Genomic DNA, 144,179 nt, shown 5'->3' on the forward strand with positions numbered 1-144,179 from the left:
TATCAAATTCCCTGTTCAACCCCCTCTAAAAAAATAAGACATAAAACAACTATTGTGAAGACAAACGTGGAGGTTTGTCCTTCAACTAATTCCTAAAAGAAAATTCATCTGCCCTCAGTGGCTAAAAAATCCATAAAAAGAAAGGACATTCAATTTGTCCAACAAACCAAAAATTAAACAAGAAATTCAAATAAGTAAAACAATGGTTCATCTGGAAATTCGCTCAACGCGTCAAAACAACAGTAACTAGTCCACCACTAACAATGAGTTCTTAATGCACCCAACAATCAAATTTCAACTATCATATACAAAAGTAAGCGGCCTAATGATCTTCCTTTGGTCAAGCTTCCTCCACGTCATCACCATGGTCAGGGATTTGGTTTACACCTGAAACGATTAAAGCAGAGGGTTGAGCTAATAAACCTACAGATTAGAAGTCCAACGATACAAGATTAATCGGTCAAACTCATTAATCAAGTTAATCAATATTCGTTAACTACAGGTCACTCCACTAAAGACCCACAACGGCAAGTCAATCCTTCACTAGTGCTCATGATTCAAGCTGGGTCAAATTATCGTTTTACCCTTGAGTTACATCTTGCTTCTTCAATACCACTGCTCCTGTAATGAACAACCCAGTTATGGTCTGACCAATAGTCGGGAGTCCCTCTCGGGCCAGTGATAGGTTAGGATTCCTTGTTCAAGTCCTACAGTTAGCATCTAAGAGAACACTCATCTACTCCCTGAAAGTCAGGGAGGAGTGAATTTCATCTCGTGAATTTATGTTCCCAGCTCCTCACTTGGTATCGTACTCAAAATGGTAGGAGTATTGACTCGGTGACTCACGCCACTCTCACCCATATAGTTCAAAAGACGAGCCCTCACGAGCAGGTGTCAATAACTCACTCAAGACTGAGAATGAATAGTCTGGTCCTCCTATGAAATAGCAATCTGTTAATCAACGGCGTTATATCTAGAGATTGACTATTTCACGGTCTGGTCTTATACAAATTCATTGTATAGGACACCCCCGCTCACATGTCTCCACACGAACGACCTAGATCGCGTCGTATGTAACATTTACAAAGCGGGTCATATCCATAGTGTTGCCAGGATAAGGTACCCAACCTTGTCCATATACTATAACCGCTTTGGTTATTCCCGGGACATTATCCACTTATAAATCGATGGTATATCAAATATATACCCAATATATATATTGTACCAGTTACATGATAATAACATTGGATGTTCAATTTATTGAATTTGGACAATGCAATGCTATGAATTCAGCAACAAATTGATTGAATATAACTTTTGAATATAAATTTGTTTTTATATAAATACAAACTAAGAGTTTAGGGCAACAAACTCCCACTTGAACTAAACTCTAGTGGGGCTGTACAAATTTTAAACCAAAGGGACAAATACATTAAACTAGGCATACACTAAACCCATTACATTTCTCCTATTTGTCCTAGACTAATTGTACAACACTCGTAGACCTAGACTTTCTAAATGGCCCTAAAACACTTTACTCGTGGGCGCCTTTGTAAAATATCAGTAATATTGTGCTCCGAAGCGATCTTTATGACGACCACATCTCTTCGTTGCACTATCTCCCGTATAAGGTGGTACTTCCTTTCGATTTGCTCTGCCTCTCTTGTGTCTTTGAGGTTCTTTTGAATTTACCACAACACCATTGTTATCACAATAAAGTATGATATACAAGTTCATGTTTGGAACGACTTTCAAATCGGTTAACAACATCCTAAGCCAAATCGCTTCTTTTGCTGCTTCACAAGCTGAACGTACTCAACCTCCATGTAGGAGTCTGCGATGCATCCTTGTTTGATGCTTCGCCAAACTACTGCTCCTCCGTTAAGAGTAAACACTAACCCCGACGTGAATTTCCTTCAATCGTTGTCTGTTTGGAAGTCAGAGTCAGTGTATCCTGTAAGGATCAAATCTTTAGTGCCATACACGAGCTTGTAGTCCCTCGTTCTCCTAAGATACTTGACGATTCCCTTAACAGCAGTCTAGTGATCATATCCTTGGTTGGATTCATACCTAATGACCATCCCTACTGCATGACAAATGTCAAGTCCAGTGCACAACATAGCGTACATTAGGCTACCCACTGCTGAAGCATGGGGTATACGTCTCATATCCTTAACTTCTTGAGGTGTCTTAAGACATTGTTCATTAGACAGATGAATACGAAGCTTGAAAGACAATAGGCCATTCTTGTAATTCTACATCGAAAATCGCACAAGCATCTTGTCGATCTAAGTTGCTTGAGACAGGGCTAGCATTTTGTTCTTGTCGTCCCTTAGAATTTGGATGCCAAGAACATATTCAGCTTCTCTCAAATCCTTCATTTGGAACTCAGTAGCTAGCCAGTTCTTTATGTTAGTAAGGTATCCTACATCATTCCTAATGAGTAGGATATCATCCATATAAAATACTAAAAAGGCTATTGTATAGTTAATGATTTTCTTGTATACACAAGGCTCATCAACGTTTTGGTCAAAACCATAAAATTTGATCGCAGTATCAAACCTTACGTTCCAAGATCGAGATGCTTGTTTCAATTCATAGACCGTTTAAGCCTGCAAACCTTTTGCTTTTGACCTTGAGCTATGAACCCTTCGCGTTGGGACATATAAATACTTGCTTCAAGATTCCCATTTAGAAAGGCAGTCTTGACATCCATTTGTCAAATATCATAGTCATAATATGTAGCAATGGCTAATAGTATTCATATGGACTTGGGCATAGCTACAGGGGTAAACGTTTCTTCATAGTTCACACATTCCTTTTGTGTGTCTCCTTTCGCCACAAGCCTCGTCTTATAGGTCTATACCATTTCTTCGGGTCTCGTTTTGTCATATAGATCCATTTGCACCCTATGGGTCTTACCTTGTCGAACTGGACTACAAGTTCCCAAATGGAATTGAACTACATAAACTTCATTTCCAGGTTCATGGCTTTGACCCATTTGTCTTTGTCAGCATCTTCCATTAACTGTTTGTAAGTCAATGGATCATCGACGCCGTCATCGGGTATGACAATTGGAGTTTCAATTAAACCCACAAAGCAGTCAGGTTGTGACACAATCCTTCCACTACGTCGAGGCACCCTCAATTCTTGAGATGGATGTGACTGACGTGATGTGCTGGCTTCATCAACAACTCTTGTTGAAGTGTCAGCTTGATCAACAACTCTTGTTGACGTGTTTGTAACCTCATTCTAAATCGAGTTAGGCAACTGAGCATAGCTCATCATTGAACGAGCCATATCTAACAGGGTTCTATTTCTCTTTTATGATACACCGTTCTGTTGTGGTGTATTAGGCGCTGAGAGTTGAGACGTGATTCCATGTTCTATCATATAGTCCTGGAGTCTCAAGTCCATATACTCTACACCCGGATCAGATCGAAGTGTTTTGATGGTTGTACCTAATTGATTTTCCTTTTCGGTCCTATACTCCTCGAACTTTTCAAGATCTTAAGACTTGTGTTGCATTTAGTATAAATAAACATACTTTGAATAATCATCTATAAAAGAGATGAATATTCATACCCTCCTCGAGCTTTAAAATTCATCGGACCACAAATGCCCGAATGTATAAGTTCTAAGGGCTCTTTGGCTCTATAACCTTTTCCAGAAAATTGTCTTTTAGTCATCTTGCCTTGAAAACAACATTCACATGGTGGTAAAAAGTCGTATTCTAACTCACTTAGAAGGTCATTCTTTACCAACCTCCCAATTCTATTGGGATTAATGTGACCTGATCTTAAGTGTCAAAGATAGGTATTTTCTTTTGGAGAAACTTTTTGCCTTGAGTTTTAACATTTTTAAACAACTCGGTATTTAAAACTGCTTTAGTTATGGTTGGTCTTAGAACATACAATTTGTTTTCAAGCTTAGCAGAACAAATATTTACACCATTTCTTGAAATGAACGCTTCATTTAATTGAAATGAAATGGAATACAAATGCTCTAACAAACAAGAAATTGAAATTAAGTTCCTTTTGATTTTTAGAACTACGTACACATTATCTAATAATATATACAAATTATTGTTCATAAACAATTGGAGCTCCCCTGCTGCCACAGTTGAGACAACCTCTCCCGTTCCGACCTTGAGAGACATTTATGGGTTTCAAGTTTCCTCCAGGAACTAATTCCCTGAAACAAAGAACAAATGTGATTAGTGGCTCCTGAATCTAATATACAATCGGAGTCATCATTCTCTACTAAACATGTTTTCAAAACAAGTAAATCAAAATTTACCTTCGTTGGCCTTCTTCTTCTCGGCTAGGTATTTCGAGCAATTGTGCTTCCAATGCCCGTCTACGTTGCAGTGGACACGTTTTCCTTTGTCTGGAATCTTGGCCTTGCCTTTCTTCGCAGCGGTAGTAGCAGAATCAAGTTTAGACCCTTTACCAGTGCTATGGTTGACTTTTTACTGTAGAAATATGTGTCGGTAGGCCTGTTTGACCCCGATTTTGAACCCTTTCCCATCATTATTTGCCAAAAAGGACTACATATTCTTAAAGTAGAACATGCATAAAACATTTATGGGTAAAAGTAAAAATATGGTACTTTAGGAAAATATGAGAAAAATGTGGTCAAAGTTGGAAGAAAATAACAGTTTTTTGTTTTGCAGGAATTGCGCCTAGCGTAATTTTGGAGTCCATTTTGCCAAAAAAACGTGTGTTTTGATTAATGAAGGGCAAGGAGGACATTTCCTATGTGTTTGAATCAAAGCTACAACCTGAGTCTAAGTGAAATGGAAGTGGTTGGTTCAACAACTTCAGGCGCCTATATAAGAAAGTCATTACTCCAGCTGCAAATCATCCCTTCCAAGCTCGTTTTTAGCTTAATTTAATTTCTTCTTAGTTGTAGAACTCGTTCATGTGTTTTAGATTTAAGTTTTAATTGTTATTTCCTTGTATTTTCATACTTTTGCTTACCGTATTACTTTTAATTCAAGTTCTACGTTTTGTTCTTCATTTATTCTATTTTTTCTTACGTTGTTTAGCGAGTTTACACTCCCCTCATGCTCCAAAGTCAAGAGGGTCAAGCTATAACTCCTTGTATGACTTATTTATTCGTTTTAATCCAATGAAAAATACTTCCTTTATGTTTTCTTGTATTTTCTTTCCTTTAATAATGTTCTAAATTAGTTATCATCCTCTTTGTGGAATGCCTTAGTCAAAATGATTTGATTTTCAACATGCTTGGGATTTGTCCAGAATTGCACCCGACACTTTTTTGGGTTGGTTTCTAAAACCCTTTCTTTACATCCTTTTTCTATTTGGCCAGTGGGAACTTGATTATTACACTAAAGTCCAACCCTGAAAAGGGTGAGTGAGGTAAAATAATAGGAAACCAATATGAGACGTGACTTAGACATAAGTGCATAAAACATGGTCCAAGACATAGACCTTCTGACCCATCATGCAAATGAGTTGATAAATATTCTATATGATCGTAATCACACATAGACATATGATTGTAGGTTACCCTATCCCTGCAATAATCAAAAGCGGTAGTGAAATAGTAGAACTCAGTTTCCCAAGAAAAGCTAGAATCGCGATTGTCGCAATTTCCCAACAAAGTGTGTTTTCCATGTTGTGTATCAAAACTAAGGTAGGAAGAAAATATGTTGAGTTTTATTAAATTGCTTGATAGTTAAAACCTCAAATAACAAGATTTCATCATTATTTTCTTCATAAACCACAATTGCGCATTTGAACTGTTCACTTTTTAAAAACAGTCTTGAAAAGCAACAAGTCCACGAGGATTCGACCTTGGATTACTCCCAAGTATTACTTGTGACCTTGTACGCTTGTACGAGTCTCTAATCATTTACAGGTAAAGAAAGTCCCTACAACCAGCAACCTTCTTCTTATTGAAAGTATTACTTTTAGAAGAAGAGGGCGCAGACTTGGTTCTTGAGGACGAACCTCGGTGGAACCTCTTTGAGGTGGTAATGTTTGCCTCCCCATCTTGTCTCTTATTTTACATAAGAGACTGGTAGGTCTGTAGCTCGTTTAAGAGCGTGGTAAAAGTGTACTCCAGCTTATTCATAACCGCATTGTTGCGGAATGGCAAGAAGCTTTTTGGAAGAGATTCCAGAATGAAGCTGACCTGACTCTGCTCTTCTATGACGGTCCCGTTCGACTCTGCCACGTTGAAGTGGACCATCAGGTTGACAACTTGTTCTCGCAATGAGGAGCCCTCCTTCATGCGGGAGTTGTAAATGAACTTAATGGCTTCATTTCGAGCCTGTGACTATAGTTATCAAAACATGCTCTACAACGAGTCCATGATCTATTTAGTAGTGACCATGACCTCGTGCTTCTTAGCAAGCACATCCGATATGCTCGCCATGATGTAGACTTTGGCCTTGTCATTGGCCTTGATCCATCGGTCATAGATGTTGCGCACTGCTACAGTGGCGTTAGGCGTAGAGCTTGAGGACAATCCTCCTGCAAGACGAACTTAAGATCATCTATCACTAGTATGGTGTTTTGGTTGGATTTCCATTGTTTGTAGTTCTCGCCGTTAAGTTGTTCCATGGTTAAGAGTGCAATTATAGAAGTAGATATGTTGAAAATAAAAACAAATGCTAAAAATAAAAACAAACCTATATTAGTTTCATGCATTATTCTTTAAACCCAATCAAATTTTAGCAAAAGTAATTAAGTACCCAAACAAAATTGTTTTGCAACGACGTTTCAATGATTTAGAGCAACAACTACTGTAGGGCAGACATATACTCCTTCATTGAATTTAGACGTTCTCAACTAAGTTTTACACCATAATAACTCTTATTCCTATAATCTTTAGTTATCGTTTATTTGGTCAAGAAACTGCTAACTTGCTTAACAACTACCTGTAAGTGTGACCTACAATTTCCAAACCTCAGAGGTCCGCTCCAATAATCCCGCCGTAGGGAAGGAAAATATTGGAGCAAAACCTAAGAAACCACTATCCATTTCTAGAGTTTACCTTGGTTTTGATTCCTCACAATAGACCCTCCGTAGGGATGGTTACTCCAGAACGACACGTAGGTCATGTATGAAATCTCACGGTGCAAACCAATGGTGGAAACCGTAGGATGTGCTGTCATACGTCCTTCTCCCACTTACTATGAATACTATCTCACTTCACTTTGATATTGAACCATGCAAACACCTTCCGTAAGGAGGCTGCACCCAGGGCGACACGAAGCCTAGCATGGAACTCACTGTGTGAACATTAAGGAGAAACATGAGAGAAAAAAATTATGTCATATATATCTTGTATATAAAAAATATAGGTGGTATATTACACATTCTCTGTTGCTCCCACTTAGTATTCTAAGACTAGGGTATATTACTTAGGTAAATCCCGACTAAGTGAAATTAATTAAGTGAAATTTTAGTTGGCCCAACATAACTATTTATATTGGAAGTTGTACAATAATGATTTAGTTTATCAAACGTTTTAGTAACTAATGACATTATAGAATGTATATAAAATATTGACTAATTCAACCCCTAGGTCGGTTCCCAGGTAGAGGTGTTCCCTTATGGTAAGCTTCAATACCTCAACCTAAACAGAGTCTTCCTTAAACAAGGTTCCCTTATAGATAATATTTTATATTTAGTCTTTTATTATTTCATTTTAAACCTCGTTAAAACAAAATAAAAGACTAACCTTTAATCATATTAGAATTTATAACCTAAGATCTAATTAATTTTATACCTCTTTAAAATTAATTAACCTAGACCCTATTTTTGCATTCAATTCTTTATTATAGATTTTAATTTTTATCAACTAAAATTTTTTAACTCTTATAAAATTCAAGAAATTAAACCTATAATCATGCATTGACAACATACATTAATATAACAGTTATATTAACTAAAGTAATGTTATGCTCAATGCAACTTTATTTTCATCTAATTAATACAACATTTATATTAATCAACTATGAAAATAAAACATGCTATCATATATTACAAATATTATATACATATGATGTATGATCATGCTTTACCTATGGTGGGATTCTAAAACTATATGACATACTTTATGCAACATATAATTCATAAAATAAATATATTAATAATGGAATAAAATAAGTAGCTAAGTATCGGTTTTTGGTATTCTGTGTAACAATTAAATTAATATAAACTAATTCATATTAGTTTTAAAAAAACATAGAAGAAAAATTGCATGCGGAACCTCGAACACACGAACAGGAGGTAAAAAAACACTCGAGACAGCATCGCGGCGCTGCTACAGCAAATTCCAGCGGCTACAATGCCACGACACTACAGCACGGCGCTGCAACTCTACAGTGCAGCACAGCGACACTTATTGGCAATTTGCTGCAGCACAGCGGCGCTTGTTGGCAATTTGCTGTAGTGCAACGACGCTGCTATCATGGGTTTGTTGCTCTGCTCTCTGCTCTAGCACCGAAAAACCTCCAAAAAACTCGAAATATGACATTTCTTCGTAGCAACTATTTTCCATGAACTACCCAGACTGTACAGACTCGATTTACAACAAAATGCCCAAAATAATGGGCCCTTACATTGATCGAATCAACATAAATCGCAAATCTAAATGCCAAAAAGCGAAATCGTCTACTAGAAAATGAAGGGATCGAATCCCAGTATAAGCGGTTGATCGCTTGTGATTCAACTCGGATTAGAAGAGGAACGATACTGGTTTAAAAAAACAGAACGTTTCTATTAATAATGAGGTTAAGCCTTTTGGGGAAGAGAAAAACTCACATTTGAAGACCGTTGGCAAATGGTTTCCCCGAGTACGAATCTTGTGACAAGAAGAACAAGCGTTCCCGAACAAACGAATCGAAAAGTTTGACACTACCACTTAGCAACCTTGCTATCCTCAAGGATCAATAATGGATTGGGGGATCCTTTCTTTTGGAGAAGAAACTGTACAGGGAAAAACAAAAAAAAAATGGTATTGTGAGAGAGAGGAAAGAGAATAACCAAAGACACAGTAGAACAACAAACCTAAAACCAAAAGACACAATGGTCTTAACCTATGAGGGAAGAGTCTCACTCTCCACGTCACCACTTCCCACCAAAAATGCTAGGAAGTGGTGAATGTTAATTATATTAACATTTAACATATTTAACATAATTGACATATATATATATATATATATATATTTACGTATATTTAATTAATTAAATTAAAACTCTTTTAATTCAATTAATAATTAATTAAATAAATAAATTTATTAAATCACATTTAATTAAACCAATAAATATTTGAATCACATTCAAATATAAAATTTCCTTGTAACCTATATGATATGAACCAAAGTGTCTTAGTCTTCAAAGAGTTAAAGGAAGTTGTTGGAGAATCCTATGTCCAAGTTGACAACAAATTGGAGTTGCATTAAATGCACTCTAGTGTCATTTATGGCAACCTCAAGTGGCATTGAATGAAGTCAAGAACAAGTCCAACTTCATTTACTACAAACTCAAGTTGCATTAATGGAAGTCTAAGTTGAACTCAAGATGCATTAAATGAACAAGACTTCAAAGTAATTGAACGTAGTTCAAACTCCAGTTCATTCACTCTTGAAGGGTTACAAACTCTTGGTTTTATGGTGGAGGAGTTTCATTCTCGGATTTAAAGCATGTTTAATTGTATTTTCAGTTTTAAACATTTCATTTATGTGTTTTAAGTTTTATTTGTGTTAGTGGTGGTTATGGTATTGATGTAGTAGGGAGTTACAACCTTTACAATTCTTTTAGGTTACTTGAAGGGTTGTTTTGGAGGCTCATAAATAGCCTAGCTTGTTCCCTTGGAAAAAACAGATTTGAGATTGGAGATTTGAGTTTTGAGATAATGAAATTTAAGCTTATTGAGCCATGAGCTTTTCCTTTGCATTTCTTGTGTTTTAGAATTGCATGCTAGAATCATTCAAGTAGCCTTGATCAAGCCATCTTGTGGAGTGGTTCGAATCTTGAGTTTAGAAACAAGTTTTCTCTACTCTTGATATTGATCATCAAGGTAAATCCGTTCTAACTTCTTCCTTGGGTTGACATCATCTTGATTTGGGGGTTTTAGCACTTCTGATCTAGGGGTTTGCATAACCATAAGGGTTCTTAGATCCAATTGGCTATTGTTTTCTTATCATTTGGTATCAGAGCACTAGGCTCTAGATCGGATATATGTTTCCGTTTTCGTATTGCTCTTCTTGTTCTTTGTTTTGAAATTTTTGTTCTTATTGTTCATCTCGTTACATTCTGTCCACGTATCTAAAATACAAAAAAGTGTCATTTTCATTCTTCTTTTCGTCTTGTTGTCTTCTATGAGTTTGTAGATCTCTGTCTTATTTACAACTTTGTCTTATTTCATATCTTGTGATTCAATTTGCTTCTGGGTGAAAACTTCGAAAATTGACATTCTATTCTGGAAAACTGCTATACCCAAGAGCATGTGTTATTCTTTGTTCTTTTCATTTTTACTTCCAAATCATGCTAGATCTGAGTTGTGCTGTTGAAATTGCCTATTTTTGTTAATCTAGCTGTTGGTAATAAATCATATCAATTGTGTTTTGATTTATTTCCACAACTAACCGTTACTCATTAAATTTTTGGCGGTTACAATTGTCTCAATTAATTTCCAGCAATTTGTTTTTCAATTCTCATGATGTTTTTCTTGTGTAACTCATATCTGTTGTCAAGGCTAAATTAAACTCCATAAATTCTCAAAATAGCCTAATTGTTCAAGAGTTACATTTTCTGGTCTTTTGAACTTCTTGTTCCATCTTAATTATCATGTTCCAATTCTGTCACTTTCTTCTTTAGCTTGTTGCTAATTTGAGTTTTGAATTTACTCCATAGTCAAGTTATTTGAGTGTTTCTTTGTGTGTTATGTCTAACCACTTGAGTTGCAAACTTTGCTCATTGGCTTATGTGAATGAGATTGTGAGTTTCTTGAGAGTGATGTTTTTGCGTGTAACCACGAGTGACTATACCTTTACGAGTGTAAACACGTGAGGGAGTGCTTGTGAGGTCCATTTTTCTTTGTTACTTTGCTTTCTTTTGCAGCCATGTCTCAGCAAGAGAATTATGCAAAATTTTTCCACAACATGGAGCATTTGACAAAGACGTTTCAAAGGTTGGACTCGAGACTCAAATCTATTGAAAGACAACCAACCCATCTGAAGCAAAAGAGGAGGAATAAGTCAATGCACCATAAGGAGTATTTGGAGGTCGAAGGAAGGGAACATGGTGGATGTTGCAATGCTGTCCAAAGGAGAAATCTAGGAGGAGTTCATAAAGTTGATCCTATATTGAGAAGCATCAAGGCTAAACTTCCTATGTTCCATAGAAGTACAAACCCGAAGGAATACATTCAATGGGAACAACAAGTTGAACGTGTCTTTGATTACTACCCATTAAGTGAGGAAGTAAAGGTAAAACTCATTGTTGCTCAACTTCGAGATTATGCAATTACTTGGTGGGATAAATTGTTTTTGAGTAGGAGGAAGAACTTTGAGTGTCCAATAAACTCATGGTATGTTCTGAAGCATTTAATGAGAGAGCATTTTGTTCCCAAGTGTTTCTATAAGTTGAGATCTTTGAGACAGGTAGCAATAGCGTGGAGGCTTACTACATGGAGATGCAAATGTTGCTTGAGGAGCTTGATCTTTATGAGGATGAGGAAGTTACAATGGCTCGTTTCTTAAGAGGACTCAAGAAGGAAATTGCCGAACGACTTGATCTTCAATTTTATGAGGATTTAGAAGGGATGGTGCAAATAGCCATAAAGATTGAGAAACATCTCCAAAGGAAGTCTACAAGGTATACTAAACCTAAACCATTTTCTAAGATTCATTTATCTTTAGAGAATTTTAGTTTACCAACTAACATTAAGCCTATTGTTGAGGTAGAAAGTGATCCAATTCAAGAAGACATAGTTTGTGACCTAGTGCCACATGCTGATAGTGTTTTATTTAGTAGGCAACTAGATTGCAATGAATTGTTTGATTGTAACACTTCTACTATTGTAACACCTACTCCTCAAGATGTATATGATGTTGTGTGTGAGTTAGGGAAAAAGGAGAATGAGGTCGAGACAAAAGCATGTGAATTGTTTGAAAAGGAATCTTGTGTGAGAGAAAAGCATGAGATTAGTCTATGGCCTAAAGAGAAAAATGAGAGAAAAGCCAAGAATGTAAGCTTGTTTGAAAAAGTTTATCATGTCAACTATGTTTCATTTTCCAAACAAAACATTCTTGATCTTTTGTACAAAGGTGTTTGTTATCTAACGGGTGAGCTTAAACCATGTTGGTCTAGTGTTTCCCTTGAGTTTTTACAGGAGGCTAGAACACTCATTGAGAAGATTGAACCAAAGAATGCTGCCAAAGTACACAATGGCAGCCAACATGTGGTTTACAAGGCTGAAGCATCTCGTGAGAAGCAAAAGTCAAAATTTGTTTCTAAATTCATTCATGGCAGGAAGCATACAGTGTTCAAACCGGCTTATTGGGTTTGGAAACACTATTGGAAGGATCGATTTTTTGTTGGCAAGAAGTTGAAGAGGAACCCATGTAGAGATATACACTTGACTTTTGATGATTTTAAGAGTGCTCTACACGGCGAGTTTGATGAAGATTACATATTCAATGCTGCTGATTTTCGTCCATTTGATGTAGGAGATCCTTTTGATTCGAGGACGAATCCTTTTGAAGAAAGGGAGGATGATATGAACCAAAGTGTCTTAGTCTTCAAAGAGTTAAAGGAAGTTGTTGGAGAATCCTATGTCCAAGTTGACAACAAATTGGAGTTGCATTAAATGCACTCTAGTGTCATTTATGGCAACCTCAAGTGGCATTGAATGAAGTCAAGAACAAGTCCAACTTCATTTACTACAAACTCAAGTTGCATTAATGGAAGTCTAAGTTGAACTCAAGATGCATTAAATGAACAAGACTTCAAAGTACTTGAAAGTAGTTCAAACTCCAGTTCATTCACTCTTGAAGGGTTACAAACTCTTGGTTTTATGGTGGAGGAGTTTCATTCTCGGATTTAAAGCATGTTTAATTGTATTTTCAGTTTTAAACATTTCATTTATGTGTTTTAAGTTTTATTTGTGTTAGTGGTGGTTATGGTATTGATGTAGTAGGGAGTTACAACCTTTACAATTCTTTTAGGTTACTTGAAGGGTTGTTTTAGAGGCTCATAAATAGCCTAGCTTGTTCCCTTGGAAAAAACAGATTTGAGATTGGAGATTTGAGTTTTGAGATAATGAAATTTAAGCTTATTGAGCTATGAGCTTTTCCTTTGCATTTCTTGTGTTTTAGAATTGCATGCTAGAATCATTCAAGTAGCCTTGATCAAGCTATCTTGTGGAGTGGTTCGAATCTTGAGTTTAGAAACAAGTTTTCTCTACTCTTGATATTGATCATCAAGGTGAATCCGTTCTAACTTCTTCCTTGGGTTGACATCATCTTGATTTGGGGGTTTTAGCACTTCTGATCTAGGGGTTTGCATAACCATAAGGGTTCTTAGATCCAATTGGCTATTGTTTTCTTATCACTATAGTATTTAATATGAATTTAATTCACATTAAACTTTTACCTATAGTTTTAATATGAATCGAAGTCACATTATTCTCTCATAATATATAGTTTCATAATATATCATCATACGTTATATTAAATTGTGTCAAACACAATGAACTCAAATTTCCTTTAATTAAGTTCGAACAATTCAAATTCCTCCAAACAATTAATGTTTTTAATCAACCATTACGAGCTAGCAAGGGGACCTAATGGACCAATAGATCAAAAGCTCAAACGTTACGAAATTAATTGGTTAAACTCATTAACCACCTTAATCAACATAAGTTAACTACGGGTTACTCCAGTAAAAACCCGCAATTGAACTCTTCGCACTATAAAGTATTTCTGTGTCCACGAATATCGACTATTAACGACAAGTCAATCATTCACGAGTGTTCGTAACCGGACATGTGTCAAATTACCGTTTCACCCAAGTGTTACATCTTCTACCTTAAGTACTCATGATCGTCTAATGAACAACTCGGTTATGGTCCGACCAATAATCAGAAGTCTCTATCAGGCAAGTAAGAGGGCAGGGCCGCTTGTTCAAGTCCCGGAGTCAGCACTAAAGGGAACACTCGTGTACTCCCATAAAGTCGGGGAGGAGTGAATGTCATCTTGTGTAGTTATGTTCCCAGCTCCCCACTCGATCTCGTCCCGAAAATGGTGGGAATGTTGAGTCAGCGACTCTTGCCACTCACACCCATACAGATAAAAGAATGAGCCCTCACAGGCAGAAGTTCATAACTCACTAAGGATTGAGAATAAGTTGCCTGGTCATCTTATAAAATAGAAATCCGTTAGTCAACAGCGTTACATATAAAGATTGGCTATTTCGTGGTCCGATCTTATACAAACTCATTGTATAGGATAGGATACCCCCACTCGCATGTCTCTTCACGAACGATCTGGATCGTGTCGTCTTTAACATTTACAAAGTGGGCTGTATCTATAATGTTGCCAGAATAAGGTACCCAACCTTATCCATATACCATAGACCCTTTAGGTTATTCCCGAGACATTATCCACTTGTATATCGAGGGTATATCAAATATATACTCAGTATATATACTGTCTCGGTTACATGACAATAACCTTGGATGTTTAGTTTATTGGATTGGATAATTGTAATGAATTCAGCAACAAATTGATTGAATATAAATTTGTTTTTACATAAATACAAACTACCACGAACTCCTCGACCTAGGCGATGGCCTCTTTCCCTTCTCTCAATGTCAAGGGTAATTCGATGCTGCCTTCGGGGTAAAGCCTCTCTCCTAAGAACCCGATCAGTGGGGACGGACATCTTTTAAGTTTCGTGGAGTCCACCCAAGCGCACGCAGCACCCTAAGGGAAGGACATTGGTCGAGCTCCCCTGATCCACCAACACTTTTTGTGTGGGCAGATGGTCGATGCCCACGACGATCACCAGTGCATTATTGTGTGGTTTGATCTGGACGTCAGCCTCTTAGTCCATAAATGTTACCGACAGCCCTAGCTTGGCCACTTTTGCGATCAGGACCTCGCATGCTTCTAGCCCGTTCTAGGCTTGTCAGGCCAGTGCTTTTCGTTTGTTGCATGAATGTCCTCTTGCCGAGTCTCCACTAATGGTGAGGAATGCTGGCGAGCGTTCATCTTTCTTTGGGGATTTTTGCTTCGGTTGTCTCCTGTTGTCATTGTACTTCCGCCTACGACGCCCTGGCTCTGAGCCTTCACCTACAAACTCTTTTAGGTATTTTCTTTGGACCAGGGACTGGACCTGATCCTTGAGGTCATGGTAGTCGGTCGTGTTGTGTCCGTGGTCTTGGCGGAACTTACAATACTTGCTATTGTCTTTCTTGGTACAGTCACCCCAAGAGCGTTCCGACCATTGTAGTAGGTTGTCGAGAGGGGTCCCATCGATTCAAGCCAGTATCTGGTGAACGGGAATGTGTGTGGGAGTATATTTCCCGTATCTTTATGATCGTTCCACCTTGGTGTCTAGATGAGTTTCACCAGACTCCTTTCTTGAGGTAGCTCAATCTGCTGGCTTTCCTTTATCCCCCTGAGAATGGTCACTTGGCCTCTTTTTAGAGACTGGGTTCGAGCAGCTCTTCTCCCGCTATGTGCCAGTTGATATGGACCATGAGTTCGACCATGGATTTGATGGGATACTCGCCTAGAGAGCAGTCGAACTTCCTTTATTTTATCCCCTGGACGAGGTGTTGAGGTTGACTTTTTAGTACATAAACATGTGTCGGTAGGCCTGTTTGACCATGATTTTGACATCTTTCCCATCATTATTTGCCAAAAAGAATTACATGTTCTTAAAGAAGAACATGCATATAACATTTCTCCATAAAAGTCAACCTATCATACTTTAGAAAAAATATGAGAAAAATGAGGTCAAAATTGGAAGAAATTAACAGTTCTCTGTTTTGCAGGAATTGCGCCTGGCGCAATTTTGGACACCAACTTTATCAAAACGTGTGTTTTGATTAATGAAGGGCAATAGGGACATTTTCTATGCGTTTTAATCAAGTTATAATTGTGAGTTTAAGTCGAATGAGAGAGGTTAGGTGTATCTCAACTCATTTCCACCTAAAATGGTGGGAAGTTCGACAACTTCAAGGGCCTATATAAGAAAGTCATTCCTCCAGTAGCAAATCATCCCTTCCAAGTTTGTTTTCAGCTTCATTTACTTTCTCCTTCGTTGTAGAACTCTTTCTTAGGCTTTAGATTCAAGTTTTACTTGTTTATTTCCTTGTATTTTCATACTTTTGCTTACCATATCGCTTTTAATTCAAATTCTACCTTTTGTTTTTCATTATTTATTTTGTTCTTCTTAAGTTCTTTAGCGAGTTTACTCTCCCCTCACACTCGAGAGAGAAGAGGGTCAACCTAGAACTCATTGTACCGCTCGTTTATTCATTTTAATTCAATAAAAAATACTTCCTTTATGGTTTCCTGAATTTTCTTTTCTTTTAACATGTTATAAATTAGTTATAACCTTTTTGTGGAATGCCTTAGTCAAAATGATTTGATTTTCAACACGCTCGGGATTTGCCCAGAATTGCGTCTGGCACTTTTTCGGGTTGGTTTCTAAAAACTTCTCTTTATGTCTTTTTTCCATTTTGCCAGTGAGAACTTGATTTATACACTAAAGTCAAATCCTAAGAAGGGTGAGTTAGGTAAAATAATAGGAAACCAATATGAGATGTGACTTAGACATAAGCGCATAAAACATGGTCCTAGACATAGGTCCTCTGACCCATAATGCAAATGAGTTGATCAATATTGTCTACGATTGTAATCACACATAGAAATATGATTGTAGGTTACCCTAGCCTCTGTAGCAACCAAAAGCGGTAATGAAAGAGTAGAACTCAAAATCCCAAGAAAAGCAAGAATTATGCCTGGGGCATTTTCTGAAGGGATGTGAATCCCGGAGCGGAAGCGGACCGTTGTTTGTGATATTTGGGAAACGAAATCAATATGCAACGAAGAAAAACACAGGGAAAACAACACCTTTGAAGAACGTTTCTTCAACGATTTCCCAACGAACACCACCAAACGATGTTCCTTGCTATCCTCTTGGATTTCGAGAACACGCTTGTTTGCATGCAATTATTTATTATAGATTTTAATTTCTTTCTACCACATTTTATAACTCTTATAAAATTTAAGAAATTAAAACTAGAATCATGCATTGTATGCATACATTAATATAACAATTATATTAACCAAAGTTATGTCATGCTCAATGCAACTTTATTTTCATCTAATTAATACAACACTTATATTAATTATGAAAATAAAACATGCATTCATACATTATAACATTTATAACTATATGATGCATGGCCATACATACATACTATATATCAAAACATACATATTATGCATGTAACCTATGGTGGGATTTTAAAACTATATGGCATACAGTATGCAATATTCTTTTAATTAAAATATACATTCATAATGCATAAGATAATTAAATAGCAAAGTTGGAATGGTTTTTGGCACCCTAAGAAAGAAAAATAATACAAAAAATTAGAAAACGACTACAACCGCCCTCGAACCGCGAACCAGAACCACGGAAACGCGCGGAAAAACACCCGGGACAGCGCCTCGGAGCCTAAGGGCAGCGCCACGGTGCTGCTGCAGCAAAATGCCGCAGCAGCAGCGCCGTGGCGCTGTGTGCTGTCCCTGCAGCGCCATGGCGCTGCTACATAGCGCTACAACGCTGTCTGCGTAGTCTGCTTCGTCTTCTTCGCTGTTTTCTGCAATTTTTTGCCAAATCCGACGCCACGAACAACTTTCGAGCGACCCGGACTTACAGACTCAATACAGAAACAATATGCCAAAAATACCGGGCCCTTACATGATCAAATCAAGAAGAAAAACACTATCTAAATGCCAAAAACCGAAAATTTTCCAACCCACAAACCCATATTTCGAAAATATGAAAACACCCACCAAAAACACGAATTTTGATCTCAAAAAATCAGAACAGCAACCTGTCTCTGATACCAATTGAAGGGATGTGAATCCCGGAGCGGAAGCGGACCGTTGTTCGTGATATTTGGGAAACAAAATCAATATGCAAAGAAGAAAAACACACGGGAAAACAATACCTTTGAAGAACGTTTCTTCAACGATTTACCAATGAACACCACCAAACAATCTTCCTTGCTTACTGGGTTTCGAGAGCACGCTTGTGGGAGCGTTTCTTTGGAACGAGAGGGAGAATTTAATTGAGAGAGCTTGATTGAGAGAGAAAATGGGAGTTCAGCTTTTTTTTTTTTTTTGTTCTATTCTTCTGTCTTTTGCAGAACAGGAACAAGAAGAACACAAAAGCAGTGACGTGGGGAGTTACCCCACGTCACTTGACTGCCCACTCCCCTACAATTTTGCAGGGGAGTTAATTATTAGTTTATATATTAATAATAATAATTAATATATATATATATAAAATTTATTAATTAATCATATTAATTAATAAATATAATTAATTATTAATCCAATTAATAATTAATTTATAAATATATATATAAATCAAATAAATAATTAACACTTAATTATTTATTATAAAATTAGAATCATATTCTAAAACATTTCTCTTCCATAACCTATAGTTATAATGTACATCTTATGGACATTATTTTTAACCTATAGTTTTAATATGAATCATATTCATATTAATTTTATTTGAATCACATTCAAATAAATTCTCTCATAATATATAATTTTAATTTAAAATTAACTATATATTATAATGTATCAATATACATATAATCCCTTATGAAATTTGAACAGTTCAAATTCTTCCAAAAACTTGATCCTCGTTTTACCCGTTATGAGCTAGCAAGGGGACCTAATGGACCTACAGATCAGAAGCTCGAACGATGCAAGATTAATCGGTCAAACTCATTGACCTAGTTAATCAAGATTCGTTAACTACAGGTTAAACATTCTGGAGTTGCACTCTTTTCACTGCAGAATGTTTTCATGTCCATGGATATACGACTATTAATGACGAGTCAATCTTTCACGAGTGCTCGTAACTCAAGTTGGGTCAAATTACCGTTTTACCCCAGATTTACATCTTACTCCTTAAATACCACTGCTCCTCTACTAAACAACCCGGTTATGGTCCGACCAATAACCGGAAGTCCCTTTCGGGCCAATGAGAGGGTGTGGCCCCTTGTTCAAGTCCTGGAGTCAGCATTTAAGAGAACACTCATCTACTCCCCTAAAGTTGGGGAGGAGTGAATTTCATTTTGTGAAGTTATGTTCCCAGCTCCCCACTCGGTCTCGTCTCCAAAATGGTAGGAATATTGAGTCGGCAACTCGGGCCACTCTCACCCATACAGATCAAAGGACGAGACCTCACGGACAGGAGTCCATAACTCACTCAGGATTGAGAATGAGTTGTCTGGTCATCCTAAGAAACAGCAATCTATTAGTTAACGGTGTTACATCTAAAGATTGACTATTTCGTGGTCCGGTCTTATACAAACTCATTGTATAGGATACCCCCACTCGCATGTCTCCACACGAACGACCTCGATCGAGTCGTCTGTAACCTTTATAGAGTGGGCCGTATGCATAGTGTTGCCAGGATAAGGTACCCAGCCTACCCAGCCTTATCCATATACTATAGACCCTTTAGGTTATTCACGGGACATTATCCACTTGTATATCAAGGTATATCAAACATATACCTCGTATATCAGAGGTATATCAATTATATACCCAGTATATCAAATATATACCCAGTACAGATACTGTCCCGGTCACACTAAAATAACCTCAGATATTTAGTTTATTGGATTTTGGATAATGCAATGCTATGAATTCAACAACAAATTTATTGAATAAAACTTTATTGAATATACATTTGTTTTTACACAAAATACAAACTACAAGTTTAGGGCAACACACCCAACATTTTCCTGATTTCCCTTGTTCATAAGGGTAAAAAGAAGCTAAATGTGTGTTGTTTTCTAACGTTTTAAACTCGAAAACCGTATTTTAAGCTTATTATAGTATCCAAAACCTTCCATTTTAAATTATCTTAGGTTATACATGCACATAGGAAGTTTTTACATCATTTAGAGTTGATTTCTAATGGAAATTACACTTTTGTGCAAAAAAAATTCGAGCTGGGTGTTTGGCGCCTTCCCCAATCCCGAGATTACCCTTAATGTAAAATGCACGTTTTGATGTGATTTGAAGCCTTCCCAAGCTCTGCCACGTGTCTTCCATGCATTGAAGATTGCCAATTCAACAACTACCCAACCAAAAGGTGTTTAAAATGGATGGCTCTCCACAAAGCTCTCAACCTCCTAACCACCTTGAAGTCCCTATAAATTCAGCAACTCATTCTCTTCATTCATCATCCCAGAGTGATCATTTTAGCTTTAGACATTCCTTCTCAGCTTATTTACGTTTTCTCTATTAGTCTTTGAGTTGTTATTGTTTTAAACCTTGTTTACTTCTAATTCTCTTTATTTCTAGCTTGATAGTCTTGAATTGTAAGCTCTAATATTGTTTAATTAAAATTCCAACAAGTTCTTTGTTACTTATCTCTATCTCTCGTTCTCATTACGAAGTTGTAATCACTCAACCTTGAGGAATCGACCAAGTACTGCTCCCCAATCTTGAAAGAGAACGGGTTAGGGTCATTCGGGTTACAACTCCACCATTTCCAGCTTGTTTTAATTCTAATTATCTTTTAATCATGTATTTTACTTCCATTCACATTCAATTATGTCTTTCCTTTATTAGAATGAGCTAAATTTATTTTTCCCAAGCTCGGTTATGGATAGTTAGTTAAAGTTTTTAAAATCCAACAAGGCAAAAGGCGTTTTTATCCTCTTTCATCACTTAAAGTTGTTTCCGTAAGTTAAAACTTGATTTTGTTAATTAATGTTTTAACCAAGCATCAATACTGAAAGGGTTGATATGTTTTCACAACTTTACTGATTTAACTTTAGAGGGAAATACTTTAGACATAAAGATTTCGCTTGGGTAGCTTAGACATAGGACCTCGACCTAAGGTTACGGTTGGTTTTTATTAAATTAAGTTCTTTTTTCTAAAAGACATATTAGGAATGGACTTAGACCTTCAAAATCATTTAGACATAAGAAGATGGTGAAGTAAAACCGAATAAAATTTATGAGAGACGTTTGGCGCCTAGTTGAAAAAAAGTTTGTGTATTTTTAGCTAATTTGAAGTAACTGGGCTAGGTTTATTGCATTGAGTTTTTAAATATCAAAACCAACATTATCCTTATTATTTGTCACCCCAAATTCAATTACAAAGTCACCGATCATTAACATTTCCTATAAAAAAACTTCATTTGTCCCTAAGGATCGATACTCGGAATACTCGTTCCGTTTTACTACTTGTGATGGGTATACACTTGCGCTCTCATTTATTTTGAATCCAAAAACCCAAACATTTCCCAACATAGTGTGTTTTCCATTTTTTGCATCAAAACTAAGGTAGGAAGCAAAGAGGTTGAGTTTTATTAAATTGCTTGATAGTTAAAACCCCAAACAACAACATTTCATCACTATTTTCTTCATAAACCACAATTGCATATTTGAACCATTCACTTCTTAAAAATTGTTTTGAAAAGCAACAAGTTCCTAAGGATTCGACCTTGGATTACTCCTAAATATTACTTGTGACCGTCTGGGCTTGCACGAGTCTCTCATCTTTTTAAATGTAGAGAAAGTCCCAACATGTGGGCCTAGAGGACCACGTTCTCGCTACAGTTTGGCACCCAAAGTTGTTCGCTGGTGAAGCGGGCGACATACGCCTTTAGGTCTTCACCCGGCTTTTGCTTGACAGACGAGAGATGAGCTTCCGTATGCTTGTTGATGTAAGAATAGTGAAACTGGTCAACAAATTTCATCTCCAAGTCTTGGTATCTTCTGACCGAGGGCTAGGGGAGGTTCTAGAACCATTGTCGAGCGGGTCCGATAAGGGTTCCGGAGAAGCCCCAACACTGCTCGACGTCATTGTATCCCACCTACTGCGTGGCGTCATGATACGATGTGGCATGGTCCAAAGGTCGGCTGACTCGTTGTATTTGCGGATACGAGGTTCTTTTCAACCCCTTAGACATCTCCATGGCCAGGACACTGGATGTGAATGGCTATTGGGCGATCTTTGATGGTTCATCCTGTGTGGTGTGTCCAGCTCCTCTGGCTCGAAGCTCGGCTTCCACTGGATTGAAGATTTCCTCCTTTACCTGATCCTAGCTCCTCTCATCTGATCTCGGTTTAGGATCCGCGTGGCCTACTCGACGGCTAGTAGGAGAGTCTACGTTGGAGTCGGTCGCTTTGTGCCTGGAGCGACTTTTGTTGAGCTTATCCCGAAGGTCCTTTGAATATCTGGGGAGCCAGAGCGATGCCATGGTCCTCGCTTGCGGGCTCCCCTTCGACTACGCTCCCATTAGAGAGAGGGAAGGATCTGTGGGTTCGGTAGCTTAGTTGCCCGCATTCGGGAGGCCATCTGAGCGTTAGCTGCCCGCATCTCGTTATAGACAGCCCAAGCTTTTGCGATAGTGGTGCCATACCTTACGCTTTCCTAGATGGCCAATTGGGCGGAGGGCGTTGACAGTGTCTCGGGTTCCCCTTGCCTTTTGTATGGTCGGGGGAGTCAGGATAAGCTAATCAACGGCTTGTTGCATCGACGCCCCTCGTCCACGGTGTTCTTGGAGGTCATCCCTCATGGGATGTGAATCCCGCAGCGGAAGCGATGATCAACGTTCATCAATTTTGAGAAACAAAATCCATACCATGAAATGAAAATATTGAGGAAAAAGTTTTTCTCCTTTACCTTTGAAGAACTCTTCTTCAATGAATCCTGCGAACACCACCAAACGATCTTTCGTGCTATCCTCTAGGTATTGAGATCGTGCTTGTGGGAGCAATCGGTTTGGAACAAGAGGAATTGAAGAAGAGAGAGAGTTTGATTGAGAGAGATGCATTGAGAGATGTTCTGTATTTTGCATAACCTTTCTACAAAAAAACAAAACTAAAACTTGTGACGTCCCCACGTCACTTAACTCCCAACTCCCCTATATTTTTGGAGGAGAGTTATATATTAATTATAATTATATCAATATTATTAATAAATAATAATAATTAATATATATATATATATATTTATTTATTTATTTAATCATATTAATTAATAAATAATTATTAATTTAGTTAATAATTAATAATTAATATATATATATATATAAATCAAATAAATATTTAACACTTAATTATTTATTACAAAAATAGAATCATATTCTATAGCATTTCTCTCATATAACCTATTAGTTGTAATGTACATCTTATGCATATTATTTTTAACCTATAGTTTTAATATGAATCATATTCATATTAATTTTATTTGAGTCTCAATCAAATAATTTCTCTCATAATATATAGTTTCAACTATATATTATAACGATCACTATACATATATTCCCTTGAGCAATTTGAACATTTCAAAATTTTCCAAAAATTTGATCCTCGTTTTACCCGTTATGAGCTAGCAAGGGGACCTAATGGACCTACAGATCAGAAGCTCCAACGATGCGAGATTAATCAACATTCGTTAACTACTGGTCACTCTAGTAAAGACCCACAGTTGCACTCTTCTCATTACAGAACGTTTTCGTGTCCATATGACCATTAATGATAAGTCAATCCTTCATGAGTGCTTGTAACTCAAGCTGGATCAAATTACCGTTTTACCCCTGAGTTACATCTTTCTACCTATAACCTGAAGTCCCTCTCGGGCCAGTGAGAGGGTGGGACCCCTTGTTCAAGTCCCAGAGTCAGCATTTAAGAGAACACTCATTTACTCTCTAAAGTCGGCGAGGAGTGAATTTCATCTTGTGAAGTTATGTTCCCAGCTCCCTACTTGGTCTCGTCCCCAAAATGGTAGGAATTTTGAGTCGACGACTCAGGTAACTCTCACTCATACAAATCAAAGGACGAGCCCTCACGGGCAGGAGTCCATAACTCACTCAAGATTGAGAATTAGTTGTCTAGTCATCCTATGAAATAGCAATCTGTTAATCAACGACGTTACATCTAAAGATTGGTTATTTCACGGTCCGGTCTTATATAAACTCATTGTATAGAATACCCCCACTCGCATGTCTCCACACGAACGATCTGGATCGAGTCGTCTGTAACATTTACAACGTGGGCTGTATCCATAGAGTTGCCAGGATAAGGTATCCAACCTTATCCATATGCTATAGACCATTTAGGTTATTCCCGGGACATTATCCACTTGCATATCATGGTATATCAAATATATACCCACTATATTAGGGGTACATCAAATATATACCGAATAGATATACTGTCCCAGTTACATGATAATAACCTTGGATGTTTAGTTTATTGGATTTTGAACAATGCAATGCTATGAATTGAACAACAAATTGATTGAATAAAACTTTATTGAATATACATTTATTTTTACATAAATACAAACCACGAGTTTAGGGCAACACACCCAACAATCCCGATGATATCTTAGTGTGAAGAGCCGATTTTTGCTTATGGCTTGAACACGTCGCCCCCACAGACGGCGCCAACTATTGATGGCGAGTTCTGGTCATAGACACGTGTCCCTCAGACGAGCAGTCCAGCCGGAGAAGAAGAGAATCTGAAACCAAAAGAACTCGACACTGGTGCGGTGTCCCGCCTTAGACACTCCGACGATCAAGTTAGTGATCATAATGGGAATAGAAAAAAGACACAAAATATGTGAGTGATAAATTTCTCAACCTTTGGGGAGGATGAGGGTCCTTCCTCTTATAGTCTCGGGCAGCCGACTAGGAAGGACGACGGTTAGGGGTTCTAGAGACGCACCATGCTGTATGAGGAGCGTCGGGAGCGTTCTTCCGACAGCCAGTTGTTCGTCTGTTATATACGGTGGCGTCCTCCTCCCTCTACTATTATATACGACATCCAGTTGTTCGTCTTCCTTCATCTCCTCGTGGGAGGACATGTGTCCTGTTTGGCAACACCAGCTCTCGGAGGGAGGACAACCGTATGTGGTCCCACGTTCTAGAAGCAGACACATATCCTGCTCGGTTTCTTTCCCCAACATATATCATTACTTTGTATTTTTCAATATTATAAATTATTTTATATTCTAAATTATATTTATAATTAAAAATTAAAATAAATAGGTAATAATATATAGTATATCATAGGATAATTACATTGGGTACGAAAACTATTTTATATATTTCAAAAAATGTTACCATCTTTCCAAAACTTCAAATATAGCAAAATATTACGATGATTATTTTCGAATTCATATTTTACTCTTCCCTATTTTTTTCCAAATCTCTGGCAAGTTCTTCTTCTTTGCAGGAATTGATCTTTGTTACTGGTGGAAGTTGAAATTGAACCGTCGGCAGCGACTTGGAGTTTACTAATCGAGGAGTGTACAACGTAACGAATATCGATGGAAGCTGGGTTGAAAGAAGGTTTGAAGAACAGTACGAGATTGGTAGAGAAGGCTGTGAGACGAGGGTTGATCTGGAATACGGGAATTTGTATATGGTGGAGTTCAAGGATTGCAAGAAAAATGGCAGCAATTGCATAGGAAACGAAACATACCCATATATTTTACTGCATTTGTGGAAGCAGAGATATACATCCTTACTTCTGCAGAGTTGCTCGTGCTCCTAGTACATTCTCATTCTCCTTCTTCCATTTGCATCAAAGTTTTATAATATCCAGTTGTTGATGGTGAATTCACTCTGATAAGTTCCTGGTCAACACTACACCATTTGACTCGATGACAAAGTTTCTCTTGATAAGTGAACCCGACATTCAAAGGAATATATTTCTATACTTCCTATTACATTTCATCCAAAATTTGGAAGCAAGCCTAATTCTTATGCCACAAAATTCTCAAAAGCAGTGGCCCACTCCTAATCTTCTAAATAACTTGGGACAAGAAACAACCCTTGAAGTGTAAGAGATATGATATGTGCATTTGCAAAGTTGGCATTTTGATGCCTACAAAGTGTGAAAGACACGAGGTCGTCGATGTTGGAAGCTTTGGAAATTTTAAGAAATATAGAGAGACGAAGATTTGGCAAAAGGAAGACCGAATAAATATCATATTAAGCAAAGATCAGGAACTGTTGAAGGGTTCAGTGCCACAATCGTTCACATACTTTGTTACTGTGCCTTGGATTAGCAAATCTTCAACACCAAAGGGTAGTTGGTAAGTTATTTGTTTGTGGTTTCATGGTAAAATAGAATAGATGTTACCATGTCAAAGATTTAAAAGCACTGCCTTGACCTTTTTGATATTCCAGCAAATTTAATTAACTTTGTTGAGATTGAAGGTAAAGTCTGTGTTTTTATTCTCCGTTTTACTTAAAAAGCAAATATCTTCCGATCAAACAAACAATCCGTTCATACTTTACTGTCTACTCATACGAGGAAATTAAAATCACTATCTGATGATCTATTTCTTATGCATTCGTTGTTCAAAAGCTCGGAGAAAATGAAAGTCTGAATGGATTTTATTTGAATGATTTATTTGAAGTTATGCAGAATTGTGCTACTGAATCGCTATTATGCCCTTATAAAGATAACATGAATACAATGCGTTGATCTTGTTGTTGTGCCTAACATACCAAACAGCTTACTTCAATGAGAAATGCACTTAGCTTTTTATCATTTGTTTGGATATATAGTGATGATGGGAAACTTGGTTGGGTATTAAAGTTTAAGATGTATATACTAATACACAAATATCATAGTTATATCAGAAGTATATCACCAGTAAATTAAATGTATATATATGACATATATCAATATTTTTTTTCACTACAACATCTGGAGGTGGGTAATCGAACATACAAAACCTCTTGATTGGAGATATATATGTCAATTATCAATGAGCTATGCTCGCTTTGGCATATATCAATGGTAAATCATATATCAATACTATATCAGAAATTATATGAGTAGATCAATTAATGATAAATCATATAATCATATCAGAAGTTATATCAGTAGTATTTCAAATATATATAAAAAGTATATCATGGCTATATCAGTGGTAAATAAATCAATAGTAAATCATATAATCATATCAGAATTATATCAGTAGATATCATAGTTATATTAGAGGTATATCACTGGTAAATCAGAGACGTATCAAGTATATATCACAAATACATCATTGTTATATTAGTGGTAAATCGTATAATCATAAAATAAGTTATATCAATATTATATGTCATAATTATATCACTAATACATCTATTATATATCAGTGAGATATCAAAGGTAAATTAGAACTATATCAAGTATATATCAGAAATATATATCAGTGGAAATATGAGGGAAATTTAATCAACATCCCACCGGACTAGGCTATTGGGCATTCGTGTTTTTGGGCTAATTAATGGTGCATTTGAGATTTACTCACTTGGGCCTCCATTTTTTGCAAATATTTTGCTATATTTGTAAAAACAAAAAGTATATCCTAAACTTCTAATTTCATTTAATTTTTAATTTTTTTTGCTATAATTGCAAATTCATAAGTTTGACTTTCTACTGCATAAAACATACTGTTGGGGCATTTTTTACTACAAAAACAACTTTTTTTCCTATGTATTTTATAAAAAGTGTTTACATATTCTTGAAGTAGGATAGAAGGTGAACATTTACGGGTAAAATGCAATATGGGGTGTTTTGAGTTAAATTGAGATAAAACGTGGTCGAATTTGACAAAAATTCACAGTTTTCCACTTTGTAGGGACAATGCGCCTGGTACATTTTGGCTTCATTAATCAAAAAATGTCTTTTGATTACAAGGGGCATGGAAGTAATATCACATTCGGATTGCTTTAACCAATTTAGCCCAATCCAAGTAAGAGCTTCAATCAGCATCCAAGGTGTAATGCTCCACATTACCTTTAAGAGCATTTTCATGAATTTATATTATTATTGTCTTTTAGTCAAGCTAGTCAAATCTACTTTAAGTTGATGTCAATAAACTTTAATCAATTATAATTAATAATTGTAGGCTTCTTATGCTCTAACTAATTAAGCTCAAGTCTTTTTTTTTAAACTTATTAAAAGAAACTTACAATAAACTTTAGTTATTTCTCTCATCCATGTATAATTAATTATGTATGAGAATTAAAAATAAATATGTATAAGAGATTAGTAAGTTTAGCAAGATTATAATTCTACGTAAGTAACAAAATTAGCAATAGTACTTTAGTAATTCATTAATAAGTATGGTGAATTTAGGTAATTGTAATGGTGGAGTTATTTGAGTACTAATAACATTTTACACATTTTACCAAATATATTATGATAAGGTAATTAACCGAGTAAAACCCCGAATTACCTTTCTTTTACTCTTTCTTTTTCTAGCTTAGTCAAACTAAGTTAATTGGGGGAATAGATAGAGTTGTACTTAACTCATAATTATTGTTATGCAATATAATCCACCTTTCACTTAAGAGACACATGTAGTAATCTTTTTTTTTTTTAGAGACACATGTAGTAATTAGGTTAGTTGGGAAGACCAAAAAACTCTCATAATTCTCTTGGCAGAGCGAGCATACCTTAGCAGTAATTGATATATATCTCCAGCCAAGAGGTGGTGAGTTCGATCTCCAACCCCCACATGTTGTACTGAAAAAAAAATAAAAAACTCTCATAGTTCACTTAGTTGGCCGGCCATGCACGAGGAGAGAGAGAAATTTGTTACATATCTTCAAAGATTGAAGTTTGTTTCATCTAAACCCTCCCAAAAAATGGCCAAAAGAACTTTTAGTTTTAAAAAAATGACCAACATAAAAATAGGAAAATGTCTACTAATGTTTTAGGTACGAAATTACTCTTCCATGATTTTTAAATGAATATATTATTTATCATTTTTATAGGAGAATTATACATATATTTTTTTCTAATGAATCATTCAAATATTTTGAGAATCTTACCTATATTTTTTAATTCAAATAGTGTTCCAAGAGAATTTTACTAACAAACATAAAATATATATATATATATTAATTAAATTAAAATGTAAAACAAAATTTAAACAAAAAAATCATTTTAGAAATAGAAATACAAAAATTTAAACAAGAAAAACATTTTTTAAATGAAAATACTAGTACCGAGGATGGAAACAAATACAGTATCAAACATGATGAACAAATACGAACAAATACAGTAACCAACATGATGAACAAATGAATAAATATGGTGAACAAAAACGATGAATAAATGAAGAAATACTGGAACATTAAAATGAATGTGTACTATGAAAAAATAAAATGAATACATAAATGTTTATTTTATGACACAATTAATACAAAAATATATATATATATATAAAAAAGTCTACCTTAAAAAGGTACTATCTATAGAAACTCATATTGTTGGTCTCTCTCTTCTTTACCCTTCGCCACTCCCAATCCCACTTACAGCTTTGTCACCACCTTATTTCTCCAGTGTTGTATCCATTGCTCTCTTGTCACCCTTGATCAATTCTCGTCCATTCTCATTGTCTCCTTCGCAATACGCCTTGATCGTGTCTCACTTTGTGTGTTGTCCTCTTTGAATTATGTTGTGTTATATTCAAATATATATTTAAAATTGAGATATATGATTTATAAAATCTACGATAGAAAATGTAGGAAAATCAGATAACATAACAACAAACAAATCTGATAATCTAAAAGATAGAATATTATTTTGATTTTGAAAATAATAACTAAATAGAAAGGGTAAGATGGTCAAAATCAAACCTGTAAAACCGTACGAAAAATTGGAAGGAACATTTTTTATTAACAAAAATCATCTGGCAATTTTTCAAAACCAAGTGACAAATAGGGACACCTACTATAAATTCTCTAATTTTTATAGAATCCAAGCATCTCCATATCCATTTTTCTAAGGTTTCTATCATCATTTAAGCACTCGTAATTGCTGGAAATTTGGTCATTGTATCTTTTACGGTTGAGAGAAAAAATGCACTAACGATAAGCATTATATCAATTTTTTTTTTTGGATCATTATTAAGGAAAAATAGGTACTAACTAGTCCTTCAGTTTGTTTATTTTAGGACTGAAAACCAGAATTCAAATATCTTTAAAAGATTCATAAAATTGCTTCATAAATGTTTGTAACGGTTTATGTTATGAAAGTTTTAGCTTGTTTAGTATAAAATATTCTGATTTTTTTTTTTTTTTGTGACCATGACCAGCAGCTTTAAAATAGTCTAAAATATATTTTCAATGTATTAAAAGTAATTTTTATGATTAATTTTATATACTGCTTAAAAACTAGTGTTATGTGATTTCTCTATTTTTGGTAAACTTTGAAATTAAATAACTCATTTGATAGATATTGTTTAGTCAAAATAAAAGCTCGTATGTGATTTGAAATTAGTTTTACAAACTTAAATATTTGTTTTGTTAATATGAAAGTTATATCAGTGAAGTAGGAACCTAGTTAGTTTATAGAGTTTTCTTAAAAAACTAAATTTAGGTAATTAAATACTAATTTTAGATATCTTAATTGCTATTGGGAAGCTTTAACGATTTATATTTAATTTATAACGTTGAGGTGAATGGATTCTATCACAAGTTACCGTCTTGAATGTTTTGTTAATTATTGATTTATTGTAAGTGAATTATATTATACGTTACCTTATTTCTTATAGATTATGTAATTCATGTTGTGACACGACCCGCCCCAGAACACCTACTAGTTCTAGAACAAGCCGCACCGACCATAAAGCCCAACCTACTACAGAATTTATAGTCAAATTTTTTTCTAAATTTCTAAAACTAATTTTGATTATCCTCTAATATATATAAACATAAAGTGTATAACATAATTCAGTTCAGAAATAACTATTCTCCCACGACTTCTAAACATGTTGTACAACCACAAAATGTGCAACTACTCCATTATAAGTCATTCTAAATATACATCAAAATTATATGTAAATTATGAGAAGATGAGTGACAGAAACTGGTGGACCATCTCTTTGAAACTCAAGTGTTGCCTGGTGGAGAAAACAATGATAAACAGTGAGGTAGGAAGCTCAGTGAGTGACAATTTAATAAGAAAATAGTTTAGTAAAACTTATTTCATAAAACAACTGAAAATTTCAACTCTTACAACAAATTTCTTAAAGCTGAAATAATAAGATTTTTCAATAAAACTTCATATAACTTGAGCAACTAAAACTAAGTAATTTTCTAAATATAACTTGTAACAACATATACTTTCTAAAAACAATTTCTAAATACATATCAAAAACCTTCTTTAAAACCTAAAACAGGTTAAGAAAACTCAATATCACATACGTATCCACATTCTATTATGGTCTATTGGTGCAAAGTAATCTCAATACGCATAGCAGAATAATTCTATTTGTGGTCCACTAGCATAGAGTAATCTCAATATACACAACAGAATAATTCTCTCAACTCGCGGAGTAAAATGGTCCCAAATATCTTTTCTTTTTGGGCATACTATAGAAACACATTCTTATAGCATACGAGTAATCACCTGTATAGAATAATATGGTGGTTTGAAAACTTATTTCAAATAAAATTCTGAATCTCATAAATAGTTCTAAAATTCTTCTATTCTTCTTTCTAAGAACATTTCTTTCTCAAATCACTTCTAAATATATTTCTTTCCAACCATACTCATTACACATAGGAGTTTCTCAGAAAATCATAACACATAGCAGTTTCTCAGAAAATCATAAAGCATTTATGAGTTCTCAAAAACATTCATAAATTCTCTAAAACATTTCTAAATTCTCATCAAACCCAATTTCTCAGCATAAATGATCAAACATACGTAATATATATTTTCTTGAAGTTCTATCTTAAAATATTGAGTAAAATAACAACTCACAATTCCTATGAACGGGGTGAATTTGGATGGTACGCTGCTCCAGTTTCTGTTCGTCCTTAAATAATAACCAACCAAAATTCAATTCACATTCAATTTCCAATTAAACTCTACAATCCTTTAAATTAAACCACAAAATTCAATTCACATTCAATTTCCAATTAAACTCTACAATCCTTTAAATTAAACCACAAAATTCAATCAACTACCCCATTCTCTCTGCAATACAATCACACTTCTTTCTGTCTTATCTTCCTTACAAGTGGGACCCACATCCCACATTCATAACTTTTCAAACCCATTTCTCACGTGATTAGCTTCAAATTTCCAATCAATTTTTTTCTTTCTTATTTATTTCAAAGCCACTCATTCTCTCTCCCGTACTATTCATCATCTTCTTCCTTTAACCCATTCATCTTCTTCTTCTTCCTCTCACGAAAACTCTCACTTTACTACTCAAACAGACCATCTTTTCCAGCCATCACAGCAAGAACACGGAATCTCCTACCCTTCCTTCTATTACGGTTCCAACCCCCTTTCTCTACTAACAATACACTCTTCTTCTTTGCAAGAACCCAAGGTATAGGTTCACAAATCCATCTTTAACACAAGGTCATCTATCAACTCCAACAAAGATCACGATTATTCACAGTAAAACCCTAAAATACTCACAACCTCAAATAAACTTGTGATTCACAAACCCACAAATTAAAGGAGTTCATATTCTAAAAATTCATGGTTTAAAACTCCAAAACGTACCAAAATCAAGCTCCCAAAACTATTCTCTTCCTCCTTAGCCCAACACCTTCGATTTCTTTCTCTTCCCCTTCTTCGTTTTTTTCTCCTTTTGTTTTCCTTCTTTTTTTTTCTTTTTTTTTCGTCTCTTTTTTCTTTCTTTTCTGTTTTTCTGTTTTTCATCTCCACGTGTCTTCTTCCACAACACACACATGCACCCTACTTTTTTCAATTTCCCATTTTTTTAAAACACAAAAATTTAAATTCCCTTTCTCATTTAATTTTTTTCATTTCTTTTATTTTTTAGCTCAAATTTACAAAAACGCCCTTACAAAATATTACCTCGTTTTTGTGAATTTCGTCCTCGAAATTCAATCAAAACGATCAAGAAAACAGATGAGAGTATTGAGGACGCATCTTATCCTCACTTTCCCAGGTTGCCTCTTCTACTGCATGATTCTTTCATAAGACTTTAACTAATTGAATAGTCTAGTTTCGCAACACCTGTTATTTTCTATCTAAGATTTGTACCGGCTTCTCTTCATAGGACAAATTCTCACTTAACTGCACTGGTTGTGATTCAAGAATATGCGATGGGTTGGGGACATAATTACACAACATAGAAACATGAAACACATCATGGATTATGGAAAGCTCCATAGGCAGTGCTAGACGATATGCTACTGGCCCAACACACTCAAGAATCTCGTATGGACCAATATATCTAGGACTCAACTTTCCTTTCCTGCTGAATCTCAAACCACTCTTCCACAGTGACAAGAGAAGAAAAAATTGCAAATTCAAGATCTTTCCAACTTTTATCAGCATAACTATTTTGTCTGTCCTGTGCTACTTTCAGATCCTCTCTAATTATTTTCACCTGACAGTAGTAATCTGAACAAGCTCAGGCCCCATTAACTTTCTTTCTCCAACTTCATCCCAACAGACTGGAGTTCGACATTTTCTACCATACAATGCTTCAAACGGTGCCATCTCTATACTGGAATGATAACTATTATTATAAGCAAATTCCATGAGAGGCAAATGAGTATCCCAACTGCCCTTGAACTTTAAAACACAAGCTCATAACATATCTTCTAGAGTTTGAATCGTTCTCTCTGACTGCCCATCTGTCTGAGGATGAAAAGTTGTACTAAAATATAATTTAGTACCTAAAGCTTGTTGTAAACTAGGTCATAACTTAGAAGTAAATCTAGTATCTCTATCTGATATAATAGATACAGGAGTCCCATACAAGCTAACTATCTCATGTACATATAACTTAGCTAACTTATCAAGGGAATAAGTGATTTAATCGGCAAAAACCGAGCAGTTTTAGTCAATCTGTCCACTATCACCCAAATACCATTATAACCACTAAAGGTACGAGGAAGTCTAAACAGAAAATCCGTCGTAACATGCTCCCATTTCCATTATGGAATAGGAAGTGAAATCAAGGGTCCTGCGACTTTCTGACGTATCGGTTTCACTTGCAGGCAAGTCAAACATCTAGATACATATTCTGCTACTTCTCTCTTCATACCCGACCACCAGTAGTGTTCTTTCAATGCTCGATAAATTTTTCTACTTTCTGGAAGCATAACATAAATCGAACTATGAGCTTCTTCTAACATTTCATTTTTCAAGGTCAGATTATTAGGAAAACACAATCGATGATATCTAACTAGAGCTCCATCATCTCTCACTATATCATCTACTCGTTGACTGCTTTTTAATTATTCTTTTATCTTACTCAGTGTTGGATCATCAAGCTGAGCTATTATAATTCTATCAATCAAAGTAGGCCTTACCTCGAAATGAGCTAACAAGGCACCCCTGTCATTAACTTCTACTTTTGCATTGAAACGATTTAACTCATCCAATAAAGAAAAACTAACTGCACTGGGCACATCTTTTGAACCACCAGGCGCAATTCCTGACTTTTCTTGGGATTTGAGTTCTACTCTTTCACTACCGCTTTTGATTGCTGCAGAGGCTAGGGTAACCTACAATCATATTCCTATGTGTGATTACAATCCTAGAGAATATCTACCAACTCATTTGCATTATGGGTCAGAGGGCCTATGCCTAGGACCATGTTTTATGCGCTTATTCCTAAGTCACATCCCATATTGATTTCCTATTATTTTACCTAACTCACCTTTCCCAAGGTTGGGCTTTGGTATATAAGTCAAGTTCCCACCGGCCAAATGGAAAAAAGACGTACAGAGAAGTTTTTAGAAACCAACCCAAAAAAGTGCCAGGTGCAATCTGGCCAAAATCCCGAGCGTGTTGGAAATCAAATCATTTGACTAAGGCATTCCACAAGGAGGTTGATAACTAATTTAGAACATAATTAAATGAAAGTAAATGCACGAAAACATAAAGAAAGTATTTTTCATTGAATTTAAATGAATAAATAAGTCGTACAAGGAGTTCTAGCTTGACCCTCTTCTCTCTCGAGCGTGAGGGGAGTTGAAACTCGCTAAAGAACTTTAAAATAACATAATGAACAAATAACGGAAGTAAGAAACTGAATTAAAAGCAATACGAAAGGTAAAAGCGTGAAAAACGAAGAAATGAACAACTAGAACATAAACATAAACCCTAAAAACGTGTTCTACAACTAGAGAGCATATAGAAGAAGATGAAATGAAGCTTGGAAGGGATGATTTGCTGAGGGATGGATGGCCTCCTTTTATAGCACCATAGGTTGGTTGAAACTCCCCTCCATTTTAGGTGGAAAAGGGTTGAGATTCACCTAACCACCTCTCTTGGACTTGGACTCACGGTTTTGAACATGTGGGAAATGTCCTCCTTGCCCTTCATTAATCAAAACGTGCGTTTTGACAAATTGCTCTCCAAAAATGCGCCAGGCGCAATTATGCAAAAGACAGAATTCTGTTATTTTCTTCCAACTTTGACCGCATTTAACTCATATTTTTCCTAAAGTACCATAGTTTGACTTTTATGCAGAAATAATCTATGTATGTTCTACTTTAAGAATATGTGGTCCTTTTTGGCAAATAATAATGGGAAAAGGTTCAAAAACGTGGTCAATTAGGGCTACCGACACATGTTTCTGCAGCAAAAAGTCAACCCTAACATTCATTAACTTGTTTCATGATAATTAGGAAAAAAGTTGTCATTGTTCTCTGCCTAATCTTCTCCATGGTTGGTTTCTCATCTAATATGCTTAATTGATCACATTTCCACAATGTATCTTCTCGAAGATTTTGGTTGTCTACTAAGAAATTTGGTTTCTCTTTGTAGAGATTTTGCTTTCCTCTTTGATGTTAATGGTAATTACTCCTTATTTCCCATTTGAAACTTTGCTTCAGATCATGTTATTTGTCGATCATTCTAGAACTGAAAAGTGAAAAGTTTGTCAAATGTCCCTTATAATAATAAATTTCCCATCTCATTTACAAAATTTGTCCATATCTATGAGTTTGCAACCCAAAGCTCTGATACCAAATTTGTCCATATTTATATGTTTGCAACCCAAACCTCTGATACCTATGTTATGCATGTCCAACCCATGTTCTAATTATTATGTATTTCTTCTTTTATCTGCCTACATTTCACAACTATACTTAAACTAACAATTTCAACTATTTTAGTCTTTCTTGTGTTGTGGAATGACCAAGTTTAATCTATGGCTTTAACAATAGATTAAGTAGAACATGTTGCATTGTTGCTTTTAAATTATAGGATAATTGTTGGAAATTATATGCCTTGAACAATAGTTACATAATATAAAGTTACTTTTTATGCTCGAGCAGTGATTGATATTCGGTTCTGTTATAGGCTCTAGGTGCATTTACTCTACGTTACAAATTGTTGCAGTAGTTATAGGATGAGGTTTCATCGAATGCTTAATCCTCACAATTTCTTTTTTAATTACATGTTTCTATTGCCACCATTCAATTTCAAATTCTTATTAAAAAAATATGAAATAAGATTGTGTTTATCCCATCTGCAACCTCTTCAAAACTATCAGTTTTCTATTACAAGATGTGAGTTTTCTGGGAGTAGTTATTTGTTGTTGATTCAATGTAGCATGGTCAAAATCTTTAACATTTCAATTGACATTTTCTGTATCACTATAAATTATTTGAGATGGGATCTCTAATGATACATTATGGCATTCATGATTGTAGAAAACGGTGGATTAGAAAGGAGAAACAGAACCCTGTTGGACATGGTTCGGTCAATGATGAGCTATGCTAAGTTGCCTAACTGGTTTTGAGGTGACGCAGTGGAGACTGCAGTTTATATTTTGAACGTAGTTCCATCAAAGAGTGTTTCTGAAACACCCTTTGAGCTATGGAAGGGTCGTAAAGCTAGTTTACGTCATTTCCATATTTGGGGATGCCCGACACACGTGCTTATGACTAACCCAAAGAAATTGGAGCCTCGTTCAAAAGTATGCCTATTCGTAGGTTACCCTAAAGAGACGAGAGGTGGTCTCTTCTTCGATCCTCAAGAAAACAGAGTGTTTGTATCGACAAATGTCACTTTCTTGGAAGAAGACCACGTTCGAGATCATAAACCACGGGGTAAGATAGTGATTAACGAGATTTTCAAAGAGGCTACAAATGCGTCAACAAGAGTTGTTGATCAAACTGGCACTACAACAAGAGTTGTTGATAAAGCCAGTACATCACGTCAGTCACATCCACCTCAAGTATTGAGGGTGCCTCAATGTAGTGGGAGGATTGTGTCACAACCTGACCGTTACGTGGGTTTAACTGAAACCCAAGTTGTCATACCTGATGACGGCGTCGAGAATCCATTGACCTACAAAAAGGCAATAGAAGATACTGACAAGGACAAATGGGTCAAAGCAATGGACCTAGAAATGGAGTCGATGTACTTCAATTCCGTTTGGGAACTTGTAGATCAACCTGACGGGGTAGAACCCATAGAGTGCAAATGGATCTATAAGCGAAAACGATACGCCGAAGGAAAAGTACAGACCTATAAGGCGAGACTTGTGGCAAAAGGCTACACACAAAGGGAATGGGTGGACTATGAAGAAACTTTTTCACCTGTAGTTATGCTTAAGTCCATTAGAATACTTTTGTCCATTGCCACATATTATGACTATGAGATATGGCAAATGGACGTCAAGACTACTTTTCTAAATGACAATCTTGAAGAAAGTATTTATATGTCTCAATCCGAAGGGTTCATAGCTCAAGGTCAAGAGCAAAAGGTTTGCAAGCTAACAGTCCATATATGGACTGAAACAAGCATCTTGATCTTGGAAAATAAGGTTCGATACTACGATCAAATCTTATGGTTTTGACCAAAACGTTGATGAGTCTTGTGTATACAAGAAGGTCGTCAACAACACTATAGCCTTCTTAGTGTTGTACGTGGATGATATCCTACTCATTGGGAATGATGTAGGATACCTCACTGACATAAAGAAGTGGCTAGCGACTGAGTTCCAAATGAAGGATTTGGGATAAGCTCAGTATGTTCTTGGCATCCAAATTCTTAAGGATCACAAGAACAAAACGTTAGCCCTGTCTTAAGCAACTTATATCGACAAGATGCTTGTTCGATATTCGATGCAAAATTCCAAGAAACGCTTATTATCCTTCAGGCATGGAGTTCATCTGTCTAAGGAACAATGTTCTGAGACAGCTCAAGAGGTTGAGGATATGAGACGTATACCCTATGCTTCAGCAGTGGGCAGCCTAATGTACGCTATGCTGTGCACTAAGCCTAACATTTGCTATGCAGTAGGGATGGTCAGTAGGTACCAATCCAACCCAGGATATGATCATTGGACCGTTCTTAAGGGAATCCTCAAGTATCTTAGGAGAGCGAGGGACTACAAGCTCATGTATGGCGCTAAAGATTTGATCCTTACAGGATACATTGACTCTGACTTTCAAATAGACAAGGATTCAAGGAAATCCAAGTCGGGGTCAGTATTCACTCTTAAAAGAGGAGCGGTAGTTTGGCGAAGCATCAAAGAAGGATGCATCGCAGACTCCACCATGGAGGCTGAGTATATTGCAGCTTGTGAAGCATCAAAAGAGGCGGTTTGGCTTACAAAGTTCTTGACAGATATGGAAGTTGTTCCAAACATGAACTTGCCCATCACACTTTATTGTGATAACAGTGGTGCTGTGGCAAATTCTAAAGAACCTCGAAGCCACAAGAGAGGCAAATACATCGAAAGGAAGTACCATCTTACACGGGAGATAGTGCAACGAGGAGATGTGATCGTCACAAAGATAAGTGCAACGAAGAGATGTGATCGTCACAAAGATAGCTTCGGAGCAAAACATTGCTGATCCTTTTACGAAGGCACTCACGGCTAAAGTGTTTGAGGGCCATCTAGAAAGTCTAGGTCTACGAGCATTGTACAGTTAGTCTAGGGCAAGTGGGAGAAATGTAATGGGTATAGTGTATGCCCTAGTTTATTGTATTTTCCCTTTGCTTTATGATAATGTACACCCCACTCGAGTTTAGTTCAAGTGGGAGTTTGTTGGGTGTATTGCTCTAAACTCGTAGTTTGTATTTTGTGTAAAAACAAATGTATATTCAATAAAGTTTTATTCAATAAATTTGTTGTTGAATTCATAGCATTGCATTGTCCAAAATCCAATAAACTAAACATCCAAGGCTGTTTCATGTAATCGGGACAATATATATACTGGTATATATTTGATATATTGGGTATATATTTGATATACCCCTGATATACCAGGTATATGTTTGATATACCCTTGATATACAAGTGGATAATGTCCCGTGAATAACCTAAAGGGTCTATAGTATATGGATAAGGCTAGGTACCTTATCCTGGCAACATTATGGATACAGTCCCCTCTGTAAAGGTTACAGACGACTCGATCCAGGTCGTTCGTGTGAAGACATGCGAGTGAGGGTATCCTATACAATGAGTTTGTATAAGACCGGACCACGAAATAGCCAATCTTTAGATGTAACACCGTTAACTAATAGATTGCCGTTTCTTAGGATGACCAGGCAACTCATTCTCAATCCTGAGTGAGTTATGGACTCTTGCCCGTGAGGGCTCGTCCTTTAATCTGTATGGGTGAGAGTGGCCCAAGTTGCCGACTCAATATTCCTACCATTTAGGGGACGAGACCGAGTGGGGAGCTGGGAACATAACTTCACAAGATGAAATTCACTCATTCTCGACTTTAGGGGAGTAGATGAGTGTTATCTTAAATGCTGACTCCGGGACTTGAACAAGGGGCCCCACCATCTCATTGGTCCGAGAGGGACTTCCGGTTATTGGTCGGACCATAATTGGGTTGTCCATTAGGTCCCCTTGCTAGCTCATAACGGGTAAAACGAGGATCAAGGTTTTGGAAGAATTTGAACTGTTCAAATTACTTAAGGGATTATATGTATATTGATACATTATAATATATAGTTAATTCGAAATTAAAACTATATATTATGAGAGAAATTATTTGAATGAGATTCAAATAAAATTAATATGAATATGATTCATATGAAAACTATAGGTTACAAATTAATGTATATAAGATGTACATTAAATCTATAGGTTATACATAAGAGAATATGATTTAATTAAATATGAGATATTTAATTAAATATTAAATAATTAATTGTTAATTATTTAATATTAAATTTAATTAATTATTCATTAATTTGATTAATAATTATTTAATATATATATTAATTAATTAATATTAATTAATAAGTAACTCCCCTGCATTTTAGCAGGGGAGTGAGGAGTTTAATGTCGTGGGGTAACTCCCCACGTCATGTGGTTTTTAGAATGCAAAAGTGTTCTGCATAAAAAAACGACAGAGGAAGAAAAAAATAGAACTCCCAAGAATCAATCTCTATCTAGCTCTCTCTCTGATTTTCCCCTCTCATTCCAAACGGTGCTCCCACAAGCACGATCCCAAGACGCAAGAGGATAGCAAGGAAGATTCGGTGGTGGTGTTCGAGGGGAAATTCTTGAAGAAAAGTTCTTCAAAGGTAAGGAAAAACTAGTTTTCCCCTGTATTTTCACTCTTAACACTTTCGATTTTGTTTCCCAAAAATCATGAGCGATGGTCCGCTTCCGCTCCGAGATTCACATCTCTTCATAAAGGTAATTATTATCAATATCTTACTAAGTTCAAAACAGATCGAGAAAGAAAGGAGATAGTTGACCAGTCATTGAAGGAATATGAGGCATGTTTATTTCTACAACTTTCATTTACAGAAACTAATTGATTTGATTTTTACTCGTCAACTATATTGCTTGATGTGCCCTTTCCTGAATTCATGATAGACTGCTTCAAGCATTGCAAATGTAGAACTCCCATCAACTCATCCAATCCATCTTGGTCTCGCTTCCCACTTTTCTGTCTTCTAGTATGAGATTATGAATTCTCCATAAATAATGTAAACATAGTTTTTTCATGAATTAATTTTGTATCAATGACTAGGACTTGCCACTTGGCTAAGGATAGATATAGATCTAGTTTTTGTGCTTATTGAAAACGCATGGTGTACCTTACATCACAAATAATAGACAGCTAAGAAGGCCATACTTTTTTTGTACAAACAACACCTCCTTTGTAGTTTTACATATCAATTATCAAGTAACGTGGCCTATTTACCTATATCCTCAACTTTATATTTATCAAAGTGTAGGAATTATGCTCCCCTTTAGATGAAATATGTTAATTTCATGCTCAAATAATGCATAGACTTACTCTGGAATACTGTTATGTAGGTGAACAGAACTACAAAGGTGAATAATATAAACAAGTCACACTAGCCTCTGAGGTAAAATTAGATAGCCACCTTACCTCGAAGTTTTATGGAATTAGGCTTCCAACTATATTAAAGTCAATTATTATGGAATTAGGCTTCCAACTATATTAAAGTCAATTAACTTCGTTGCTAGGCTGGTGAAAATTTTGATTTGTTTACAAATTTTTTAAGTATGACTTCTCAAGTCTTAACATTTTGATTTGTCATGCATATAGTATAAATTCTAGTTGGATAATTGTATGGTTTAAAGTTTAGTTGGATAATTGTGTGGCTCTCCTGCAGCAAAGATAGCCAATTAAGACTTAGTGTTTATATTTGTGTCATGCATATAGTTTAAAATCTAGTTGGATAATTGTGTGGTTATCCTGCAGCAAAGATAGCCAATTAAGAATTAATTTTTATATGTGTCATACATATAGTATAAAGTCTAGTTGGATAATTGTGTGGTTTAAAGTTTAGTTGGATAATTGTGTGGCTATCATGCAGCAAAGATAGCCAATTAAGACTTAGTGTTTATATTTGTATCATGCATATAGTTTAAAGTCTAGTTGGACAATTGTGTTGCTATCCTGTAGCAAAGATAGCCAATTAAGACTTGGTTTTTATATTTGTGTCATGCATCTAGTTTAAAGTCTAGTTGGATAATTGTGTGACTATCTTGCAGCAAAGGTAGCCAATTAAGATTTGGATAAGTAGATTGTTTTTCCTTGTTATTGTTCAACATTTGTGTTGTTCATAAATCAGTTTTATTTGGGTAAAGTCTCTAGTATTTGGAGAATCTAAAAGCCGTTAGGTATTGTCTTTTTGCTTCTTTGTTTTTGTGAAAGAAAGATATTGTGTGAGTTATTTGAGGGAAAGAAAAAGATCTTAAGTGCTTATTGTGATTGTTAGCTCTCTGTTGAGGCACTAAATAAAGGCTATGAAAGTGTGTTAATTATAGAAATAAGGTTTGTTTATCATCTGTTTATATTTTGTAATTGTTAAAACTGATTACATAGTGGATGACCTAAAATGGATGTAGATCCTTTAGGGATTGAACCAAAAATTTGTGTCTATGATATCCAAAAATTTGTTCTCAAGTTATTGTTGGCTTATTTGGTATATCCAAATTTACACATGGTTTTTAAGAGAATTTACACTTGGTTTATTTGGTTAATTTGTTCTTAAGTTATTGTTGGTTTACTTGGCAAACCACGCAACAAACTACATATTTTTTTGCTTAACATAATGGTAGATCTCTCTTGAAGCATTAATGGGGGATAGTTAAAGGATGTTTTCCCTTGAAAGATACCTATATCATTCATGACCCGTTCCAATGCTTGACAATGGTGGGATAGTTAAAGGTCCTTTTCCAACGCTTGCTGATTTTCAGTGTTTTTATTTTTGGTTTTTTGATTTATGACCGTTCCAAATTTATATCATGTGGGTTGATTTTTGATATTTGTCAAGGATTAATATTTGTTGTAATGAGCATATCATATTCGTATATCTATATAGTTGTCGTTCTTTTTATCTATATCATTGATTCATCGTAATGATCTTTAGCAAAGTTGTGTGACTACCTATTTTACTAATATAATCCATGTCGGAGTTAGAAAGCAAATATGAGAGTTAATATTAATATTTCTTAATTGTTCCTTTTATTTTGTTGAAGGAGTAGCTTGTGGGAGCAACATTTTGAGAAAGGAGAATGTATAGGGAAGAGTTTCGACATGTATGAGGTTGATGTAACGTGAATATAGTTCGTTAGGTTAATCTGAAACATATGTTTCATTCTCTTATTGTAGTTATAGTATAGTATTTGTATAAAATATCATAATATACAAATTTGATCATACTTAATTTGTATATGTATATGAAAACTTTGATCATATTATAATGATGACAGTTTATCCGCTAGATGTATGATATGACATGTATGGTTTCTGCTAAAGGCTGGGCCCTACGAAACAACTTAACTTATGTTAATGGTATTTATGGGGTTCATTACCTTATAAATATTACATGTGGAATTGACGGTAATAGTATGGGGTATTTTTACTCAGCATGACGTCAAATTAAGGATTTAGATATGTAAGTTTATGTTAGCAAGCACAAGTATATTAAGTTAGGTTGTTCCATGGTTCATATGTTAGGTTGATGTATGCAAGCATGATAAGTGTGGTTAAGCATGAAAGGTTCCTTATGATGAGAACTACTTACTTAGTATTTTTATACGCACTTTACGTGGTTTCAATTTTTGTTCATAAATAGTTATGTAGACGATGACAACAACGTCGAGGATGACATTGGCATTGATGAGGAGGAATAATGAGACATGTTTGAATTTCTTGTTTATTGATACTTTAAATGTAACGATCCGACTTTTTGGTCTTAGACTAACTAGGGACGTTAGTACATGTGTGCTTTCAACGTTTTAAATTCTAAAAAAAAAACGGTAATAAATCATAACGACAGCAAAAATTCCATAAATTACAAAAATAGTTGGAAACTTTTATTTCGGATCAATGAAAAGAAAAGAAAACGAATTAATTTCTATTAAAAAAATTAAATTGTGAATTAAACGGAAACATTATCTCCAAACTTTTAAATTAATTAAAAGAGTTGAACATGATTCAATATGGAATACATAATACAATTATGTTGACCTGGTCCTCATGGTGCACTCAGCAAACAGTCTGTCACTCGTTTTATATGCTTTTGCCATTAACTAAAAAAAAACTTTAGAAAAATAGCGATTATTAAAAATACCCAGTAAGTAGCTCAACTAATAGGGTCAGACATGTATACACACACATAAATTATATCATTTAATAACATAGCTATGTGTGACCTGAAACTTTATCAGTCTGTATCATTTTCGTTTTCGTTTTCCTTTTTCCTTTCCTTTTTCGACAATTTGAACAATTAACCCAACCCCTACACTATGATACCAACTCCATTATGTTACATAGGTGGGTTTTCTAAGAGACTATACCCTAACGTTTGGTAGTTGACACCAAGTCAATAGAGCCAAGTCTCACCCATCTAGGTCCTCAATTTCAGTCTTAATTTGTGCACATATATTTTTAAAAAATACAGAACGATGGTCGTCACAAACCTGTATAAAAAAAAAACATTTACACATTCATAATCATGCACGAGGTCCCATAATTAAACATTCTATAATGCGGCACAACAATTTCATATAACATTGAATTTATAAACAACGTCCATCATCTAACCATTTAAAACATCATATAAAATTTCCAACATAGCCTTAAGATATTTCGAAAGCAGAGTCACTTACTTCAATAGATCCAAAATTAATTATCGGCTTAATCTACCAAAGTTCTTAACACAACCTAAAACAAATTCCAAAAATTCACAAAATAACTTTTGTTTCCTAAAACTTAAAACATAGTTAAAGAAATGATGATTATGAGAGAATAAAAAAAATCATAAATTCACTTTTACTTACCGTTAAAGTTGAAGTTGATATTTGACCGCAAACGTTTGACGGAGAACTAAAAAAAGGAGAAAATAATATGGCGGCCGAGAATTTTTGTCTTTCCCGATGAATTTTTTCCTGGCTCAACAAAAAACAGTGGGGCAGAGATATAACTCTCGATGGTATATTAAAATTGTCGCACCACAGGTTTTCTAAAAATAACCTTTTTAAAATGTGTCGACAATTTTCAAAACTGTAAGGCCCCCAAATTTCAAACAATCCAAGTGGGGCACGTTACTAAAACCACATAGAAATACAAACTATGACAAATTCCCACCACGCTTCCACTGCGCTACTCTGATTATTAACATTTACAAAAACGTGCACTAAACAAACCAAACAACACTAAATTTCTAATGAAACTAAAAGTCTTCACAGTTAATATTTTAATAACAATCCAATCTTATAAAACTTCTCAACGAAATCTTCACTAATCATAAACCATCTCCTTCACGAATCTCACTTTCTCGAATAGCAACGAAGCCAAAAGCTAAATAACGAACTGACAATCCTAAAACATCCTTTAAATTTGGAAACTTAATTTCTCTTAATCCAACGAACTTAATTCTAATTTACCCAAAATTAAAACTCCAGAATTATAAAATTCGAGAATTAAATTATTAGCTTTGGGAAAAATCCAAAGGCACTATTTATATCTTAAAATAAACGAGCCAAAGAACGCACGACGTTACAAACTACCCGCCTTAAAAAAACTTCGTCCTTGAAAGTTGACCGGTCGCACAACTCTAAACATTGGGGCGTTACAAACTATCCACCTTAAGAACTTTCGTCTTTGAAAGTTTACTAGTCAAGTGATCCTTGGTGCTTGACCAATATCTTCTCATTCCTATTAGTTGGTTCCTTGCAACATCTTTACTAACACAACCTTTTGCTCCTTGAGGTTTTGATTTTTCTAACCGAGATTTAATAGGTGTCACTCTAAGTATAACTGTCTTCACCTACATAAGCTAACTTGTTGTCCAATCAAGTGACGGTTGTCGTTTCTCTTTTTACCTTCATAGGAGATCCTTAACTCTTGATGGACTTCATCTAAAGAGATTTTCCCACCATCATGATTATTTGACAAGTAACATTGAGTCGGGGCGATGTGAGGACCTATAGCGAACAACCTAAGGCTTCCAGTTTAACTTGCTTACCAACACAGACACTGGGAACAAGAAATGACCCAACATCTAATTCCTTTGGTGGGTCATCAAGTCGTCCTTAGACCTTAGACAAAATTCTTAAACTCTGATAAGTTCAATTAACATCTGATAACTCTCTCCACTTCCAGTACTTGAGTAAGAAACCACAACTAAACCAACATCTTCAAACTCTATGCATACTTTCCAACAGCAAGCAGGGAACAAGGAAATGCCTCACCTTGAGCCACCAAAATATACAAGCAAAAACTCAGCGGGCTACAATACCTCATACAACCACAAAACCAAAGGAAAGGGCAGAGTCCCAACAAGCGCTTAAAAGAGAAACAACTTAATGATGAAAGAGTCATGCTACCATAACATCCACATCTTTTACATCTTCCTGAGTGAGTGTAAGGACGTCTTCCTTTTGTCCATCACTATGCACTAGTGCCACTAGAGCGTCTTTTGAGTTGTAATTTGGGTGTTTGAACTATTCATCGAAAATTCTTTAACGTAATGGCCCACCTTCTTGCACTTAAAGCATCTCCTTTTCTTCTTCCAACATAGCCTAGTATGTTGATTCTGACAAAAGGAACACAATGAGGGAGTGTCGCGTGTCTGTATCTGTTGTTGGGGCCCTAAAAGTTTGGCTTGAAGAGGACGATGAAAACTTCCTTTTAACTTTATGTGAGGCGCCTGTCTCTTGGTCAACTTGGTTATCCCTTGGAATACCCTCATTAAGAAAAGGGCACTCTCGAGAGCTGCAGTGTAAGTGGCTGGTTCCATAATTGCAACTAGTCCTCTGATCTCCCCACAAGGACCTTTGATGAAACGCTTTATCCTTTTAGCTTCAGTACCAACCAAGTTCGGAACCAGGTTTGACAATTCTGCAAATTCCCTTTCCTAGTTGGCCACTATCCTGCTTCCTTGTGTAAGTTGTATAAACTCTGCCTCCTTGTTAAAACGTTCATCGAAGTAGAAGGTGAAAACTGGACTATCGACTCGAGCCTAGGTGTCGCCTAGACGAGTCACAGTGACCGATGCTAGCCAACCTTTTACTGAGATTGGCCCTTAAGGTATGCTCGAACGAATAGAAAGCTCCACATGGCACTCTGCATCATCTTCACGAATCATCTTCGCTTGATTGACTCTTAACTCTATGAGATGCCATTGACTGGAAGAAGTATACTAAGATTACTTAACTAAGCTACTAACCACTTACGACTAAAAGTACTAGCCCTTAAACAAAGGTAACAACCTAAGTATTCTAACATAAAAAAAAAATATGTCAAACATATGCAAATAAATTCAACATAGCGGGTACTAAGTCCATAAGTCAAACAACAATAAAGTAACAAGTCCACGTACCTGGTGATGGAAAGGTGACCAAGAAAGACCATAACCCTAAACGATCTAAGTTCTAGGTCAGTCTACGGGACCAACTCCGCTCTGATACCAACTGTAATGCCCCAAAATTTCAAACAACTCAAAGTGGGGCACGTTACTAAAACCACCTAGAAATACAAACTATGACAAATTCTCACCACGTTTCCACTACGCTACTCTGATTATTAACACTTAGAAAAACTTGCAATAAACAAACCAAACAACACTAAATTTCGAACGAAACTCAAATTCTTCACAGTTAATATTTTAATAACAATCCAACCTTATAAAACTTCTCAATGAAATCTTCACTAATCACAAACCCTCTCCTTCACGAATATGACCTTCTCAAATAGCAGCAAAGCCAAAAGCTAACTCAAATTCAACTTGAACAAATGTATTATAATGATAAATGTCCTAAATAAATTACAGCACTACAATTCAAGTAGCTAAACAAAATTAATGTTCTCAAAAGAATAACGAACTGACATTCCTAAAACATCCTTTAAATATGAAACTTAACAAACCAATTTATTAATCTAATAATAGACTCAAGCTACAAGTAAAGAACTATAACCATCCTATTCAATTTGAAACTTAACAACGCAGTGTTAAATGGTCTATCTATTCAAGTCTTCTCCTCGCCATCACCATTCCAAGAGTCAACTCGTTACCTACAAAACTGGAGAGGGAAAAGGAGAGATGAGTACAACAACGGTACCCAGTAAGCAGCCCTTATCTGAAGGGTCACGCACAAACAGTATGCTTATCAAAGAATCAACACATCATGTTTATCAAAGAATCAAGATATCATGCTTATCATTAAATTCGAGCCTTAAAAGAAAAGAAACATATTAAAAGAAGTAGTTTATGCATAAGTTTAATTAAACATGCACCATACATGTCAAACTCATCCTCACATCTCAACTCACTAGTTCTCTTTCCTGATTCCTGCAAGACTTACTCCTTCAAGTCGTACCAACCCCTGACCTCGCATAGCCAAGGCATTGACACTTCTATACAGTGCTCGACGTTGGACCTTCATATTTATCCCCAATGCATTAACTACTACTCGACGTATTGGCCCTTGGCCTCCAAGCAACTTCTAACATATCACACTATGTTAGTCCTCCAAGTCTAACTCCTCGAATCGTATCGGCCCTTGCCATTTATCCCCAAGACCCTGACACTCATCTATAGAAGCTTCGTGTTGGACCTTCTCATGTATCCCCAAGGCCTTGGACTGTGCATCGACCCTTGACATTTATCCCCAAGGCATCGACAACTACTCAACGTATTGGTCCTTGACCGCCACCACATCAAGACCAAATACTAATTCAACAATTAGAATCATCGTGCCGACCCCCAAGCTTTGTACCTGAAGCCCCGAAACTCATCTCTACCAAGTTGGGGTATCGATCCCTAACATTTGCAACTGGAGCCTCGATACCCAACTAGTGACGTGCCAGCCTTCTGTCCCTGTTACTCATCCACACACTTCATTATATCTCGAAACTTTCACCACAGTTCTACATGGTTCTAAGTCATGACTCATGTAGAAATTATCTCACAACAATGCAACATGCGTTATACACGAAACATATGCCACCATCATCCAGAAATGGCCATCCAACATCACAATAACACCTTTCTATCAACATTCAGAATGCTTTACACACCACAGTGTATATAATTCACAAAAGAGACGTAGCCGACATATCTCCAGAAACGCATCCAACGCTCTAATAAGTTTCATAGTAATCAGAACACAACCAATATGTATAAAGTAGTACCAACCGCAAGCAATCATGCAACAACATTCATAGGCACAAAAACAAACATTTTGTTCATAGCAACACACGACAAACAATCCCCTCACTACTTACAACAATGACCCTAACACTACTAAGTGTGCCGAAGGATTCCCTAAAACAAACGAGATTACATTTGCAATAGAAATCCATTGTAATCAAATTAATTAATCGAAACAAAGCTTGAGGTGATTCGTTACCTACTAACTCACACTAAAATCTCTTGGGTTAGGAGTGGGTCGATGTCGAATGAGCTCGGCACTTCAAAACTGAGTTCGAAAAGCCTCGGACTTGCTGGTCCTACGCTGAAAAGGAATGGGTAACTCGAATCAACTTTCGTTTGTTAGCAAGTGTCGAAAGGATGCCGAAGGGGTTGGGTATCATGGATTTGGCTTCGAACACATGTGGGTATCAAGAATCAAGCTTTGAACGAGTGTGGGTTAATATCGAACGTTGCTGGTAGGCTGGGAAACATCACCAAACCCGCTGGTATCGTAAATCTGGGCTCGGGGTTACTGGATAGATTGTTTTTGGGCTATTTTGAAACTCTTTTTTCATAAAAAAGTTTACCTATTTGTATTCTATAAATTATAGTTTGTTGTTATGATTTTTACAGGAAAAATTATATGTTTTTAGCAAGTTTTAAAGGTTTTATATACGGTTTTCAGATCTGATTTTTCTATAAAAATTAATAAATTGTTAATTGTTTTATGGAAAATTCTTGGAAGTTTTATTTTATAAAACAAAATTTTTTTCAGATTTTAAATCCCCAAATTTTCGATTGTTTAGAAGGTTTTTAAGCTGGTTTTATTGAGAAACTTTTTGTAAATTTAGTTCGTATTAATTTATATCGATTCTTCTAATTTTAAAATTTGTTATTGTTGAATTTAGAGGCTTTTAACCTAGTTTTCAGATCTGGTTTTGTAGCCCCAAACCCATACTTTCCTAATTATTTTGGATAAAAAAGTGTTTTGAATGGGAAAATTGGGTAGATAAGATTTGGGTTAGTAATTGGTTGAATTTTAAATCCTTGGATAGGATTTAAGAATTGATTTTGGAAGAAGTAAATTAGGTTCGTAGGATTTCTGAAAGAGGTAAGAAATTTGTCATATCCCTTCGAAAAGTGTTGTAAGTAATTTTCCATATTTTTTGGATCAAAAGTATTGTAAGTGATTTGTCATATCTTTTCCAAAACTAAAATGTATTTTGGATTTGATACGACGATTTGAAATTGATATCTTGCATATGAAATTGAAGTTTTATTATGGATTTGAAAACTAATTTGACAATTGAAATTATGTATATTTGCAAAGTATTTGAAGTATTCTTATATGATTTGATAAACTTTTGTTTAAATTTATTTAAAGGTTTGAAATTGATATTTTGTTTATTTGTGAAATATTTGAAATCATGTTTTGGAGGATTGATAAAATTTGTTTTAAATTATTTCAATGTTTTCAATTAATTTAATATAGAAAGTAAGTATTTGTTTTGCATGTTATTTGGAAGATATTTTGATTGATTTGATACGGCTATTCGGATATGCCATGATTTTGTTTTGAGGAACGTTTTGCTTATTTGGGGTAGTAGCCTAATTTGGAATTGATGGATTTCTGTTCTGGCTTATTTGTGGGAAGATTTGTGTGTGTGTTATTCACTCACATGGCCTCACACTTAAGTAACTCTGTCCTGGTCGATATTATTTCGACAACTCTATTATGGTCGATATTAATTTCACAACTCTGATAGAAGCTTCTGATTGATTGATGTTACCGCGGGTAACCACATATGTTCTGTAGGCTACCGAAATAATGCAACCTTCCACTCTGATTTTGAAAGTATGAATCAATGTAAGATTGTTTTGAATGTTTGAATGATTTAGTTATTCAAAAGTTTGAAAGTTGTACCAAGTGTTTTAAAATGAACTTTGAAAGTTTTGATTGAAATAAAGTTTGTTTTGAAGGATTTGAAGTTTGATCGAATGAAAGTTTGTTTTGCATGAATGGAAGTTTGTTTTGAAAGAATGAAAGTTTGTTTTGATTGACTAGAAATTTTATCTTATTTGAAGACTTTTGTTTCTGAAAATCTAATTTGTTTTGAAAGTTTTGAAAATTGTATTAAATATCTTAAAGGACTTTAAAAGTTTTGATCTGTTCGTATTTTTGTTTACGAATGTTTTGAAAGGAAAATGAATTTCAAAATTCGATATGGAAATTGCTTATTGAGTATTTGTGTACTCATCTTTGTTTTCCTAAATGTTTTTAAGATGAAGGATTGAGTGATCGTTCTAGTACAAGGTGAACTTTAGCGTACTGGCATTGAGTTTGAAAGTCATCTTCCTATTTAGTTAAGCTAGTTTAGAAAAATTCTGTAAAGAAATTGCTTCCGCGGAATAGTTTTAGTTCTTAAGGTTTCTTGAAAGTTACGTTTCCGCATTTTGTCAGAATGACTGTATTAGAAAATACGGGTTGTTACATCTTTCCTTCAAGAATACAATTTCCTCAAACCTTCAAGGATAAACAAATAAATCATCATACTAGTAACACTAAAAAATATTGATAAACTTACAACAATAAATCTTCGTCTAATCTTTCCTCATATCCTGAATCGAAGTTTTTGTCGATCGAATTCCTACAGAATTGAACTTTACAAATGCTTCGAACTTAATCGCAAGTCATTTTGAAAGGTTTGTTAGAAAACAAAAACTTTATATAAGATCTATGCATGGGAGTTGGCTAAAGACCTATAAGTTATTTCGAATTACCTGAATCCATGAGTAGAGATTCCAAATTCCTGTAGCAATATCTACATGGTTTCGGTCTTCCTAAACTATGCAGCCTTAGACCAAAGATGGACAATACTCTCTATTGGATGGGGAATAGGAGACTAAAGAAGCATAGTATATTGGGGACCATAACCCTGTATTTATAAGTTGATTCTCGGATTTCCCATAATCCCCTAGGATCAACGGGCTGGTATCTGCCTAACAGGCCACACCACATATAGGAAGTTTATGGACCCTAATTAGACCACTTATTTTTCCCATGAATAGTAGTACATTTAATTTATCATAAATTGCAACCCATCTAATGGAATTAATTAAATTAATTCCAACAATCTCCCACTTGGGTAACAGAGTTCTAGACAAATCATATAAGTTTCAAGTTTTAATGCACAACCAAATACTATTAAAAAAAACTTCCTTTGATTACAATCTGATCCATCTTGTATACCAATGTGGGACCAAGGTGGCTTTTGTCACATGTGAAAGCGCAACTCAACCTTCAATGATCACCACACCAAATATACTCGATGAAGGAATGTGAATCCTGGAGCGGAAGCGGACCATTGTTCTTGATTTTTGAGAAACAAAACCAAAACTTACAAAAATGAAAACACAGGGGAAAAACTTGTTTTTCCTTACCTTTGAAAAACACTTCTTCAATTTCATTTCCTACGAACACCACCAGAGAATCTTCCTTGCTATTCTCTTCGTTCTCGGGATCGTGCTTGTGGGAGCACCGTTTGGAACGAAAGGGACTATTGAGAGAGCGCTTCAGAGAGATTGGGAGTTTTCCTTCTTTTGTTCTTTGTTCTCTGTTTTTTCAGAACTGCAAAAAGAAGAAGAAACAAAAGTAGTGACGTGGGGAGTTACCCCACGTCACTTAACTGCCCACTCCTCTACAATTTTGTAGGGGAGTTAAATATTAATAATAATAATAATATTATTAATAATATAAATATATATATAATAATTAATTAATCATATTAATTAATTATTAATATAATTAATAATTAATTAATATATATATATATATATATCAAATAATTAACACTTAATTATTTATCTCATAAATAGAATCATATTCTATAGCATTTCTCTCGTATAACCTATAGTTCTAATTTACATCTTATGCACATTATTTTTAACCTATAGTTTTAATATGAATCTTATTCATATTAATTTTATTTGAATCTCATTCAAATAATTTCTCTCATAATATATAGTTTTAATTTATAATTAACTATATATTATAATGTATTAATATACATATAATCCCTTCAGTAATTTGACAGTTCAAATTCTTCCAAAAACTTGATCCTCGTTTTACCCGTTATGAGCTAGCAAGGGGACCTAATGGACCTACAGATCAGAAGCTCCAACGATACAAGATTAATCGGTCAAACTCATTTACCGAGTTAATCAACATTTGTTAACTACGGGTCACTCCACTAAAGCCCGCAGTTGCACTCTTCTCACTGCAAAATGTTTTCGTGTCCATGGATATACGACCATAAATGACAAGTCAATCCTTCACGAGTGATCGTAACTCAAGTTGGGTCAAATTACCGTTTTATCCCTGAGTTACATCTTACTCCTTAAAAACCACTGCTCCTCTAATGAACAACTCGGTTATGGTCCGACCAATAACCAGAAGTCACTCTCAGGTCAATGAGAGGGTGGGACCCCTTGTTCAAGTCCTGGAGTCAGCATTTAAGAGAACATTCATCTACTCCTCTAAAGTCGGGGAGGAATGAATTCCATCTCGTGAAGTTATGTTCCCAGCTCCCCACTCAGTCTCGTCCCCAAAATGGTAGGAATGTTGAGTCAACGACTCGAGCCACTCTCACCCATACAGATCAAAGGACGAGCCCTCACGGGCAGGAGTCCATAACTCACTCAGGATTGAGAATGAGTTGCATGGTCATCCTAAGAAACAACAATCTATTAGTTAACGAAGTTACATCTAAAGATTGGCTATTTCGTGGTCCGGTCTTATACAAACTCATTGTATAGGATACCCCCACTCGCATGTCTCCATACGAACGACCTGGATCGAGTCGTCTGTAACCTTTACAAAGTGGGCCGTATCCATAGTCTTGTCAGGATAAGGTACCCAACCTTATCCATATACTATAGACCATTTAGGTTATTCACGAGACATCATCCACTTGTATATCTGGGGTATATCAGATATATACCTCGTATATCAGGGGTGTATCAATTATATACCCAGTATATCCAATATATACCCAGTACATATACTGTCCCGGTTACACTAAAATAACCTCGGATGTTTAGTTTATTGGATTTTGGACAATGCAATGCTATGAATTCAACAACAAATTTATTGAATAAAAATTTATTGAATATATATTTGTTTTTACACAAAATACAAACTACGAGTTTAGGGCAACACATCCAACACTCGATGACATAGATCAAGTGTGGAAGAGGAGCATGAGAATTACATTCATAGTGATTTGTTCATGTCTATTCTCAACTAGGCCTAATCATACTTTATAGAGATCAACGTAATAAACATATATGTAAATACATATTCATTGTGACTTTAAATAAACCATCATCTTTGTTCTGCAGAAAAAGTATACAACAACATAGCTATAATTAAAATTACTCACACTCAACTAAGGCATTATCTACTGAAATGACACCCATACGGGCTACATGATCATGAAAGACCTTAGGTACTAAGCCATTGGTAAGAGGATCTGCTAGCATGTTATGTGTTCCTATGTGTTCTATAGCTACTAAATTATTTTGAACTCTCTCCTTAACAATAAGATACTTTATGTCAACATGTTTTGACTCTGTCGAGCTCCTGTTGTGATTGGAATATAACACTGCTGAATTATTGTCACAATAAATTTTCAATGGTCTTTCAATACTGTCAATTATCTTAAGTGATGTGACAAAATTCCTAAGCCCTATTCCATGATTTGTCGCCTCATAGCACGCCACAAACTCTGCTGTCATTGTTGAAGGAGCTACAAGTGATTGCTTGACACTTTTCCTTGAAATGGCTCCTCCTGCCATTATGTAGATATACCCAGATGTGGACTGCTTGCTCTCTTTGCATCCAGCAAAATCAGAGTCAGAGATGCCAAAGATCTATATATTATCTAATCTCCAATATGTGAGCATGTGATCTTTCGTTCTTTGCAAATTTATCATTATCCTCTTGACTGCTTTCCAGTGTTCCATACCTAGATCGCTCAGATATCTGCCTAGCATTCCCACTATAAATGTTATATCAGGGCGGGTGCAAACATGAGCGTACATAAGACTCCCTACGGCTGATGAGTATGGAATTTTTTGCATCTCACTCCTTTCATTATCACTTTTAGGGCTTTGATTCAAACTGAATTTGTCTCCTTTAGCTACTAGTGTATCTCCTAGCTGACATCCATTCATGTCATACCTACTCAATACTTTATCAATATAACTCTTCTGTGATAACCCTAAGATACCTTGAGAACAATCTCACAGTATTTGTATACCCAAGACAAAAGTGGCATTGCCCAGATCTTTCATCTCAAAATGTTTTGTCATAAAGTTATTGGTTTCTTGTAGCAGGTTTAAATCGCTGCAAGCCAATAAGATGTCATCTACATATAATACTAAGAAGATATATTTACTCCCACTGTTCTTGCAATACACACATTCATCAACTACATTAGCTTCAATACCAAAAGAAGTAATGACATTATGAAATTTGTGGTACCATCGACGAGAAGCTTGCTTGAGTCCATAGATGGATTTTTTTTAGTCTGCAAACCATTTACTTTCGATTTCGTGATTCAAAGTTATCTGGTTGCTCGATGTAAATGGCTTCAACAATGTCTCCATTGAGAAAAGCCGTCTTAACATCCATTTGATGTAACTCTAAGTCAAAATGTGCTATTAGTGCCATAATAATTCTAAAAGAGTCTTTCGAGGAAACTGGAGAGAAAGTCTCCTTATAATCTATGCCTTCCTTTTGACTGAATCCTTTTGCAACAAGACATGCTTTATATCTTTCAATGTTGCCTTTTGAATCCCTTTTGGTTTTAAATATCCATTTACAACCAATAGGTTTCTTTCCTGCAGGCAACTCAACTAGATCCCAGACGCCATTGTCACTCATAGATTTCATCTCATCTTGCATATCCTCAATCCACTTATCTACCTTAGAACTTTTCATTTCGTGTTGAAAATTGATAGGATCATTTTCTGTAAGGCCAATGTTATCCTTATGTTCTTGAAGAAATACAATATAATCATCTGGTATTACACTTCTTTCTCTAGTGGATCTTCTTAATGACACTTATTGAGTATGTTGAGGTTGATCTATAGGGAAGGGTGATGTGTCCTCAGTGTTATTTTGACAGGTAATGACATCAAGCGTTGGAACTTCATCTTGAGTGTCATTATCTAAAACTACTTTACTGACAATGGTAGGTAAAGTAACCACATCATTCCTGATAGCAGCATTTTCTTCTTAAAAGACAACATGTTTACTTTTATTTCTCCCCTAAAACTCAATATTCTAAAGAAATCGAGCATTTCCCGTCCCGAAAAATGATATTGAAGTGGGATTATATAACTTAAAGCCCCGAGAGCGCTCAACATACCCAACAAAGGAGCAACTTATGGTTCTTGAGTCCAGTTTCTTTTCATTTGGCTTATAAGGCCTTACTTCCGCTGGACATCCCCAAATATGTAAATGCCTTAGGTTGGGTCTTTTTCCTGTCCACAGCTGATATGGGGTTTTGTTTACTGCTTTGCTAGGCACTCTGTTAAGTATGTACACTGCGGTTTTTAATGCTTCTTCCCAAAGAGACTCTGGGAAAGAAGAATGAGCAATCACACTTCTTACCATATCTTTAAGAGTCCTATTTCGCCTCTCAGCAACTTCATTCATGCTAGGTTTCCTAGGCATCGTGTACTGAGAAACTATGCCACATTGTTCAAGGAAAAGAGCAAAGGGTCCTTAACATTGTTCACCCGATCCATCATATCGACCATAATATACTCCTCCACGGTCAGATCCGATGGTTTTAATTTTCCTGTTAAGTTGAAGTTCAACTTCTACTTTAAAAGATTTGAACATATCCAGAGCTTGAGATTTTTCATGAATTAAATATAGGTAGCAGTATCTTGAATAATCGTAGACGAACGTGATAAAATACTGTTGTCCATTCCATGAAGACGTAGGGAATGGTCCACACAAGTCAGTATGTATCAGTTCTAGGACTTCTTTAGCTCTTTCAGCACCTATATTCATCTTGTTTGTTTCTTTACCTTTGGTACAATTAACACAAACCTGAATATCTGTTAGGTCAAGTGAATCAAGAACTTCTGCATCCACGAGTCTCTTAATTCTAGTGTTAAAGATATGTCCTAATCGTTTGTGCCATAATGTACCAGAATGTTCATTCAAGTTTCACTTTGTACCGCGTGATGAAACATGCAAGGTTTCATTATCAAAAGGAACATTATCAAGCATATATAAATTATCAATCAATGAACCAGTACCAATAATATTTGATTTATGCAAAAGACTTAGTTTGTTATTTTCAAATGAACAAGAATAACCAAATTTGTCCAATGAAGAAACAGAAATTAAATTCCGTCTAAGTGACGAAACAACAAAAATCTCAAACAAATCCATATGAAAACCAGTGATAATCTAAATGTTTCTATTGTTCGTACTTTTGCCCTATTGCCGTCAGCCACGTAGATGAAAGCCTAAGCATCACTTGGCGGTCGGCTCCAAATGCAACCCTGCATATATACACTTATGTGAGTAGTAGCACCTGAATCTACCCACCAGTATGCATAGGTACATAAGGTAGATTAATCTCAGAACAAACAAGGGAGAGAAACATACCCTTCTTCAAAAGCCATGCAGCATATTTGACACATTGTTTTTCATGTGCCCAATCTTCTTACAGAAGAAACAAGCAGGTCTTGAATCCTGTTTCTTTTCCTTTTTCTATTTAGAAGATTCCGCAGCATTATTCACTCTCCTTCTCTTTACACTCTTTGAGGTGGAAGCCATGTGAACACTTTCTGTTTTCTATCGTTGCATCCTCTCTTCCTATTGAACACAATGAGAGATAAGCTCATTTAGGGACCATTTATCCTTCCGAGTGTTGTAACTCACTCTGAAGTGGCTATACTCTGTTGGAAGAGAGTTCAAAACCAAATGCACTAAAAAGTCTTCAGAGAAACTTCAAACTTCAGTGCCTTAAGTTTTGTTGCAACATTTGACATTTGCATTATGTATTCCCTTATATTTCCTTTACCAACGTATTGTGAAGTGGTCAGTTTTACCATAAAGGTACTCGCCTCTACCTTATCGTTTTTGGTAAAGCACTGCTTCATTTCCTTTAGAAAGCCTTTGGCATTCATTCCCTCAACAATAGAGCCTCTAAATGTTTATGGAATTGAGCGCTTCATGATCATTAGACACATGCAATTAGACCTATCCCACTTCTCAATTTCAACCTTATTAGGATTTTCCTTAGTTGAAGTAGGACGGTCTACCCTTAATGCAAGGTCTAAATCCATACACCCAAGTACTATTTGGATGTCTTCTTTCCCGTCCTTAAAATTAGCCCCATTCAGTCTCGGAATGTTGTTGACTTGAGTTGACGTATTATCAGAATTAGCAACCTTAATTGTATAAAGAACACAAGCTGAATATAGTAAGTAATGTCACATAGATATATATAAATATTAATGACATTCTAAATAAACTTTACGAGGACAAGTGAGATACCTCATGCAACATATACATTCAGTCTTTGGACAAAAGTGTTAATTTGCTAGTGATACTCTCAGTACAATAATAAAACGTTAATAACTAATCTCTTTTAGATGATAGCTTTCCTTTGGGCTGACTAACAACTTCAAGGACACAACCTTATGTTATCCATATTTATTATTGCATGTGTGTTTGTTGTCTGCCCAAATGCAACCTTCCTTTAGGCCAATCACAATCCACATAAGCAACAAATACACTACATCTAAGAATTTTAAATGCTCCAATTTATAAAATATAGAATACTTGGTATCATATTTCACGCATCAAAACATTTAAAGAAATTAGACAAATTGTTCTTCCAATAAATCAAATAAATTTATTCACTGTAATAGTCAAGCTTTAATTATCACAATAAAAAAATAATAAAAAAAAATTGTCCTTCATACTTTTATACCCAAAAATTTATTACAGATTATAAATATAAAGAATACTTATAAAAAATAAATCAGGAAAGGAAAAAAAGAAAAAAAAGGGGAAAAAAATCACTTTAGCTTAGAGTGGGCTAGCCCACTGCAACAATCTCTATCAACCCTAGCACAGCAACCTCATGTGGCACTCCAAGTGGAGTGCCGCCGCAACTTTTTTTTTTTACTGAATCAACCCAGGTGCTGCAGTCTTTAAAAAAAATGATTTATTAAACTGAATCTTCACGCGGCGCTGGGTGCCACCATCTTTAAATTTTTTTTTAAAAAACAGTAACTGAATTGAATATAATACGATTGATTTGGAAAATATTGGGGAAAACTTATATATCAAACTTCATGAAATTAATCAACAATAATTTCAGACGATTTTCAAATTAAATCATTCAAAATTGTCCAATAACTAATCAATGAAAATAGTTCTAATAATTCATGCTATTTAATAATAAATTTGAGTAGAGGGAAAACCAACACATTTATTCATAAACAACAATCAAATATTTAGCAAACAACCATGCAAATCAGGCTCTGATACCACTTGTTAGAAAACAAAAACTTTATATAAAATCTATGCATGGGAGTAGGCTAAAGAACTATAAGTTATTTCGAATTACCTGAATCCATGAGTAGAGATTCTAAATTCCAATAGCAATATCTACGTGGTTTGGGTCATCCTCGACTATGCAGCCTTAGACCAAAGATGGACAATACTCTCTATTGGATGAGGAATATGAGATTAAAGAAGCATAGTATATTGGGGACCATAACCCTGTATTTATAAGTTGATTCTAGGGTTTCCCATAACCACCTAGGATCAACGGGCTAGTATCTGCCCAATGGGCTACACCACATATAGGAAGTTATGGCCCCTAATTATACCACTTATTTTTCCTATGAATAGTAGTACATTTAATTTATCATAAATTGTTTCCCATTTAATGAAATTAATTAAATTAATTCCAACAAGGTTTAGTTAGAAAATGAATAGAGATTGGATTAAGCTAAGACATAGGTTTGAGAGCTTCACAATTCATGGAAGTCGCCAAACGTCATGTTAACAAGTTGGGAAAGACTAGATGTCAATGCAAAAAATGCCAGAATGTAATGTGGCATGTGTTGGACGTAGTGAAACAACACCTATTCCCTAATGGGATATCTCCTGACTACAGTCCATGGGTATTTATAGAGAACCACCGAACTATGACCAATATGTAACAGACACTCGTCCGTCCCAAGAGAACATAAGTAGAAAGTGTGATATTACCTGAGAAGAAGATGAGATGTTTGAGTTTCTAAATGATTTGAGAGGTCTGATGGTAGAAGATGATGAAGACGGAGAAGACTTTGCCTCTGGGATGCCGACACAAGGTTTTGAAATGGATAGTTCGAAGAAAGCAACTAAAGAATTGTACCCTAGTTGTACAAAAATAAACTCGTTGAATTTTTTTATTAAGTTGATGCACATCAAGGTGCTATATAAATGGAGTAATAAATCATTTGATATGTTACTCGAATTATTGAAGACATCATTTCCAGACGGTATGAACATATCTAATTCATTCTATGAAGCGAAAAGGAAACTGCGTGTGTTAGGATTAGGATACTCCTCCATCCATACTTGCAAGTACGATTGTGTATTGTTTTGGAAAAATTTACAAACTTCGAAGCATGTCCAAAATGTGGTGAATCGCGGTACAAAGAGACTAGTAATAGTAGTAAAAAAGATCCATCATAAGATATTGTGTCATTTCCCATTGATACTGAGGTTGAAGTGATTGTACTCATTAAAACATACAGCATCTGAAATGAGATGGCAAAAGGAAAAGCGGGTTGATACGGATGGCGTGCTACGACATCCAGCTGATGCTTGTAGGTGGAAGCATTTGGATATTGAATTCCCTCACCTTGTATCAGATCCAAGAAACGTTCTATTGGCTCTAGCTTTCGATGGATTCAACCCATCTAGTAACATTGAACCATTTGTATAGTATGTGGCTGGTTATACTTGTCCCGTATAATTTGCCACCTTGGAAATGCATGAAAGAACTATATTTTTTTATGACCTTACTCATACCCTGACCTAAGTCGCTTGGAAAAGATAGTGACGTATATTTGCAACCGTTGATTGAGGAGTTGAAGGAGTTATGAACCAATGGCGTAAGCACATATGATTATTTAAGTGGATAATATTTTAAAATGCATGCAGCTTTAATATGGACCATTAATGACTTCCTTGCATATCGCTATTTGTCTGAATGGAGTACCAAAGGCTATCAAGCATGTCCTATTTGTAAGAAAGATACATCATCGTTTAGAATACGGGGTAAAATATCATTTATGGGTCATCGCCGTTATCTTCCAGAAATGCATAGTTGGTGTAGGAGTAAATGTCATGACAAAAAGATCGAACGTAGGCCTCCTCCAGCCATAATGGATGGAGATGAAATCTTCATAAAGTGACCTATTTGAAATTTGCCCCATTTAGTAAGCATCCATCAAATGCCAAAAAGAAGTGAAAGCGTGATCTTAATTGGACGAAAAGGAGTATATTTTTTTAACTTCCTTATTGGTCGAAACTCTTATTAAGGCATAAGATAGATGTGATTCACATTGAGAAAAATGTGTGTGATAGTTTATTCGACACATTGTTGCGCGTTGAAGGTAAATATAAGGATACATCGAGCGCTCGTTTGGATTTACAAGATTTAAATATGCAAAGAGTTATGCTTATAGAAATAGGGTAATGATTATCTAAAACTGTTGGGATTGGTGGAGTCAAAACGACTTTGGATCGACATAGGGAAGAGTCGGGATCGAGCCGGGATGCGTCAGGGTCGAAACGGGGATGAAAAACAGGGAAGTGGAGCGCTGCAGACAACTCGGTCCGAGGAGGCAGCACCAAGGCGCTGTCCAGATGGTGAAGGCAGGCGGTTTTCCGTGCGTAGCGCCATGATGCTGTGTCGACTTTATAAGTAGTAGTTTTTTGGGTTTTAGGGTTTACTAGCCGAACAAGGGGTTATTTGCAACTGTTTTTTGGCTGGTTTTGGCAAAAAAATCAGTGGCAGTGGCTCGGGCATTGGCAGAAGCTTTGGGGTTGATCAAGATCGATATTATCGGGTAATTGTATATTGATTCTGTGAGTTTTTCGTTCCTGTTCCTAAGTATTAATTGTGTAAAATACTTAGACACTAGGGGGCTTTTGTTGGGACCTCTAGGGGATATTTTGGGGATATAATACTCATACTTTGCAAGTTGGAGAAGATATTCCCCCCAACATTTTTTGACGTCATGGTACACCTTGCCATTCATTTGCCTTACGAAGCAAAATTAGTTGGTCCTGTTAGTTACAGCTGGATGTATCTTATCGAGAGAAGCTTGTGGACTTCGAAACAATACGTTACAAACAAGTGCAAATGGTTCAATAGCATTAGCCTTTGTCATGAATGAATCATTGACTTTCTGTTCATTCTATATAACCGGCATCAAGAAAGACTTAATAGGGACGAACGGAATGACGATACTTGCGAATGAGATTTGTGGGAAGTTTGACATATTTAGATAGAGCGCACGACCATTGGGGTGCCCGACATTGTGTAGATTGTATGATGATGAGAAGAGAACAATTCACTAGTATGTACTTAACAATGGCGCAAAAATAGTCTTATTGTAGGTACATTTCCATTGCATTTATTAATGATGTATGCATACTCCATCATGTATTGAATTTATGTTTTCCTTTTAACAAAAGGCAACATTTGAGAATGCTTCGACCTCGGGCGGTAAGCGCGGCCGACTTATATAGAAATCACCAATTACAGTTTCTCGATTGGTTTAAAACTCAAGTAAGTGTGCTTTTTAAGAGTCCCTAAGTTTGGACTATATTATGTGTAAACAGTAATTGCCAAAAATGTTTATTACATGAACAGGTTTTAGAACTACGAAAAGATGGAAATATATCTGACGATCACTCTCTTTAGCTATGTGATCGGCTTCTCATGCATGCACTTGTAGTGGTTGCATTGTAAACCATACTCGTTTTCACAATACAGAGCGGTATAAGTGTCTAGTAATGTTGGGACTTTCTGTACCTTTAAAAAGATTAGAGACTCGTGCAAGCGCACACAGTGACAAGTAATACTCGAAAGTAGTCCAAGGTCGAATCCTCGGGGACTTGTTGCTTTTCAAAATCAAGTAATGCAGTGAAATGGTTCAAATATCCAATTGTGATTTAGGAAGAAAAATGTGATGAAATGTTGTCGTTTGGGGTTTTAACTAACAGGCAATTTAATCAAACTCAACCTCCTTGTCTCTTACCTTAGTTTTGATGCAAAACATGGAAAACACACTATGTTGGGAAAATGAACCAGGCGCAATTTCTGACTTTTCTTGGGATTGGAGTTCTACTCTTTCACTATCCCTTTTGGTTGCTGCAAAGGCTAGGGTAACCTACAATCATATTCCTATGTGTGATTACAATCGTAGAGAATATCTACCAACTCATTTGCATTATGGGTCAGATGGCCTATGCCTAGGACCATGTTTTATGCGTTTATTCCTAAGTCACATCCCATATTGATTTCCTATTATTTTACCTAACTCACCTTTCCCAAGGTTGGGCTTTGGTGTATAAATCAAGTTCCCACCAGCCGAATGGAAAAAAGACGCAAAGAGAACTTTCTAGATACCAACCCAAAAAAGTGTCAGGTGCAATCTGGTCAAAATCCCGAGCGTGATGAAAATCAAATCATTTGACTAAGGCATTCCACAAGGAGGTTGATAACTAATTTAGAACATAATTAAATGAAAGTAAATGCACGAAAACATAAAGAAAATATTTTTCATTGAATTTAAATGAATAAATAAGTAGTTCAAGGAGTTCTAGCTTGACCCTTATCTCTCTCGAGCATGAGGGGAGTTGAAACTCGCTAAAAAACTTTAAAATAACAGAATGAACAACGAACAGAAGTAAGAACTCGAATTAAAAGCAATACGAAAGGTAAAAGCATGAAAAACAAAGAAATGAACATAAACTCTAAAAACGTGTTCTACAACTAGAGAGCATTTAAAAGAAGATGAAATGATGCATGGAAGAGATGATTTGGAGGGACGACTTCCTTTTATAGCACCCTAGGTTGGTTGAAACTCCCCTCCGATTTAGGTGGAAAAGGGTTGAGATTCACCTAACCACCCCACTTGGACTTTAACTTACGGTTTTGAACATGTGGGAAATGTTTTCCTTGCCCTTCATTAATCAAAACGTGCGTTTTGACAATTTGCCCTCCAAAAATGTGTCGAGCGCAATTCTGCAAAAAACTGAATTCTGTTATTTTCTTCCAATTTTGACCGCATTTATCTCATATTTTTGCTAAAGTACCATAGTTGGACTCTTATGCAGAAATAATCTATGCATGTTCTACTTTAAGAACATGTGATCCTTTTTGGCAAATAATAATGGGAAAGGGGTAAAACAACGTGGTCAAACTGGGCTACCGACAAATGTTTCTACAGTAAAAAGTCAACCCTAACAAGTAACACAAAATAGTGGAGTCATGGTGTCACGAGATATTGGAGGAGATGATAAGAATTTCTACGGTATCTTGAGGGAGGTTTTAGACTTGGACTATCGATTAGAAGACGTGTCATGACATTTAAATGTAACTGGTTCAACACGGATGTGAAAAAAAGAATCAGTAGTAGATTTAGGATTTAGAACGATCAATACGTCTCACTACTGGTATGTGGATGACCCATTTATCCTTGCTAGTTAGGCCCAATAGGTTTTCTAAATGGACGATACTAAATTGGGAAGAAATTGGAAAGTAATGCAGACAGTTTGGTAAGGGTTGTTGAGGCCCTCCAAATAATTACTGATTTTACTAAATCTAACGTGTATAAGTAGTGATTTTAATTTCTCAAAGTTAAAAAATGGGGGGTTTTGTATTTAAATAGATAAACTAAAAGAAAAACGTAAGTCAATATTACCAAACTTCCAATACAAAGATGTGATTTTCATCCAATTGTAATCTTTATCATAGGTTTTAGAAAAAAAATTGATTTCTTGATTCAAGAACTTAGTCTACTTACTCGGAACAGCTGTGGTATGTTTTAATTCTCCTAACTTAATTAATTTAGACTAAGCATCAAAATTAAATCTTATTAATTAATCAACAAGGCACGTTAGCGTTCCATATTAATGAAAGAATAATATTAAGGATGATGAGAATGACTAAACCAAAATCAACTAACTTGATATAGCTGCAAGTTAATTAATTTTGTCCCTTTGTTTCCCTATAGTATATCATACCAGATATGTAAACATGGAAAAGCCATAAATACACACACATAAGCAAACTCCTTGCTAATTATTTCAATCATTTATGAGAATTACGGGTCACAAACTAATGGATAGCAGTATAACAATTAATATGAATTAAGGCGTCAATTTAATTAATATAAAATGTTCATAAATAATAAGAATAAGAAACAAAGAATACTTGAAAATAAGAAATCTCTATCTAACTTGAGCCTCCCAAGCTTACAATCGGACTTGAATCACCCTTGAGTTTGAAGAATTCAAGCCTAGCCACTCATGATAGAGGGAGAGAACTTGAATTTTTTAGAAGAGAGCTTTTCGTTGGAATTGGAATGATAGATCTCCCAATGAGACTTCCCTATTTATAGGGATTAATTTCATCCTCTTTTAAAGAGGAATTATCTCTAATAAGGAATTTATAACTAATTGGGAATTCCTAACTAAGTGGGAATATCCTATTTAAAAGAAAACAAATTAAATAAAAGAGTTCTTAATCAATTAAGGGTTATGTTTCGTACTTTTATTACATCCCTTTATTTACAAAATAACCTAAAAATCCATAATTTTCAAATTGAAGCGTCCCGCCATAATAATCGTGTCTGTATTTTATCCTTTGAACTCTCCCCAATTTGGTGAAGTCTGCATTATCCTCTAAAATTGCACTTTTAAATTATTATTCTTGAATATCTTCAATCTGCCACAAAATGATAAATTATAATTAAATTGAAATATTTAAACATAATAAATTAATAGAATGTAAAATAAATATATAAAATATGGGTGTATTTTGCATCTTATCACAATTTAACATAAACGTTTGTGGGACGTCCGAGAACTAGATGACGTGGATAATGATGAAGTTAATCTGTTAAAGATATAAGGTGGTATTAGCATCCATGAAACTATTGCAGATAGTTCTTATTATAGAGATGACATTGCTCCAACTATTATCGATCTACAAATCATTGAAGAATGACTTAACACGTGTCCACTATTGAACATGGACGACGGTTTTATAAACGATGAATAGGATGATGTTGAAGTATCTCATTCTAATAGTTCAAAGACTTTAGAATCAAATGAATTTGAAAGTGATTAATTACGTAATTTTACTACATACCTACTTTTGCAATATTTTCATGTTGATAATGTTTGTAATTAAAGCTTCATTATTTATTGTATTATTTGATAATGTTTTGAATAAATTTTTTTTTAGGTATGGCTTGAAACAGATAAGGGGAGGCCAACGATATATTCGTGGAGGGGCAACGAGAGAAAGATTTGGGAGACGACTCCCAAGACATCCCTTCCAGTGAATATAGTTAAAGTTTTTATTTTTTTCAAGATTTCAATAATACTTGCTAAAATGTGTAATGATTTAAGGTAGAGTAACTCAGTGTGTGCAATTGAACAAGGAGGAGGGAAAAGATGGGCCTGTCTCTATTGGAATTGATGAGTTCTCATAGAAGTTGATATGCGAGAATGCCACACGCATGTCAATGCCATAGGATTCATTGTTAGAGATAATTTTCAACCCAGCTCTGCACTCCTCTTGGTTGGACATACCAAATTAAGTTAGGGATGCAACAAAACAACGCATAGTAGTAAGTTATTAATTGTCATATGTTAAAATACAATGACATTCGCACTCATTTATTGGTGCATAATTTGTTCAAGGTGAACATGTCAAGGCGACAATAAAAAAGTATGTACACACAGCGCTACAAATAACATTTAAGGAGTGTAGACATAATTGCATGCCCACTACAAAGAAAATGGAACTCCCGATGTAGCTCGTGAAAAACCTCTTGCTAGAATTGGGAAGTTGGAGGATTGGCACAAGTTGTGCGATAGATTCCCGACTATCGATTGGAAGGTGTGTAAATCTATTTCATACCTTAGACCATTGTGAGATTCGATGCTAATCCCATGTTGCTAACTTTCATTATAAAAAATCAGAAAAAGTCAAGAGAAGTAGGGCAAAGTTGCCGTACAACCATCGGGTTGGGTCAAAATCTTTCAGTCGCCTACAACACAAATTGGTACGTATATATAGTTCATAGTTACACATACCATTATGTACTGTGTAAAATGAAATGTGCAATTAATGTCAAATGCTGAAAGAACGACGGGGCACCGAGATCGGCCCCATAGAAATGTTTAAAGAGACCGGTATCATCCAAACAAAGGGTGGGTCCCTAGAGAGGAATCGACATATGTAAGTGTTAAGTCCTCGTATTTGTCATGGGAGTACATGATATTATAATATTATGGTACATGTAACTCATTTTTTGTTTGCAAGACACATTGATGGCCATGGAGAACACACCTGTACCCGAAGGTGCAGACCCACCCACAAACAAGGATTGTTGTCTCACGGTTTTTGGTCCTCAATCTAGATTCGTTGGAAATATGGGGTTATGCCCACCACCATTAGCACACGGTGGACGATGCTCGTCGCAACTGGAGGAATTGAGGGAGACTAGAGACCAGTTGAGGCAACCAAACGAAGAGCTGAAAGAGACAAAAAAAGAGTTGAGGCAATCAAAAAAAGAGTTGGGAGAGACGAGAGAACGATCAAATGTGTCAGATGAACGATTGAGAAGAATGAAGAAATGCTAAATATATATGCAAAAGCATGAAGTAGGAAACCGTAGCGAGTTGAACATCTTCAGGGAGTGCAATGGCACAAATCATGAGTCAACAAAGCTCAGAACTCGATTTTTTGTTTGGATAGGTACGAATCACCTCATTAAGTAGTCCTTTGAACATGTATATATAGTTTTGTTCCTGGGTGAAGTAATTGTGTGACTATTATGTAGTTATGGTAGCTAGTTTGAGACAATCTTTATCGTGTTTATGTTGTCTACGTGATTTATGCTATTTATTTGAAATGAAATTAATCATAGTTTGAGACAGTTATGTAGTTCACTCATTGTTTAAGATTCATTTATTGAGACAGTTATGTCTTATTTTCATTCATAAAAATATAGGAGAATGAGGGAGGGAACGGGGTGAATGCTGGGAAGAAAATGAAGAGAGAGACATTAGAGGAAGAAAAACCATGTAGTTAGAGGGTCGAAGTTAGTGATAGTGAACTATGTGGAGGTGAGGTTTTGATGTTGGAAACTTGGAATAAAGACAGATGAGATTCAGTCTTTACTGTGAGTTAGTGAGTTGAGGATTGATACTGATTTTAATCAGTCATGGATTCGTTATTTACTTTGATTTGTTTCTTTATGGAATTTGCAATGTGATGGAGTTTCCTTTGATTGAATTTATTCTTCATTTGTCTTGTCAATGATAATGGTAGTATTGAATAGATTGAGTTTAGTTTTAAGGAATTGCACAAATTGATCAATATGTTGGAGCTGTTGATAAATGTTTTGACTTCTCATTGTTTGTTTCCTATTATGAAAAGAGAGAAATTCTTTTGTTTGATATCTCTTTTAAAATTCTTTGTATTGTATTAAAGACCTATGATAGTAACAAATTTTACTTTTCATTATTTACCTATTTCGAATTACTAAACATTCATAATGGTTTTGTTTTGTTTTTTCAGGTACTTTTGGAAATTACTATTCCACAAGGCCTCATGTGTTAAAAGATTAGGTAGGTGAAACTTTTTTGGATAGGTGCAACTTTTGTAGAAATGGAGTTTTTGCATGTGCAAATTTTGTGAATAGGTGCAACTTTTGTAGAAATGAAGTATTTGCATACAGGTGCAACTTTTGTTCTTATGTCAAATTTTATTATTACATCCTCAACTTTTGTAACGTACAGTTCAAACTCTCTTAATTTGTTAGAAGATTATTTTATTTAATATAAAATCACATTGATTGATATTTTGATAATGTGAATTGAAATATCATAAACAAATCGGTTGCTAAAATAGGCATGCAATTCCAATTAGCACGAAAAAAAATAAAAAAGTTTACCAACATGTTTTAAAAAAAGTAGGGAAAAAGTCAACTTTTCCCGACATTTTGTACTCCGTCGGGAAAAGTCAACTTTTCCCGACTTTTTTACTCCATCGAGAAAAGTCAATTTTCTTGATGTTTGTCGTAAGCGTCGGGAGTCACCATGGTTCTATCATATCTCCCGACTCTTTTGCCGATGTAAAAAATTGGTCAGGAAAAAAATTTCCCGATGTTTTGAAGACTTTTCCCGACGTTTTGAAGCGCTGGGAAAAAAATTATTTCTTGTAGTGTAAGCACATAAACCATGGTCCTCGACACAGGTCCTCTAATTCATAAAAGCAATTGAGTTAATAATTATATTCTAAAATTATAACTACACATAGAAATATGATAGTAGGTTACCCTAGGATCTACAACAACCGAAAACGGTTCGTGAAAGAGTAGAACTTAGATTTCCATAAAGTGTCAAGTAGCGTTTGATGCTTTTTCCTCTAGTGTGTTGTTTTCTCTCAAAACTAAGGCAAAAAGCATAAGGGATTGTGTTTTATTCCTTTATTGACAATTAAAAAACCAAATCGCACTTTATCAGTAATTTTTATCCATAAAACTCAATTACAATTTGAACCATTTCATTTTATCAAAAACGCTTTGAAAGCAAAAAGTCCCTGAGGATTTGACCTTGGAATAATTTCCTTGTAGTATTACTTGTGACAATGTACACTTGCACGTGTCTCTTACCTTTTGAGATATAGAATATGTCGAATACAAAGTTGCCTATGTTATATGATAAATATGAGGTATTTAGATTTGGGGGCCTTAGGCAATTTCCTTACTTTAGCTTGAGCCAACCGTGATTTCAACTCTTAAAACCTCCGAAGAAGATGGGTGAGAGAGATTTAGGGTCCTGTTTAATTGGAATGAAAATCAATTAAAATTAAATCAATGGGAATCAAATCATTTGCTTTTGATGTTTACCATAAATTTTTTAGAATCCAATTCTGAATTTATTTGATATTGTTTACTAAAAATTGTCTAGAATCGGAATCAGAAACAAACATATAAACAATGCTGCCAACGGAGCCTTTACAAAGAAGACATTCAACGAGATAGTCGACATCCTAAATGACTTAGCTTCACACAACGAACTATGGTGTTCGCAAAGATCTAGGGCAGCACCAAAGAAGCAAGATCCAGCTCGAGTTTTGGCTCTGGACATTGCGACCTCGATGCAAAAAGAGATGGTTACAATGAACCAGAGGCTGAAAGAGATGGCATTGGGAATAAAAAATCCATTAGCCACGCCGATACAACCTGTGCAGTCGGATTATTGCACTCCTGCCCCTGTTTGCGAAGTCAACGATCTCATTTGTTCATTTTGCAGTGAAAACCATATTTATGATAATTGTCCACATAACCCTGCTTCCGTTTTTTATGTAGGACATGGGAACAATAGGAACTTTAACCCATATTCGAACACCTACAACCCAGGTTGGAGGCACCACCCTAATTTCTCATGGGGAGGTCAAGGAGGTTCGAGCGGTCTTAATCAAGGGTAGAGCCAGCAGAACAAGCAGCCCTATGTTCCACCTACACAGCAATACATCCCGCCACCGCAACAACAGTACAATCAGAGAACACAGGCTCCACTAGTTCAAAATAACAATTCAAATCTTGAGAATATGATGAAGGAGTACATGGCCCGAACCGACGCAGTGATACAATCCCAAGCGGCATCAATGAGGAATTTCGAGACCCAAATGGGACAGCTCGCCAATGAATTGAAGAATAGACCACAAGGTTCTTTTCCAGGCCATACTGAATTACCAAAACGAGAAGGGAAAGAACAGTGCAAAGCTGTCACCCTTAGGAGTGGACTGGCATATGATGGACCAACAATGCCAACAACAGATGTACATATTCCGTCCACTGAACCAACTGTAAAGATACCAGAAAATGCAACAACACCAGAAAGACAAAATATTAGAAAAGGTAATGAGGACACCCCGAGTGTTCCTCCACAGGTACAACCTTCTTTTACCCCTACTCCCCCGTTTCCACAAAGATTAGTTAAGAAAAATAATGATTCCCAGTTTAGAAAATTTTTAGATATTTTAAAACAATTGCATATAAATATACCATCAGTAGATGCTCTAGAACAGATGCCAAATTGTGCTAAGTTTTTGAAAGATATAGTTTCTAGGAAGAAAAAGATAGGAGAGCATGAACTGGTATCCATGACAAAATGTAGTAGTGAAGCTGTAGGCAGCCCGCTACCCATGAAGTGTAACGATCCTAGCAGTTTTACCATTCCATGTTCCATAGGAGGGAAAAACTTAGGTAGGACATTATGTGATCTAGGCGCTAGCATTAATCTTATGCCATTATCAGTTTTCAAATCTTTAGGCATAGGAGAAGCTAGACCTACTACGGTTACCCTCCAACTAGCAGATAGATCTATCATAAGACCTGAGGGAAAGATAGAAGATGTTTTAGTCCAGGTGGACAAATTCATTTTCCCTGCGGACTTTATCATTCTAGATTGCGAGGCAGACTTAGACGTTCCCATTATTTTAGGAAGACCATTTCTAGCCACTGGGGATACAGTTTTTAATGTGAGGAAGGGAGAAATTACAATGAGGGTAAATAATGAAGAAGTTAAATGTAACATTCTAGACGCCATGAAATTACAAGGAGACTTTGAAGAATGCTCTGCTATAACTAGCTTGAATCCTGTTATGTTTGATGAGTTTTATGACTTGTTAGTTACAGAGATTGAAGAAGAGCTTGATAAGATAGCAGAAGGACCGGAAGATGTGATTAATCCTGTTGAAAAAATACAAAAAGAAGAATGCAAGTCGTTACTTCCGTCCATAGTGGAACCACCCACTTTGGAGTAGAAGCCATTCCCGTCGCATTTGAAATATGCGTATCTAGGGGATAACGACACTTTACCAGTTATTATAGCTTCCAATTTATCACCTACTAATGAATATTCTTTATTGCAGATTTTGGAGAAGCACAAAAAGGCCATTGGATGGACGATAGCAGATATCCGAGGGATAAGCCCGGCCTTTTGCATGCACAAAATCTTATTGGAAGAAGATGCTAAGAACTCTATTGAGAGTCAAAGGCGGTTGAACCCGAAGATGAAAGAAGTTGTAAGGAAAGAAATTCTTAAATGGCTTGACGCCGGTGTTATATACCCAATATCCGACAGCAGCTGGGTAAGCCAAGTACAGTGTGTACCAAAGAAAGGGGGTATAACCGTGGTGGCCAACAAAGAGAATGAGCTCATCTCAACCCGAACTGTGAGTGGGTGGAGAGTTTGCATTGACTATAGCAAACTCAACAAGGTAACGAAGAAAGACCATTTTCCTCTACCGTTTATTAACTAGATGCTCGACCGTCTGGCAGGTAAGGATATCTATTGTTTCTTATATGGATATTCGGGTTATAATCAAATTACTATTGCTCCAGAAGACCAGGAGAAGACAACATTTACGTGTCCGTATGGTACGTTCGCTTTCAGGCGAATGCCCTTTGGATTATGCAATGCACCTGCGACTTTTCAGAGGTGTATGATGGCCATCTTCTCTGACATGGTAGAAAATATTCTAGAAGTTTTTATGGATGACTTTTCTGTTTTTGGAAATTCTTTTGACGCATGTTTAGTTAATTTGGAGAGAGTATTGGAGAGATGTGAACAAACAAACCTAGTCCTAAATTGGGAGAAGTGTCATTTCATGGTACAAGAGGGTATTGTTTTGGGTCGCAAAATTTCCAAGCAAGGAATAGAGGTAGACCACGCTAAGATAGACATCATTTCAAAGCTACCTCCTCCCACGAATGTTAAAGGGATTAGAAGTTTTTTAGGGCATGGGGGATTTTACCGCCGCTTTATAAAAGACTTTGCTAAAATTTCTAAACCCTTGTGTCAATTGTTAGAACATGATGGACCATTTGTTTTTTATGATGACTGTTTAAAATCATTTGAAATGTTGAAAGTTGCTTTAAGTTCAGCCCCTATAATTATCGAACCTAATTGGGATTTACCTTTCGAGCTCATGTGTGATGCTAGTGATTATGCAAGAGGAGCTATGTTAGGACAACGTAAAAACAAGATCTTGCATCCTGTGTATTATGCTAGTAAGACTCTGACCGGTGCACAACTCAATTACACTACTACTGAAAAGGAACTGTTAGCAGTTGTGTTTGCCTTTGATAAGTTTAGGTCTTACTTGATAGGCACAAAAGTCATTGTTTTTACTGACCATTCTGCTTTAAAATATTTATTTGCTAAAAAAGATGTGAAACCACGTTTGATACGGTGGATTTTGTTACTTCAAGAGTTTGATATTGAAGTTAGGGACAGAAAGGGTACTGAAAACCAAGTTGCTGATCACCTGTCTAGATTGGAATCCCCGCTCTGTGATCATGGAACTGTTATACGTGAACAGTTTATTGACGAGCAACTCTTGCGAGTTGACTCAGTTCCGTGGTATGCCGATATAGCAAATTATTTAGTAAGTCAAATAGTTCCTTATGAGTTTAACAAGCAACAGGTAATGAAATTTCTAAATGAAGTTCGATTTTATCGTTGGGATGAACCTTTTTTATATAAGCTAGGACCTGACAATATCTTATGCAGGTGTGTAGCAGAAGAAGAGCACGAGGCGATATTAGACGCTTGTCATATGTCTCTATATGGAGGACATTTTGCAGGACACAAAACCGCAGCCAAAGTTTTGCAAAGTGGGTTCTTTTGGCCCACTCTGTTCAAAGATGCACATAAGTTTGCCCAGGTTTGTGACAAATGCCAACGGACAGGTAATATATCTAAATGCCACGAAATGCCTCAAACCTCGATCCTGGAGATTGAAATATTTGATGTGTGGGGTATAGATTTTATGGGTCCATTTCCATCTTCCAATGGTAAGCTTTATATATTGTTAGCAGTAGATTATGTTTCGAAATGGATAGAAGCCATTGCAACTGCTACCAATGATTCTAAAGTTGTCATTCGTTTTATGCAAAAGCACATTTTTACGCGTTATGGAACCCCGCGTTGTCTGATAAGCGATGGGGGGGCTCATTTTGTGAATAGGTCTATGCAAAAGTTGCTGGCTAAATACAATGTGCGTCATAGGGTTGCAACAGCATATCATCCTCAGTCGAATGGGTTAGCCGAAATATCTAATAGGGAGATAAAAAACATTTTAGAAAAAACTGTAAATCTTAACCGTAGGGATTGGTCTATGAAGCTTGATGATTCACTTTGGGCATATTGGACAGCATTTAAGACTCCCCTCGACATGTCCCCCTATAGGCTAGTCTTTGGAAAAGCATGTCATTTGCCTCTTGAGCTAGAATATAAAGCATTTTAGGCTACTAAGAAATTAAATTTTGATCTGGTAACTTCAAGAAGTTACAACGTTTTCAAAAAGGAAGGAAGTTTTTGTATCTTACATTTTTTTTTGTTTAATCATAAAAAGTTTTGCTCATTAAGAGAATGTTTTTGAAAACGTTGAAAATGAAAATAATAATAAAAAAAAAAAAATTACGCAGGCGCCTGGCGCCTGCCCTGTTTTTTTCCAGCATTTCGAAAAATCTTTTTCCTTCGTGGTTTGGGTTTCATTTTCGAATTTTATGGGTTTTATTTTGGGTCAAACATTAATCATTTGTGATTGAAGTTTCAAATCTCTCCTTAAACTAAAAAATACTTCAAATTTTGTTTCCCTAATCCTATTTGGAATTCAAACTTATTTTTTCCTTTTAGGTTTAGGAAACCTAGTTGAACTTAAATCTCAATCCCTTTCCATTTAGGATTTAGTTTGGGGAAAGCTTTAAATAGACCCATTGCCTATGCTTTACAACTCCACACAAACCCACACAACTCTCTTCCTTCCCTTTGTTTTTCGGAAAACCCACTCCTTCACCACCATTGTTTTCAATTTTCAGCCACCAAGAAGAAGTAGAAATTTCCAGCCTTTATTTCTTTCTATGGCTTCTTCTTCTCAAGACACTTCACTCCCTACTTCTCCTTCCCAAGCTCCTACACAACCTCCTATGATGGCTCCACATGGTTATGTAAATTTTCAGCCGCTACCCACCCTTAATATACCTCAAAACAGTGAGTTTAGGGCTGAAAATCCTCAGCAACTTCCTCCAATGATCAATCCGGGTATGTACCAACCGTTTATGTTTAACTCGGTTCCTTCCTATCATTTTCCCTTGTCCCAAATGCAAATTCCAGCTAGTGTTCATCCTTATGGAATGCCCAACTCATCTACTCTATTTCCTAGCCTTCCACCTTATTATGGAATGGGTCATTGGGTACCTCCACACAATTATAGGATGATTTCACCTAGGGTTCCCCCACCATCTCAACTTCCATTCCTAGAAAGAGGACCTCAAGCACCCCAATTGAACCCTAACATATTGAGTACCTTCAACATGGGACAACTAAAACCCTTAGAGCCTCCTAGGATGCCAATCCCAACCAATATGCCAATGGATACAGGAGTTGAGCATGGAGGAGAGCAAGAGAAGAGCCATAGCCAGAGGCTAGAGCCCGGGGTTTCGATAGGGCAAAAGAGGAAGAGCAAGGAGGTGATGACGGACCCAGAAATTGCGGAAGATGGGAGTAGTAGGCGTCTGATGCCTAAGGATTCATCTATGGAGAACAGGGATGAGGAGCAGTTTTATTCATCTCCGTTGATTATCACACCGGGAGATGGTAATGATGATTTTCTATTGGTGTCCCGAGGCAATTGTTCAAATATGCCGGAAACGGAGGATACCGAGAACGAAGTGGTAAGGACAGATACTCAGGAACTTTCCCCACTGGATACACCTACAGACAGAGCATTTTGTAGTCACCAAGAGTTGCCTACTGGGGCAACTGGATCTACTCTGTTGGCAACGGATGAGTATGTCACACCGATGGTCACTCTACCAGAGGTAAGGGATGCTCACACTATTCCTTCTAATGCAGTTAACCCGCTTGGGTGTGATACAGGTAGATCCAAGGTTGGGGAGAATAGTACTCAAGAACCTACCAGCGAAGAAGATCCTGAGGACACGCAGACGATAAGGGAAATGTTCCAATACAAGAGGCGGGAGAAAAAGAGTTCAAAACGTCGTGCAGTTCAGGCTAAGAAGCCGACAGTGCCCATGAATGAACCTAAAACGAGAGCTGCGAAAGCTAAAGCAGCTGAAGCTAAGAAGAAGGTAGTGGCACCTGGGCTAGTTGATCCAATCGAACTAGACTTGTCTGAGGGCGAGGAGGTCGAGACGACATGGAACGCGGCGAATTTAGCCACTCGAACTTCATTAATGAAATCCCGTAAGATTATGACAGAATTGGGATTCGGCCTCACTCTGGGAGATGTGCCTGATGATTGGAGGGATACCGCTAGAGATAAAGAATGGAGACCACTCATTCAGCCCATACAATGTGAGGCTTTGGAGTTAGTCAGAGATTTCTACGCTGCTATCCATCCTCAGTCACATATAGCCATAGTGCGTGGGAAGGAAATATGGTTTGATGCCACTCAGATCAACTACACATTCAACATTAAGAATATCAGAGATGCTGTGGGCAATAAGATGTTAGTGACTCCGACTCTAGAACAGCTTGATGAGGCTCTAGAATGTGTTGGGAAGCCCTCTGCCACTTGGGATTTGACTACTCATGGCACGGTACGACTAAAACCCGAGGATGTTTCACTAGCTGCTGCAGGATGGTTATATATAGTCAAAAACAGAATTCTGCCAACGAAGCATGATGAGCATGTCACTCAGGATAGGGCCCTGCTGGTTTATGCCATGCTAAAAGGCATAGATGTGAATTATGGAGAATTGATCAATACCAGTATCCATGAGTGTGCCCACCGGACACGTGGTAAGCTTTATCACCCACGCTTGGTCACTTCTTTATGCTTGCGACAAGGTGTACAGCTCTCTGAGGATCAAATTAAGAAAGATGCCCCAGTTGTGGAAGAGAAGAATATTCGAAGAATTATCGCCCATGCGCTACAAAGAAGGGAAGGTACTGGGACGTCTCCTACATCGGAGATCCGTAGTCTCCGAGAGGAGAACCAACAGCTGCGAGATCAGGTTCGAGAAGTCGTACAACATATCTACAACTTGAGGGCTTCATTGGATTTTGCGGTTTTACCTTCATGGCCTCCAGCGCTAGCTGCTATCCTTGGTCATCCATCTTCCAGTACCGACACTGATCCTAGTCCACAACCTCCAACTTCATGAAGGGGAGGTTCCTTCTTTGCTATTTTTTGTGTTTTATTCTTTTGGTTAATGACGTTGTTTTCATATTCTAGCCTTACTATGCATGTTTTTTGTATTGATTATGTTTCGAGCTCAGTTGACGCATGTATAAATTAGTATCGTTTATCTTCTGATCACTTAAAGTATGCCCTCACTTAACCTTAGTTTAGCTTTTCACATGCCTACTTTGAGGCATCTGTGTTGTGCATGTGATTTCATGTCAATGATGATTCTAAGAGATTGTTGAGTTTTCTGTTCTATGCCTGACTAAGCTTTGAGCTATTTCCTTCGTTTATGTGATAAACTCATTTACTTTTATGTCTTTTTGATCTTTACAGACTTTAAACTTTTTCTTTGCCCCTATATAGGAAGTCCTTGTCCTTTTTACTGTTAAGCCTTTTTCATCATATGCAAAAGTCTTTTCCCAGTGAGGACACTGTCTCTCTTAAGTTTGGGGGGGACAGTTGTTGTGTCAGTCATTGTTTCAGAAAGATAAAATGTTATTTATATTTGAAAAATCATGCTATTTTCTTTTGAAAAAGAGTCAGTTGGAAAGAAAGAAAGTGTTGAAAAGCACTTTGCTTAAAAAAAATGAAAAAAAAAAGTTGCAAAAGAGTAAAAAGAGTCTTGTTGAGAGAAAATAAGAGTGGGGAAAATACTTGTGTTAGAAAGAAAAGAGTGGTAAAAACAATGAGAGTTAAAGAAAATGTCCTTATCATTTCCGAGTCCTACTGTAGACACCCATTTAGTTTTAGGTTGGGTGTTGATTTTGAAAATAGCAGTAAGGATGGTGATAAGTGACTTCGTGTTTCTCATTGTCGTCGTCTTATGACCTAGCTGTTAGTTTAAAGTCTTTCTACGAATAGCTGTGCTTGAAACCGATGTTAGTGTGTGGAAACCTCAGGGGCTAGTAGCCGGTCTTTCAGATGTAAAAGTCTCAATGTAAAAAGGGAGTGTGCAGATTCCTTAGGGGTATTTGAAAACGTTTTCTGTTTTTGAAAGGAAAAAGGATTTTGAAAGAGAAAGTTTTTATCATTTCAAACTTGGTTTATAGTGACTAAGCTTACAAAGGCAATAGAATGGTAGGCTTTGACATCTTTTTCCTGAGACAATTTATGATTGAACATCTCGGTTGCTTTTGCTTTACCTTGTCCATGTGTTAGAAAGCTGATTAAAGTTGCTAAGTTTTGCTTGAGGACAAGCAAAAAGTTAAGTTTGGGGGTGTGATTACGCTTGTTTACATGCGTAAAAAGAAGGTTTTAGATGCTGTTTTTACTATGTTTTAACTTTGTTTCGACTTTTTCTTGGTCGTTTGAGTTCCAATTCATGCAAAATTCATATATGATGGTTTGTCATTGGCTTATATTGTATTTATGACATTTTAGGACCATTTGGGAGTGCAAATTAATCAAAAGAAGCAAAAAGACGGAAATATGTACATGGGAGGCGCCAGGCGCCTGGGAAGGTTGCAGAAACCTGTTTTTCTTCCAACTTTGCCCTTAATGAAACGCGTCATCCAATTCGTTTTGGTGGTTCCAACCGATGCATACATGTAGAAGAAGTGTTCCACTATTAGTTTGAGCACGATTTAGTCAGTCAAAGGAGTTGGAAATGGGTGATTCACCATCGTTTTAGGACCTACCTAACCAATTCTGCACAGCTATAAATTCCAGCAGCTTCTCCACCAAACTCATCAAGCCTTGCTTCCTTCTCTTGATCATTTTTAGTGTTTCTTTGTTGCTTTCTAAGTACTTTTGAGTTGCTTTCATTAATTGCTTTTGGTTTTTAAATCCCGAGCACTTTACATTCCTTTATTGAGCTTTGTTTTGTTTCCGTTTGTATTTAGTTATTTTCTACCTATTCAAATATATAAAAATCCAGCACTTTGCTTATCTTTCCTTTTTCTTTACTTTATTTTAGTTAAGAGAATTGTGTTTTTGGAGGAAAGAGCACGTGACACTCCCCCTTGCTTGAAAGAGAAGGGCGAAGCTCTCAATCCCGAGCAAAACTCTCCGTTAGTTAACTTTTGTTTTTCACACATGCATTCCAATTTCAACCATTTTACTTGCTGTATTTTCTTCAATATGTCTTTCTAAATTCCCGTCTCTAGCCCGGTTATGGATAGTTAGCCTTTTATTTCTAATAAGGGTTGCTAAGAAGTAGTGTTTTTGCTTTCCATTCATTGCTCAACATGTTTTCCCAAAAAATTGGGATTTAGACAAGGCCACTGTAAGTCTTAACAAGTCAATACTGAAAAGGTTGCTTATTTGCATCTTTGAGTGGTTAAACCGAGGAGAGGAGCGCCTTAGACATAAGGGTTCCGGTTAAGTAGCCTAGACATAGGACCTTAACCCGAGGTTGGGACTATTTCCATCCTAAAACTAAGATATCTCTCATAATAGACATATTAGGGAATGCCTTAGGACTTTGAACTTGCTTAGACATAAGTCAAGTGAAAAGCGTAGACGAAGTTCCTAAAGTAAAATGCATATCGTCCTTAGCTTATCCTTGATTCTTTGTTGGCTAACTTGAAGTAATTCGGGCTAGGTTTTACCATTATAAGACCAAATCTCAAATCCAAAACCATTATTTGTGACCACTTCCCATTTTATAAGAATCACTCATTTCAACGTTCACTATTCATTAAAACTTTTGAGTTTGGAAATTGTTTAGAAGTCCTTGAGGATCGATACTTGGATACTTCCTAATGATGCAATCTTGAAATGTCGGGAGGACGATGTTATTGGATTCTTAATGGTAAAGATCAATATCTTGGGAGGCCGAGATTTGATTTTTTTAATATGTTTCATAAAGAAAACGTGTAATTTTAATCAATATGTTTATTTCCATGTCTTCCGAAGAAATAATTGTTTTTCCACATTTTTTTAAAAAAAGGGCTTTGTCATTTTAAGCAAATAAAAGTATATGTTTTTTGTTCTTGTAAACCTTATTTTATAAGGTTCTTTTAGTTGTGGAAAAAAAAATTAATTCATAAAATATTTTTCATAAAGGCATTTCCTCCTAAAAACTTCAAGAATTTTAAAAGCATTTAGGATATTTCTAAAAAATAACAAATCAAATCTTTGTCATTAATATTTTTTCATAAAAAGAACATATAACTAAACTCGAGGGATTTGAAACGTCGATTCTTTAATACTCTCGAGGTGATGAATTTATTTTAGGAGGCTGAATTACATTCAAATAAACAAAAATTTATTAATGACTTTACGTCACTCGTAATTATTGTTTATAATTTACCGTATGAATAATGATCAATAAAACATGGGACATTTAAAAAAAAGAGTAAAATTGTTTTTTTTGAAGGCCGTTTTCTTAAAAATAATATGAAAAATAAATTATCGTTAATTGAACGAGTATTGTGGGATGCTAATACCTTCCCATACACAAAAGACCCTCGAACCCAGATATTTTTTCATGTAGACCAACTTATCTATGTATTTGGGTGGCCAATCACACCTTATAAATAAAGAGTGGTGGCGATTCTATTTTTCTTCTCTAGGGAAGAAAGTCAGCCACTCCACGTCACAAACCCATAGCGACAGTTTGACAACTCTACTAGGGACTTTTATCTTTTATGTGGGTAACATTTATTTTTTTTTTTCGTATTATTTTCTATGTTCGTTTTATTTTTATTTTGACACACATGTACACAAGCCTCATACCCGACTTTTACCATTAGTTTAGAATCAAGGATGAGTAGTGGTGACCTTCATAGAGTACTGGACTCCCATGCAGGCACATGAAACTCTTTACTTAGGTCGTCCTTAATTAGGAGGCTGATAAGCGTGCCTCGATTTTTTCCTGGATAAGGAAGGAATATATGACAGTTTGGGGGCCTTTATGTAACGTCCCAGGATTTTTAACATCCCAACGGGGACCATTACTAAAAGCCACCTAAAACGACCCACTCGTACTAGAGAATTTAAACCACTAGACGTATAAACTATGACCAACTCTCACCATGCTTCCACTGCGCTACTCTGATTAATAACACTTACAAAAACTTGCACTAAACAGCCCAAACACCATTAACGTTCTAACGAAACTCAAATCCTTCACAGTTAATAATTTAATAACAAACTAACCTTATAAAACTTCTCAATGAAAACTTCACTAATCATAAACCATCCACTACACGAATCTAACTTTCACAAAAACAGCGAAGCAAAAGATAACTCAAGTTCAACTTGAACAAATGCATTATACTGATAAATATCCTCAACGTATTACATCACCACAAGTCAAGTAGCTAAACAAAATTACGGTTCTCAAGAAAACGAGCTATCAATCCTAGGACATCCCCTAAATATGGGACATCATAAAACATTTTATTAATCTAAGAATAGACTTAAGCCAAAAACAAACAACTATAGCTATCCTATTCAACTTGAAACTTAACGACTCAGAGTTAAATGGTCTCTCTAATCAAGTCTCCTCCTCGCCATCACCATCATAAGAGCCAGCTCGATACCTGCAAACTGGAGGGGAAAAAAAGGGATGAGTACAACCACAGTACTCAGTAAGCAGCCCTTATCTGAAGCATCACGCACAAACAGCATGCTTATCAAAGAAACAACGTGTCATGCTTATCAAAGAATCAACATATCATGCTTATCATAATTCTCGAGCTTTGAATGAATAGAAACATATCACAAGAAGCAGTTTATGCAAATGTTTAACTAAACATGTACTGTACATGTCAAACTCATCCTTACATATTAACACACTAGTTCTCTTTCTTGATTCCTCCAAGGCTTACTCCTTCGAGTGGTACCGACCCCTGACCTCGCGTAGCTAAGGCATCGACACTTTTCTACGGTGCTCGGTGTTGGACCTTGACATTTATCCCCAATGCCTCAGCTACTACTCAACGTATTGATCCTTGGCCTCAAAGCAAGTCCTAACCAATCACACAATGTTAGTCCTCCAAGTCTAATTCCTCGAATCGCATCGGCCCTTGCCATTTATCCCCAAAGCCCGACACTCATTTATAGAGGCTTCGTTCGACCTTGCCATTTATCCCCAAGGCCTTGAACTGTGCATCGACCCTTGACATTTATCCCCAAGGTATCGATAACTACTCAACGTATTGGTCCTTGACCGCCACCACATTAAGACCCAATACTAATTCAACAAATTAGAATCACCGTGCCGACCCCCGACCCTTTGCACCCAAAGCCTCGACACTCATCTTTACCAAGTTGGGATATCGATCCTCGACCTTTGCACCTGGAGCCTCGATACTCAACTAGTGGCGTGCCAGCCTTTTTGGCACTATTAGATCTCCATTTACTTTTTTACATCCTAGAACTCTCACTAGAGACCTACATGCTTTTCAGCCATGACCCATGCAGAAATTATCTCTCAACAATGGAACATGCGTTATACGTAAAACCTATGTCACTATCATCCAGACATGGCCATCCCACATCACGAGGACACCCTTCTCTCAACCCTCGGCAGGCTTTACACACCACAGTGCAGATAATTTACAAAAGAGACGTAGCCGACATATATCCCTAAACGCATCCAACACTCTAAAATTTCATAGTAATCAGAATACAACATAACTCATTCGCTTCATTAAGGACCAAACTCTCACCAGAGTCCTACTACCTAATTTCTAGGCCATGACCGATGTAGCACTCCACTCACAATAAAACCAGCATCTGGGCCGGTCTGATATTGTTGGTTCGGTTTGGTGCAGTCCGGTTCGGTTGCGGTTCAGCCTGGTTCGGTTTTTTCTGCACCGGTTCAGGTTGGTTCGATTGGTTCCGTGCTGGTTTAGGTTGGTTCGATTGGTTCTGCACCGGTTCAGGTTGGTTCGATTGGTTCCGCCAGTCCGGTGCCGTTTCCGCCTGGTTTGGCCGGTTCCGCGCCGGTTTTGCCCGGCTCTCCTCCGGTTTTGGCTGGTTCTGCGCCGGTTTTGCCCGATTCTCCCTCGGTTTTGCCTGGTTCGGCTGGTTCCATGACGGTTTTGCCCGGCTCTCCGCCGGTTTTGGATGGTTCTGCGGTTCTGGGGCCGGTTTCGGTGGCTTTGGCTGGTTCAGCGCCGGTTTTGCCCGGTTCTCCCCCGGTTCCGGCTAGTTCAGCAGGTTTGGCGCCGGTTCAGCATGGTTCCCTGCAGGTTCAGGCTGGTTCGGGCTCTTCGGGGCCGGTTCCGGCTTTTTTGGCGCCGGTTTCCCCCGGTCCTTCTTTGTTTCATTCGGTTTCCTCTCAGGTTCATGATTTGGGGCCTGTTTCGATGTCGGTTGAGACATGTTCGGGGGCTTTTGGGGCCGGTTCTTCGAGTGGTTTGCCTCCTTGCGGCCCAGATTCTTGGTGTGGCCTTTTTGGCTCATCTTCTGGGGTGGCGACTCGCCTTGAGTGTTTTCCTCCAGTGGTGATGGATAGGGAGCTCGTTGCGGTTCCCTCTGATGATATTGTTGGGGAGGGGGAGAAGTTGTGGGCTAATTCTTTGGTGGGTCAGTTTCTTGACTCTCGACCTCCTTATGCTGTAGTTTCCCGTCTGGTGGCTCGGATTTGGGCAAGTGTGGAGGAGCCGGTTATTACTTATCTGGATGACGGGCTCATTGTGTTCCAGTTCCTGCATGCTTCTTCCTGTGATTGGGTTCTGTCCCATGGGCCGTGGCACATTGGGGGGAAGCCGCTCTTCCTCCGTTCTTGGACTCCTGGTATTGTTCCTCAGTCTTTTTCTTTTGCTTCTGTTCCAGTCTGGGTTAAATTGTCTAATATTCCGCTTGAGCTGTGGACTCCCCGGGGGCTTAGTGTTATTGCTAGTGTGTTGGGTGTGCCTCTCTGTCTTGATAAGGCTACTGAGGATCGTAGCCGTCTGTCTTTTGCCCGTATTTGTGTTGAGATGCGGGCTGCTTCATCTTTTCCTTCGTCAGTTAAGGTGAAGGTTCGTGATGTCTTGTTTACCGTTGCTGTTGCATATGCCTGGAAGCCACGGCGGTGTTCGAAATACTGTATCTTTGGCCATTCTGATTCGACTTGTTCCGTTGAGCAGGTCTGGGTTCCTAAGGCGCCTCGGGGTCCGGTCCCGCCTGTGTCAGCCCCTTCAGCTTCTGTTTCCCCAGTTGTGGTGTCTGGGCCTGGTCGGGCCCTTGCTACTGTGGCTCCTGCTCATCCAGTGGAGCGGGGTGTTTATGGTAACCGTTTTGAGGCTTTGTCGTTACCTACTGAGACTGCTACGACTGGCAATGACTCTGGTTCTTCGGGTCGGGATAGTGGTAAGGCTGTTCTTTTTCTTGGCCCTTCGTGTCGGGATAGTGGTGAGGGGGTGTTTTCGCCGCTTTTTGGGGATGGTTTTTTCTCTGGTGATGATCAGGAGGGTTTCACTACGGTTGTCTCTCGTCGTCGTCGCTTGTCCCCTGTTTCCAGGGCGGGTTCTTCTTCCCCTCCTGTAGCCCATGACTAGTTGGTGCTCGTGGAATGTGCGGGGTTTTAATGCCGCCGCAAGGGGCCGCGAGGTCCGCTCGTTTCTGAGTAGTGTTCGTGCTGAGTTTTGTTATCTTTTGGAGACTCATGTTTTGCATCGTAATTTTGCCTCTATCTTTTGCCCCTTCCAGGTGCATTGGCAGTGCGTCAGCAGTTATTCTTCTTCTTGTGTTGGTAGGATTTGGGTGTTGTGGCGCCCGGGACGTTATGTTTTTTCCCCGATTACTATTTCTGATCAGTTTGTGTATGGTGTTGTTTTTGATCGAGTTTCTCAGCTTTCGGTGCAGGTTCTTTGTGTTTATGCTTCTAATTTCACCTCTAAGCAGGCTCTGTTGTGGGACTCTCTTGTGTCCATATGTTCGACTTGGTCTGGTCCTAGTGTGGTGATGGGTGATTTTAATGCTATTCGGCATTCGTCTGAGGTGCTGGGTGGTCGTCCTGTTTTGTCAGATATGGAGGGTTTTGATGATGTTTTGTTACGGGCCGATTTGGTGGAGCCTCGTGTGTCTGGGTCTTGGTTTACTTGGACAAATAAGCATTTGGGGGCTGGTCTTATTCTCAAGCGCCTTGACCGTGTTTTGGTCAATTCCGCTTGGTTTGGTTCCATGCTTGTTTTTGAGGTTCAGGTTCGTGAGTGGGGTGTCTCTGATCATTGCCCTCTTGTTTTTCTAGTTGGTGCTGAGGTGCCTAGGTGTCGCCCGTCTTTTCGGTTCTTTGACCATTGGGCTGCGGATCCCCTGTTCTTGTCAGTTGTTCGGGACACGTGGAAGGTTCATTCTCAAGTTTCTCCTCTTGTGAGTTTTGGTATGAATCTTCGTGCTTTGAAGCCTGTGTTGCGTCGTTTCGGCCATCATATTGGTACTATTCAAAAGGGTTTGCAGGAGGCGCGTGCTCGTATGCTTGCTGCTTAGGCTTTACTTTTGCGTGACCCTTCTTCGATAGGTGCTCAGGAGGAGGAGCGGGTCGCCTCTCGTGATTTCTGGGATTGGGCTGTGATGGAGGAGGCTTTGTTGCGTCAGAAGTCCAGGGTCCGGTGGCTTTCTTTGGGCGACCAGAACTCTGCTTTTTTCCACCGTAGTGTTCGAGGCCGAATTGTTCGTAATGATCTTGTCTCCTTGACGAATGATGCAGGTCGGGTTGTTACTGATCGTGCTGAGCTTGCTCGATTGACGGTTAGTTTTTATCGTCGGTTGTTGGGCTCGGAATGTGTAGGTTATCGTGATCTTACTGCTCGTCTGGCTGCTATTGTGGATTTTGTGTGGCCTCCTGAGTGTGGGGTGGACTTGTGTCGTCCTGTTACTTCTCTGGAGGTGCGGGAGGTGTTGTTTTCGATGGCTAGTGGTAAGGCTCCTGGTCCGGATGGGTTCTCCGTGGGCTTCTTTAAGGCGGCTTGGAGTGTTGTGGGCGATGACTTTTGTAAGGCGGTGTTGCATTTCTTTGATACTTCCTTTTTGCCTTCTGGGGTGAATGCTACGTCGCTTACTTTGATCCCTATGATTCCCAATCCTTCGAGGTTAGGGGATTTTCGCCCTATTTCCTGCTGTAATGTGTTGTATAAGTGCATCACGAAGCTTTTAGCTAACCGGTTGAAAGTCTGGCTTCCCAGGTTTATTAGTCAGAATCAGTCTGCTTTTGTGCCCGGTCGTCGTATTGTGGACAATATTTTGCTTTGTCAGGAGCTTGTTGGGGGGTATCATCTTAATAAGGGTATCCCTCGTTGTGTGCTTAAGGTGGATCTTCAAAAGGCGTATGATTCGGTGCATTGGGATTTCCTGTTTGGTCTGTTACTGGCCATTGGGACCCCGGCTCGCTTTGTTAATTGGATCCGAGCTTGTGTGACGTCTCCGATGTTCTCCATTTCTCTGAATGGTTCGCTTGAGGGTTATTTTCCTGGTCGTTGTGGGCTCCGTGAAGGGGATCCTCTTTCCCCTTATCTTTTTGTTATGGCCATGGAAGTGTTGTCGCGTATGCTTAATCGCCCGCCGGTGGTGTTTCGATATCATCCGAAGTGTGATCGGATTGGTTTGACTCACCTGTGTTTTGCTGACGACTTAATGATTTGTCCGCATGGGGATGTTGGTTCTCTTTCCTTTATTCGGGATTCTTTGGTGGAGTTTGAGGCGTTGTCGGGTCTTGTTGCTAATACTCGTAACAGGTCTTTTTTTGGGGCCGGTCTTCCTCTTGAGGAGGTGCAGGGGTTGGCTTCTTTCTTGGGGTTTTCGGTGGCAACTCTCCCGATGCGGTATCTTGGCGTTTCGCTCCTTTCTCGTCGGTTGTCTTTTGGAGATTGTAAGCTTTTGTTGGAGAAGATTAGTGCTCGTATTCGGAGTTGGTCGGCTCGTGTGCTTTCTTTTGCTGGTTGTTTGCAGCTCATTCGCTCGGTGCTTCAGAGTTTTCAGGTTTACTGGGCCAGTGTTTTTGTTCTTCCGGCCCGGGTGGTGCATGAGGTGGAGCGTATTATTCGCTCGTTTTTGTGGAAGGGTTGTGAGGGTGGGTCCTCTGGGGCGAAGGTGGCTTGGTCTGAGGTCTGTCTTCCTCTTAGGGGGGGGGCTAGGTGTTCGCCACTTGGCTTCGTGGAATTGTGCTGCTATTATGAAGTTGCACTGGCTTCTTCTCACGCGTGCTGGGTCGTTGTGGGTCGCTTGGGTGGAGGCTTATGCTTTGCAGGGTTCTTGTATTTGGACTGTCCGTCCTTCGCCTCGGTTTTTCTGGTGTTGGCGGAATATTCTGGGTGTCTGGGATTCACTCCGCCCTCTGGTGCGTACTGTTCTTGGGGATGGTCGGCTTTGTTTTGTGTGGCACGATTCTTGGTTGCCGGGGGGTCCGATTCACCCGAGGTGTGGGGATAGAGTCATTTATGATGCTGCTAGCTCTTCTATGGCTAAGGTTGCTGACTTTTTGCTCCCTGAAGGTTCCTGGCGGTGGCCTCGTGTTTCGATGGATCTTATTGATCTTCTCCTGGAGGTGATGTCGGTGCAAGCCGTGGTTGGTCAGGAGGATCGTCTTGTCTGGACTCCTGCGGTGTCTGGCCTTTTTTCGGTCTCTAGTGCTTGGGGGCTTCTTCGTCCTCGTCGTCCGCTAGTTCCTTATTTTTCCTTGTTATGGTTTGGTGGGAATATCCCTAAACATTCGTTTATTTCTTGGTTGGCAATTCGTGATCGCCTATCTACGCGTGATCGTCTTCGCCAGTGGAATGCGTTGGTGCCTGCTACTTGTGTTTTTTGTGCTTGTTTGGAGTCTAGGGATCATCTGTTTTTTGATTGCCCTTATAGTAGAGCGGTTTGGGCTGGTATGATTTCGTGGGCCGGTTCGTCTCATCAGGTTTCATATTGGTCTTCAGAGCTTTCTTGGATGTGTGATGTTAGTGCTGGGTCGTCTGTGCGGCGGCATGTTTGGCGGTTAGCTTGGACTTCGACTGTCTCTCTCCTTTGGAGGGAGCGGAACCTTCGTATTCATGGTGGTCCGGGTCGCTCGTCGTCTGTGCTCCTTAGGGTCATTAAAGCTGAGGTGTATTTTCGTGGCACTACTTGGCCAGGGAGTTGTTGTAGGAGCTCTGAGCCCATGCTTGTCTCTGCTTGGGACTTATTTTCGTGATTTTGATTGTTCCCTTTACCTTTTGTTTTGTTGCCTTGATCTCGAGCTGTGAGATCCTCCTTATGCTTTTCTTGTTTTAATATATTTTATTTACCTTTGCAAAAAAAAAAAAAGGAATGAGATGTAAAAGACTCCTTATTCATCGTCGGCAGGGAGTCTTATATATGTTCAAATTTCCACACGACTTGATATAGCTTTTTTAGTAGGAATGTTGGGTAGATATATGAGCAATCCAATTATACAACACTGTTAAGCAATCAAGCGATTAATAAGATATTTGCAAAGAACTAAAAATCACATGCACACGTATAGGAGATAAGACAATATAGAGATCATTGATATAATGACCCTGAATTTCAACAATTATTTTCAGGTAATGTTATCAAACTCCCAGTTCAATTCTTGCCGAAAAGAAAACATAAAGCATCATATTGTAAAGACAACGAGGAGATTCCATACTTCAAGCAATCCCTAAGAGAAAATCTGTCTGCCTCAATGGCTAGAAGATCCATAAAGAGAAAGGAACATTCCAGTGTCCAACAATCCTAGTTAAACAAAAAATTCAAATAAGTAAAACGACGGATCATCTTGGAAAATCGTCCAACGCGTCAAAACAACAATAACTAGTTTACTGCTGATAACAAGTCCCTAATACTCCCGAAAATCAAAATTTATAACCCACTACCCTAGACAAAAGTTCGCAGCCTAATGGTCCTTCCTCGGTCAAGCCTCCTCCACGTCATCACCACGGTCAGGAATTCGTTCTACACTTGAAACAATTAAGGCAGAGGGGGTGAGTATATAAGATACTCTGCAAGTAGCCCCACTAACTATTCACAAAACATCATGCATCCTAACCACAACAATCATAAAAGAAAATGATACTAGAAAACAAGCATCGTGGGCCATAACAGTCAAATTATCACATGCGCACAAACATCCGAGATATCAAGACTCATGCCAATCAAGCCACATGGCTCGCTCTTATGCCCAGTACACTAAGTTAGTCCTCCAAGTTTTACTCTTCGAATTGCATCGGTTCTTAACATTTATCCCCAAGACCTTGAACCGAAACTCCTAACCCAATGCCATGTTAGTCCTCGAAGTCTAACCCTTCGAATTGCATCGGTCCTTGCCATTTATCCCCAAGGCCTTGAACTGTGCGTCGACCCTTGACATTTATCCTCAAGGTCCCGACAACTACCAGCATGTTGGTCCTTCACCATTACCACGTCAAAGCCCAACAATCATGCATAAAAAACTCGTCATGCCGACCCTCGACCTTTTGTACTCGGAGCCTCGACACTCCTCTCTACCAGGACTGGCCTATCGACGTCTGACCCTTTCTACCCGGAGCCTCGACACCCAATAGTGACGTGCTAATAACCAGATTCCACATTTCACTCCCTGTCCCAGCCGATACTAAAGTATTGCTTCTCAACCAAATAACCATAACAATTTTCCACACCAAGCCACTCCACTGGACATCAATGTGTTACAATCTCAAGGACACACAACTTGGCCATGTTCAGAATATTCCCAACATAGTATACCCCAAACAGAATAATCCAAGCCATAAGTCAACCTGCATTTCATGGTTACAAGTCTCAACAACCAATTCCTAGCATTTTCTACACCATAAAAGAAAATATAAAAGTAACCAAATACAAGAGTAACCATTCTCGGAACCCAGGGTGCCCTTACAAGTAGAACTACAACAAGAAGCCCAACCAATCCATACAACATTGGTTCTCACTCTCTACTATGGACGAACACAACGAGAGTGTCCAAACCTATCATAAAAATAGATGTCAACACCCTACAACATGGTGAGCCGCATCATGAGAATGCTACCACATCACACACAAATTTTCAGCACATAATATATAAAAAAACACATCGAGGTTGTCACCACCTTTCATAACAATTTTCCAACAAAGGATATAAAACAAAAACACATCATTTATCCTAAAAAACAACTTTAAGAACGAATGCAGCCATCAATAACACCTACGAGCCCTCACTCCATGCCTACAATTTTTTTACAACATAAGATGCACGAATATAATAAATAAATTGAGCAAGCAACCATTTTGATAGCACCAATTGACGCACACCCGCCCCTTAGTGCTACTTACACACTGCTATGCTTCCAAACCATGTGTCGATTCAACACCTAAGCATCAAGAGACAAAAATTCCAGCCATCAAAATCGGTTCTAAGGTACTTTGAATGTTTCGTTACTGCCAAAATCAACTTCATTCAGGTGTGGGTAACTTAGATCTAACTCGATGTGGCGTGGGTTGCGTAGATCGTGATGGAAAATATACATACATGCGTAGCGGAAGCAAGAAAAGATTGAAATAGCAATCTAGATGCATAATACAACCTAGGATTAAACATGCATGATCATACATTATGATGCTTAGAGAAAAGTAGAGAAAAATACATACATTTGTAGGTTTTCAAATTTCTTCAAATAGCTGCAATGACGACCACCAAGAGATCTTCCTAGCTATTCTCAAGGCTTGGAATAGAGTGGTGGGACTCTTTTTAGAGAAGTAAAATTTGAGAGAAATGTGGAGCTAAAATGAGTTATGTAAGCTTTTTGAAAAACATCAAATGGCCAAAGGTTCCAAGAAGTTTAAATGTTTGAACAAAAGCCTCTTAAATAGGCAAATGACATGGAACTCTTGCATGTCAAAGTTCACCAAAAGCTTACAACACATATTCCACTCATGTATGGCATGAATAAGTGTCAAAATGCATGTCTAAGTTCACCAAAAGCTTACAACACATACTCCACTCATGCATGGCATGACTAAGTGTCAAAATGCATGTCTAAGTTCACCAACAGCTTACAACACACATTCCGCTCATGCATGTCATGGTTAAGTGTCAAAAAGTTGATTTTTTTAGATTATTTAAATATTTCACACAATAAGTTAGTGAAATTTTCCACCAACTTGGTTAAAAACATTATTTTAATCTTCTTAATCGACCTTTGATGAAATGCATTCCTCCGATTATGAATCCGCATTCATAATTTTAATATTTAATTCCTATTTAAATATTTGGACCAAATTTCACAATTGATATCATATATCAATTTCTTAATCATATCTCATATGATTAACCTATTTCGTACGATTCGAATTATTCCTTCATGAGCTAGTCAAGAGACCTTATGGACCGACAGATCATGAGCTCCAACGATCCGAGATTAACTAGTTAAACTCTTTAACCTAGTTAACTAACATTCGTTAACTATCGGGTTACTCCACTAAAGCCCGTAGCTGCACTATCCTCACTATAGATATATTATGTCCATGATATAACCATGATCGGTAAGTCGACCCTTCACAGGTTGTTCGTAATTACAGTTGGGTCAAAATACCGTTTTACCCCTGTAATGACCTCTTGTTCCTTAAGTCCCACTGATCCTCTAATAAAGAATGATTTGTAGTCCAACTATCAAAAAAAAAAAATCTTCTCAAACCTTTTGATGAGGGTGGCACTAATTGTTCAAGACTTGGATTCAGCCCTTAAGAGAACAACTTCTCTACTATCCCAAAATTGGGTAGAAGTGAATTTCTTCTTGCATCTTATGTACCTAGCTATGTACCTGGTCTTAGCCCTGAAATGGGAGGCTTATTGAGCCAGCGCTATTGAGCTGCTCTCACCCATGCAGATCTAAGGATAATCCCGAGTAAACAAAAGTTCATAGTTAGCTCAGGATTAAGTCTACTTACTTAGGCCATCAAAGTCGAGATAGTCAGTTTCAGACAGTAAATGGTGTTATAAAGTAAAAGTGACTATCTCCTGGTCCAGTCTTATGCAAACTCTTTACACAGGACGTCTACTTGCATGTCTTCACATGAACGAATTAGGATCACATCGTTTATACAAGCTACAACGTGGGCCGCATCTATAGTGTCCCCAGAATAAGGCGCCCAACCTTATTCCTATACTATAGACCTTTTAGACTGTTAACTCAAACTTGATTCATATTTATGTCTCTACATAAAGTTTGAGTCTCGTGTAACAGTCTAGAATCCTTAGTTTATTGGATTTAGATCTAGTAAGAACATTTATTCAATTAATAACTGCTTATTGATTATAACCTTCAATTACAACTTTATCGAATGATAAAAGTATATCTGGCATTTACAAACTATGAGTTTTTGGACATAAAACCCAACAAACTCCCACTTGGACTAAAACTCCAATGGTACATTTTATTGAGTTAGTAAAACTCGTAGTCTTAGACTCTCTAGGTGACTCTCAAACACTTTAGTCGAGAGGGCCTTAGTAAATGGATCAACAAGATTCTCTTCCGAGGCTATCTGAGTGACGACCACATCTCTCTGGTTTACTATCTCCCTGATGAGATGGTATTTCCGCTCAATATGCTTTGCGCGCTTACGGCTTCTAGGTTCCTTCGAATTTGCAACTGCTCCACTGTTATCACAAAAGAGAGTGATAGGCAGATGTATGTCTCGAACGACTTCCAGATCAGTCAAGAATTTCCTGAGCCACACTGCTTCCTTTGCTGCTTCACAAGCAACCAAGTATTCAGCTTCCATTGTGGAGTCCGCAATGCAAGTTTGCTTTACACTTTTCCACACGACTGCTCCTCCATTCAAATTGAATACTGATCCCGATGTAGATTTTCTAGCATCTTTATCGGTTTGAAAATCAGAGTTAGTGTATCCAGTAAGGATAAGATTCTTAGCACCATACACGAGCATATAGTTCCTTGTTCTCCTAAGTTACATGAGGATATTCTTAACAGCAGTCCAATGATCATATCCTGGGTTGGACTGATATCTGCTGACTATCCCTACTTCATAGCATATGTCAGGTCTAGTACGTAAGGTAGCATACATTATGCTTCCCACAGCTGAAGCATAGGGAATATGTCTCATCCCCTCAATTTCTTAAGGTGTCTTACGACACTGCTCCTCAGACAGGTGAATTCCATGTCTAAAAGGTAATAAACCTCTTTTGGAATTCTACATCTTATATCTAGACAACATTTTATCGATATAAGTTGCTTGAGACATGGCTAGTGTCTTGTTTTTTCGATTCCGAACTATTTGGATCCCTAGAACATGTTGTGCATCTCCTAAATCTTTCATTTGGAATTGCTTAGCTAGCCATTCTTTAACGTCAGGCAAAAAACGTACATCATTCCCAATGAGTGGGATGTCGTCAACGTACAAAACTAGAAACGCTACAGTGGAATTGACGATTTTCTTATATACACAAGGTTTGTTAACATTTTGCTCAAAGCCATAAGATTTGATCGCAGTATCAAATTTTATATTCCAGGACCGAGATGCTTGCTTCGATCCCTAAATGGTTATCTGAAGCTTACAAACCTTTTGTTCTTGGCCCTGTTCAATGAACCCCTTTTGGTTGGACCATATAGATACTCTCTTCAAGACTTCCATGTAGGAATGTTATCTTGACATTCATCTGCCAAATTTCATAATCATAAAAAGTGGCAATGGACAAGAGTATTCTAATCGACTTTAGCATGGCAACAGGAGAGAAAGTTTCCTCATAGTCAACTCCCTCTCTTTGGGTGAAATCCTTTGCCACAAGTCGAGCCTTGAAAGTGTGTACTTTTCCGACATGGTCTCGTTTTCTCTTGTAGATCCATTTACAACCAATTGGCTTTACGTCATTTGGCTGATCTACAAGAACCCATACCGAATTGGAATACAATGATTCCATTTCGAGGTCCATGGCATTTATCCACTGGTTTCGGTCCACATCATTCATCGCCTGTTTATAGGTTGATGGATCCTCTATGCCATCATTCGATATGACGACTTGAGTTTCAGTTAAACCCAAGTAACGGTCAGGCTGATGAACAACTATCCCACTACGTCGAGGCATTCTCAACTATTGAGAAGGATGTGACTGACCATAAATGTTAGTTCTATCAACTACTTTATTTGATGAACTAGCTCTTTCTACAGTGTCTTTGGACGTCTCATTGAATACTAGCTGATTACGCTTGTTTACATGCGTAAAAAGAAGGTTTTAGATGCTGTTTTTACTATGTTTTAACTTTGTTTCGGACTTTTTCTCGGTCGTTTGAGTTCCAATTCATGCAAAATTCATATATGATGGTTTGTGGTTGGCTTATATTGTATTTATGACATTTTAGGACCATTTGGGAGTGGAAATTAATCAAAAGAAGCAAAAAGACGGAAGAGCATCATGGGAGGCGCCAGGCGCCTGCGTGGCTGCAGAAAAACTAGTTTTCTTCCAACTTTGCCCTTAATGAAACGCGTCTTCCAATGCGTTTTGGTGGTTCCAACCGATGCATACGTGTAGAAGAAGTGTTCCACTATCAGTTTGAGCACGATTTAGTCAGTCAAAGGAGTTGGAAATGGGTGATTCACCAGCTTTTTAGGACCTACCTAACCAATTCTGCACAGCTATAAATTCCAGCAGCTTCTCCACCAAAATCATCAAGCCTTGCTTCCTTCTCTTGATCATTTTTAGTGTTTCTTTGTTGCTTTCTAAGTACTTTTGAGTTGCTTTCATTAGTTGCTTTTAGTTTTTAAATCCCGAGCACTTTACATTCCTTTATTGAGCTTTGTTTTGTTTCCGTTTGTACTTCGTTATTTTCTACCTATTCAAATATATAAAAATCCAGCACTTTGCTTATCTTTCCCTTGCCTTTACTTTATTTTTTAAGAGAGTTGTGTTTTTGGAGGAAAGAGCACGTGACACTCCCCTTTGCTTGAAAGAGAAGGGCGAAGCTCTCAATCCCGAGAAAAACTCTCCGTTAGTTAACTTTTGTTTTTCAAACATGCATTTCAATTTCAACCATTTTACTTGCTGTATTTTCTTCAATATGTCTTTCTAAATTCCCGTCTCTAGCTCGGTTATGGATAGTTAGCCTTTTATTTCTAAAAAGGGTTGCTAAGAAGTAGTGTTTTTGCTTTCCACTCATTGCTCAACATGTTTTCCCAAAAAGTTGGGATTTAGAGAAGGCCACTATAAGTCTTAACAAGTCAATACTGAAAAGATTGCTTATTTGCATTGTTGAGTGGTTAAACCGAGGAGAGGAGCGCCTTAGACATAAGGGTTCCGGTTAAGTAGCCTAGACATAGGACCTTAACCCGAGGTTGCGACTATTTCCATCCTAAAACTAAGATATCTCTCATAATAGACATATCAGGGAAGGTCTTAGGACTTTGAACTTGCTTAGATATAAGTCAAGTGAAAAGCGTAGTCGTTGGTTCCTCAAGTAAAATGCATATCGTCCTTAGCATATCCTTGATTCTTTGTTGGCTAACTTGAAGTAATTCGGGCTAGGTTTTACCATTATAAGACCAAATCCCAAATCCAAAACAATTATTTGTTACCACTTCCCATTTTACAAGAATCACTCATTTCAACGTTCTCTATTCATTAAAACTTTAGAGTTTGGAAATTATTTAGAAGTCCTTGAGGATCGATACTTGGATACTTCATCCATTTTATATTACTCTGACAGGTGTGCGCTTGCATCTATAGAATTGTTACCACGCTTAGTGCGTGCGTTCAGCATAACCACCAGTCACTAGCCTACTATAAGGTTGATGACTCCTAATGTGGTCTTCCTCTTAGAATGTGGCATTTGTCGACGCAAATACCTCATCCTCATTAGGATTATAAAACAGGCATAATTTTGAACGTCGTTCCAATTTCTTAGAGTTTTGCACCAACATGTGTGCTGAGCAGCCCCAAATTCTATAGTGACGTAAACTACCTTTACGCCCTTTTCATAGCTCATAAGGTGTTTCAGAAACACTCTTAGAGGGAACATTGTTAAGAATTTAAACAGCGGTCTCTAATGCATGTCCCCAAAAGGAATCAAGTAATTGAGCATAACTCATCATATAGCGAAGCATGTCTAACAAGGTTTAGTTTCTTCTTTCAGATACACCGTTCTATTGAGGCGTACTAGGTGTAGAGAGTTGTGATTGAATTCCATGTTCTATCAAATAGTCTTGCAATTTCAAGTCGTACTCTCCACCTCGATCTGATCGAAGTGTCTTTATTGATTTACTTAATTGGTTTTCAACTTCTGCCTTATATTTCTTTAAGTTTTCAAGGGTTTCAGACTTGTGATACATTATGTAAATATGACCATACCTATAATAATCATCAATGAAGCTGATGAAATATTCATACCCACCTCAAACTCTTATGTTCATTGGTCCACAGAGGTCTGAGTGAGCGAGCTCTAAGGGTATCGTGGCTCTAAGACATTTTCCAGTAAAAGATCTTTTACTCATCTTTCCTTCAAGACAATGCTTACATGGAGGTAAGGAGTCATCTTCTTACTTGTTTTGAAGTCAACTCTTAACCAGCCTCCCAATCTTATTGAGATTTATATATCCAAGTCTTAAGTGCCATAAATAGGCGTTAGAAGAAACCTTTCGTCTTTTATTATGAGTTTTGACAGTTCTAAACATCTCAGTCATAAAGACAAAATTTGCTCTGGTTGGTCTTAACTTGTATAAGTTTTTTTTAGTATAGCAGAACAAATTTGAATACCTTTTCTGAATATGAACGCTTCATTAATTTCAAAGGGTATTATATACATTTCTTCTAATAAACATGAGATAGATATTAAGTTCCTTTTCATAAGAGGAACATACAAAACATTTTCTAGTAAAATGAATCTATCTTCAAAAAACAACTTTAAATCTCCCACTGCTTTGGTTGAGACAACATCTCCAGTTCTAACTTTGAGAATTATCCCGCTTTCTTCCAGCTTATTCTAAGAACTACTTTCCTGAAATGAGAAACAAATATGGTTAGTAGCTTCTGAATCTAGTGTCCAGGTGGAAGTATCATACTCCACTAAACATGTTTCTAGAACTAGTAAATCGTGTTTACCTGTCGTTGTTTTCTCTTCCTTCTGCTCGCCAAGGTACTTCGGGCAATTTCTCTTCCAATGCCCGTCTAGTTGCAATGGAATCAGATTCCCTTTGCAACATTCATTCCCTTGTCAACCACGGAAACCTTCCTCTCTTCCTTCTTCTTCTTCATTTGAACATTTCTGTTTTTTAAATGTCTAGGTTTTGCTTTAGAGGTCGAACCTCTTGGTATTTTCTTTGTAGTGGCAACGTTTGCCTCAACTTCTTTCCCCTTAGCCTTAGTAAGGTTCTGGAAACGCTGGAGCTCGTTTAGAAGGGCTGTCAAGTTGAATTATATTTTATTTAGAGCAGCATTAGTCTGAAAATGGTATGAAGCTCTTCGGAAGAGACTCCTAAAATGTATTTGAATGCATTAAAATTGATTTTTATGATTAGTTTTACCTACGGTTTAAAATTGTGAATACTAGTGCTATGTGTTTTCTCTAGTTTTTTTGTAAATTTGCAAAATCAGTAAATTATTTTTATTGATATTATAGTATATAAATCAGAGGCTAATATGAAGATTTAAAATTACTTTTCACAAATTTATATATATATTTTATGATTATTATGGACTAGGTTAATTATTAAGGGATTTCTACTAGTAGAATAGTGAACATATCTAGTTATGAGAACTTATTGGAGAAAGCTTAGTTTAGGTAATTCAGTCCTAATTTTAGTTGTGTTAATTGTTATTAGGAAGCTTTAAGGAATTTCTTTTAGTTTGCGAAGTTCAGGTAAGTGGATTCTATCATAAGTTACCGCCTTGTATGTTTTGTTGTATTATTATTTGATTGTAAGTGGATTCTATCATAAATTACCACCTTGTATGTTTTACTGTATTATTGTTTGATTGTAAGTGGATTCTATCATAAGTTACCGCATTGTATGTTTTGTTGTATTATTGTTTGATTGTAAGTGAATTATGTTATGTGTTGCATTGTTTTGTTATTGAATTATGTTATTCATGTTGCTTAAATATATTTTGTTATTGAATGGTGATGGTGGTTAAATTTTATGTATTACAAAGCATGTTATGATTCTATGGCTTTCTCATGTCATTTTAAGTATGTTTAATATCAAATCATGTTTAGGTAAAGCATGACATAATGTGTGATGCATTGCATTCGTAGTGAAGTTAGTAGTCTTATTTGTCATGGATTTAGGTAAGATTAATGTTATGCATGAAATACCCAAATTAAGTAGTTATGTTATGCAGCTAGATGTATGATATGACATGTATGGTTTCTGCTAAAAGATGGGCCCTAGGAAACAAATTAGTTCATGTTAATGGTATTTATGGGGGGTAATTACCCTATAAATATTACATGCGGAATTGACGGTTATGGTATGGGGTATTTCTATATAGCATGACGCCAAATTAAGGATTTAGATATGTAAGTTTATGCTAGCAAGGACAAGTATCTTAAGTTAAGTTGTTCGTTGGTTTATATGTTAGGCTGAGGTATACATGCATATAAGCATGATGTGTGTTTGAGCATGAAAGGTTCCTTATGATGGGAACTACTTACTGGGTATTTGTATACTCATACCATGTTGTTTCAATTTTTTTACAGATAGTTATATAGTTGACGGGAATAACGTCGAGGATGACCTGGGCATTGACGAGGAGGAGATACGAGACACAGTTGAATTTTATTTATAATCTATACTTTTAATTATGACTATATCACATTTTTACTTGTTTTATTTAAGGATAATAACTTTGTGATTTCCGCTGCTAAAGATTTATAAGTTAAGTTTTATTAAGTTATCGTTTTCATTTTTAGATGAAAATACAAGTTTTTATCTTATTTTATTTTAATGAAATTATGTTTTATGAGTAATTATCTCAATATTATATTATTAATGACATATAAAAATTGGGATCATTACACTAGAACTACTTGTACGACTTATTTATTCATTTAAATTCAATGAAAAATACTTTCTTTATGTTTTCTTGCATTTACTTTCATTTAATTATGTTCTCAATTAGTTATCAACCTCCTTGTGGAATGCCTTAGTCAAATGATTTGATTTTCAACACGCTCGGGATTTTGGCCAGATTGCGCCTTACACTTTTTTGGGTTGGTTTCTAAAAACTTCTCTTTACGTCTTTTTTCCATTTGGCCAGTGGGAATTTGATTTATACACTAAAGACCAACCTTGGGAAAGGTGAGTTAGGTAAAATAATAGGAAACCAATATGGGATGTGACTTGGGAATAATTGCATAAAACATGGTCCTAGGCATAGACCCTCTGACCCATAATGCAAATGAGTTGGTAGATATTTTCTAGGATTGTAATCACATATAGGAATATGATTGTAGGTTACCCTGGTCTCTACAGCAACCAAAAGCGGTAGTGAAAGAGTAGAGCTCAAATCCCAAGAAAAGTCAGGAATTGCGCCTAGTTCATTTTCCCAAGATAATGTGTTTTCCATGTTTTGCATCAAAACCAAGGTAGGAGACAAGGAGGTTGAGTTTCATTAAATTGCTTGTTAGTTAAAACCCCAAACAACAACATTTCATCACATTTTTCTTCTTAAATCACAATTGCATATTTGAACTGTTCACTTCTTAAAAATTGTTTTGAAAAGCATTAAGTCCCTGAGGATTCGACCTTGGATTACTTCCGAGTATTACCTGTGACCGTGTGCGCTTGCACGAGTCTCTAATCTTTTTAAAGGTAGAGAAAGTCCCAACAAGTTTTTGGCGTCGTTGCCAGGGACTTAACTTTTCAAATCATATTCTTATCAAGTGAATTGTTTCATTGTGTGATTGTTGCATACCTTTGCCATTGGACTTAATTGTTATATGTAACCTTTAAGGGAGTTGTGTATGAGCACAGGGTCTGGGTGGTTGACCTTTGATCCAGAGATTGAAAGAACCCTTAAAAGGATAAGGCGTGACGTTGAGAAAAGATCGTGAAAATAAAAAAGAGAAAGAAGTAGAAACTGAAGAAGAGACTATCGAGATGAATAGAAATCCACAAGATCCTCCACCACTACAAAATCCACCTGTGAATGGAGATATGACAGGTGAAGGAGCAGCAACCGAGCAGAAGAAATTCCTAATCCGATTCTTCTAGCAGATAACGAGATGTAGCCATGCCGTATTATGTCACTCATGCGTTCCACAACCTAAATTCAGATATAAATAATCCTTTACCCCAAGCCACACAGTTCGAGCTCAAGCCAGTTATGTTCCAGATGTTACAGATGATGGGCCAGTTCGGAGGATTGACTAACGAAGATCCTTACTCCCATCTCAAATCCTTTATTGAAATAGTTAATGCATTTCAACTTCCTAGTGTCTCTGAGGATGCACTAAGATTAAAAATGTTTGCTTTTTCTCTCAGGGATGGTGCAAAGACTTGGCTAAACGTGTTAGAACCAAATTCTATCAACACAAGGGCGGAACTGAAGGTGAAATTTTTAGCAAAGTACCACACTTTGACCAGGAACGCAGACCTTCGAGAGGACATTGTGTCTTTTAGACAGAAGGAGAACGAAGCAGTTCAAGAAGGTTGGGAGCTTTTTAAGGAGTTACTTAAGGGATGCCCGAGTCATGGATTGCCCGCATGTGTGCAGATTGAACAATTCTATAGAGGATTGGATCATTCATCAAGATGATATTGAACACCGTAGCCAATGGCTCATTGTTAGAGAAGTCGATAAATGAGATCGTTGATATCTTGAATAAGATGATAGACATTAATGACCAAGGCGAAAGAGGAAGATCATTACCAAAGAAGCAAGTATCAGCCGGAGTCTTTGAGTTAGACACTATAGCTTCAATGCAAGCCCAAATGGCAGCTATGAACCATATGTTAAAGTAGTTCACAATGGAGAAGGAAACAAAACCCGTCGTTTCGGCCATACTTGAACCCTCTCCTGTTTTACAAATTTCGGATATATCTTGTGTCTATTGTGGTGATAACCACTTGTATGAGAACTGTCCAGCTAATTCAGCGTCTATTTTCTATGTAGGTCAAGGTGCCCAGTGGAATTTCAACCCATATTCAAACACTTACAACCCTGGATGAAGGCACCATCCAAACTTTTCCTGGAGTAGCCAAGGACTAGCTAGTAGCAGTTCGCAAGCACCCGCTCAACAATACAAGCAAAACTACACTCCTCCTGGTTTTCCAACTCAACCGGCATCGCAGCCTCAACAATACAATCAGCAAAGAGGTAAAAATACTACTCAGCAAAGTGGTAGCAACGCAAGTTTGGAGGCAATGATGAAAGAATTCATGACAAGAACTAATGCTGCGATAAGAAGCTTGGAGAGGCAAGTGGGGCAGATTGCAAATGACCAAAAATCTAGACCCCAAGGTACATTGCTTGGACACACATAAAACTCAAAGTGAGATCGTGAGGGAAAGGACGATTGTAAGGCGGTTATCACGAGAAGTGGATTAAGTTATGATAGACCCTCACTTCCAGACGAAGGAACTGATGTAGTTACACCTGTTCCTGCATCCACATCCAATTCACAACAAGAAGAGAAAGCAGAACCCGTAAGTTCAGAAGAAAAAGGTAAGACGGCGGAAAAAGGTAAGCAAGTAGTGCCCAGCACTACTCACAGGTAGGTAATATTAAGATTCCTCCACCTTTCCCCCAAAGGTTAGTTAAAAAGAATTAGGATAGTCATTTTAAGAAGTTCTTTGAAATTATAAAGCAGTTGCATATAAATACACCTCTCATAGATGCTTTAGAACAAATGCCTAACTACACTAAGTTTTTCAAAGACGTCATATCTAGGCGTAAGAAGTTAGGTGAGCATGAGACGGTAGCTTTGACAAAGTGTAGTAGTGATGGTCTAGGCAATCCATTGCCTGTTAAATGTAAGGACCCAGGTAGTTTCACTATTCCTTGCTCAATAGGAGATAAGAACCTAGGAAGAGCACTGTGTGACTTAGGAGCAAGCATTAATCTTATGCCTCTTTCAGTCTTTAAAGAGTTAAATATAGGAGAAGCTCGTCTCACTACTGTCACTTTACAACTAGCTGATAGTTCCATAAAGAAACCGGAAGGAAAAATAGAAGATGTGCTTGTTAAAGTTAATAAGTTTATTTTTCCAGCCGATTTCATAATTTTGGATTGTGAAGCAGATCTTGAGGTGCCGATCATTCTTGGGAGGCCATTTTTAACAACTGGAGATACGATTTTCAATGTTAGGAAAGGAGAGATCACGATGAAGGTCAATGATGAGCAGGTAACCTTCAATGTCCTCGATGCAATGCGTCTCCCGGATGAAGTCGAGGAGTGCTCTACAATAGGGGCAATCATGGAGGAATTCTAGCAAATGATCGTGGAAGACTTAGAAGCAGATTTGGAGGCCGCATAAAAAGAATCCAAAATTGCGTTTGGCGTAATTTTGCCCCAATTTGAGAGTTTTGAGTTTTTGCAGCCGACAATAGCGGATTTCAAGACCTTGCAACCTTTCATCATTGAACCTCCACAATTGGAAAAGAAACCCCTACCTTATCATTTAAAATATGCTTATTTGGGCTTAAATGATACTTTTCCTATTATCATTTCTTCATATTTGTCTAATGAACATGAATCTTTGTTTTTGCAAGTTTTATCAAAGTACAAAAGGGCTATTAGATGGACCATAGCGGACATAAGAGGAATTAACCCTACATTTTGCATGCACAAAATCATCCTGAGGGAAGGAGCCACCAATTCTATCGAGTGCCAAAGGAGGCTTAACCCGAAAATGAAAGAGGTGGTCAAAAAGGAAATCATAAAATGGTTAGATGCTGGAGTGATCTACCCCATCTTGGATAGCAGCTGGGTTAGCCCGGTTCAATGCGTTCCCAAGAAGGGTGGTATGACGGTGTTACAAACAACGACAACGAGTTGATCCCAACTAGAATGGTGACTGGTTGTAGAGTGTGTATGGACTACCGTCGGTTAAACAAGGTAACTCGAAAAGACCATTTTGCATTACCCTTTATTGACCAAATACTTGATCGTCTTGCAGGGAAAGAATGTTATTGTTTCCTTGATGGGTATTCTGGTTACAACCAGATTATTATAGCTCCGGAAGACCAAGAAAAGACCACGTTCACGTGTCCCTATGGGACATTTACATTTCGGAGGATGTCGTTCGGTCTTTGTAATGATCCCGCTACCTTCTAGAGATGCATGACAACTATTTTTTCAGACATGATAGAAAGCACGGTAGAAATTTTCATGGATGATTTTTCTGTGTTTGGTGAGTCATTTGATGTTTGTTTAGAGAACTTAGAGAAAGTTTTAAAAAGGTGTGAAAAGACTAACCTTGTGTTTCATTGGGAGAAGTGCCATTTTATGGTACGTGAAGGTATAGTCTTAGGTCACAGAATTTCAGAAAAAGGAATTGAGGTTGATAGGGCTCAAAAAGATGTGATTGCTAAACTACCCTCTCTTATAACTGTAAAAGGTGTTAGAAGTTTCTTAGGGCACGCGGGTTTCTACTGCTGTTTTATAAATGATGTTGCGAAAATTTCTAAACCTTTGTGTCAGTTGTTGGAAGTGGATCGACCCTTTGGTTTTTATGAACATTGTTTGAAAGCTTTTGAGACACTTAAGAATGCACTTAGCTCAGCACCTATAATAATTGAACCAGATTGGAACTTGCCATTTGAACTAATGTGTGATGCAAGTGATTTTGCTGTAGGTGTGATGTTGGGTCAACGAAAAGGTAAAGTTCTTCATCCTGTTTATTATGCAAGTAAAACTTTGAATAGTATTCAATTGAACTATACTGTGACTGAGAAAGAACTTTTGGCTGTTGTTTTCGCATTTCATAAGTTTCGTTCATATTTGATTGGGACTAAAGTGATAGTGTTTACCGATCATTCTGCACTGAAATACTTGTTTGCTAAAAAAGAAGCTAAGCCTAGTTTGATTAGATGGATCTTGTTGCTACAAGAGTTTGACTTAGAGATAAAAGATAGAAAAGGAATAGAAAACCAAGTAGCGGATCATATGTCTAGGCTAGTATCTTTTAGCTATTTCTGAAGTCCCTTGGTATGCTGACTATGCGAACTATCTGGTGAGCAAAATAATTCCTAATGATTTGAGTAAGCACCAGATAAAGAAGGCCAAAAGTGTTAAGGAACAAAAGTTCTTGAATTTCAATATGTTTTAATCTTCAGTTCTCCATAACAAGAGCATTACAAGCCTTTAAATAGGCCAAATGGTCGTTCAACATAAGAACACCAAAAGTTTTTCAAAATACTGCTTAATGCAAATTGTAGAAAATAAGACATGCAAATAAAAACTTGATTGCACATCATTCTAGACACTTAAATGCGGATCAGAAAACGTAGTCATGCTTCAAATGGTCTTATCTATGTGCTGTAGGAGGCGCTTCACATTTGGATATGGTTTGACAACTTTTGACTTCACAAACTCCAAAGAGGTGCAATCTGCAAAGGCACCTGTTCACGAATCTGCACACTTTTTTTGTCCTCCGTGCCATCTCTCAAAATAGACAACTTTTCCCGTACCATCTTTGCTCAATTCTCTTCTTGACTCATTGAAGTAACATTATGAATAAATTCGGGCTCAAAACTCTTTGTTGGTTCTTGTGCATTAACAAGCTTTTGAAGGTGCAGTGTGAAAGCCTCTTGAATCTTCCTTGCCTTTCTTGTAATAATTGCTCCTTTGATATATGTAATTGGTCACAAATGGATTCGTATCATCTACTCCATCATCTACCTATAGAATGACATTAAGAGGGGGCACAGCTGCTGGTTCAGCCACTTCTCTGTTGTGTTCCTCAATTGCTAGGTTGGGGAGCCTTGGTGGGTGATCCATTGGGTTAATTTCCACTCTCTGTCGGTGCTGCTCTCTTGTAACGCCCCGCATTACTCAGGTTAGATGTCATCCGGACTCTCGAGGTTCTACCCCAAATTATTTAAATTTATATCGGTATAACTTATTTTATTTTGTTTTATTCTTACTATATTTTATTTTGGATCATTGAGGAGTCATAATGATTTATAATTTATCTTTCGAAGGGCACTACTGGGCTTTGGTTCGGGCCATTGGACTTAATTATTTTACTTCAATTTTTTTGAGGTAGAAGCTTGGGATGACTGAACAAAAAAACATATGGAAGTTCTAGTTCTTTAAACCTTTGGGCCATGTGTTAGAATTGGGTATTTGGGCTTTTTGCTTCAAATCTAAACAAAAGAGAAACAAAATAAAAAGAGGGGGAAAATCCAAAGCCGAAACCTAAATTTTTCTTTTTCACTCCTCCTTCACCCAAGTCCCTCCCTCCCCCACGTTTCTATTCCTCTCATTTGTGATGAGCCTCCATCGACGCTGCGACTGATTACGCTTGTTTACATGCGTAAAAAGAAGGTTTTAGATACTGTTTTTACTATGTTTTAACTTTGTTTTGGACTTTTTCTCGGTCGTTTGAGTTCCAATTAATGCAAAATTCATATATGATGTTTGTGGTTGGCTTATATTGTACTCATGACATTTTAAGACCATTTGGGAGTGCAAATTAATCAAAAGAAGCAAAAAGTCGGAAATACCAACATGGGAGGCGCCAGGCGCCTGGGAAGGCTGCAGAAAACAGTTTTTCTTCCAACTTTGCCCTTAATGAAACGCGTCTTCCAATGCGTTTTGGTGGTTCCAACCGATGCATACGTGTAGAAGCATGCTCACTTCCAACCGATGTGAGCATGCTGCGGGTTGTTAAATGTTGTGTTATGCGAACTTGATGCATTAAAATCATGCAGGACAATGGTTGTGCTAGGACATTGTAATAAGTATAATTAGGAAGCTAGTACTGGAAATCATGGTTGGGAAAGAGAGGTGGAGTGAGATGTTATGAAAGAAGAATCCGCGAGTGCCAGGGCCCCGGGTGCAAAGGTTGGGGACTAATATGGTACTACTGGGTGTCGATGCTCCAAGTACAAAGGTCGGGGGTTGATATGTCAGTCTTAATATGGACAAATGTTGAGGCCCTGGGTACAAAGGTTGGGAGTCGGCATGAAGAAACAAATCATTGGATCAGTGTTGGGACTTTCTCTACCTTTAAAAAGATTAGAAACTCGTGCAAGCGCACACGGTCACAAGTAATACTTGGTAGTAATCCAAGGTCGAATCCTCACGAACTTTTTGCGTTTCAAAACAGTTTTTAAGAAGTGAATAGTTCAAATATGCAATTGTGATTTAGAAAGAAAAATGTGATGAAATGTTGTCGTTTGGGGTTTTAACTAACAAGAAATTTAATGAAACTCAACCTCCTTTTCTCCTACCTTAGTTTTGATGCAAAACATAGAAAACACACTATGTTGGGAAAATGCACGAGGTGCAATTCCTGACTTTTCTTGGGATTTGAGTTATACTCTTTCACTACCGCTTTTGGTTGCAGTAGAGACTAGGGCAACCTACAATCATATTCCTATGTGTGATTACAATCCTAGAGAATATCTACTGACTCATTTGCATTATGGGCCAGAGGGTCTGTGCCTAGGACCATGTTTTATGCGCTTATTCCTAAGTCACATCCCATATTGGTTTCCTATTATTTTACATAACTCACATTTCCCAAGGTTGGGCTTTGGTGTATAAATCAAGTTCCCATTGGCCAAATGGAAAAAAGACATAAATAGACGTTTTTAGAAACCAACCCAAAAAAATGCCAGACGCAATCTGGCCAAAATCCCAAGCGTGTTGAAAATCAAATCGTTTCACTAAGGCATTCCATAAGGAGGTTGATAACTAAATTAGAACATAATTAAATGAATGTAAATGCACGAAAATATACAGAAAGTATTTTTCATTGAATTTAAATGAATAAAGAAGTCGTAAAAGGAGTTCTAGCTTGACCCTCTTCTCTCTCGAGCGTGAGGGGAGTTGAAACTCGCTAAAGAACTTTAAAATAACAGAATGAACAAAGAACGGAAGTAGAAACTTAAATTAAAGGCAATACGAAAGGTAAAAAGCATGAAAAACGAAGAAATGAACATAAACCCTAAAAACGTCTTCTACAACTAGAGAGCATCTAAAAGAAGATGCAATGAAGCTTGGAAGGGATGGTTTGCTGATTGAGAGATGGCTTCCTTCTATAGCATCATAGGTTGGTTGAAACTCCCATCCATTTTAGGCGGAAAAGGGTTGAGATTCACCTAACCACTTCATTTGGACTTGGACTTACGGTTTTGAACATGTGGGAAATGTCCTCCTTGCCCTTCATTAATCAAAACGTGCGTTTTGACAATTTGCCCTCCAAAAATGCGCCGGGCACAATTATGCAAAAGCAGAATTCTGTTATTTTCTTCTAAATTTTATCGCATTTATCTCATATTTTTCTTGAAGTACCATAGTTTGAATTTTATGCAGAAATAATCTATGCATGTTTTATTTTAAGAACATGTGGTCCTTTTTGGCAAATAATAATGGGAAAAGGGTCAAAAACGTGGTCAAACAGGGCTACCGACACATGTTTCTGCAGTAAAAAGTCAACCCTAACGCACCCCTAAACTTAGCCTTTTGCTTGGCCTCAAGCAAAAACAACAACAACAAATCTAAAACAACCAACATGCTAGAAATATGAATGATCAACAATTTAAATGTTCTAAGTAAATAGATCATATAAGTCTCAGGAAAGGCTCCACAAGCGAAACGTCCTAACTTTACTCTCAAGCCAACAAACCATAAACCATCTTTTGTTTTTAAAATAAAAACGATTCTAAATCTTCTTCTTTCCTAAAACACAAAACTCTTTTACAAAACCATAGAATATGCACACTTCTGTTTTGATTCAAAAATTTTAACATCAAGTGGACCGACTACTAGCCCCTGAGGTTTTAAACAAACTAACATCGGTTTCAAACCACAGCCACTCATAGAAACTTGTTAGGTAGCAACCAGACATAAAATGATGTCGACAATGGTTTTCACGAAGTCACCTTAATATGTAGGCTACCACCCTCCAAGATGCTAACACCACCCATTTAAAGAAAATGAATGTCTATAGTGGGACTCGTGAAAAAGTAAGTGCGTTTTCTTTCCTCTCATGTTTCTTACCACTATTTTCCTACTCTCACTTTTATTTTTCTTTCCCCCACACTTATTTTCTCTCAAGACTCTTTTTTGACTTGCTTTTCTTCTTTTGGACTCTTTTTCATACTCTTTCTTCCGAAAATTTTTTCTTGCATATGACTCTTTTTGCATAAGACTTTTTATTGCTTGAATTTTCTTTCTTGACTCTTTTTCAAAAACATAAATGGATTTTCTTTCTTAAAACAAAATGACACACACCGTCGCCCCCAAACTTAAGGGAAACAGTGTCCTCACTGAGAAAGATATTTTGACGGTGTTGGTATCCGAGTCAGGGACAACTGGACCGCACCTGGAGCGGCCTCGGTTGAGTTTATCTCGAAGGTTTTCTGATCCTGTGGGAAGTCCCAGAGATGCCTGAGGGTCTTCGTTTCTAAGTCCCCCTTCAGTAATTCCTCCATCGACCGCACTTCCGTTCAAGAGGGGGAAGGTTTTGTAGGTTCGATCACCCAAGATCTTGATCAACCTTCCCACTAGGGAAGTCACCTGGTCGTGTGTCGCCCTCTTCTCATTCGAACACATAACTCTTTCGGTAGGGGTGTCCCGCCTTCCTCCTACCAAGGTGCCCCACGAGGCAAAGCATGTTGACAATGTCCCACGTTACCCTCACCTTTTGTTGTGCGGGGGGAGTGGGGGCAGGATTCTCAACAGCGTTGTTGTGCCGATGCTCCTCATCAACGGTGTTTTAGTGGGATGATTCCTTGTCAGAGACCACTCGACTATGTCTTAGTGTAGAGAACTAGTTTTTGTTTTTTGGCTTCAAAACGTCGTTCCCTACAGACGGTGCAAACTGTTGACAGCAAATTTTGGCAGAGGGCTACGTGGTGTCTATACGAGCAGTTCGGCACGGTTTCCACTGGCCTAAAACCAAGGAACTAGACGCTGGTGCGGTGTCCCGCTTAATACACTATGACGATAAAGTTAGTAATCGGAATAGAAATCGGAATGAGACACCAATGGTACTAGTGAAAGGTTTTTCACTTACTTGGTGAGGATGATCGTCCTTCATTTTATAGCCTCAGCGGGACGACCAAGAAGGACGACGGTTAGAGGTGGCAGGGACGTCACACACTATACGATTGGACAGAAGCAGGTACGTTCCCCACAGCATCAGGGTGGATTCACCACTTGTGCCTACTGGGTATGTCGCCCAAAGCCGCAGGGTGTGCCTGTCGTACCGACAACATGCGTTGTGAGCTATAGTCGCGTACGAGGTGTAATTGTTTACAGTCCTTCATCCCCCCTGAGCGAATGTGTTTCCTACTCTATGACATCCCTTCTGAGAATGTGGTTCTCAATAGGCCCGCACTTAAAGAAAGACGAAAGTGTATCCTGTTCCGACGCTACCCCTAACATAATTAATTAATTAATTAAGATTTTAATTAATTATTAATTAACTATTTAAAGTAAATATAAATTATATATATATATATATATTATATTTGTGTTATTAATTATTGTTTTTACCATAATTAACAAACTCACCACTTCCCACCATTTTTGCTGGGAAATGGTTAGGTGGAGACTGGGAGGTTACCCCCACTCTTTCTCTTCCCTCCTGGCTTCAAAACACAGAGTTCTTTTATGTGTTTTGTTGGTTGGTTGTTGATTTTCGCTGTACAACAAATCTCTGTATCACACGATCTCAAATTTTCTCTATACATTTTTATTTCCAAGAAGGAGGATCCCACATCCGGGTTCTTATTGCCAGAGGATAGCAAGGTTACTGAGTGGTGGTGTTCAATCATGAGTTCGGGAACATTTGTTCGTGCTGTCACAATATCCGTGCTCGAGGAAGAAATTTTGCCAACGGTCTTCAAATATATGTCATTTTTTCCCAGAAGCTTAAGCTCTAGTTTAAAATATAAACGGTTATGCTTTAAAAATCGGTAACGTATAATTAATAAACCAAATTGAATCACAGTGATCAACCGCTTTCACTGGGGATTCGATCTCTTCAAAGCCAAATCATCCTCATTATAGTGACATCATTCCAAGAGGTCAGGTGACGAACACCTAAACCACCTTCCCACAAAGGAATACACACATGAGACGAAGCCACTTTAACCTTTATTCATTGCCCGCTCTCGCGCCCCTTCCACAAGAAACAACGCAGAATCTGCTCAAACGTAAAGCGCCTCCTACATGTGATTTCCAAGACAATTTAAAGCAATTTAACGTTTTTGGATTCACATTTAGTTGTCTAGTTTGATGTGCAATCATGTTTTAATTTGCATGTCTTATTTTCTACAATTTCATTAAATAGGATTTGAAAGACTTTTGGTGTTCCTCATGTTGAACGACCCTTTGGCCTATTTAAAGGCTTGCAATCACCTTGTTTTGGGAGATTAAAACATATTGAAATTCAAGAACTTTTGTTCCTTAACACTTTTGGTGTTGCTTCTTTCAAATCTTGCTTTAGGTTTGATGTTAAACCGATTCATTGGATTAGTCTCGATCAAGCTAATTCTGGAGTGAGTCGTCTTAGGATCTAGGAGTGTCTATCGTAGATTCTAAGTCCGATCTAAGAGTGATTCATCTTCTAACCTTACTCTTGGTTGGAATCATTCGGTAAGTTAGTCGTTTTTGTGAATGTTTGCAAGGATCCTAGAAGGACATCTAGCTTTGTAAACACGAGCAACCTTGGCGCTTATCACATTATATGAGTGAAACCCCCAACCCTTCACTTTCCAAAATAAAACTCATAAGTAGTAATGACCACAATTGATCTACTTAACAACTTCCCAGAATTGAACTCTAAAGTTGAAACCATAATTTGGAAGACCAAAAACGCAAAAATTACAAGCAAAATTTGATGACTTAGAAACAACAAATGAATCTCTAAAATGTTGGCACAACGTCAATCTTGCAAACGTTGACCTTCACAACATCGTCCACTCTTGGATTATTTTGCAGCATCTGAAATAAAGGTTGAACTGAGCCTATCCAATTTTGTACGTGAATAAGGAATGCTTGTTGAAGCTTCTTAGCCTTTGCTCGTGTAATAGGCCCAGTTGAGACGTGCGGATCACCATGATTCTTATCATCTTCCCCCTCTTCAACAGGATTCGTCCTCGAATCAGATAAGTCATCACCTACATCAAAAGGACTCAAATCAGCAACATTGAAAGTAGAACTTACTGAAAAGTCACCCCGAAGATCAATCTTGTATGCATTATTGTTAATTCTTTCAAGAACTTGATAAGAACCAGCCCCTCGTGGATGTAACTTTGTCTTCCGTTTCGAGGGAAAGCGCTCCGTCCGAAAATGTATCCAAACCCAATCACCCGGTTGAAAAATCAGTTCTTTCCATCCTTTGTTAATACGTGAAGCAACTTTCGAATTCTATTTTTCAATCCTCTCCTTGACCTCTTTGTGTAAGGTTTTGATCAAATCGGCCTTACTTGTGGCTGCATCACTCACAAATTCATTAGATGGAATAGGAAGCAAATCAAGGGGTGTAAGTGGATTGAATCCATAAACAACCTCAAAAAGAGAACAATGTGTGGTACTATGAATTGCCCTGTTATATGCAAACTCTACAAATGACAAACTTTCTTCCCAAGAGTTAATATTCTTAGAAATAATAGTCCTAAGTAATGCTCCCAATGTTCTATTAACCACCTCGGTTTGTCCATCAGTTTGAGGATGACATGTAGTTGAGAACAACAATTTAGTACCCAACTTACCGCACAACACCTTCCAAAAGTGGCTTAAAAATTTAACATCCCTATCACTAACAATAGTTCTAGGAATGCCATGCAACCTTACCACCTCCCTAAAGAATAAGTCAGCCACATGCTTTGCATCATCTGTCTTGTTACATGCTATGAAGTGAGCCATTTTACTAAATCTATCCACCACAACAAAAATACTATCTCTACCCTTTTTAGTTCGAGGCAAACCAAGAACGAAATCCATAGATATATTAGTCCAAGGTTCATTAGGTACATTCAAGGGAGTATACAAACCATTTGGTTGTGATCTAGACTTAGCCGATTTACATTTAAAACATTGGCTACACACCTTATGCACAGCATGTTTCATCTTAGGCCAAAAGAAGTGTTCAAGCAACATATCATAAGTTTTATGAATCCCAAAATGTCCCATCAATCCACCCCCATGGGCTTCTTTCACAAGCAAATCTCTTATAGAACATTTAGGAACACACAGCTTACTTTTTTTAAACAAAAAGTCATGAAACACATAATAATCATCCACAGCTTTCCCACCAAGACAAGATGCATAAATAGATCCAAAGTCATGGTCATCTCTATATAACTCCTTAATATGCTCAAATCCAAGAATTTTTGCACTAAGAGAAGTAAAGAGATTTTACCTTCTTGATAATGCATCAGCAACCACATTGTCCTTACCTTGATTATATTTGATAACATAGGGGAATGTTTCAATAAACTCTACCCACTTTGCATGCCTACGATTTAGCTTACTTTGACCTTTAAGATGCTTCAAGCTTTCATGATCGGTGTGGATCGCAAACTCTCTCGGCCACAGGTAGTGTTGCCATACCCGCAACGTACGAACTAAAGCAAACAATTCTTTATCATAGGTAGGATAGTTCAACGAAGCCCCATTTAGTTTTTCACTAAAATACATTAAGGGCTTTTCATCTTGCATCAAAACAGCACCTATGCCCAAACCACTTGCATCACACTCGATTTCAAAAGTTTTACAAAGTTAGGCAAGACAAGTAATGGTGCATTGGTTAATTTTCCCTTAAGTTCATTGAAAGCTCTCTCTTGCATTTTCCCCCCTTCAAAAACAACATTCTTTTTCACTAAGTCATTCAATGGTGCAGCTATGGTACTAAAGTCCTTTATAAACCTTCTATAGAAGCTAGCTAGACCATGAAAACTCCAAACCTCACTGACATTTTTTGGTGTTGGCCAATCCCTAATTGCCTTAACTTTCTCTTCATCAACTTCAACTCCATTTTTACCAACTATGAAGCCAAGAAAGTTAACCTTTTCCATGCAAAAGCTACACTTATTAAAATTAGCAGAAAGTCTCTCTTTTCTAAGTGTAATCAAAATGGATCTAACATGCTCTACATGCTCAAGCAAATTCTTTGAATAAATCAAAATATCATCAAAATACACAACAACATACTTCCCCAAGTATTCTCTCAAAACATGATTCATTAAGCGCATAAATATACTAGGAGCATTAGTTAACCCAAAAGACATAACAAGCCATTCGTACAATCCAAATTTAGTTTTGAAAGCTGTTTTCCATTCATCTCCTACATGCATCCTAATTTGATGATATCCAGATTTCAAATCAATCTTTGTAAATAGACAAGAACCATGCAATTCATCAAGCATATCATCTAGCCTAGCAATAGGATGACGATACATCAAGCATATCACCATGCAATTCCATATCCAAGAGGAATGTCGTGAGACAGTTTATGTGAGCTACTCCTCCTTTTTCTCTCTTTATTGTCTCTGTTCCCTGCCTGACGCCTCATTTGGGTAATTTTGCTAGCTAGCTGGACGTTTCCATGCCCTATCCCTAGTCTTGCAAGACGAGTTGGCGGCCAAGGGGGTCTAGGAACAGGGGCATTAGGTCAAGGTCCAGCATCTTCGTATCCTTCTGAATGCGTCTCGCCATCAACCATGACCCATGATGAGGCTGAGCACCTTTACTTCAAGAGGCAAGTTGCCCGCGAGGATGAGGAGGAAAGGGCAGCCCCTCTTTGCATTGAACTAGAACGCACTGAGCACGAGCGACTGCAGCTGAGACGTGCATTAGTGAGCTCTAGCGGTAGGGACGGCCTCGTCGAGCCCAGCAGAATTAAAGTATCGCGCAAAGAAAGTTGCAGAGGACCTAGAGATTGCTCGAGCAGAGACCATTTCTCGTGATAGCAGGATCGCTAAGTTGGAATCGCATCTCTCGGAAGCTAAGGATAGACTACTGAAAGTGGAGGAGGGGTGGTCCGTGGCCGAACCTGATCTGTAGAAGTCCAAGGAGGCTGAGGAGATCGCTTTGGACTCTTTGTAACGACAGTCCGCCCGGTCTGCCAACCTCAAGGTTGTTTTGGTTGACACTGAGTGTTCTCTTGCTCAGGCCCAAGAAGAGTTGCAGTCGGTAAGGGCGATCTTGGATGAGTCAGAGCTTCTGGAGTCTCACTTTTGTGGCTCGGTTGGCTCTCGCGCGTTGGAGAAAGACCTTCAACAGGCGGTAGTGGAATTTATGAAGGCCCGTCTGCAGAGCCGGTGTCTGGATGACGAACTGAGGCATGTTCTTGATGCCTTCAAACACTTTTGGTCGATTCCCGGTAGTCGTGACTCCAAGGAGCATCTTAAACGTCTTGTTTCTGAAGGCCACAACTATTATGATGCCCAGGATGAGACGATTGCTCACTTTGCTCCCCCCTTACCAGTTGTAGCCGGCTTTTGTATGGGTTTTTGTATGGGCTTTATGTTTGTCGCCCTTACTTTTTGTAACCTAAGTTAATTTTAATGTACACATACTGTTTTCAGCTTCTATCTTGCTCGCTCCACTTTTGCGTTCTTTTTTATCTCCAATTGCTTCCCCCCCCCCCCTAAGTGTCTTCTCATATGTTTTTGTGGTAGGGAAGTCACTAATAAACCTCGGAGATCCTTGCAGCTTGCCAAACTCATTTGAGGCGTTACTCAAAGTTTTATCTGTTTTTATTCATGTCAGAGTAGTCCCAAATGTCCAAGTAAGTCCAAATGAACTATTATTGTGGGCTATTCGGACTCTAGGCAGCCTTGGAACTTTGAGTGTTCCCAACAGGCAGCAAGACGTCTGAGTAGGTGCCCTATTCGGGTCCGCTACTAGGGAAAATGCCTTGAAACATAAGTTCTCTACAGGTTTGCACATGGCCTAATGGTTCCCACATGGGCATTCGAACTCAGAGGCAGCCTTGTAACTTTGAGTGTTCTCAAAAGGCAGGAAAACGTCTGAGTGGGGCTCTATCCTGGTCCGTTACTCTGGAAGATGCCTTGGAACATTAGTTCTCTAGAGGTTCACACACGGCCGACTATTCTGTCGATCCGAGCTAGTATTTGGTGCACCGAAATACGCAGTGGTATATTTCTCATACCTCGACGACTGATCTGCTTTAGAGTCATGGCGGGTCTTACTGGACTCCTTTATTGAGGTGGACTGCTTCGTCGACTTCCCTTTGTCCCGTCGAGTTGATTCTTTTGGATTCTTACTCAAGGACTGTGCTTCAAGCAATTCTTCTCCTACTATATATCGGTTGATCCGAGCCGTGAGCTCGGCCATGGACTTGGCTAGGTACTCACCAAGTGATCCAAGCTTCCTTTCTTTGATCCCTTGTGAAAGCACCTAAATGACTACACTTTCATTATAGTTAGGTACACGCAGTCGCTCTGTGGTGAAGCGAGCCACATATGCCTCATATCTTCGCCTAGCTTATGCTTGACAAACGTGAGGTCGGCCTTCATCTGTATGTTGATGCAGGAGTAGTGGAGCTGGTCGATTAACTTTCAGGCAATATCTTCATAGCATCCAACTGAGTACTGAGGGAGATTTTGGAACCATTGCTGTGATGGGATGTGAATCCCGGAGTGGAAGTGGATCTTTGTTCATCAATTTTGAGAAAACAAAATCAATGGTGCAAAGATGAAAATACAGGGGAAAATGTTTTCCATTACCTTTGAAGAACTCTTCTTCAACTATTCAATCTCCCGAACACCACCAAATAATCTTCCGTGCTATCTTCTGGGTACCAAGATCGTGCTTGTGGAAGTAATCGTTTTGAACAATAGGGATTGAGAGAGTGTTCATCGAGAGAGTTTCTTCGTTGGGGAATGGTTATCTTGCAGAACCATTCTGCAATAACTGCCTATGACGTGCGGAGTTCTCTCCATGTCATAATTGTTCCCCCACTCCCCTGCAATTAAGTAGGGGAGTGTTGATATTAATATTAATATTAATATTAATAATTAATATATATATATATATAACAATTAATATATATATATATATAATTAATTAATTAATTAATGTTAATTAATTATTAATCTAATTACTAATCAATTAATATATATATATATATATCAAATAAATAATTAACACTTAATTATTTATCACATAAATAGAATCATATTCTATAGTATTTCTCTTGTATAGCCTATAGTTGTAATATACATCTTATGCACATTATTTTTAACCTATAGCTTTAGTATGAATCTTATTCATATTAATTTTATTTGAATCTCATTCAAATAATTTATCTCATAATATAGAGTTTTAATTTAGAATTAATTATATATTATAATGTATCAATATACATATATTCTCTTGAACCATTTGAACAGTTCAAATTCTTCCAAAAACTTGATCCTCGTTTTACCCATTTTATGAGCTAGCAAGGTGACCTAATGGACCTATAGATCAGAAGCTCCAACGATACGAGATTAGTCGGTCAAACTCATTGACCGAATTAATCAACATTCTTTAACTATGGGTCACTCCACTAAAGGCCCGCAGTTGCACTCTTCTCACTACAGAATATTTTCATGTCCATGGATATACGACCATTAATGACAAGTCAATTCTTCACGAGTGTTCGTAACCACAGATGGGTCAAATTACCGTTTTACCCCTGTGTTACATCTTGCTCCTTAAATACCACTACTCCTCTAGTGAACAACCCGGTTATGGTCCGACCAATAACCGGAAGTCCCTCTCGGGCCAGTGAGAGGGTGGGGCCCCTTGTTCAAGTCTCGGAGTCAGTAATTAAGAGAACACTCATATACTCCCCTAAAGTCGAGGAGGAGTGAATTCCATCTTGTGAAGTTATGTTCCCAACTCTCCACTCGGTCTCGTCCCCAAAATGGTAGGAATATTGAGTCGGCAACTCCGGCCACTCTCACCCATATAAATCAAAGAACGAGCCCTCACGAGTAAGAGTCCATAACTCACTCAGGATTGAAAATGAGTTGTCCTGTCATCCTATGAAATAGCAATCTATTAGTAACGGCGTTACATCTAAAGATCGGCTATTTCGCAATCCAGTCTTATACAAACTCATTGTATAGGATACCCCCATTTGCATGTCTCCACACGAACGACCTGCATCGAGTCGTCTGTAACATTTACAGAGTGGACCGTATCCATAATGTTGCAGGATAAGGTACCTATCCTTATCCACATACTATAGACCCTTTAGGTTATTCACGGGACATTATCCATTTGTATATCAGGGGTATATCAAATATATACCTAGTATATATACATTCTTGGTTACATGATAATAACCTTGGATGTTTAGTTTATTGGATTTTTGACAATGCAATGCTATGAATTCAACAACAAATTTATTGAATTAAACTTTATTGAATATACATTTATTTCTACATAAATACAAATTACGAGTTTAGGGCAACACACCCAACAAACTCCCACTTGAACTAAACTCGAGTGAGGTGTACATTATCATAAGGCAAAGGGAAAATACAATAAACTAGGACATACACTATACCCATTACATTTCTCCCACTTGCCCTAAACTAATCGTACAAAGCTCGTAGACTTAGACATTCTGGATGGCCCTCGAACACTTTAGCCGTGAGCGCCTTTGTAAAAGGATCAGCAATATTATGCTCCGAAGCAATCTTTGTGACGATCACATCTCCTCGTTGCACTATCTCCCGTATAAGGTGGTACTTCCTTTCGATGTATTTGCCTCTCTTGTGGCTTCGAGGTTCTTTAGAATTTGCCACAGCACCACTGTTATCACAATAAATTGTGGTGGGCAAGTTCATGTTTGGAACGACTTCCAAATCTATCAAGAACTTTCTAAGCCAAACCGCCTCTTTTGCTACTTCACAAGCTACAACGTGGTGGAGTCAGCGATGCACCCTTGTTTGATGCTTCGCCAAACTACCACTCCTCTGTTAAGAATGAATACTGACCCGAATATGGATTTCCTTGAATCCTTGTCTGTTTCAAAGTCAGAGTCAGTGTATCCTGTAAGGATCAAATCCTTAGCGTCATACACGAGCATGTAGTCCCTCGTTCTCCTTAGATACTTGAGGATTCCCTTAACAGCAGTCCAGTGATCATATCCTGGATTGGATTGATACCTACTGACCATCCCTACTGCATAGCAAAATGTCAGCCTAGTGCACAACATAGCGTACAGCAGACTGTCCACTACTGAAGCATAGGTTATACGTCTCATACCTCAAGTTCTTGAGGTGTCTTAGGATATTGTTCCTTAGACAGATGAATTCCATGCCTGAAGGGCAATAAGCCTTTCTTGGAATTCTGCATCGAATATCGAACAAGCATCTTGTCTATATAAGTTGCTTGAGACAGGGCTAATGTTTTGTTCTTGTGGTTCCTTAGAATTTGGATGCCAAGAACATACTGAGCTTCTCCCAAATACTTCATTTGGAACTCAGTAGCTAGCCATTTCTTTATGTCAGTGAGGTATCTCACGTCATTCCCAATGAGTAGGATATAATCCATATACAACACTAAGAAGGCTACAGTGTTGTTCACGATCTTCTTGTATACACAAGGCTCATCAAAGTTCTAGTCAAAACCATAAGATTTGATCGCAGTATCAAACCTTATGTGCCAAGATCGAGATGCTTGTTTCAGTCCATATATGTACCGTTTAAGCTTGCAAACCTTTTGCTCTTGACCTTGTGCTATGAACCTTTCAAGTTGAGACATATAAATACTTCTTCAAGATTGCCATTCAAAAAAGCAGTCTTGATGTCCATTTGCCATATCTCATAGTCATAATATGCGTTAATGGACAAAAGTATTCTAATGGACTTAAGTATAGTTACAGGGGAGAAGGTTTCTTCATAGTCCACCCCTTCCCTTTGCGTGTAGCCTTTTACCTCAAGTTTCGCCTTATAGGTCTGTACCTTTCCTTCGGCGTCTCGTTTTCGCTTATAGATTCATTTGCACCCTACGGGTTTTACCCCGTCAGGTTGATCTACAAGTTCCCAAATAGAATTGAAGTACATCGACTCCATTTCCAGTTCCATTACTTTGACCCATTTGTCCTTCTTAGTATCTTCCATTGGCTTTTTGTAGGTCAATGGATCCTCGACGCCGTCATCAGGTATGATAACTTGGGTTTCAGTTAAACCCACATAGCGGTCAGGTTGTGACACAACCCTCCCATTACGTCGAGGCAACCTCAATTCTTGAGGTGGATGTGATTGACGTGATGTACTGGCTTCATCAACAACTCTTGCTATAGTGCCAGTTTGATCAACAACTCTTGTTGACATATTTGTAGCCTCTTCGGAAATCTTGTTTATCACTACCTTACTATGTGGTTTATGATCTCGAACGTGGTCTTCTTCCAAGAAGGTGACGTTTGTGGATACAAACACTCTGTTTTCTTGTGGATCGAAGAATAGACCACCTCTCGTCTCTTTAGGGTAACCTATAAATAGGCATACTTTTGAACGACGTTTCAGTTTCTTTGGGTTAGTCATGAGCACGTGTGACGGGCATCCCCAAATGTGAAAGTGACGTAAACTAGCTTTACGACCCTTCCATAGCTTAAAGGGTGTTTCAAAAACACTCTTTTATGGAACTACGTTCAAAATGTAAACCGCAGTCTCCACTGCTAACCCCAAAATGAGTTAGGCAATTTAGTATAGCTCATCATTGATCGAACCATGTCCAACAGGGTTCTATTTGTCCTTTCTGGTACACCGTTTTGTTGAGGTGTACCAGGGGCTAAGAGTTGGGACTTGATTCCATGTTCTATCATATAGTCCTGAAATCTCAAGTCCATATATTCTCCACCCCGATCGGATCGAAGTGTTTAATGGTTATACCTAATTGATTTTCAACTTCAGTCTTGTACTCCTTGAACTTTTCAATGGCTTCAGACTTATGTTGCATTAGGTATAAACAACCATACCTTGAATAATCATCTATAAAAGAAATGAAGTATTCATACCCTCCTCGAGCTTTAACATTCATCGAACCACAAAGGTCTAAATGTATAAGTTCTAAAGGCTCTTTGGCTCTATAGCCTTTTCCAGTAAAAGGTCTTTTAGTCATCTTGCCTTCAAGACAAGATTCACGTGGTGGCAAAGAGTCGTCTTCTAACTCACTTAGACGGCCACTCTTAACCAATCTCCCAATCCTATTGAGATTAATGTGACCCAATCTTAAGTGCCAAAGATGGGTATTTTCTTTAGGAGAAACTTTTTGCCTTTTATTTTGAGTTTTAGCATTTTTAAACAACTCAATATTTAAATCTGCTTTAGTTATGGTTGGTCTTAGCACATACAAGTTACTTTCAAGCAAAGCAGAACAAATATTGACACCATTTCTTGAAATGAACACTTCATTTAAATTAAAAGAAATGGAATATAAATGTTCTAACAAATAAGAAACTGAAATTAAGTTCCTTTTAAATTTAGGAACTACGTACACATTATCTAATAATATATACATATTCTTGTTTGTAAACAACTTGAGCTCCCCTACCGCCACAGTTGAGACGACCTCTCCCGTTTCAACCTTGAGAGTCATCTCTCCGATGTCAAGCTGCCTCCAGGAATTAATTCCGTGAAACGAAGAGCAAACGTGATTAGTGGCTCTTGAATCCAATATCCAAGCAGAGTCATCGTTCTCCACTAAACATGTATCTAAAATAAGTAAATCATATTTACCTTCGTTGGCTTTCTTCTTTTCGGCCAAGTATTTTGTGCAGTTACACTTCCAATGTCCGTCCATATTGCGGTGGAAACACTTTCCTTTCTCTGCAACCTTGGCCTTCCCTTTCTTGGCAGTGGCAGTAGTGCAGTCAGGTTTAGACCATTTACCAAAAATCTTCTTCTTCTTGAAAGTCTTACTTCCAGAAGAAGAGAGCGCAGACTTGGTTCCAGAGGACGAACCTCGGTTGAACCTCTTTGAGGTAGCAACATTTGTGTAACGCCCCGCGTTACTCAGGTCAGGTTATCCTCGAGTTCCGGGGGTTCTTTCTTAGATATTATTTTAAATTAATTTAATTGCCCTATGTTAGTTAATTGAACAACTGCGGTAATTGTTGTGAATTACTGGTTTTTATGTATGTATTTAATTGTGTTTACAAAGAGTTTGTTTTCCGTGGAACTTGTCCTAAGGCATTGGGCCGATTGCTTAATTCTATTAGTGGAACTAATTAAGTTTAGGGAGGTGAGAACTATATTTGTTAATCCTTTGGGTCCATGGGTATTGTTTTTCCTTCAACAAAATTATTAGTTAAGTGGGCCTTCCTAAAAGCCCAATTTTTGTCCAAGGATAGGGCCACGTGTTGGATTAGACAAATCCCTAAATCCCCTAAATTTTTGGAAAGTAAAACAAAAGAGAAAAAGGGAAAAGAAGCCCTAGACTCCACACCTTCACGTCTTGCCCTTCAAGGAAAACAAGATTTTCACACCTTGTGCTGTCTCACGACCACCTCCGGCGAACCACTCCTGATATGAACCAAAGTGTCTTAGTCTTCAAGAGTTAAAGGAAGTTGTTGGAGAATCCTATGTCCAAGTTGACAACAAATTGGAGTTGCATTAAATGCACTCTAGTGTCATTTATGGCAACCTCAAGTTGCATTGAATTAAGTCAAGAACAAGTCCAACTTCATTTACTACAAACTCAAGTTGCATTAATGGAAGTCTAAGTTGAACTCAAGATGCATTAAATGAACAAGACTTCAAAGTACTTGAAAGTAGTTCAAACTCCAATTCATTCACTCTTGAAGGGTTACAAACTCTTGGTTTTATGGTGGAGGAGTTTCATTCTCGGATTTAAAGCATGTTTAATTGTATTTTCAGTTTTAAACCTTTGCATTTATGTGTTTTAAGTTTTATTTGTGTTAGTGGTGGTTATGGTATTGATGTAGTAGGGAGTTACAACCTTTACAATTCTTTTAGGTTACTTGAAGGGTTGTTTTGGAGGCTATAAATAGCCTAGCTTGTTCCCTTGGAAAAAAACAGATTTGAGATTTGAGTTTTGAGATAATGAAATTTAAGCTTATTGAGCCATGAGTTTTTCCTTTGCATTTCTTGTGTTTTAGAATTGCATGCTAGAATCATTCAAGTAGCCTTGATCAAGCTAACTTGTGGAGTGGTTCGAATCTGGAGTTTAGAAACAAGTTTTCTCTACTCTTGATATTGATCATCAAGGTAAATTCGTTCGAACTTCTTCCTTGGGTTGAAATCATCTTGATTTGAGGGTTTTAGCATTTGTGATCTAGGGGTTTGCATAACCATAAGGGTTCTTAGATCCAATTGGCTATTGTTTTCTTATCAACTCCCCGACGATCTCACCCAGCGTGCGGCGGCGACCCCAACCCAGGACAATAGGTGCGGCAGCCGGTTTGGGATAGCAGCGTGCAGCGACGGCATTTCTGTTCGTGACAGCAGGTGCGGCAGCCAATTCGGGACAGCAGCGTGCAGCGGCGACATTTCTGTTCGTGACAGCGGTGTGCGGCGGCCGGTTCGAGACAGCAACGTGCAGCGGCAGCGTTTCCGTTCGTGACAGCTGCGTGCGACGACTTCGTTCGTGACAGCAGCACGCGACGGTGGCAGCAGGAAGTTACCCGTTCTTGACAGCGACGTGCAGCAGGTGTGGCGGCTCCGTTCGTGGCGGCGGTGTGCGACGGTGACAACAGGATAGTTGAAACAGTAGTTTTTTTTGTCGGCGACTACCCACGTCGGTTAACAGCCCGATCTACGCAACCCACGCCCCCTCGAGTTAGATTTAAGCTACCGCACCTGAACGGAATCGTTTTTTGCAGTAACGAAACTTTCAAAGCACCTTAGAATTAGTTTCGATGGCTGGAAATTTTGTTTTAATTGCTGTTTTTGCTTCTTGGTGCTTAGGTGTTGAATCGACGCGTGTTTTGGAAGCCTAGCAGTGCATAAGTAGTACCAGGGGGTGTGTGAGTGATTGTGTGCTGATTACCTTGGATAAGTCCTTGCATTGTTGTCTGCGTTAATCTAGCTTTGAATGTCTGTTGTTATTAGTTCTGGTCGGCTTATGTTTGTTGAGATAACTCTGGAAGAATGGATTCTATTATAATTGTCGACGTTAGACTTGGTTATGCTTGAATGTTGTTTGTTGTTGTTGAACTTGTAGTTGGGTTGGCTAGAATGTTGTGAAGCATCTGTGGGAGTTTATGTTTCTGAGTGTGACTGTTGTGTCGATGTTTCTGAGTATGTTGGACGGTCTCTTAGGGTCATCCCTAGTTGAGTAATTTGTACAGGTTGCTGTGGATTCGTTTGAAATGAACTATTTAAATAAGGCATGCATTATACTTGTTGCTTGTAATATGATGGTCTTGTTGCATCTGTTGTATGGTAAAAATTGGTGTGTTGTGCTAGACGTGTGAGTAGGATGCCTGACATTATGAGAAAACTGATTGTGGTTACTATGGTCTAGTCATAGGAATGTTGGAACTTCCTTAATGTGAAGGTTGTTGTGACTAGCAGGATGTGATATTGTGAGCTGGAACCCCTGTTGGAAGCGGGGGTGGGGACGTCGGTGTTTGTTTGTTTCGGATAGGATGTTGGATGAGGGTTAGGCCCCGTGAGTAAAAAATCGGGGTCTGATACGTCTCTATGAGGTGTCGATGCTCCGGGTACAAAAGGTCGGGGGTCGATACACCATTTTTGGTTGAGATGAGTGTCGAGGCTCCGGGTACAAAGGGTCGGGGGTCGGCATGATGAGTCTAATTGAGACTAAGCATTGGGTCTGTATGTGGTGGTGGCCAGGGACCAATACGTTGAGTAAGCCGTCAGATACCTTGGGAATAAATGTCAAGGACCGATGCACCGTTCAAGAACCTTGGGGATAAATGGCAAGGTCGAACACTAAGTTTCTATAGAGGAGTGTCGGGGTCTTGGGGATAAATGTCATGAGCCGACACGACTCGAGGAGTTAGAATTAGAGGACTAATATGGGTGGTGCTTATGAGCAACAGTTCAAGACCTCGAGGATAAATGGCAAGGTCGAACACCGAGCTTCGGTAGAGAGATGTCGGTACCTTGGGGATAAATGTCAAGGCCGATATGCCTCGAAGAGCTAGACTTGAAGCGCTAACTTAAGGTTTAGTACGAGTGGGTCAGAGACTAGTGGGTCGTGCAGGCAAGGTTACGATAGTCCTGGAGTTTGGTTGTCGTGTTGAAATATCAATTTACTGTTAATAGACCTTTTGATGTTTGTTTCCTTAATTATTGAGTATAATGTTACTGTGATTGTGAGTATGTTGTTTGGTGACTGTTTTGATACGAATCCATTTGTGACCAATTACAAGAAGCAAAGCAAAGAAGATTCAAGAGGCTTTCATATTACATCTTCAAAGCTAATGCACACGAGGAGACAAAGATTTCTGAGGCCAAAATTCTTTACAATGTTAATTTAATGAGTCAAGAAGAGAATATGGAGCAAAGATGGCATGGGAAAAGTTGTCTATTTTGAGAGATGGCACGGAGGACAAAAAAAGTTTGCAGAATTGTGAACAGGTACCTTGGCAGATTGCACCCCTTGGGAGTTTGTGATGTCAACCAAGAGTAAGGTTAGAAGATGAATCACTCTTAGATCGGACTTAGAATCTACGATGGTCACTCCTAGATCCCAAGACGACTCACTCCAGAATTAGCTTGATCGAGACTAATCCAATGAATCGGTTTAACATCAAACCTAAAACAAGATTTGAAAGAAGCAACACCAAAAGTGTTAAGTTACAAAAGTTCTTGAATTTCAATGTTTAATCTGCCAAAACAAGGTGATTACAAGCCTTTAAATATGTCAAAGGGTCGTTGATATGAACCAAGGAGCTCCCTTTGTCATGCCTCATGGACCGATTTAGATGTGCAAGAATTTGGAACAATTCACTTCAATTTGGTGCAAGTTATGCATTTTTAAGTGTTTTTAAGGCAAGTCAAAGTCCACTTGGTCAAGGTGATACCAAATGATAAGAAAACAATAGCCAATTGGATCTAAGAACCCTTATGGTTATGCAAACCCCTAGATCACAAATGCTAAAACCCCCAAATCGAGATGATGTCAACCCAAGGAAGAAGTTAGAACGGATTTACCTTGATGATCAATATCAAGAGTAGAGAAAACTTGTTTCTAAACTCAAGATTCGAACCACTCCACAAATAGCTTGATCAAGACTACTTGAATGATTCTAGCATGCAAATCTAACACTCAAGAATTGCAAAGAAAAACAAGCTCTAGGCTTTTTGAAGCAAAATAGGACCTTGAGTTTGTAGTAAATGAAGTTGGACTTGTTCTTGACTTCATTCAATGCCACTTGAGGTTGCCATAAATGACACTAGAGTGCATTTAATGCAACTCCAATTTGTTGTCAACTTGGACATAGGATTCTCCAACAACTTCCTTTAACTCTTTGAAGACTTAGACACTTTGGTTCATATCGAGCAAATGATAAGAAAACAATAGCCAATTGGATCTAAGAACCCTTATGGTTATGCAAACCCCTAGATCACAAATGCTAAAACCCCCAAATCGAGATGATGTCAACCCAAGGAAGAAGTTAGAACGGATTTACCTTGATGATCAATATCAAGAGTAGAGAAAACTTGTTTCTAAACTCAAGATTCGAACCACTCCACAAATAGCTTGATCAAGACTACTTGAATGATTCTAGCATGCAAATCTAACACTCAAGAATGGCAAAGAAAAACAAGCTCTAGGCTTTTTTGAAGCAAAATAGCAACTTCATTCAATCATCAAAATCTGTTTTTCCAAGGGAACAAGCTAGGCTATTTATAGCCTCCAAAACAACCCTTCAAGTAACCTAAAAGAATTGTAAAGGTTGTAACTCCCTACTACATCAATACCATAACCACCACTAACACAAATAAAACTTAAAACACATAAATGAAATGTTTAAAACTGAAAATACAATTAAACATGCTTTAAATCCGAGAATGAAACTCCTCCACCATAAAACCAAGAGTTTGTAACCCTTCAAGAGTGAATGAACTGGAGTTTGAACTACTTTTAAGTACTTTGAAGTCTTGTTCATTTAATGCATCTTGAGTTCAACTTAGACTTCCATTAATGCAACTTGAGTTTGTAGTAAATGAAGTTGGACTTGTTCTTGACTTCATTCAATGCCACTTGAGGTTGCCATAAATGACACTAGAGTGCATTTAATGCAACTCCAATTTGTTGTCAACTTGGACATAGGATTCTCCAACAACTTCCTTTAACTCTTTGAAGACTAAGACACTTTGGTTCATATCAACCAGGCTGCACCTGAGTTTCAAAGGGATAGCCGACCAGATTCTGTCACTCATCGTCTCAGAACTTGCATATCATTTTGTATGTACATTTAGAATGACTTGTAATGGAGTAGTTGTACGTTTTGAGGTTGTATAGTATGTTTAGAAGTCGTGACCGAAAAGTTATTTCTGAACTGAATTATGTTACACTTTATGTTTTTTATATTGAAGAATTATGTTACACTTTATGTTTTTTATATTGAGGAATAAGAATTTAATGATGGTGGTGGCCTTTGGTTGGTCGAAGTCTCCTTATAAGGCCACTCATAACTATAAAATGACATGATTTATTCAGGCGTTCACATAAAGGCATATATCACTCAATCAACCAACTGGGAAAACAATATACAAAAACTGAAATTAAAATTAAAATCTAGATAAAAGAGAAAAAACATCAAGATACAAGAAATATATACAAAAGGAAAAAAAAAACAAAAAATTAAGACGAAACAAGTTCTCCATGATAACAAGTGAAACTAAATAATTGTCAATCCCCAACAACGGTGCTAATAACTTGTAGCATAAATTGCTTACTGTAAGTGTACGAGGCAAGTTTTAATATAGTAAGTAAATGAATACTGGTCTCGTCCTCTGGATTGAGTTTCAAGCTCACACAAGTTCTACATATACAATCACTCAATTTTATTTAGAGAATCAAAATCGAATGAGAGAATAGTAAATAATTGATTTCAACTATCGAATCTATGAACAAATTACTTAATTTCCCAAGATTGAATGTCTAATAATTATCATTACTAATTAAGAAACCAATATCTCTATCTAGTTTCAATAACAAGCAAAAAGTTTATTGAATAAGTCTTTTAACGACCTTTGAAGAACTTCTAAATCTCACAATTTTAAAACTCCTCTAGTTACGCATCCCAGTTCTAACTATCAACCACCTTTTATGAGCGTAAGATTCAAGTCTAAAATCAATAAATCAATGACTAGTAGATTAAAGGCATTAAGTATAAAGAAACATAAATAAATATCTAAATGCATTCAATTAAGAGAATCAAACAATCAATCCATAAAGTTTAATGGCTACATCAATCACTAAGATAAGAGGTTTAACGACTCATATTCAATTTAAAACTAGAAAAATTAAGGGAAAGAAGAAGAAATTAAGTTCGGCTTGTAATTGTCCGTCCCTGTAGCGACCTCCACGATCTCGAGCCTGGAAAATCTCTTTTCTCTAAGCTCTCCAATGGTCTCATTGCCCTCAAAATTGGCCAAAAAGTCAAACAGCCAAAAAAAACCTCTCCAAAATTCCTCATTCTAAGCCGCTGCACAACCCTATTTTTATAAAAGAATTTCGCAGCAGCGCTATGGCACTATACACAGGAACATTGTGCTACACTATTTAAAAAACATGAAATTAAGACTACGAAGCGCTGCGGCACTCTGGGCTAGCGTCGTGACGCTATCTCCTCGGGTTTTTTGGACTTGATTAAGTGTTGTGATGTTTTCCTATTTGCCCGGACTATGATTTTCCTTTCAATTTGATCCATTTATGTCTCATTTCCTCTCAATTATTAAATCATGCAACATATATCTTATGTGTATATCTATCCTAAAGAAACGAAGATAAAAATCTTTTTTTATTATTTTTTGACCCCTTTTTTGACAAAATCAAATTCATTTAAAGAAGATTCAAACTCTTTTAATTTAATTAAAACTTTATCTTATAAAATAATTAAATAACAATAATAAAATAAATTTTAGTTTTTCCTTTTTTTTCAAATAACTAAGAAATAAAAAAAACTAACAAAAATAAGGTAAAGTATAAAGTAAATAATAAAAATATGGATCGGACAAAATAAGGTATCTATATATAACCTTGTTCCCATTTTTCAAGTGAGACAAACTCATAACTTGTGCCAAAAATCAATCCTCTCCACTTATCTTTGTAGGGCGATTCATTTTGGTCCTGAAACAACTTAAACAAATAAAATATAGATGGAATGAGTCTTTAGACCAAAAATAAGAAATACGATAAGAAAAATTAAGAAAAATAAGAGAAAATTGTTGGAAATAAAGGAGAATTTAGATGAAAAATGATTGTCTTGTTGTGTCGTGGACGAAGCCACTGTCCTGAAAGCAATTATGGCACGACCATGGTGCTACATCGTATGTTTGCCAATCGATCCCCAAGGTTAACACAACTTCCAACCCAGGCATGCACTTGCCGGGGCCGAATGGAATCGATAAACATACTCATAAGGATTTTCTCCGCATTTTTTTTAAAACAAAAACAAGTATTTATTTATATAGAAACAGTATCCTATTTTTGGTGATTTAAAAAAATAGTAAAATTAAAAATAGCATATTATAAATTTATCAACCTTAAAAATAGCTAGAAGACTATGTTTTATAAGAATATATTAGACATTCCCAACAATCCCCCACGAATGACTAACTAGTTCTTAAAAAATATATCTTTTGAGCAATGAAAGAAAATAAACTTAAGCATTAATATCTTACGATTTGAATTAATACATAGTGAAATGAGGCAAGAACCTAAATAATGAAAGTGAGTTGCCTCTTGAACTTTTAGTAAGTATGGTTGAGACCCCCACAACACATTTTATTCCTTGTTTTTCGCTTCTGTGATATAAATCAAGTGCTATTAATGGCCATGCACATAAAAACCTTGGTTCATCGTGAAAGTTTTAGAAAGATACTTTTAACTCTTTCATAGAAGGCGGCCCACCTTCACAATCACGTTATTGCTTCATCAAGTCTATCACAGATAAACCACTCAAAAATTTAAGCTATGAAGACTTCATATCTCATCCACCAAGTCCATACAGACCACCCAAATAAAGGACTATGGATACTCATAGTACATCACAACATGTGATCCATCAAGTTCATACAAACCACCTAAATAAAAGGCTATGGATTTTCACAAGTGTATTATCCATCACACACATTAAAGTTTTAGTCTCATATAAACTAAAGACTCAAGAATTACCCTCTTTGTTAGACCTTTAGTAAGAGGATCCACTAAGTTCCTCATGCTCCAAGGAAATAACTTCACCGTTGAGATAATTTTCCATAGTTTACTAAATAATTTAAATAGCAACATCTTATTGTTAATTGACATTAGATGTAATTAACCAATAAATTCACAAATTTCATCTTCACGAAGGTCTCATGAAACATTCAAAAGGAAATCAAAGCGACAATTATGCACCATATAATTGTACATTTTATTCCTATTCAGATCATAGACATACTCACAATAAAAGTATTCATAATGAATAATTTTAGATATTCAATCAACATAAGACTATATATTCAATTATAGCCAAGCAAGATCTCAAATCATCTCTAAATTAAGATAAATTTAAATTAGGATACTTCATTACCTCACTTTGCTCTTCATTACCTCAATTTGCTCTGTATCTTAAAACAAATGTAGTAATTATTCCAATTATCACATATAATTGCAAACTATACAGAGAAGATAGCATTGAAACAACTCACTTTAGATCATGCATAAAACACATATATACTGTCAATAAATATCATGCTTAAATTATGACAATGAATTTAAAATTGGTTAAATCTCATAAAGTAATTAAAATATTTAGAATTGTTCGCTCATAATATAGGAAAATCAGCCTATATAAAATTTAACTATGAAACGAATAACAATCCAAATATTTTCAACTTAATTTTGACATAATCAAATAACACATTTATGCCAAATCACATTTATGCAGGAGAATTATATTATCGCATAAGTTTCAATAATATAGAATTTGGAATTGACTAGTTCAGTTTTCGTTCTTCTTTCAAATTATTTTTGATGACCTCCCCCACAATTGTCGTCTTTGCACAGAATCCATCTCCGACAATAATCCAAAAGAATTCATGAAACAGAGAAACTAGAAAGATTATTAATCACAGAAGGAAAATCTCACAAACAAAATAATGATAATGATAATAATAATAATAATAATGTTAAAGAAAATGGTCCGGTTCACGGTTTGATCTATAGTCCGGTTCATACAATAAATGACCCAATGACATCATCATAATTTCATTTTATTTTCTTTCTTTCTGTCCATCTTTCTTTCTTTCTTTTTTTTTTTTTCAAATGAGGTTTCTCTCTCCATTGAATAAGACAAAACAGAGAATGAAACTTATTCATCTTCTTCCTCATTTTTCTTCCTTCTGCCCCTTCTGCCCGTAGGTACCATTTTTTTTAAGCCTTGGCAATCACCTTCATCACCTTCAACCCTCTTTATCTCCAGTGATCTCAAGCAATGGCTACCCGCCACAAGCGGCGGCGCGGCTTACGGCGATCACCACAAGCGAATCTGGTGACTGGGGGTTCGTGACCAGCGACTAGATAAGATCCGTACATCGATCTACAGCCCACGAGAAGTCCCACGGTCGGACCCATCCCCAATGAGCATAACTGCGGTAGTCAGATCCACAATGGCGCAGATCTTCGCGTGCGGCGTCTGGAGCTTCGACGTACAGATCCGAACATGAACCATTCCAGATCTATGAAAAACCCCAATCTCCATGACCACGGGCATATCAGATTGATCCGCTGCATCCTAATTTACCCCGAATCAGATCTGGGATCCTATGTCGGCGTTGATATATACACTTGAACCAGATCTGCAAATCGAAACCCACGAACACCTGATGCGAGTAGACCCACCACGAGCAGAGACGACTGCGAACCGGTAGCGACCGCAATCACTCGATTTGCGAACAGACCCATAGCGTGACTCGAGCAGTGTACTCTCCTCGAACTAAATCTAAGCAGATCTGCATGAACAATGGCGCTGCACCACGAACTGAAACCAGATCTGGATTCCAATGTTGGACAGAATTGTGTGACCCGACCACAAGCAACCCAACAGCCTAAATGGGCAGTCACGAGCAACCCCACGTGGTTTTTTGTAAAATTGTTCAGATTTATTTTCATCTAAGGTTCGCAATTACTTTCAGATTGTTGGAAATAAAGGAGAATTTAGATGAAAAATGATTGTCTTGTTGTGTCGTGGACGAAGTCACTACCCTGAAAGCAATTATGAAAGCAATTATGGCACAACCATGGTATATGTTTACCAATCGCTCCCCAACTTCACCTAGGCGTACACCCTCCGACGCCGAATGGAATCAATAAACATTGCTTAGAAGGATTTTGTTTTTCTTAAAACAAAAAGAACTTCACTTATATAGAAACAGTATTCTATTTTTGGTGATTTTAAAATATAGTAAAATTAAAAATAGTATATTCTAAATATATCAACATTAAAAATAAAAATAGCTAGAAGACTAAGTTTTCTAAGGACATATTATTCACTCGGTTCAATTGCAAACAACTTTGATTTTGGAAATCCTCTTGCTCTCACCCTCACTTTCAGTGATACAATGAATCTTGATCTTTGTATTAAAGTCAATCCCGGTGATACACGCTCTCAGTGATACGTTGTAACGCTCTCAGTCCCGCTCTTGGTGAACCAAATTTCCATTACGAATATGTTGATCGTTCTGTTTCTCTCGCTCTGGTTCTCGATTTAATTTTTGGATACACCAACGACACTCAAAGCACAGAAAACGCTACATAATATGTGGTGACAATGACGATTCATCCAAATACAATGAAAATATATGATAACAGTTAAATCAAAAGCAGACAAAATAATATTTCCAAAGCCCTATCTATTTCGAAATCAACGAAAAATCAAAAGCAGACACCCCATCATCTTTATTAATATTTAGTCAAAATACAACCCAAATTAGAGATTAACGAACGAAAACACTGAAACTAGACCAACTGCAAAGCAAATGGAAAATTGATACACACCGTGCGTGCTCTGGAATAATTCTTTGAAGAATCGAGCAAATGGAAATCGTCGCCGAAGGGAATCATCGCCGGATACGATATGAAATTGAAGCCGTTCGTTGGAGAGAGCAGACGTGGTGAGCGTGAGTGGAAGAAAATAAAAAGAAAAGAAAAAAAGAAAAAAAGAAAAAAGAAAATTTTAATTGGGTCTAGTTGTGTTACTCAAGTTAGTGAAGGGGTAAAAATAGTCTACGGTTATATCAGTAAAATATTAGAAAATTTGAGTCCTCAAAGGAGGGGTAAAAATCAAATTTGTATTGGTAAAAGAGCTACTGAACTAAAAAAAATAGAGTTTCTATTATATAAATTTATTATAAATCAATGGTAATTTTTTAGATCAAAAGAAGATAATTAAATCCATATATATCTCCCACCAAAAGATAGATTATGAGCACGATCTCACACCTCACATATTGTCTTAAAAAATAATATTATTCTACTACCTCAATGATGGTTCCAATACATACACAGTTACAATATTTATATTTAACATTCTTATGGAGACTATGTTGGTATATTAATAATTCCAAAAGCAATCAAATTCAAGGCCGTCGGAAGAAACGTACCTCCAAAACTGCCCTTCTTCGTTTTTGTCCGAGAAATACCAAAACTGCCCTTCTTCGTTTCCCTCCTCCATGGGATTGGAGAAGCAGGTCACGTGCGACGTCTCCGACTCCATTAACGGGGTAGAAGAACAGCACGTGACCTCTTGTTCTGACTTCTCATCGGCTTTCTTTCCGCTCTTCTTGAAAACTCTGCAAATTACCCATTCATTCTGCATCCAACAACTAACCAAACCCAATCAAAAGGATCACCTGTGACTCTAATAATAATACAAAATTAACGAAAACTTTTTTGCTTCTTTGGTTTATATTGCAAATTTGCTTCTAGCGATTTGATTCTTATAATTTTTAAAATTTCAGATTTTGATCTTTACTCTCAATTTAATTTCTATAATTTAATTGAATTGTATCATAATCATGATTAAACCATTAAAGTTAAACTTTAAGTTAAGGAGTTTGGTAAATTTAAGTGATACTCTTGGTAAATTTAAGTGATACTCTCCCTCACTAATGGATTCCGATTTGGAAGTTTGTATAAGATCCAACACGTGGAAATGAATGTAAACGAGAGAGAGATGACAATTGAGTGGTTCAAACACAACATCTTGTGCTTGTTTGAAAATATGTTTTGACGTTTTTGCTTCGGGTGTGATTTCGAATTTAGTTCTATAATATGATTGAATTTCAACCTTCCAAATTCAAACGGAAATGTAATTATTGAGACTAAATGGAAATTTGAAAGGGTGTGTTTTGGACCTTGGCGGAGTTTGTTGGAAGGTGATAATAAGCAGAGAATTGGCCTTCCAATCTGTACTCATGCATGACCCAATTGGATTTGTGTCCTCGAGGGGCTCTGCCTTTGTAGAAAACCAGAGTCTTCTTCATCCCCACCAGCGTCTTCGCTTTGAAAATCTCCTTGTCTTTCCCGGTTGCCTTCCAGTAGCCGGCTTCCGTGGCTCTGTTCGTCCTCAATCCAGTTGGGTACTTTCTGTCTCTCACGCAGAAAAAGTACCACTCTTTCTCACCCATTTTAGCTCTCCCTGAAAAGCCCAATTTCGAAAGAAAGAAAAAATTAATTCGAAACCAAGGTAATTCAAAGAACATAATCTAATAATAATATAATATACTTACCGGGCAAGTCCCACGGCTCGCATTTGTTCAAATCGACTTCGGTGATGGCTGGGGCCGAGAAAGTGGGGGTGAGAACTTTGGGGCAGAGATAGTGAGTTATGAGTTCTTCGTCGGTTGGGTGGAATCGGAATCCCGGTGGTAATTCTAATTCCATCGTACCCTCTTCTATATCTCGTGAAACGAAAGGAAGAAGAAAAAGAAAAAGAGGGAGGAAGAATGCTGAAGAGCTTTTAAGAATTAATGTTCACAAGAAGATATATATATACGTATACAGTGGTGGAGGGAAAAATAAGACGGGCTTTGAAGAGACAGAAAACAAAAGGTTACTGAGAGGGAAAAAATCACATCCCAAACAAGCTGGCCGGTTTAGAAGAAGCCTCGACTCTCTCTGTCTCTCTCTCAACCTGACCAGGAACATTTCACCTACCCACAACTGATTTTTTGGTTAAAATACTATTTTATTACTTATATAGTGATTTTAAAAAGTACTATTTTTTATCTTAATTTTATTTTTAATCTCATTTTTCTATTTCTATTTAAACATGACACTATACCTTTAATATATTTCTTGAGATATAACCATGATTTTATATTAACAGGTTCTCTTATGTGTAGAAGGTGTAAAAAGAAATTTAAATAAAGATCAAAATGATTACTTTTTAAAAGTATAAAAATAGAAATGGTCACCTTTTAAAAGTATAAGGACCAAAACAAATATTTTAAAAGTATACGAGACTAAAATGAACTAAAGTTAAAAAGTATAGGGACCAAAATGTGCCTTTTGAACAAAGACCAGAATAAGCAAAAAAAATTAAAAGTACAGTGTCCAAAATAATATTTTTTAACATATTATTTAATACGTTTAAATATACTTTGATCTATGTGTTTGATTCATTTTGGTGGTTGTACTTTGAGAAACTCTATTTGTGTCCTTGAATTTTCAGCTTTTGTACATTTTAGTAACTCTATTTTTTAAAATTGAGCATTTTGGTCCCTTTAATTTCATTTTTATTTGGTCTCTTTTTATTATAATGTGTGCATGATACTTCATTCACAATTTTTTTTAAATACATCCATAAATTTGTATTAAAATATTTTATTTTATATGAAATTTATGTTAAAACTTTGCCAATATTTATCAAAATAGTCAAAAGTAGAAAGATATATATTTTACATGTACAGGGATGAAAATAAATAAAACCAAAACTAAATAAATCAAAATAGCATTTAAATCAATTTAACATCAAGTATGTTATTTTACTACTCCACATAAATGCAACTTGTGGGATATATGTCAGTTAGAGTTTTGAATTAGTTTCAATCTTATAATTTTAATTACAGTCCTAGTTTCATTATAATACTTATCTTTACTACACAATCCTATTTCTAACTTTTCAAATAGATTATATATTGTAACAAAAAAAAAAAAAAAGAAGATTATATATCAACGGGGTTAAGTCTTGGCCAAACATTTTTTTTTTAATTTTGATAAAAAAATGGTTTCTAATGATAAATGTTAAATTGAAGTGAATAGTTTAATTTGGTTATAATTAGGTCAAAAGGAAGAGTTGGAGAGAAAAAAATGTCATTGTGTTATGCTACCTGCCTAAATAAAAAGACATCGACTTTATAAGAGTATAAAAATATCTTCGTGTGAAAGATAGTTATGTATATATTATGGAAAAAAAGATATCCATATATTAATTTATTATTTACTTCATTTTTTTTTCATATTTATTTTCTTTAATTTATGTATAACTTTGAGTCTTTTCTGGTGTATACAATGTGTATGTGCGTGAAATTGAATTTGTCAAATTAGTCTGGACTGGGTCAAACAGGTGGTAATTTAACTTAAAACCTGAGGTATATTAACCTTGTACTAGCTGGAAGTTGCTGTTTGAATTATCATTCTATGTTTATCTTGATCTGAAATTTGTTACGTTGATTTTCTTTCTTTTTTTCCTTTTGTCTTGTGTTCGTCCAGGGTGTATTGCTTTGATCTCATGGCACGAGATCCTTTGTTTTTTTGTTTGATATATTTACCTTTGCAAAAAAACTAAACTTGAAAGAAAGAAAAATATTGGGACAAAATTTTCGTAATAGTATGGAAAAAAATGAGAATGTTTTCTTGTTTGAGGAAGAAAAATTATTAATTCTCTAGCAAAGATCAAACAAATGATACCGATAAATGGAAGGACCTAAAAAACAGAGTTAGCACCTCGACGCTCTAGTCAGTACTTATCCGATTTATATCTAGAAAGAATATAGTTTTGTGTACATGGTGGTAGAGGCGAAGATCTCTATTTATAGAGGTGAGCTCTCGACAGGGCTTCCGACAACGCTCTAGCGACTCTTCGACCGCTCAAGAATTGCGGCATATTGTCTGAGAACCTGTTAGGCATTTGCACCTGTAGATGCTCTTCAAGGTCGACTCGTCCCTTAAGAAGGTCGGTCAAGATGTGAAAGATGAGTTGGTTCGGCATAACTTGTCGATCAAGAATCTTTCGAACAAACGTCGTCTCATTCTTCTTTCATGTGAGAGAGTGATGACCTCTAATGTTCACCTCTGGCAGACGATAATTCACCTCCAAAATACAAGAAGCCTTTGTTTTAAAAAATATATTTTTATTTTTATTTTTATACTTTTTAAAAGACTTCTTTATTGAAATTTTAAAAATACTTCTCAATTTGTAAAATTCAGAAACAATAACCATGTTTTCAAAGTTGCTAATATTGTATATGTTGAGGATATAACCGAGCATGACGCATGTCCACCTTCGAGGAGGTGCAAGACCACATACATACCATATGAGGACACTGCCTAGCAGGACGTATGTTTGCCCTCGGAGAAGCACGGGACCACATACGGTTCCATACAGTGCCAAGTGGTAGTCGAGGACGCACGTCTCCGGTACGGGGGCACCCCTTCCAGCAGCAGGTGGAAAGGCTCAGAGCTGCAAGAGGTACCACTGCCCACCAGTTGTCGAGAACATACACCCAAGTCAGTCACTGTACTACGGGGCGTGCCCTGCCACCCCCAATAGTCGTTCTTCCTAGTTGGCCACCCAAGCCTACAAAAGGAAGGGGAATGACCCTCACCTTCATCAAGTAAGTGAAAAATCTGTCACTCATACTTAAGGTATGTTTTTCCTATTCCATACTCCGATTACTAACTTGACCATCTGGTTTAGGCGGGACACCGCACCGGCGTCGAGTTTTTTGTTACACGTCTTTCTGTCCTCAAGCAAAGCTACTCATCCTAGAGACACATGGCCTCCTCCCGGAATTCGTCATCATAAGTTGGCGCCCTCTATGTGAACGACGTTTTCAAGCTAGAACAAAAACTAGTTCTCCACACTAAGACATCACTAGAATGACTTCCAATATGAAATCATCCTCGAAAATACCATCGATGAAGAGTGTGGACGCGACAAACCCGTTGACAAGCCCGTTTCGACTCCCCCTGCACGACAGAAGGCTAGGGGAGCACGAGATGCTGCTAACCCCCTTCGCTCGACTGGCCAACTCGGCAAGCGAGAGGTGGGACACCCCATTGCAAGAGCTCGAGGTTCCACAGCAAGATGTGGGCCACTAATTCCCACATGGCCGCCCATATGGGGAAGTTGATCGAGGACGTCCTTGACAACCAAACTCGCGGGGCCCTCCTTCCTCCCAATGGCAGCACAATCGAAGGGGAAGTAGTTGAGGGAGAGTTCCGAGCCTCGTTAAAGGGGGGACTCACCAACGGGGACCCCTTAGCAGCACTCGGGCTCTCCGAAGGATTAAAAGACCTTCGGGATAAGCTCAACAAGAATCCTTTCAGGCATGAAGCGACCAGCTCCAATGTGGAATCATTCAGACCAGTACCAAGACGTCTAGTAGGCCGAGTGGGTCCTGAGTCGGGATCGACTAGGAAAATCTAGATCGAGTAAAGGAGGAAATCTTCGATCGGTTAAGAACCTAGCTTGACTATCGCTCATGAGCTATTCAAAACCAATATCCTGGTCGTGGAGCTCCCAAACGGATTTAAGGGCCCTGCATAGACAAATATGACGGGTCGGCTGATCCCGCTGACCACGCCACATCATACCACGATGTTATGCGACAGATCGAGAACAATAATGTCGAACAGTGCTGAGGTTTCTCCATAATCCTCATAGGCCCGGCGGCATGATGGGATGTGAATCCTGGAGTAGAAGCGGATCTTTGTTCATCAATTTTGAGAAAACAAAATCAAAGGTGCAAAGATGAAAATACGGGGGAAAATGTTTTCCCTTACTTTCGAAGAACTCTTCTTCAACGATCTAATCTCCCGAACATCACCAAATGATCTTCCGTGCTATCCTCTGGGTACCGAGATCGTGCTTGTGGGAGCGCTGCCCTTAGGTGCCGCGGTGCTGTACCCGGGTGTTTTTTGACGTGTTTTCGTGGCTCCAGTTTGCGGTTCTAGGGCGGTTGCGGTCATTTTCTTAATTTAAGTATTATTTTGCTTTCTTAGGCTGCCAAAATCCGGTCCAACTTTGCTATTTAATTATTTTATGCATTATGAATGTGTATTTTAATTAAAAGCATATTGCATATTCTATGCCATATAGTTTTAAAATCCCACCATAGGTTACATGCATAATATGTATGTTGATATATAGTATGTATGTATGATAATGAATCATATAGTTATAAATGTCATAATGTATGAATGCATGTTTTATTTTCATGATTAATATAATTGTTGTATTAATTAGATGAAAATAAAATTGCATTGAGCATAACATTACTTTAATTAATATAATTGTTATATTAATGTATGCTTACAATGTGTGATTATAGTTTTAATTCCTTAAATTTTATAAGAGATAAAATTTGGTAGATAGAAATTAAAATCTATAATAAATAATTGCATGCAAACATAGAGTCTAAGTTAATTAATTTTAAAGGGGTTTAAAATTAATTAGACCTTAGGTTATATCTTCTAATATGATTAGGGGGTAGTCTATTTTTTTTTTTTAAACTAGGTTTAAAATGAAATGATAAAAGACTAAATATAAAATATTGCCTATAAGGGAACCCTGTCTAAGGAAGGTTCTGTCTAGGTTGAGGTATTTAAGCTGACCGTAAGTGAACACCCTCTACCTTGGAACCGACCTGGGGTTTTAGTCAATATTTTATATACATGCAATAATGTCGTTAGTTTATTAAAATGTTTTATAAACTAAAACATTAATGTACAACTACCAATATAAAAGTTATATTGGGCCGACTAAAAATTCATTTAGATAATTTCACTTAGCCGAGATTTATCTAAGTAATATACCATAGTCTTAGAATACTAAGTGGGAGCAAAAGAGAATATGTAATATACCACATTTATGTTTGATATACAAGGTGTATATAACATATTTTTCTCTCCTTCTCACATTCTCCTTTATATTCACACTGTGAGTTCCATACTCAGCCTCGTGTCACCCTGGGCGCGGCCTCCCTACGGAAGGTGTTTGCATAGTTCAGTATCAAGGTGAATGGAGATAGTATTCATAGTAATTGGGAGAAGGACGTGTGACACATATCCTGCGGTCTCCACCATTGGTTTGCACCGTGAGGTTTCATACATGACCTGCATGTCGTCTTGGAGCGACCATCCCTACGGAGGGTTCATTGTATGAAATCAAAACCAAGGCAAACTCCAGAAATGGATAAGGGTCTCTTAGGTTTTGCTCCAATATTTTCCTTCCCTACGGCGGGATTATTGGGGGGGACCTCTGAGGCCCGAAAATGATGGGTCACACTTACGGGGAGTTGTTAAGTTAGTTAGCAATTTCCTTACTAAATAAATGATGACTAAAGTTTATAGGAATAAGAGTTATTCTGGTGTAAAATTTAGTTCAGAACGTCTCAATTCAGGGAAGGAGTAGCTGTCTGCACTACGGTAGATGTTGCTCTAAATCACTGAAGCGTCGTTGCAAAACAATTTTGTTAGGGTGCTTAATTACTTTTGCAAAAATTTGATTGGGTTTAAAGGCCAATGCATGAAATTAATATAGGTTTGTTTTTACTTTCAGCATGTCTACTTCTATTATTGCACTCCTAGCCGAAGAAAAACTTAACGGCGAGAATTACAAACAATGGAAATCAAATCTAAACACTATTCTCGTGATAGATTATCTTAGGTTCGTCTTGCAAGAGGATTGTCCTCAAGCTCCTACGCCTAACGCCACTGTGGCGGTGCGCAACGTCTATAACAGATGGATCAAGGCCAATGACAAGGCTAAGGTCTACATCTTGGCGAGCATATCTGATGTGCATGCTAAGAAGCAGGAGAACACGGTCACCGTTAAGGAGATCATGGACTTATTGCAAAACATGTTTGGACAACCGTCCTCATAGGTTAGACATGAAGCCCTTAAGTTAATTTACAACTCCCGCATGAAGGAGGGTTCCTCAATGCGAGAACAGTTCTCAACCTGATGGTCCATTTCAACGTGGCAGAGTCGAATAGGGCTGTCATAGACGAGCAGAGTCAGGTCAGCCTCATTTTGGAATCTCTTCCGAAGAGTTTCCTGCCATTTCGCAGCAATACAGTTATGAATAAGTTGGAGTACACTCTTACCACGCTCTTCAACAAGCTGCAGACCTACCAATCTCTTATGAAAAGTAAGGGACAATAAGGGGAGGCAAATTATAACGCCCCCCCTCCCCCCCCAATTACACTACGAAGAATGGGGTACCATTGCCCTAATAACTATGCACACTCCTAGAAACGCATATTTGCCTCAGTGGGTAATAATCCAAAAGTAGAAAAACAACCGACTCCTAGTAACGATATTTGCCTCAGTGGCTAATAATCCAAAAGCAGAAAAACAACCAACTCCTAGAAACGATATTTGCCTCAGTGGCTAATAATCCAAATAAAGAAAAGCACAGATATTCAATGTCTGCAACCCAAAATACATCATAGGTTCAAATGCTAAAAAAATAGCCAACACGAATGACAACTCGTCCAAAAAGTATGAAATAAGGAAAAACATCCCATGAGTCAACCAAAAACCTAGTGCACTACTAGCAATAAGTCTCTAACGCTACTAGCAATGAAGCCACAACCCAGCTGTCCTAAACAAAACGCAGCTACTGGTCCCTTCTCGGTCAAACCTCCTCCACGTCATTACCACGGCCGATGGACCTGTGTACACCTGAAATAATCAACGTAGAGGGGGGGTGAGTATATAAAATACTCCGTAAGTAGCCCTCACCAAACATGATACGAATCCATTTGTTACCAATTACAAGAAGCAAAGCAAAGAAGATTCAAGAGGCTTTCATATTACATCTTCAAAGGCTAGCTAATGCACACGAGGAGACAAAGATTTCTGAGGCCAAAATTCTTTACAATGTTAATTTAATGAGTCAAGAAGAGAATGAAGCAAAGATGGCACGGGAAAAGTTGTCTATTTTGAGAGATGGCACGGAGGACAAAAAAAGTGTGCAGAATTGTGAATAGGTACCTTGGCAGATTGCATCGCTTGGGAGTTTGTGATGTCAAAGCTTGTCAAATCTCATTCAAACGTGAAGCGCCTCCTACGTATGATTTCCAAGACAATTTAAAGCAATTCTACGTTTTTTGATTCACATTTAGTTATCTAGTTTGATGTGCAATCATGTTTTAATTTGCATGTCTTATTTTCTACAATTTGCATTAAATAGGATTTGAAAGACTTTTGGTGTTCCTCATGTTGAACGACTGTTAAGAAGCCCTTGAGAGTTAGATCTAGGAACCTTGCTAATGAACAAGACCCATATAACTCAATCCCAAAAACCCCGAAAACAAGTATAGAATCAACCCAAGGAAAAGTTTAAGAACGGATTACCTCGATGATCAATATCAAGAGTAGAGAAAACTCGTTTCTAAACTCGTGATTCGAATCACTCCACAAGAGGTATGATCAACACCGCTTGAATGATCCTAACATGCAAACTCTAAAGACACAAGAAATTGTACAAGAAATGGGAGATAAAGCTCTCAACCAAGCTAATGAGAAAAATCACTTTTCATTAAACTTCAAATTGTGTTTACAACAAGACATCTCAAGGCTATATATAAGAATCCTAGCAAGTCATATGAAAAGTCTTAAGCAAATGAAAAGACTTGTAACTTACAAGAAATGAAAAGACTTGTAAATGAAAAGACATAACTTACAAGAAATGAAAAGACAAGCAAATGAAAAGATAAAGAACATGGAAAGCCAACCAAAATAAGTGCAATCCCGTCCATAATGAGGGATGTGAGTGTTTGACTTGGTTTTTGAATTGAATGAGTTGACTTTGACTTGTCTTGATGGAGTTAACTTTGATGATATGAACCAAAGTGTCTAAGTCTTCAAAGAGTTAAAGGAAGTTGTTGGAGAATCCTATGTCCAAGTTGACAACAAATTGGAGTTGCAATAAATGCACTCTAGTGTCATTTATGGTAACCTCAAGTGGCATTGAATGAAGTCAAGAACAAGTCCAACTTCATTTACTACAAACTCAAGTTGCTATTTTGCTTCAAAAAGCCTAGAGCTTGTTTTTCTTTGCAATTCTTGAGTGTTAGATTTGCATGCTAGAATCATTCAAGTAGTCTTGATCAAGCTATTTGTGGAGTGGTTCGAATCTTGAGTTTAGAAACAAGTTTTCTCTACTCTTGATATTGATCATCAAGGTAAATCCGTTCTAACTTCTTCCTTGGGTTGACATCATCTCGATTTGGGGGTTTAGCATTTGTGATCTAGGGGTTTGCATAACCATAAGGGTTCTTAGATCCAATTGGCTATTGTTTTCTTATCATTTGGTATCAGAGCCAGGTTGGATAAATTACTTGGTGGGATAAATTGTTTTTGAGTAGGAGGAAGAATTTGAGTGTCCAATAAACTCATGGTATGTTCTCAAACATTTAATGAGAGAGCATTTTGTTCCCAAGTGTTTCTATAAGTTGAGATCTTTGAGACAAGGTAGCAATAGTGTGGAGGCTTACTACATGGAGATGCAAATGTTGCTTGAGGAGCTTGATCTTTATGAGGATGAGGAAGTTACAATGGCTCGTTTCTTAAGAGGACTCAAGAAGGAAATTGCCGAACGACTTGATCTTCAATTTTATGAGGATTTAGAAGGGATGGTGCAAATAGCGATAAAGATTGAGAAACATCTCCAAAGGAAGTCTACAAGGTATACTAAACCTAAACCATTTTCTAAGATTCATTTATCTTTAGAGAATTTTAGTT

General features: G+C 37.4%; 2 protein-coding genes, 1 long non-coding RNA gene and 1 pseudogene across 3 annotated transcripts; 1 reads left to right on the plus strand and 3 right to left on the minus strand.

Moving 5' to 3' along the window:
• Positions 1 to 31,036: 31,036 nt before the first annotated feature.
• Positions 31,037 to 32,938, minus strand: LOC148209654 (uncharacterized). Its single transcript, XR_015793095.1, has 2 exons — positions 32,069 to 32,938; positions 31,037 to 31,202 (listed from the first exon to the last, which is right to left on the minus strand). It is a non-coding gene; the product is annotated as an uncharacterized LOC148209654 (long non-coding RNA).
• Positions 32,939 to 57,965: 25,027 nt separating this feature from the next.
• Positions 57,966 to 58,624, minus strand: LOC148209655 (uncharacterized; annotated as a pseudogene).
• A 2,150-nt stretch (positions 58,625 to 60,774) lies between these two features.
• Positions 60,775 to 89,035, plus strand: LOC148209656 (uncharacterized). Its single transcript, XM_088126939.1, has 7 exons — positions 60,775 to 60,829; positions 61,259 to 61,443; positions 83,709 to 83,759; positions 83,820 to 85,346; positions 85,573 to 86,299; positions 86,384 to 87,966; positions 88,040 to 89,035. Exons 1-7 carry the CDS (start codon positions 60,775 to 60,777, stop codon positions 89,033 to 89,035), a joined length of 5,124 nt encoding a protein of 1,707 aa, XP_087983065.1.
• Positions 89,036 to 133,070: 44,035 nt separating this feature from the next.
• Positions 133,071 to 135,192, minus strand: LOC111012465 (NAC domain-containing protein 92-like). The gene is made up of 3 exons (XM_022286631.2): positions 134,932 to 135,192; positions 134,557 to 134,840; positions 133,071 to 134,012 (listed from the first exon to the last, which is right to left on the minus strand). The coding sequence occupies exons 1-3, from the start codon at positions 135,083 to 135,085 to the stop codon at positions 133,755 to 133,757; spliced, it is 696 nt and encodes a 231-aa protein (XP_022142323.2). The 5' UTR covers positions 135,086 to 135,192; the 3' UTR covers positions 133,071 to 133,754.
• Between the last annotated feature and the right edge of the window lie 8,987 nt (positions 135,193 to 144,179).

This window comes from Momordica charantia, assembly GCF_013281855.1.
Source record: "Momordica charantia cultivar OHB3-1 chromosome 8 unlocalized genomic scaffold, Mcharantia_2.0 BLBB01000008.1, whole genome shotgun sequence".
Taxonomy (NCBI): Eukaryota; Viridiplantae; Streptophyta; class Magnoliopsida; order Cucurbitales; family Cucurbitaceae; genus Momordica; species Momordica charantia.

Bases quoted from the DNA above. Each gene is read 5' to 3' on its own strand.
- LOC148209656 (XM_088126939.1), top strand. From the start codon at position 60,775: ATGGTAGAAGATGATGAAGACGGAGAAGACTTTGCCTCTGGGATGCCG. The intron at 60,830-61,258 runs GTTTTGAAATGG...TAAAACATACAG, and splicing joins CTCTGGGATGCCGACACAAG to CATCTGAAATGAGATGGCAA. The intron at 87,967-88,039 runs GTCTGTCTTCCT...GCTATTATGAAG, and splicing joins CGAAGGTGGCTTGGTCTGAG to TTGCACTGGCTTCTTCTCAC.
- LOC111012465 (XM_022286631.2), bottom strand. From the start codon at position 135,085: ATGGAATTAGAATTACCACCGGGATTCCGATTCCACCCAACCGACGAA. The intron at 134,841-134,931 runs GTAAGTATATTA...TGGGCTTTTCAG, and splicing joins CGAGCCGTGGGACTTGCCCG to GGAGAGCTAAAATGGGTGAG. The intron at 134,013-134,556 runs GTCCAAAACACA...TGTTGGATGCAG, and splicing joins TTCCAACAAACTCCGCCAAG to AATGAATGGGTAATTTGCAG.